This window comes from Chroicocephalus ridibundus, chromosome 5 (assembly GCF_963924245.1).
Source record: "Chroicocephalus ridibundus chromosome 5, bChrRid1.1, whole genome shotgun sequence".
NCBI classification, from domain to species: Eukaryota; Metazoa; Chordata; class Aves; order Charadriiformes; family Laridae; genus Chroicocephalus; species Chroicocephalus ridibundus.
In genome coordinates, this window is record NC_086288.1 from 70,639,105 (window position 1) to 70,752,135 (window position 113,031).

The 113,031-nt window shown below is 42.6% G+C and overlaps 3 protein-coding genes across 13 annotated transcripts; 1 reads left to right on the forward strand and 2 right to left on the reverse strand.

The window, feature by feature from the left end:
* The first annotated feature begins 2,870 nt into the window (after positions 1-2,870).
* On the forward strand, positions 2,871-26,985 carry NIPAL1 (NIPA like domain containing 1). 6 transcript variants are annotated; one of them, XR_010071296.1, is made up of 8 exons: positions 2,896-2,970; positions 6,822-7,088; positions 8,182-8,238; positions 9,469-9,559; positions 11,351-11,511; positions 11,655-13,654; positions 24,237-24,434; positions 26,863-26,936. XR_010071296.1 is itself a non-coding variant. In XM_063336504.1 (6 exons), the coding sequence occupies exons 1-6, from the start codon at positions 2,925-2,927 to the stop codon at positions 12,254-12,256; spliced, it is 1,224 nt and encodes a 407-aa protein (XP_063192574.1). In that variant the 5' UTR covers positions 2,871-2,924; the 3' UTR covers positions 12,257-15,233. The 6 variants fall into 6 exon arrangements, 2 of the variants coding, with proteins under 2 accessions (XP_063192574.1, XP_063192573.1); XR_010071295.1 differs by having other exon boundaries at positions 26,859-26,924; XR_010071297.1 differs by lacking the exon at positions 24,237-24,434 and having other exon boundaries at positions 26,859-26,985.
* Positions 18,409-39,776, reverse strand: LOC134516375 (tyrosine-protein kinase TXK-like). Of its 3 annotated transcripts, none has more exons than XM_063336499.1 (15): positions 39,578-39,776; positions 33,301-33,358; positions 32,963-33,065; positions 31,943-32,148; positions 30,548-30,613; positions 29,802-29,856; positions 28,908-28,987; positions 27,416-27,543; positions 26,901-26,975; positions 25,777-25,948; positions 24,831-25,047; positions 23,796-23,860; positions 21,110-21,228; positions 20,522-20,679; positions 18,409-19,504 (listed from the first exon to the last, which is right to left on the reverse strand). In XM_063336499.1, the coding sequence occupies exons 1-15, from the start codon at positions 39,639-39,641 to the stop codon at positions 19,436-19,438; spliced, it is 1,635 nt and encodes a 544-aa protein (XP_063192569.1). In that variant the 5' UTR covers positions 39,642-39,776; the 3' UTR covers positions 18,409-19,435. The 3 variants fall into 3 exon arrangements, with proteins under 3 accessions (XP_063192569.1, XP_063192570.1, XP_063192571.1); XM_063336500.1 differs by lacking the exon at positions 39,578-39,776 and adding an exon at positions 34,575-35,291; XM_063336501.1 differs by lacking the exon at positions 33,301-33,358.
* Positions 39,777-41,333: 1,557 nt separating this feature from the next.
* TEC (tec protein tyrosine kinase) lies at positions 41,334-95,978 on the reverse strand. 4 transcript variants are annotated; one of them, XM_063336389.1, is made up of 18 exons: positions 95,827-95,978; positions 76,322-76,504; positions 58,897-58,998; positions 57,827-57,908; positions 55,895-56,023; positions 54,865-54,905; positions 54,200-54,381; positions 53,194-53,259; positions 50,937-50,991; positions 50,694-50,773; positions 50,006-50,139; positions 48,212-48,286; positions 47,261-47,432; positions 46,882-47,098; positions 46,274-46,338; positions 45,077-45,195; positions 44,563-44,720; positions 41,334-42,558 (listed from the first exon to the last, which is right to left on the reverse strand). In XM_063336389.1, exons 2-18 carry the CDS (start codon positions 76,457-76,459, stop codon positions 42,481-42,483), a joined length of 1,893 nt encoding a protein of 630 aa, XP_063192459.1. In that variant the 5' UTR covers positions 76,460-76,504; positions 95,827-95,978; the 3' UTR covers positions 41,334-42,480. The 4 variants fall into 4 exon arrangements, with proteins under 4 accessions (XP_063192459.1, XP_063192461.1, XP_063192460.1 ...); XM_063336391.1 differs by lacking the exon at positions 95,827-95,978 and adding an exon at positions 77,995-78,009; XM_063336390.1 differs by lacking the exon at positions 95,827-95,978 and having other exon boundaries at positions 76,322-76,576.
* Between the last annotated feature and the right edge of the window lie 17,053 nt (positions 95,979-113,031).

Sequence of the window (113,031 nt, forward strand, 5' to 3'; positions counted from 1 at the left end):
TATGGCCTGTTACTTGGGAGAAGAGACCGACCCCCACCTGGCTACACCCTCCTTTCAGGGAGCTGTAGAGAGCGAGAAGGTCTCCCCTCAGCCTCCTTTTCTCCAGGCTGAACACCCCCAGCTCCCTCAGCCGCTCCTCATAAGAGCTTGTGCTCCAGACCCCTCACCAGCTTCACTGCCCTTCTCTGGACACGCTCCAGCACCTCAATGTCTGTTTTTGTGGTGAGGGGCCCAAAACTGGACACAGCCCTCGAGGTGGGGCCTCACCAGTGCCCAGTACAGGGGGCGATCACTGCCCTAGTCCTGCTGGCCACGCTATTTCTGATAAAAGCCAAGATGCTGTTGGCCCTCTTGGCCACCTGGCCACACTGCCAGCTCATATTCAGCCAGCTACCGACCAATCTGTATCTGAGATTAAATATTTTATTCATGAATTAAAAAGACTTTCATGTCCATGGTCTGCTAAAGGAGTGGGCCTGCAGACCTGCAGAAATGCTGGGTCTTCCCCAGGCTGTGCCTGGGTAAGCGGTGGTCCTCAGCACCTTGCCCTCTCCCACGTTCTCCGCAGGCCCCTGCAGGGGTTCCCACCTCCTTTTTTCTCTGCAGATCCACCGAGTTGCTTGCAAGACTGACACTTCATGTGCTTTGGTCAAATTGCAGGAAGCTGGAAAAACTGACACATTTTGGCAGAGACAGGGGTGTGAACACGTGGAGTTGACACATCTGAGGTGTCACAGAACAAAAATAGGAGCTGGGAGCAGACCGCAGACATGTGTCTGTCCATGTATGTGGTTTTATCCTATGGGCATGCTTATGTGGTACAAGAAGATGGAAATTTGCTCCCAGATTTTCAGATTGTGCTTTAAGATTTTAATTTAACTGTTTTAAATACTATTTAAAATTATTGTTCTTTTGTAGCAGTAATCTGTGGTTTAGAAATGCTAAAGCAGAGAAGTCAAACTCCTTTTATAAGGCAGCCTGCACTTGGTTCGAGCCACCTTCTGTAGAAGTTCCTATAATGCAGACGCTGTAAAGATAAAGTGGACAGGTAATTAAATGCACAAAACCAAAAGCAGTGTTCCTTTTCTCCTAACATACAGAGTACTGTTTATATTACAGAATAAATACAGAAATAAAAGATGAGACTAAGACATCAAAACTGAACTCTTGGTTTAACCCCAGGACTGCAAAGTCAAGGATGCCTAAGGCAGGGAAAACTTAAGTTATTTTGCTGACACTGTCACGATATTCACCAGTCTGCACCAGAGCTAATAAACTTTGCAAACCCAAAGGTGATTAATTTAGGTGCTGTGCTGCAAAGCATGGTTAGAACTCTGCTAGACTCAAGGCAGCATGTCCCTGCGGTGCTCTCTGGAGGTGTGTTACACTCCTGGCTCGGTTTGGCTCCGCTCTAGGGAGCTCTGTGCATGCTAAAGGTCCTCAGACTGTCCCAAGAAGTTTGCTGGGTAACCCTGGGTTAGCATGTAATGGCTTATTAAGCCATATGTTTTGTAAATGTATTTCACTTAACCATGTTAAAAACAAGGGCTTAGACTTCTACCTTGAAACTATTGATTGGGTAATAAAGATAATTGTTTCTTAATGACACCCTGGAGCCTGTTCAACCACCGGGAGTCATCTCAGGGTCAGTATCACCAGGTGCTGACCTAGTTCTGCAAAGCTGGGATAGTCTGGCCGGGGGGATCCCACCACCTGCCCACAGAGCCAGCAGTCAAGACTAGTCCTGGCAGCCCATCACACACTTTCATAGAATCATAGAATAGTTTGGGTTGGAAGGGACCTTTAAGGGTCATCTAGTCCAACGCCCCTGCAACGAGCAGGGACATCTTCAACTAGATCAAGTTGCTAAGAGCCCCATCCAACCTGGCTTTGAACACCTCCAGGGATGGGGCATCTACCACCTCTCTGGGCAACCTGTGCCAGTGTCTCACCACCCTCATTGTAAAAAATTTCTTCCGTCTAGTCTAAATCTTCCCTCTTTCAGTTTAAAGCCATTACCCCTTGTCCTATCGCAACAGGCCCTGCTAAAAAGTTTGTCCCCATCTTTCTTATAAGCCCCCTTTAAGTACTGAGAGGCCACAATAAGGTCTCCCGGAACCTTCTCTTCTCCAGGTTGAGCAACCCCAACTCTCTCAGCCTGTCCTCACAGGAGAGGTAGTCTATCCCTCTGATCATTTTTGTGACCTCCTCTGGACCTGCTGCAACAGGTCCATGCCTTTCCTATGCTGGGGACTCCAGAGCTGGACACAGAACTCCAGGTGGGGTCTCACGAGAGCGGAGTAGAGGGGGAGAATCACCTCCCTTGACCTGCTGGCCACGCTGCTTTTGATGCAGCCCAGGATATAGTTGGCCTTCTGGGGTGTGAGTGCATATTGTTGACTCATGTCCAGCATATCATCCACCAGTACCCCCAAGTCCTTCTTGGCAGGACTACTCTCATCCTTCATCCCCCAGCCTGTGTCAATACCAGGGGTTGCCCCGACCCAGGTGCAGGACCCTGCACTTGGCCTTGTTGAACCTCCTGAGGTTCACATGGGCGCACTTCTTGAGCTTGTCGAGGTCCCTCTAGATGGCATCCCATCCCTCAGGTGTGTCGAGAGGGAGGAAAGTTAAATATATGGAACACAAATACTGTCCGGGTGCCCCAGGAGCAAGCTCCTTCCTTCGGAGGCAGAGTTCAGGTGGGCTCACAGAAGTCCCCTGGTGAGAACCAGGACTTCGTAGCGATTTAGACACACCAAAAGCCGCCTGGAGTCCTTCATGTCCATTCCCCCCGGTGAGGGACGCCACCTCCGCCTGGGGCCGGGGGACCGCGGGGCGGGCGGGGCGCGCCCAGGTGCGCCGGGACGGGCGGAGCCTCCGCCGCCTGGCTGCGCAGCCCGCGGAAGGGCCGCCCCGCAGCCATGGGGCAGCGAGAGGCGCTGCCCGCCCGCTCGTCCTGCCGCACCGGTCAGTGCCTGCGCGGGCGCGGAGGGGGGAACCGGGAGGCGCGGGGCTGCGCGGCAGGTGCGCGGGGGAACGCGCGGCGCTGGGAAGCGGGAGGGGGCGCGGAAGGCGCGCGGGGGTGCGCGGAGGGGAGGGCGCGGTATGTGCGCGGCGCCGGTTCTGCGGCCCCTCCCGCGCTCCCTCTGCGACTCCTATCGCTATCGCGACTGCAGCCTTCGTCAGACTTTGCTGCGCCGTGACGTCACGCAGTTGTTTTCCCGGGAGTGCGGCGTCGGGGAGGCTCTTGCCCTTCTTCGACCGAGGTCGCTTCGTGCCTGAACGCTCTTTTCGGCATCTTTTGTGTGCTTTTGTGATGGGGGTGTGTGTGTGTGTGTCCCTTGCTGCTTCCCAGCACATCCTGCTTTTGGCCCCAGTAGCCAGGCCTTGGCCAAAGTGGGCTTGGGGTTTCCCAGGTGATGGAGACCGGCATCTCATGTCCCTGCCAGGTGTGAGCTGACCCGTGGGCGCAATAAAAATGGTCAAATTACATGTCTAATCGGAGCAAATAGTTTTCCAGATGACTTAGGACCAGGATCTTCAGGGGCAGGTTAAAAGCGAAGCTGGCTGTTGCTAACGAACCAGGACTGCAAACCGACAGCGAGTTAAACTTGCTAGAAAGGAATGTGTAGTACCGGGCTGGCTGATCTACCTGACTGAGAGCATATTTAGGTATTGGAGAAAACAGTTTTGGATTTAGCTGAATGGTAAAAATACTTCAGAAGTTACAACAGTGCCCGCCTGAGCGCAGACTGGTTTCCTGTTGCTACCGACTTTGAGTCAGAGCTGGGAGAGTTTGTGTCAGCAAGGAGGGGTTCCGCTGACAGGTTCGTGTTTGTTGACATTTGGAAGTGGGAGGTGAAACTCGCTGAGCTACAGAAACTGGGTGCTGAGCAAGCCAGGCGGCCTCAGAGGTTTGTCACCTTCCTCGGTCCTTCCAGGTAGTCTTCAGACCGGTCGCAGTGGGCAATAAAGTTATAGTAATTCCTGGATCAGCCTCCTCCTCCCAGCTCTCCGGTCGTTCTTTGATCAGTGGAGTGACGTACCACCTTACATGGAAGTGGAACAAATGACACATCTTTTTAAAACTAGAAAAAAGCTTATCAGTGCAATAAATGGAGATCACAACTATTCAAATCGACTCTTCTCGGCTGGCAGACGGAACAGGCGAAAAATCCAACGTCTCTTTGTAAAAGTGAGCAAAGATGGCATTTCACAAAGGAGAGAAACATCCTGTGGCAGTCACTGAGTGACTTGCTGCAGATTAAACAAGGCGTGATTAAATTTTCATTATTCAATGTTGTAAAGTCTGACGGGGACTGAAAAACTTATGAATCAGTAGAAAAAGTAGTAGTAGTGTCATACGGAAGGGAATAAGCCTGCCGTTCGCCTACAGCTCAATGGAAGTACGCCGTTCACAAAAAGGGGGGGAAGAGAGTTACTTTCTTCACTTTAGAAACCCGACACGCTGGTAAAAAGCTGCCTTTACCATTGCAGGTAGTTAGAAGACCATACTTATCAAGAGTCTTTGTCTCAATGCTTTCTTTTAATTAAAGGCAAGAGCTGTTGCTGCTTCTCCCATAAAGCCTGTAGAAGCTGCGTGGTGGAGGTACAGGTGTCACCGGTCTGGTTTAGCATCCTTAGAAGGCATGGAGAGCCCAGGGATTCATTCACTGGCAACCTCCCTGCTTTTTTGCCTTGCTCTGATGTTGAGTTACCCAAGAGAAACATTTACGCCTAAAGAACTTCTCTGTAATTTTCTTTTATAATTTAATCTTTAATAATTACATCAAAACTTAAGTGTCTGCAAAATTTTCTTCTTCTGAGACTGTGCTAACACTTTAGGATTTTAAAATACTTTCAGATACAGATGCAAATCCCATTTCCTTTACATTATCCAATTGCAACTTCTGGTAATGATAAGAGGCAGAATACTATCTGCCCTCCACGCTATGCAAAAGTAGTTTCGTGTACTTGTAAATTCTTTAAGATTTCCATCTTCAGCTGCAGAATACGGACATAATGGTCCCCCATCTCATGGGATCATTTTTACAAAGTCTGGTTTAGCAATACAGAACAACTCCTGTTATACAGAAACTCTCTCAGCAAACAAGGAAACGTGAAAATCAAATTAGAACTTCCTGTAGTCTGTTTGTTGCGCAGTATGGCACGGGAAAACTGGGAGCAGGTACTCATTCCAGTTCCTTACTTGTAACAGGTGGTGTCTCCCAGTGTTAATATCAGCAGTGTCAGCTGCAAATGAAGGTATGATATCAAATTTCATACTGCTTTCAGTACTTTTTGATATTTTAAATAGCCCTTCCTAAACAGTATTAGGTGAATTATCCAAGGCTGCTTATTGTTAATTGTGCAGTGAAGTACTTTTGACAGAACGTTCATCTTTCCAGAGCTTAGGTATGAACAGACACAGAGGCACATCCTTTCTACCAAGCGTTTTGGTGTTTTCCTAGTGTTTTTTTCAGTTGGGTGAAAAGGAAAAAAAAAAAAAAAAAAAGTGAGCGTATTACTGATGGTGCCACTCAGCAGGATGAATCATTCATGTGTCATTTTAATTACAGGGGAAGCACGGAAAGCGAAATTACTTGTTGCATCCACTGCTTTATATGAATCACAATGGACTGAGCTTCTGTACATCAGCTGTTTTGTATTTTAACATGTCTTCACCACAAAACCTTTCTTTCCAAAAAGGTTGTCCTCCAGAGCTATTCCAGACTAGATTCTCAGATCCACCGCAGCCTACCATGAGAAACGGTGAAACCGTCAGCCCTGTTGCAGCATTCCTGCCTGACCCCTGCTGCCCCATGCAAAATAACCACTCCTTTCATTCTTGGAAATACAATGCCTCTTCTTCCTTTAAAAACCACATGTAGGCTGATGGCAATGGCGTCATTCCCACAGGCTGTCGTGACAGTGATGCTGATAAGGCTTGGCTGGTGGAGAGCGTGAAGCTTCACTTTGAGCAGCCTGGTCTAGTGGGAGGTGTCCCTGCCCATGGCAGGGGCGTTGGAAGTAGGTGATCTTTAAGGTCCCTTCCAACCCAAACCATTCTGTGATTCAGTCTTAGCTCAGGGTCAGCCGGCTCTGCAGCTGGGTCGCAGGGGTAGCCAGGGGGACTGTCCCCTGCAGGCCGTGGTCTTCCTCCAGCTAGGCGTTGTCGAGGTTGGATGAAAATTGCTCTGAGGTGTAACGAGGCCTCCACCTCAAAATTTTACGAGTGGCTAAAGTAGATCTGCCTCACACTGAACAACTTTAATAAAGCGTATTAGTGCCCACATGCAGTAAGGGTTTGCTCCTTATATAGATACTTCTTTTTATTTGTCGTTTCCAAATCTCAGCAGAAGCCTGGAATAACAGCAGGTTTACTCTAGCAGGCAAAGTCTGGAATAAGGAATTTGTCTATGTGTTTGTATTTTTGGGGATGTGGTCTCTGCACAGCACAAAAGCAGCCTTTCTTTGTGAGATTTCAGGTTAGCTTATACAATTCAGTTAGAATTTTACATTGAAGATAATATTTTAATGTTGCGTGCCTTGGTATTGGCTTCATCGCTTGACTGAGCCAATGTAGTGGGAAAAAAAAAATTAAAAAAAAAAAAAAGGTACGCACCTGTGAATTAGAGGGGTGGGTAATGACCTGGGACAGCATCGGGTATGTTATGTGGATTTTGTGGATTATTTGCACCATCAGAAATGGCAAGTGCTCTGGGAAGACGTGGAAAAGAGTAAGCAGAGTGAGGACGGGGCTCCCCCAGAACCATGCCTGGTTCATGAATCACTTGTCCTCCTTTTTCTCCTCCCAGGGGCCGTGCTCTCTTTCGCTTGCCATGACTCCTGCCAAGCATGGTGCCAGATCATCAACGTCTCTGAATCACGCTCTTCTCTCCTCACCTCGATGGACGGGACTCTCAATGAAACGAACTGGAGCATTTCCACCTCTGCTGGAAGCAAGTATCGCCTCTACGTTGGCTTGGCTTTGGCGATAAGTTCCAGTATCTTTATTGGTTCTAGTTTCATACTGAAGAAGAAAGGACTTTTGAAACTGGCAGAGAAAGGAGTGCCCCGAGCTGGTAAGCGCTGGTGCCTGCCTCGCCCCTGCTCCTGGGGACACAAACGCCTCTTAGAACTTGGCAAAATTAAGGTTCAACTCACAGATCACACAATTAAAACCGTTACAGTTGGAAAACTGACGTACTTTAATAGCAATCCGAAGTTCTATCTTGGCTAGGGGTGGAAATACAGTATTATTTCTCTGCGTGTGATTACAGGGCCTGGGATTTCAGAATTCCTAGGGCTGTGGGGGCAGCGCTGGGTATTAAATCTAGTAAGTTGTTGATGTTTCCTCCCTGACAGCAATTAGATACCAAATAAAATTCTCCATTCATCCTACCCTTCAAAATGCCTTTCTCTCTTTTTTTTCCCGTCTTTTTTCCCCCTCATTTGAGATGGAAAGTCTTAAAATGGTAACTAGGTTTAGGATTATTTTTTTTTAAAAGGAAGTGCAATGAGCTGTAGAAAGGATACCCATTACCAAAGTTTCTAGAGTTAGTCCAACTATTCTTTCATCAAAGTCAACAGATGAAGATCTAGAAAAAGGCCTGTTGGACAAATTCCATCATTCCCTTTGCATAGATTTAAATATATAGCATTAGCAGTTTTTATGTTGTTTGTTGTGTTTATTGCAATATACTGTTCCAGAGAATTCGGTTATTTGAAACAAATGTGTTAGTGCATGTTCAATATATTTACATTTTATGTCAAAAAAAAAAAATGCATTCAGTGGTATTTTTCTTTCTAATTTCTCTCAATTTAACGTATAAGCAGAGTCAAAATGCAGCTGACTCTGTATGAATATATTGGATCTGACCTGGGGAAGCCCTTCGAAGCATTTCTTAAGCTTGCTAACAACCTTCATGGACATTTTACTTTTGCTTGGAAATTTCCCTTTTGTCAAATACCACTTTTCAGAAGTCCAAGCCACAATGCAGTAGAGCTATTGTCATTAAAAATGACAGTCAAAATCAAACAAAAAATTCTTCATGCCACATGCAGATAACATGCTCTTTCAGTACTTTATATGGCTAGGGGCAAACGTGAAGCTGTAGTTTAGTTTATTATAATAAGGTGATCACTTTCTTCTAAGATTATTTTTTCCACTTTCAGGACAGGGTGGATATTCTTATTTGAAGGAATGGCTGTGGTGGGCTGGATTGCTTTCAAGTAAGTCACCTCTTTCCTCCCAACCTATAATGTGAATGTTACATAAAGCAGATTGTTTTAAACAGATTTGTTCCCTGATTTTTCACTCCCCTCACTTAAAAGAAATGCGTCTGCAATCTCCTTTATGACAGAAGCTGGTTTGATATCCTGTCTCTCAAATACTGTGTTTGCTCTTTGCAGAATAACAACTTTTTCTTTAATATCCAGTCAAAAGCAATGGGATTGAATCTGTCCAGCTTCTAGGAGTATTTAGGGAAAAAGTCATAGAATTCTTAGGGTTGGAAGGGACCTTAAAGATCATCTAGTTCCAACCCCCCTGCCATGGGCAGGGACACCTCCCACTAGACCAGGTTGCTCAGAGCCCCATCCAGTCTGGCCTTAAAAACTTCCAGGGATGGGGCTTCCACCACCTCTCTGGGCAACCTGTGCCAGTGTCTCACCACCCTCATGGTGAAGAACCTCTTCCTAACGTCCAGTCTGAATCGACCCATCTCTAGTTTTAATCCATTCCCTCTAGTCCTACCATTACCCGACATCCTAAAAAGTCCCTCACCATCTTTCTTGTAGGCCCCCTTAAGATACTGGTGGGCCACTATAAGGTCTCCTCGGAGCCTTCTTTTCTCCAGACTGAACAACCCCAACTCCCTCAGTCTGTCCTCATAGGAGAGGCGCTCCAGCCCTCTGATCATACTCATCGCCCTTCTCTGGACACATTCAAGCACGTCCATATCTCTCTTGTAGTAGGGGCTCCAGAATTGGATGCAGTACTCCAGGTGGGGTCTCACGAGAGGGGAGTAGAGGGGGAGAATCACCTCCCTCGACCTGCTGGCCATGATTTTTCTGATGCAGCCCAGGATACAGTTGGCTTTCTGGGCTGCTAGAGCACACTGATGGCTCATGTTGAGCCACTCCTCCACCAGCACCCCCAAGTCCTTGTCTTCAGGGCTGCTCTCAAGCCAGTCGCAGCCCAGCCTATATCGGTGCTTGGGATAGCCCCGACCCAGATGGAGGACCTCGCTCTTGGTCTTGTTGAACTTCAGAAAAGTATTTAACTTTCTTCAGCCTTTGTGATGTCCAGAGGAGGTTAGATAATTTTGAAAGGAAAACTTGCTTATATAGTGTAGAAAAAAGATTTTTGTTTATATTGGCTATCATACAAAACATTTATATTGAGTTCCATTTATTCCTCCCCGCCACCTCAACCTGATCCAAATGTTCTTTCTTCTGCAGTGGGATTAGGAGAAGCTGCAAACTTTGCTGCTTACGCCTTTGCACCTGCAACCTTAGTTACCCCCTTGGGTGCACTGAGTGTTCTCATAAGGTTAGTACAAGCTGGGAGCAAACCCTGACAGATGAACCGTTCACTGCGTGAGGGGAAAATACTGTCTTTGGCTGAAAGTAGAGAATTTTACTAAGAAAACCGAAAAGCAATATATGGACAAAAAATGCTTTTTCTTCCTTGGTGGAAAGGTCCTGTTCTTATTTAGAACTGAATTTTCTGGGTAGGGGGAATGAGAAGTCTTGTTCCAAAGACTAGTAAATGCTTTCCCAACAGCCTTCCACCTATATTATAAAGTATTTCTTATCAGCATATACCAGGTACACTGCTGATGCACGGTGGTAGAAGGCTGTAATTCATCTCTTCCTAGAAAACTGAAGGTTTCTTCAGGAGTCTTATCCTGGTCTTTAGTTTTGAAAAAGACTTAAAAAGAAAATACAGTATTTCCCTGTTAAAATGTTTTCAAAAACATTTTTTTTTTTATAGGAGCATAATTTCATATTAAGGCACACTTAGTAAGCATTTTGGGTTTGTTGGGTCTTTTCCAAGTCCTTCTGGAAAGACGGGAAAGAGAATTCTAGCTTTTTTAATATCCACAGTTAAAATTTGTGGTGGTTTTGCAATACGAATGCCCTTCGTATTATTTCCGATGTATGAAGAAACAAATACTTTCCAAGTACTTAAGCACATGCATTAAATATGGCTATCACAGAAGCAGAAGAGACATGGATTACGCTTACAATGAAAGTTCTGGGAAATAATTTAGTAGCAAAATGGAATTACTGTATTTTAAATGTAAAACTCGGGTCTTAAAAATAAGAGTATACTACATGAAACGTTGCATTTCAAACCAACCCGGGCCATGTATTTATTTATTTTTTTAAGATGCTTGTAGTAATCTAACTGCTAAAAATGCAGCTGTTCTGCTGTAGCAAAACCAGTGTAACTCTGTCACCTACAGATGTGCTGGGATCGGTGCGTAGGTAGATGCAGACTAACTGTCTGCCTGGCTGCTGCTTTGTGAGACAGCCTGAGTTTTAAGGTCCTCACCTTTGATGTGGATAGCAATCTTTCCAATTTTCGTGAAACAGAGAGGTTGTGAGAACTTCATGTCAGTGAGCTCGTTACCCTTGTGCGAAAAAAAATAGCTGTAATTTGATCAGTGGGTTGAAAAACTATTTCTGAGGGCACCCACACGCTGTTAAGCCTGTGTCTGTGCCTAAGGTTGTGCTCTAGCTGGCTGATTGTGGGTCCTTTGAGGTAGCCTCATTTGGGCCATGATGTTATCCTTAGGTTAAATCTTGAAGCCCTTGGAGAGCCCTGGGTCAGCCCTCTTCAAAGGGGGAGATGTGCCTTCTCTGTGTTTTTGGGGGAGTCCTGGCAAGCCAGGCAGAAACTGTGCCAGGGTGGGAGAGCCCGAGGAGGGATGAGGAACGGTTTCCAAAACTTGTGTGCATTGGTTCTAATGGCAACTGGAGTGCTTTAAACCTTTTTTGGAAGAAAGTAACAGCCCCTGTGGTCGATCTACAGGTGTGTGAGAGTGCATGCCCCTGACCGAAGCAATTAGCAGTGAGAAGTTCCTTGAGCAATTGGGACTTTTTACAACCCAGAAGGGAGGGATCAGTGTTACTAACCCATCCCTAAAACCTGACCTGACCCTCATGGTCCTGGCCAGCCTTCTTGCAAAACTTAAAATTTGATTGTTTCAGGGTGGTTTCCCGTATATCCAAATTCAGAAGGGTTTTTGAATTACTATCATGTTACACAGATGAATTTTAAATATCTCGCATGGATGGTGTAGACTGAACCTTTTATTTATATTTTGCCAAACAGTGCTATATTGTCATCCTATTTTTTAAATGAGAAGCTGAATATTCATGGGAAGCTGGGCTGTGTACTAAGCATTTTGGGGTCAACCGTCATGGTTATTCACGCCCCTGAGGAGGAGGAGGTCACCTCGCTGGACGAGATGGAAAGCAAGCTGCAAGATCCAGGTCTGTATGCAGTCGTAGTGAACTTGTGCTACAGTTCATAGAGAAGCGTTCAGGATGCTGAATAACTTTTAGCATGTACTTGGACATAGTCTGGTATTTTCTCTCATGTCCATTACTGTTCTTCCTCTTCCTGTTTCTTACAGTGTTTGTTACGTTTGCGGTCCTCCTAACAGTTGTTGCCCTCGTGCTGATTTTTATCGTGGCTCCAAGGAAAGGTCAGACAAATATACTGATCTACATTTTAATTTGCTCACTCATTGGTGCCTTCTCTGTCTCATCTGTGAAAGGCCTGGGCATTGCCATTAAAGAATTGCTGCAGTGGAAGCCAGTTTATCGACGTCCATTGGTTTACGTTTTGGTGGGCATCTTGGTGCTCTCAGTCAGCACTCAGATCAACTATCTCAACAAAGCCTTGGACGTGTTCAATACATCTCTAGTGACACCTATTTATTACGTGTGTTTCACCACGACAGTTGTGACGTGCTCCATCATCCTATTCAAGGAGTGGAGTAGTATGGACCTGGGTGATATCATTGGAACCCTGAGTGGATTCTGCAGTATCATCATAGGCATTTTTCTATTGCACGCTTTCAAAAATACTGATATCACCTGGCGCCAGCTGATGTCTGCTGTTGCCAAAGAACCATCATTACCACACCGTGAATGCGAAACCTGTCACACTTTACTGGAGAGCATGGAAGACCCAGCTTTGGCATACGAGGAGGAGAATGTTGCATTCAGTTAATGAAACTCTAAAGTGTTGTTCATCATCGAAGCGTCATGAATTGCAGACGCAGCCCACCTGTGTCTACCAGAATGCTGCTCTTTTCTGCAATCCTCTGGACAACTGTCTGTAAGGCCAGTTAAGCGTGGGCCACTTCTCTGTGCCAGCTGTTGGTAGTAATGAATGAAAATGCTCAGTAATTAACATGAGGGACGGAAACCTGGTGGTGATTGTATGTCAGGCAATGAACAACCTTGTCCTTTTTTGGTTTTTTTATGCAGCATCTCCTATTGGAGAATTTTGGGAGAAAATATTGGCCTTTGTAAGCTATATTTACAAAGGACCATTTTGCCATCGTGATAAAAGGTAATCCTTACTGAAGTGACAAGCGCTCTGCTCTTATCTTCGTGATGGCCTTAGTATTTCAGGCTTTCTTTATATTTTTATAGTTTATTGCCAAGCAAACTTGTAGATAGTCTACCTGAAGGATGTTCATGGGAGATATAATATGAAGAAAATATTGTTTAATGCGCTTAGCTTTCAATATAAAATTTTATGCAAGTTTTTTTTCATTTTTCATGACCCACTAATGAATCTCAAAGCCAACAAAAAATTGTAGTTCTTGGTAGCCATTCTCCTTCAAAATTCACTTTTTAACAGCAAAGTCTTAGCTTTTCTACCTTAGGAGTTCTGAATGGATTGCAAATCCCCAGATGTGCATGTACCTCTTTATTTCAAAATTATCACCAAGTTACATTTTAAGGAAGAGCACATTCATTAGAGGCCTGAACACTGTTGCTGTTCGCTTAAAAAAATTGCATAAAATAAAAGAATAAATTATTTGAAGTCAGAAAAAACCTGAAATGTGCATTTAAGAATTTCCACTCTGTTTTATACTACTTTGAGGCTTAAGAAGGGACTTTACTTATTTCCATACTTTTTCCTAATATTGACATCTGTTCATCAAAAGCCATTTAGGCTTTTCAAAATTTTTTCCTCGTTTTCCAGAAAGATATCAGTGTTTTTTAATAGCAAAACAGTCCTGTTATTTTATATTCCGTTATAAAACCAAAATCCATTTTCCAATCTATGCGCTATTTCTAATGCCAGGTGAAGGAAGGGCTGTAAACAAGGGGTGAGAAACTTCAAAACATCTTTTGTTGTAGTTTCGCCTTTTCATCTTTTCTAAAAATGAGTGTTTACCTCTATTAGATGTTTTAGCTATTAATCTACCATAGGCCTGCAGATTAGTATCTGTACCACAGCGCGCTCGTCAGTTGTGGTCACTGATCTTTATCTCCCCAAAACAGCTTGCGCAGTCCATGGTTTACTCATTACAATGCCCTTTGCTGGCACTTTGTGAGCAAGAATGTACCTTCGGCAATCAGATGTGCGGGTCATGACGAGCTCATCAGAAAGGTAGTATTTCCGATTCTTGGGTTTTTAAAGCGTGAGTCCAGAACCTTTGCCAGAGGACGCTGGCATGTCAGCTATTAAAATTTGATTTTAATCAGCTGAGATTTATGTGCCAAGCAGAACCTCCTCATGAAGCAGGCTGTATATTCTCTGATGTGCAACGGGTGTAGTAAAAGTAGACACTTTGTAGTGTCTTGATAGCGAATTGTTCAGCGAAAGAAAGATCATAATTTAGCTGTAAGAACAAAAGTGCTGCTACTAATATTTCTTATGTTTGTGTGGTGCAAAGTTTAAGTATTTCCTTTTTGAAAGTTGTTCATGAAACATCTGGCTTGTTAATGATTTTTAACGATAGCTTTAGAAGCTGTCAAAAACTAGACAGTAACACTAGGGATACTGGCTTACAGTTATTTGTAAATGGCAAGCACCTTTTTTTTCATTTGGATAGGTTTGTTGTTGGCATACCTACGGGAGGAGGTTGAAATTGTATCAATCACTTGCACCTTATTTCTAAACCCTCATTTTTACAGCGAAGAGCATATCTAAAAAATGTGATACGGAAAAGTTTGTCTGGTTCTTCTGCTCACAGTACTCTATAAAATATTGCAGGTAATCTTGCCAATGTAAAGAGAAGCCCAGAAGATGTCATTAGGCAATTGATATTTAGGTTGTCACCTGTGATTACCCAGTTTGAGAAGGACATTCAATAGTGCTGGAGGTGGCAGCACCGTTACCCCAGCAAAAGAGACATTTTCACAGAACTTGAAAATATTTGTACTTTCCTTGAAATGACAAGTACTTGCCTTGAAAATATAATGACAATGTACAGCTTTGGAATGTTTTTCCGCTTTCCAAGTGATGAGACTTGCAGCAATTCTTTGCTGTTAAAATGCATGTATTAGAAATGCTTCAAAGAAGAAAATATATAAACAGAGTTCCATTACTACTTAAGTAATGTTGAGAATACTTCGGCTTTATCAGCCAAATTCAAGCCACAAAATCTTTATAGTTAAAAGCAGGTAATACAAATAATAGAAAGACTAAAGTTGGAGTTTTCTTTACAGTTTGCCTTTTAACAAAAACTTGCATTGCTTTGCACTGTGAATTACTCATACAACTTAAAGAATAACTGAAGAAAATATTGATTGACCCTGAAGAGAGAAAAAGAGATCCCTTTGCATAGCTGGTAGCCCCTGTATTTACTTGTACAGTCATCACTGGTGTCACCAAATGGGTTATTTATATGAAAAAGCAACCAGTCCAATCCTGGAATGGATGTGCGTAGGCGTGTTTTTAGGATAAGTAGTAATACTTTCTTTAAGAAGGGTCTGGGCTCTTTTTATACCAACTCCTGACAGTCAATTCACTTATACCGAGCAAAAATTCTGCATTTTCTACCAGACCTGCGTATCTGCTTTTATACGTAAGTAACTTCTACTAGGAAAATGTTATTTTCTTACAATTCAGAAAACCAAAGTTAATGCTTATTTTCATGGTGTACAGGAAGTCTATCATGTTAAGAAGTAACTTATTATCTTTTTGTATAAAACTGTTTTGCTATAAGAGATGTTATTTTTGAAAATGTTTATATTTAGTTATCAATTTGAAATAATTTGAATTTTTAGTGAAATTTCGCTAATATTTCTCTTGTAATAAATTATTCATTGATTAAGTACTGAATGATCTGTGGTTTTTAAACAAGGGATAAAAAGGAGTGCAATTCATATTTCTGTAAGCATTTAAATGCTATCATCTGATAGACCCAGAGTGAATGATCTTGGTTTTAGCTGCTGGTCCTGTGCATGCATAAGTGGATTGCAGTTGAAGGTCTGGCTGACGTCCTTTCAGTTCACGTGCCATCTGACCTGCTCATGATGATCATGACCTTCTTTTAGTAGCTTTGACTTTTACTAGTTTTCCTGATAGGAAAGAAAATTTTGTACTTCCCTAGAAAAGACACGTGTGAAACTACTATATATTCACCTTGAACTAAGAAGTCCGTAATGTTGTGATGGAACTGGAGGGAAGAGTGTGGGAAGATCAAGAGGTTTTAGCTTCTCTTACAAAATTACTCAGTTTGTTCAGATGTGTTATGTTTGCCCTGGTGTTCTGTAGAAAGCATCAGCCGGGAACACTTAGTGCTGATGGTTAGTAGTCAAAAGACATGAATTCTGAGCAACAAAAGTAATTGGCAAGTGAAAATACCTTCCCTTCTAAATTAGGGACAAAAACCCCAAAGCTGATGTATTAGGGATCTCTTTCTCATGGCCAGTCTCAATGGAGAGTATTTCAGTGAGTTGTCAGGTTTTCCAGACAGGGAAATGAAGAATATTATCTAAAGTAATTTGAAGTGTTTTGGAAAGTAGGGGTGATGGTTAAGAACTTCAACAAAGTAAACCTCAGAGGCAATACATTGCTAACCAAATTATGGCTTTTAAATGCTGATACAAAACAAATCATGGCAGCTACTCATTACCACCGTACCTCAGGACAAATTAATGGGCCATTACATTCATTACATAGCTGTGCTGATTAAATGTGGGTAGGTCAAGAAGGCTTGGATAGGTTAAATAATCTGCAGGGAATTTGGGAGGGAAATGCATGGGTTATTACTTTCTGTAGAAACCTGTTCTACCGTCTTCCTTTACCTGCCGCCTCCCCAGCCATGATTAAAACAGCCGGGCTGTAAAAAATTTCCATCCCAAAGAGTACTTGACTCAAAACTTCACCCTCTTTATGCATCACGGTTGCATCCTGGAACTATACGGGGATTTATATACTCCTAGCGAGTGCCATTCTCTTACTGTTTAAATTCAAAAACTGGCAAGTTTGTTAGAAAGTATTCTTTTAGCAGAGCGGGTTTCCCATAGCTGACTCCTTTCTGGCAGGTTTTAAAATGGTGCCGAGGTTCAGAAGAGGATGGGAGAGGCCGGTGTGTGAGGGAGGAGTGGTGGTGGTGATGGTGGTGGTGGTGGTGATGTCCGTTCGTGCCTCTGCGGGGCCTCCCTGTTTGTGAAAGTTTATAGTGGGGGGAAGGAAAGTTGGTCTGAAAACCAAATGGCACTGGAGATAAACGTCGCCAGACATTTACACACAAGTAATTGATCTGTGTTGCTCGCCAGGAGTACTTTTAATGAGAGAAGACGTTTCGCTTTCAGAAAATACATTCCAGTTTATTGACAATGTGGCTTTTTTATAGAGAAGAGCGTATCCTAAACGACTTGTGCACAGAAGCTGGGAATTCCGCTGGTTTTCCTCCTGTACATACTACCGACTTGCTGCAAGTTTTCTGGTGATTGATCAGGACACATCAGCTGAATTTCTACAAACGCTGAGTGCTCGTGCAGCCTTTGACCAGACATTCCCTGTACGGAGGTGTGACAGTGTCTCCTAGCCTTTACTGCTCTTCCAGGTCTCTGTCTTAGCACACAGGTAGCGGACGTCCGTTTGTCCACATGTGCCTCTCTGCGTTCAGCGACATGGCTGGCAGTCACTGTTCACACATCTAAGTACTTTAATTTTTGCCTGTTTGAATATGGTTAGAGTTTGGGCTAAGCTGAGAGACACCGTGAGGTCTAAGGTGGCCTACTTAGTCTTTATTTATGGGTGTAGCTGTTCTGGTAAGTCAATGTGCTGTACATACCTGACCTTTGTCCTGTAGACCTTTATTGTTGCTGATTGAACACTGACTCTGAAGCACGTTCCAGTGCCTTTTCATTTATTTACTGTCAGCCCGATGATAGCAGCTGTTAAATTTTTCTACATCAGAGTGTTAATAACAGCCTATTCATAATTTTCCCAAAGCAGCCTACAGAAGGATTATACTGAGAAGTTGAAGGCTTGGTGGGCAAGCCTTAGTGACTCTGTGTATTAGGCGAACGTGTTTCAAGGATGGATGCGTATTCACCATGGGGCAACTCAATGAAATGGGGATTTGCAGGGTGCTTTGAGTACATAAACCTGCTGGAGCTTTTTATTGCACGGTTCTGTGGTGTATTACATATTAACTTGCAGTAATAAATGTGGCAAAACCAGTTTTACGAGAGCTATTAGAAAAAGATGCCTCATACATTATTCAAAGTCACCACGTACTTTGATACTGCAGAGACAGTTTGAATTTCGTATTTGTAGCACGTCATCTGCTGAAAAGCCTTGCGCTTCTGAGACCTGGGCATAAAGTTGCAGTGATCTCGATGTGTGTACTGTGTTGGATAGATCTGTATTTAGTCATAGGTCTGATAAGGAACTGAATGCTCAAAAATGAGTCAATTGTAAAATTAAACAGTGACATCAGTTGGTGGCAATTCTTCTAGCAGATCATATGAAACGATAGGGATATCAAGCTTCACTTGAAGTAGAAATGCCTTAAAAGTGTGTTTAAAGCTACTCCTGAATGTTCAAACAATATGACTAACAACTTCCTTCCCGAAGGGATGATAACTATCAAAGTACTATTGCAGTAAAGATGAATAATTAAATGCCAGGAGTGAATTTGACCCAGAGATGCCATCATCTTCTGGAAAGTCAAGTCTTGGGATGATTGTTATATTTCATTTTATTGTTACAGTTATTTTTTAAATTTGGAAATGAAAATGAAAAGTTAAATTGTGCAGAACTCAATCATTTTTAGTTAGTGTTTTACATATTTTGTCTACAAAGTGCTGTAAAACTAAATATAATGATGTATTTACCTATAAATAATTCACAATGCAGTCACATATTTTAAAGAACCTATTTATTTGTAATGGTCTGGCTATTTTATATTACACAACTATTAACTGCATCTGCCTTTTTTCTTCTCTAGAATATATTTGTGTCGACCAAAGTTCAGATTTAAAATTAAAAGTGAATAATAACATAAGAAGTAGGGTTGTCCGTGTCAGGTATCACAGGATCCATGTGAGCTAGACTAATTCAAAGCACTTTATTTTACCGTCAGCTTTAACGTGTCCCAGTAACCATTCTGGGCGCTTGCAAGGGGAGGACTACGGCGAGTGTGGGCGTTTGAGTCGGCAGCAGCAGGCAAGAAGTGGGAGACGATACTGGAAAATTGTGGGAGAGGTTTGGATAAAATAATCCTCACTCCCCTTCTTTTATACAGAATCGGTAGAGAAGGCACCTTAAGTTGCCACGCAGGTTTAAAATGCTTCAGGGATGCTCAACCTTTCCAGCGGCTGAGTTGTGACTTGGGAGCTGCTAAATGACGACTGCTCCCTTTGCTGCCTTTGCCCGTCTTTCTCCACACGCGTGGGTGCTGCTCCGGCGGTTGGGACTTCGCTTGATGCCCCTTCTGAAAGGCTGCTCCGTTGCTTCAGTGCTGCATGCTTCGCAGCAAAAGGGCTTGCCTTTAAACGTGACCTAGCTAGAGCTTTAGCAGAGGTACCTCCATCATTAATTGCTGCTTCCAATCAGTATTCCCCAGTGCGCGAGTCATATTTGGTACCGAATAATTTAATAATATTGTTACAAGAATTAGTGTAGCTCTGACAAAAAGAATAAATAAAAAGGCCTGTATGGTAAGTAAGCTTGGTTACTTCTTTCCAGTCAGATTTTTTTCCCTAATGATGAAAACAGAGCCTTGAGAGTCCCGAACCAGTCTGCTGAGGTATCTTTCTCAAATGAGTAAAAATTAGGCCAAGCCTGAACAGCTGCTTCAGTATGTAGGGTGTTGGTACTGCAGTTTAAGTGGAGACTGCTGCAAAAGGCTGAGGTTTTCTTTATCGGCTATGTTACTGACATGCTTAATGATAACCTTTCAGTAAAACATTCACGTAAAAGCGCCCATTAGCCCATCTCCGTTATATCTGTGAGGGTCTCTATTAACTCTGCAAAAGTAGGACGTCCTTCAGGTTTCTGAAAGGAAAAGCAGAGGATGAATTTATATTAGCAGAATGATCAGTTACAGTACCAGACTTCAGAAGACGGTAGTACGATAGGTACTTCAGAAGTATCTATGAGCTACCACTTAAAAATTACATTTTATTTTATTAATACAGGAGAAAAGATCAAGCTTATAATTCGAGAGGAAAAAAAATCATCTGTTCTTCATGACGCGAGCAGTGTGAGCACAGCAACTTTTCCAAGTGTTCCTAAACTTTCTTTATTTCAGTTCTGGACCAGAATTCTTATAGGATTTCTCCCTTGCAACGGATCACTGGAAAACACTACATCTCAGGAAACCGTGATGCCCAGGAATGTTTCCTGGACCTGGTGAAAAAGGATCTCAGCTGTTGTATCATTTGATGTATTGCAGCTGAACATGGAACAACCTCCTGGCTGATGGCTGTCAGGGGAAGAGAGAACTTCTTCCCCATCCTCTCTCCGCAGGCTGGCATCCCGATGGATGTTTGCAGTAAGCGAGCAAGCAAGATGCAGTTTAGGTTTCAGTCTCTCAAGCTTTTTTTAACTCTGGGTCTAAAAATGTCATATAGAGTTAAAAGATGGGCAAGAAAGGAGAGGTGGGATAAAGGAGGCAATGGTAGCAGCAGGGTACCCCAGATATTCTCAGTCTATGCCTGCCTATTTACATGAAAGCATCGCACACAAAGCTCTTCTGAAAGTACTTTCTATTTAAAATTGAAGATTCACTTCCTGAGACACTACAGAAGGAGGGACCTTATGGGATTGCTCAGATGGAGAAGTTGGTGAAATCAATGTTTTGATACCAAGATGGAAAGAAATAGTTGCTGTAGAAATGGAGAAAGAGCCTCAAGTACTAAATCGGAGTGGAGAGGGTGGAAGGGGAGCAGCCTAGGAACTGTAGTGATGTGCAGATGTACCATGAAGAAAAGGATTTAAAATCCACATTTAGTGGGTAGACCCACTTTGTACACAAATGTCTTCAGGTTATCACAAAAAAGGGCAACAAACCTCGTGCCAGCAGCTGTACATGACTTTGTACACGGTATAGGATGCCAAATGGGGTCGATAAAGTCGGTTACCCTGAGAAATCTCACGGACAACTTCAGAATTTGACTTGCTTTCAAAAGGCATTTTGCCTTCTGTGAAAACTTCCCACATCAGTACACCTAGAAGTGAACCAAAACATTTAGAACAAAACAAAAACCCCAAACTCACAAGCCATTTAATGACATTAGAAGCACAAGACCCACTCTTGATTTTTTTGTGGATTGCATGAAAAGACGGGCAATCTGAGCTGAACTGACTACCAAAACCATTTTCAACTGATACAATTCTGCTCTCTCTTAAGTCAGCTACGGTGGTGGTCTGTGAAACAGAGATGAATATACATTTGGCTAATGGAGATGTACTAAGAATGCACATTTCAGTCGAAATCTAATATTTAGGCACAGAGCCTTTCTGTTAAAAATCATACTTGTCCAATATAGGCAAGATTTGAAAAAGGGGAAGGACTCAAGCTTAAGATAGGTACCATCAGTAAAAAGTTACACTTTCTTAAGTCACATCAGTAGTTGCACGTTCACCTAATCAACTCACCAAATGACCAGACATCTGATTTGCTGCTATATTTTTTGAAATGAAAGACTTCGGGAGATGACCATTTGACTGGAAACTTGGCACCTGAAGAGCTGATGTATTCGTCATCAATGACATACCTAAAGAAGAACAGGAAACAGCATATATTTTAATGATAGTTAAAGGGTGGGCAGTTCCAGCAACATTTCCATAGATGGTTTATAATTCTATGAAAATACAGTGTCAATTTAGAAACAAAGAAATTATATCACTAATTTGATATGAAATGCACACAGATACCCACACTGGAAGCTAAACACTTAAAGAGATTTCTGTTTAAACGAATGATTTGAACTGTCCATGAGAAGTATGTCAGAATAAAACATTTTAATATCATCTGTAAGACCGACAGGATGTTTGTTATTGTCATCTTCTGAGTCTATATTGATAGATAAGATCCCTACACCATGGGCAGGAAAAACAGCAGCAATAAATAATTATTGTCTCTTTTTAAAAAAGAGCCCACCTTTTCAACCACTTGTTGTACCCCAACGCTGCTGGGAGAGGGCTACGCTTCTAACTGCCCAACTTCACAGATGTAGTATCTGGCACATTTTTACAGAAGCAACACTGAAAGAAATGCCGATCATATACAAGGCAACAGCTCTCGCAGGTGCACTGGAAAAGTAATTTTCTTTGCCCAAGCTTATAGGAGCAGACCTCCCAGTTACAATGAAATTATGTGCCCGATGCAGGCATTTATAGGGCAAAATTTTAAATGGCTACTAGACTGACCCCTACATACCTACAAGCTCTGTGCACGTTTTCCCAGTATTAATGGTCCTGAGCAGATGACAGATGTGCACTACACGTTTGTTCTCACCGAAGGCATCATGCATTGGCACCTCTGAAAGCACATTCTAAAGGAGGTCACACTGAGAGAAAATAATTTCTTTGCCTCCCTTTCTTATTTTGGTGCAGGCAGAGAATCACGAGAGGTTATTGGATAAGAAACATAGGAAATAATAGTAGGAACGGAATAACAGGAAATTTAACCAGTAGTGACAGTTGTGTGAGCTCTGAATGATTAAGTTGTGTTCCCGTCACCTCTTCATGGTCTCCCCAGTAGACTGAGTGCCTGTCCTACAGCCACACCACTGGTCTCCGCTTTTTTTGGCAGCAGTGAGCCATTCAGGTCCATTACTCTCAGACCAGACCCTGGCAGCCCTTTGGTCTCTAACTGTGTTTTCTGGTGCGTTTGGATGAGTCCAGACCCCTGATACTGACCTTACCCTTTTGGGGAGCAGTGCAACCAGTGGGCATTGCCATCGTGTAGGACGGCCTTTGGAAAAAGAAGTATTTAGTTATGAACTGCTGAGGTGCTGGAATCCTTAGGCTAGAAATAGGAGGGGAAACCAAAAGGAAAGGTAAGCTCCACAGCTGTGCTGATCTAATGACTTGCAGCCATGTGGTGATTGTCACCACCATCTCCTGCTCAGAGCCACACGCTCCTTTCCAAGCTTGTCTGCCTCTAAAGCATGCCAATTCAGTCTACTGACCCAGCAGTAAAACACAGAAGTGGAGAGCTTTGGGCCGGGCTTGCAGGGGGAAAGAAGAAAAGAGTGAGACAACCCCATTGGGTAGCAGTGGGTCATTCGGTCAACTCAGCTATGAAACATAGCACATCCTCTGGGGAAGTCTGTGAGGGCAGAGCTACACTTCCCTGGTCTGTGCTTGCTGGAGTGCATTTTGCTCTCTTTCTCCATGTCCAAGCCCAGAAGAGGCCACAGAGATGATCAAAGGTCTGGAGCACCTCTCCTGTGAAGACAGGCTGAGAGAGTTGGCGTTGTTCAGCCTGGAGAAGAGAAGTCTCCAGGGAGACCTTATAGCCTCTTCCAGAACCTGAAGGAGCCTACAGGAGAGATGGGGAGGGACTTCTTATCAGAGTGTAGTGATAGGACAAGGGGTAATGATTTTAAACTGAAAGAGGGGAGATGTAGATTAGATGTCAGGAAGAAACCCCTGTGAGGGTGATGAGACACTGGCACAGGTTGCCCAGGGAAGTTGTCAATGCCCCGTCCCTGGAAGTGTTCAAGGCCAGGCTGGATGGGGCTTTGAGCAGCCTGGTCTAGTGGGAGGTGTCCCTGCCCACGGCAGGGGGGTTGGAACTACATGATCTTTAAGGTCCCTTCCAACCCAAACCATTCTATGATTCTGTCTTTGTCTGGTCTCTCATTAACAGAAAAACCACTTCCCTGCTAGAGCAGCGCACATTTCACTTCCTGCCCGCCCTGCTGGTCCTCCCTGACTCCTTCCCCACCTACTCAGCCGCTGCCACCTCTAAAGGTCAGCACCAGCACCCCAGTCTGTCCCTAGGGACTTTTTGTCCTCCTCGCTGCTCAGAGAAGTTGGGAAACTTGTTTCTCCAAGCTTCTGGCAGCCCTGTGCACCCTGGGAATTTCTCTGCCCATAAACACTTCTGAAGCTTACCTGGCACTTTGTCTTACACTCATCAATAGCAAGAGGAGGACACGACATCCAGTTCACGGTACAACAGTGAAAAAACATCACAATTTTCATCAGAATTCAAAAATTGACCTCAGTGGGATTCCCCAAATCAGCAAAGCAAATGACAAGGTTAACTCAAGGTCATGCTGCAGCTGGCTGAGAATAGGTACTCATGAAACCTGCGTCAATGGCCTCGTACCTCGCCATGCCGAAGTCGGATACTTTAACGATGTGCTCAGCGTTGACTAAACAGTTTCTTGCAGCCTGGGGAAAATGAGAGAAACATATCTGAAACCTGAGCTAAAGCTGTTTCTTTTAAGAAAAATACAGCAGCTCATTATTTTTGTTTCAGCTCATACTGTTTATATTCTAAAAGGAGATGAGTGTCTTGCTCAAAAATCGAAGTGAATTTCTGGCTCTGAGTCAGTGAACACATTTCACTACTGTGTAGTTACACATACGTGGCATATATCAGCTTGAATGCATGTAGTATGAGTTGCAAGATTTTTACATATTCCTGCATGGTGAAAGAAATTTTAGGCTGCAGAGTCTAGTTATCCAAGCAGATGTTTTCCTGAACACTAGCATTAGGACACTCAGTGTGAATTTTTAAAAATGTCAAGTGACTTTTTCATTACAGAAATCAGGAACTCTTTGGAAATTTTCAAGATTTTACATTTCTTCGGCCAACTAGGGAGGAGAGCAGGAGGATTTCCTCTCTGCATCCGGAACTGGGCATTGAACAAAGAGCAGGGAGTAAGGAAACAAGCTCCTCTCCTGTGGTTCCCTGTGTGTGAAGGGTAGGGCAGAAAAGCCACCCAGATATCCCGGCATCAAGGTAAGGCAGTAGGGAGCAGAAAATATGTAGATAGAAAAAGATTTTGAGTTTTAAAAAAATTACCCTCATTGTTGCTGATGTTTTGTATTGCTGTGATTTCGGTTGTGTTGTGATCACTGCATGATACTTTTGTATTGGGATGTCCTAACACCTGCCTGCTCCGTGCTAATATCCCATTTTTTTCTGACTTCTCTCAATTATCAAGGAGTTTTTCCAGCTGCTCAGAGACAAAAGAGCAGCTGAAAAGTTTTGGTTTAGAAGCTGGAAAACACTATTGGCTTATTAGATCCTGCAGGGCTGAAGTCTTACGGGACACGTTAGTGTGCTATGAAATGCAATGGCATGTTCTATACTGCCAATATTTACCAAGAACTTCAGAAAGCCTATTGTACTTACTAAATCACGGTGAATAAAGCTATTTCTTTCCAGGTATTCCATCCCTTCGCACACATCCTGGCACATGCTCAGCAGCATGTCTCTGCCGAGTTTCCCTCGCCGCTGCCGAAGGTAGTTGAGCAGGCAGCCGTTTTCCATGAATTCGGTCACAACATAGAGAGGCTTGTGGTGTGTGCACACTCCATAAAGCTGGACCAGCTTCGGGTGGGAGAGTTTCCTGTTTAAAATCGCATTTTAGACAGGCTAGCGTTTGTCCTTAGCAGGTGACTAGACCTTTGATTCTTATGATGGTTTTGAAAAATACTTTCCATACTTGATAAACAGCATTCGGTTCAACTGGCCTCAGAGTTGTCCCACCATCTAACACATTTCTGCCTACAATTTCCTCAAAAAAGTGCGCTCTTTAAATTCATAACTGTTCATCAGTTATATAAATGCAGTGAATGCAAAGCTTGATTTGGATGCTGTGAAATGGAAAGGTCTAGTTATGCCTCCCTTTCAGGCAGCGGACATGACCCTGCAAGGGCTCTTCTTCTCTGGCCTGTGCCAAGAGCTGGTCTGGATACTTCCCTAATTTACAAAATTAGCAGAAATGGTAATATAGTTTCTCAAAAGCTTTCGTTAGGTATGAGCTCTGCCAGTGGTCCTAGAGGCACTGAATGATGGATGAAAGAATAGTTGCAGGAGCACCTTTATTTCTCAGCACATTTGCTCCCCATTGAGCTCCACAGCTCAAAGCAGTGCATGCTCTAAACAAAGAGTCTGGCGATGGGTGCAGCAAGCATCTGTGTCAGTCCAGTTCAGTCCTTTATATCAGCCTTTCTGTCCTGCACATCCACTATTCCCCTCAAACTGGTTTGTCTGTTTGTTTTAAATGGAATCAGGTTATGTTTATTTCTTGGTCATCTCAATGACAACTGTCAGATATAATAGCTTTTGTACTTACATCATCACTTTGGCCTCCTCGATGAAATCATCTTCAGACATTGCACCTTCATTGATTGTTTTGATGGCAACCTTGATGGTTGCTTTCCATTTGCCCAGCTGAACGACTCCAAACTGCCCACGTCCAAGTTCTTTCATGAACGTCAGTTCAGATGGGTTTAATTCCCACTCCTCTACAAAAGCAACCCAAAATGTTACAACAGTCAGGTCAGCTTTCCTGAGCCGTGCTCCAGCAGACATGCTTTGCTATTTGCAAAACATCACAATTGTTCATCATCTATAGCATGAGTTTTAAACATCTGAAAATTCCCACATGCTCATATATGTTTTTATATGTGAATATTTATTTTACAGCTTGTAGAACGTGATTAGTGTTTAAATTGCTTAATGTAGGAGTGTCTGAGGCTTGAAGATAACACAAGTGTTTAGCTTTGATTACATATGAGAACTTTTTTGGCATTATCATATGTGATGTTGAACTCAACCTGTTCTGGATGGGTAGTGTTGCTACAGAAAGAGTTACTGGCTGCTTCTATTGTAATAACCACAATAGTTCTGCCCTTCAGAATATTAAGCCTTGAGATTAATTGAAGCATTCACAGGAAAGATACACGATTTTGGAGGTTCCCATCATCAGCCAGATGATGGACTTCCTGATCCATATACACAAAAGTGGCATTTATTGCTTGTTTTCTAATACTGTGTAAGATTTCATTCTTATTTCTAAAACTTGCAGAACTGACAAGGAAAATCTTCCCCATAAATAATATTAATTTCAATTTCTGAAGCATTTCAATAAATCAAATAGCCTTTGAAAAGCTATTAAATGTATATTTGAGTCTTAGGCCTGCTTAGAAAAGTCCAGATAGCTCTGAAATGGTGGTCGTAACAGAACCGCAACAGTCGCTGAACAGAAGGACTCATCTGTCTCATTCAGTACTGACACCTAACGAGGAAATTCTGTGATTCTGTGAAATGAGTGTCTGTTTCTGGTGAATATGCAGCTGTTTATGTGTTTCTTGGAAATTTCACAGATACAACTTAATTTTTAGCTGTGTGAATGTGATTGGAACTCTTGCCTAGGCAGATATTTAAATCACCACCAAAAGAAGATAAAAAATTTACCATAACTAAATCCTGCTGTTGCTGGTGAAGAACATCCATCTGATCCAATTGGATGTCGGAGACGAGTGATAAGGCCTGGAGGGGACAAAGCAACAATATTCTGTTGACCGATTACTCCATTTTACTCCGTAAGTATGCTATATCGTATCTCTTCTCAAACAAAAATATTTGGAATCTCACATACATTTCTTATTTCCTGAAGTTACTTTTTCTTGAAGTTACTTTTTCATACAAGTCCCATTGAGTCAAATATGAACCAAGAGAATACAGAGCAGGTAAATTCATTTAATACATGTAGATGAGTTTGGTAGTTTCACTTCCCCCATGGTATATGCACACTACAGCTATGACTTTGGCAGAAAGGATGATGGACATATTTGAATTAATCAGCAATAGAAAAAGTTGTGTCTCTTTTTATAAAGAAAGTATTAGAGGAAGAGTGATTTCCAGTCTCCCAAAGTCCTGAGGAGCTTCAAATCATCAGTGTTAAAACCTCATCTGCTTACACGCATTACCTGCAGCATTGTGTTGATGATACTCGATGAGTTCCGGAACAGATGAAAAGAGATATTTTTCTGCTACATAATATTGTCCCAAGTGGTTTTTCTTAATTTGATAATGTCGAATATCTCCATTATGACTTCTGAAATCAAAAAAAGGATTATGATTTTCAATAAAAGTAATTTGTACTATAAATCTGATTAAATTTCACTTTGAAAGAAATGACAGAAAACTCCGAAAACCTGGGGTACAATTCTCAACCTGAAATGGCAATGTGTGGCTGGGATAGTGTTTCAGGAAAAAAAAAGAAGACTCCTTGTGTCTCTCCCAACTTTGGGAGATATTGCACAATGTTCTTTATCGCACAAGTATCGTTGCATACATAAGAAATAACCGTAGTGTTTAACAGATGTTCCTCCTGATTCAATCCTTATTTGAATCTAAGCTTTTAAAATTAAAATGCTCTTCATTACCTAAATGTCCCCCAAAAGTTAAAACGTATTCATGTATACTGTGAGTTTACATTTTCCGTTCTGCTTCTCAAAAGGCTCCTCATTGGAGCTTTTACTTGATATGTTTACTTTTCTGTGTTTCTCCACACTATCTGTCTTTCTTGCTTTCTGTACATCTTGCTGCCCATCTACCCCTGCTCTCTGGGACTTTCAAAATGAAGAAGTTAGGTTTGCGTTTCAGGCTGGAGGTAGTTGCTGGAGGTTGGTACCCTACTGCAATCGTCAGACAGTCCCACCACAGGGGTAGTCCCACCTTTCTGAGGAGGGGAGGGAGAGACGAAGAGGGTGGTGGTAGCAGCGATGCCTTTGCCTTGCTCCTCTCGCCTCTGGCTTCCTCTAAGAGGGAGAGAAGGAAAGCAGACGCCACCGATGCAGGAGGATGTAGGGGGATGGGGGAGGAGGGGTATAAGGACGCTCGGGAAGGGATAGGTCAGCGCTGTAGGTGACTGCGACTGATGTGGTGGAAAAGCGAGTCCTGTGGCAGTCTTCCAGCAAAAGAAGTAGGACTGCACAGTGAGTAGGTGAGGTGATTTTAGGAGAAAAACAGGAGAACCCTGGGGGCAGCAGAGTCCGGGATGAATTTACAGTGCACAGAGCTTGCGGAGAAGGGAAGCAGCTCGGTGTGGCAGCCGAAGGCTGTGGCAGCATGGTGTGGTGGCCATGGCACTTCATGTAGGAAGAGAGGCAAGAAGATGCGAATGCAAAGTCTTATTGCCTGCATTACATGGGTGGGATGCACAGCTTTCACAGCAGATTCTTTGGCCATTTCAATGAGTGCAGTTCATCTTGTCTTGCCAGGGCATTTGCACCCTGACTCCCAGATCCACTGCCCACCATCAACATTTTTGCACATTGGGGTAATTAACTCTTCATGAACCGGTGGTTCCCCGCTCCTGTGCACCACATGCCCAACCTACCCACTTCGCCTGCGGACTTTGGGGAAAGCTCTTCCATCACCTCTTGATTCAAACCCTACCCATGCAGAGCAACTCACCCTTTGGCTTGCGAATACATGGACAGCGTAAGAAGTCCCTGTTGGCTTGAATCTCTGACAACAAACGCACCTTCTTTGGCCTGAAAAGAAATACAAGTGGAGTTATTTTCTGCTTTTAAGCTTGGATAGTCCTCCCTTCAGGTAGGACTTGCAGCTGATTACCAAATTCTGTGGAACACCTATGACTACTTGGGAGAGCGATAAAGCAGTGGACAATGGGAATTAATAACTAGGTAGATAGCAGACCAGAATTAACCACGGGAAAATACTAAGTGCCAGGCATTTTCTTGGAGTTAAATAATTTAGGTCAATTATACTCTTCAGTGTGAAGTAGCAAAAATGTTTTGATTTATTAAAAAATCAAGTGGTACATATCACTAGAATAAAATACTGTCAACCAGTTCTATCTGGGATGTTCTTCTCTGGTCTGTCTTGCCCAAGCCCTGTGTTAGTTCTTGAGCAAAGACCTAATGAGTTTAACGGAGTTGGGCACGTTGGTAACTGATAGGGAGTAGAATGCAATAAGGGTTGTTTGCTCTATACATAAGGAAGATGCAGGGGTTTTGTTAAGCTCTGCCGCCTCGCTAACTTCCTTACTGCGCAGATTTCAGTCTTCAGCGTTTTGTACAAAAGACAAGCACAGTAAACCACATGTAATTCAATTTATCTAGTATGGAAAATCTACATTGAATTTGCTGGGGATACAACTTAAAACTCTGTGAAGTCTGAATAGTCTGCACTGTATGCTCACCCCAGAAAGCCTTTTTATTTTAAAGTACTCTCTGTCTCTGACTGCATACCAAGCAGTTTTGGATTTGACTGTGGTAACGGTCTTGATGCCTCTACTGATAGATCTTTCTAGATATCGTTAGCTCTTTGAAAATACTGAGTTACCTTCTGGCGCAAGAGAAGTTCTGCCTGGCTTCTGTTTATGTTTTTGCAGTACCACCTGCAACAAGAAGATAACCTGTCCTTTAATTTCAGCCGGTAAAAATTAATTTTTGCTCTGTTTCACAAAAGTAATCCATCTTCACAGTCCAAAAACCCAAATAGAACTAGCATTGTATATAAGCATCTCTTAATTTGGAATGACTTTATGAGACCACTGTAAATATAACAACTCTTTTCCCCATTCAGTGTGATTAAATATGACCTAGAACAAAAGAAAACCCAAAAAACAGTTACACCAAACTGTGATGCATTTTACAGTCCCGCTTGCTGCGTCAAGCCTCCCTTCTCTAGAATTTTGCAGAATTTTACTCTTCTCTCCAGTAAATTAGGTTGAAGTAATCAGAATTAGCTTCTCATCAATTAATTACGTGTTCACAACAGGAAGAGATCAGAATATAGAAACATTATGTAGTGAGCCTACAGAAATAGGAAACATCTGGATTCTGACATTATGATTTATGCAAATGAATCTTGTTTAAATACTTGGTGTTTGTAACTTCATGTTACACTCCCTGACCAAATAGTTAAAAATCAAAATGGTTATTTCGTTCTAAGAGTAACAAAAAAAATAGAGCTTTCAATAAACATCTGTTCACGTCTAACAAAGACTGAAGGATCAAGCACTTAATGTATCACTCCAAACCATTTTTAGAAAATAAAGTGCAATTATCGTTTTCAAGGATACTTACTCATATGTTTCTAAATTACTTTTCTTGTTCTCGGTAACATAGTTGCTGGGAATTAGACCTTCATTCCTGAAATGACATATTGAGTGTAGTTTAGATTGGCTATTAGGAAAAATTTCTTCACCGAAAGGGTCATCAAGCATTGGAACAGGCTGCCCAGGAAAGCAGCTGAGTCACCATCCCTGGAGGTATTTAAAACACGTATGTAGACGTGGTGCTGAGGGAGGGACATGGTTTAGTGGCAGTTTTGGCAATGTTAGGTTAATGGTTGGACTCGATGATCTTAAAGTTCGTTTCCAACCTAAATGATTCTATGATTCTCTTGTAGTATATTGTGTAATATTAATAGGATTAAGATATGCATCTTCCTTTTGTTGATCTATAAAGGTTATTTATACTATTGGCTATGTCATTAGATACTAAATCCCAACGTGGGAATTGAACAGAAGTCTTGCTCCTTTCATCCCAGGCACAATCTTTCTGACCCACAACTGTGGATGGCTACTGAAATGAGTAAGTCAGCTGGGATAGGATATTTACAGAGTGCTGAGAGCATCACGTTAATGAAAATTTTCAAGTCAAATCACAAGAAAATTTAGAAAAAAATGACATTTCTTCTGAATCCGAAGCCATTTTCTTCATTGCTAACCTTGTAACTATATAAAGCATTTCGGTTTAAGTGAAAAGTGGGTAAAGTGTGTAAAGTGTGTAAAGTGTAAAGTGTGTGCTTGCATGCATACACAGAATAATAATCCAGTGGGCTCTAACTACAAATATGAGTTCAGAAAAAGCATTTAAAAGTATTTAAAGGAGAAATCTGAATGACAAGGAGACAGTTACATAGCATATAACCATTCCCAGTATGACAGTACAGGATACACTGAGAAAATGCAAAGGAGAAAGGGGAAATGACATGAAACAAACCTAGATGTGGAAAGGATCCTAACTGAAGTTACCTAGTTCTCTAAAACATCCAGGAATTTTGGTTCATGGATTTTGTTTCAGGCACACGTCTTAATAATCTCTATGGTCTTTATGAAGTGTTTACACATATACACTGCATTGTAAAGAACTTGAAGTATGGAAAGGTGGATTTGCACGTGGCTCAGAGCCCAGTGATTCACATGGTCCCCAAATGCCCTTATGTTGCTCAGGACATTGCTGAGTCTAGGACTTTGAAATCTCAACACATTCTAGATTCCCTAGCCATTTCTGGGGCACCAAACGCTGCCGAAAGTCTGCCTGCTCAATCCATGTGCCTCATACATAGCTGAACACTTTCAAACCCACCCCTAAATTGTTGCACATGTCTCATTCTATCTGCCTGCTTTCACAGGGGTTGTTTTAGTTTTTGTTCTTTCTGTGTAGGGAGACCGAAATAGGGGCCCGCTCTCTTACCCATGTTGGTCTCTTGCCTTCCACCAGTGGGGATCATACTGTTCGAGGATAATGTATTCTTCTGACTTCTTGAGCGGTAAATCCGAAGGTCCTCTAGCAAAAAAGTCATAGAGTGCAATAACTCTGGGATTTTTTGTGTAGTCTTCCAAGGCCTCAGCAGGTAGAGGAGGTAACGGCTTGTTCTTTAACTGCATTTGCCTCTTACGCTAGTGAAAAAAAAGTATCTTTCATAATTAGTCTTTTCTCCCTACTATTACTTGCTTAATTCCCCTGCTATTATACAATCTCAGTAACTAAAAGGAACTCATCATGGTCATTACTTCCCCTTGTAAAGCACTATCACCTCATCACTTGTGAAAAAAGCAAGACTTACATTTGAGTAGTTTGGTGTAGAAGCCAAAATGACAATGGAAAGTACAGTGAACAACAAACAAGCCATCTACCTTGGCTTCTGTGTGGTATGGAGGCTGGGACAAGTCCTCAGCTGGGGTAAAGGCAGAGCAGCATTGAAATCAGTGGAGTTACAATGTCTGTAAATTTGATCATTTATTTTGAGAATTAACATGGAGGGCACTGCAGACTTTCTTAGCAAATTGGTAGGAACAGAATCATTTATTTTTGCATCAGGTTAGGTTCTAGCTTTGCACTTGGTTATGCTTTGAAAGCTCGGATTATTCAACTTAGATCTAGTAAAAGTGAGGTGGATGTTTCACATGCCAGCTGAGCAAGGCGAGCTTGTATCTGCCCAACCGGGCAGTCCCACCCTTCCCACCTCCATCACCCGAACCCAGAAGTGGGTGAAGGAACCACCCTGTCCATGACAGAGAGCTCGGGAGACCCCACTGTGACCCCGTATTTACATCAGTATGAATCTTCAGATACCTTAACTCTATCATTTTTATGCAATGAAGAACCTTACATGCTCAAGAGTTAGTTACTCCTCTGCTCGTTGCGGTACTGAGCCACCACATGGCACATCACCCCAGTTCTCTCTTTTTCACCTGCCAAAACATTCCTTACCTTGCACTTCCAAGCAGAACCATAGGAAATGTCTGGTTGTGAGGCTGAGTACTGGGTCACCAGGCCGGTACCAGGGTCCAGGTTCATTTTTGTTCTCATTGCTCTGATTTTGAAAAACATGAAGTATTTGTGTGAATACGTATCTATAAATATTCACATACAAATATTAATTCATGGATATATATGCCTTCCTTCATATTAGGGATATGCAGGGTAGAGCTTCTTTAAACTTCTGTGCAATTAGCAGTTCTATTGAAAACACATGGATTTTTGAAAGTCCTTTATACATAGATATGTTTATCATCCTAATTGCTGAAAAGCTTAAGCATTTCACTTACCTTTTTTGCACTGTGCAGCAGCAGCAGCAGCAGCAGAAAACAGACTGGATGGTGTGATCTGTGAATGAGAACATTGCCCATATTTGCAGTGTTCCTGTTTGTTTGTTTACAAAACTTACAGAATTAAGGACTACCGTATGTGCTTAGACCCATTACTATCTCTCTCTTACTGTGGGATATCTCGAAAATCACTAAGGCTCAATCTGTATCCACCAAAGACAGCAGACCTTTTCTGCTGCCTCATTTATTTGCTCCCACTGTCTCCCTTACAATGTCTTATCAATTATGAGGCAATGCAAGGACTTAAATTGGCTCACTAAATCAGAAAGGAAAAGAAAGACCTTGTCAGCCAGATCAGTACCAATCTGACTGATGGCACCGTCCTGTGCAAGCTCTGACTAGTGCAATGAAGGGGATGAGAACATCATCAGGGACAGGAGGTGAAGAACCGTTCCCTTCAGCAATGACATACTTTTTAGATCATTCAAGCCAAATACAAACCCACACTTGCATGACAAGCTTTTTCTTATTGTGGGGTTTATTAGAGACATGCTACATTAAATTCTTCTAATTAATACTGATTTTTCTGTTGCAGCCGTTAATATAATGTATGCCCAGGTTTAAAGTGCTAACAAAAGATGTGCCTCACACTTAGGTGTCAAGTGGTTGATAATCCTGAGGAAAAAATACATTGGACACATCATCACAGACATCATATATTTAGAGAGAAATCAATCTAATATATCTTGTATAAGCAGCAGAGAGGATATGGTATTAAGTAGGCCGGAAGGCATTAAGGAGGTCTGAACAAGGTAAATAAATGGTTGACATCCGCTCTGGTCCATTTCTACTCAGTCTGAGACCTACTTTCCCCAACTTGTGTTGGCACAGCAGTTTCAGCCGAGCTGTGGCAGCTATAGTCCCGGCCCCTTTCCCCCCTGCACTGCTGCTCGTCTCATCTCCGGCCAAGCGAGACGGGACGCTAAACCTGTGGGGAACCGCTCTCCGCTGGGTCGGCTCCCTGAACCCTCTCACCGTCATGCATCACCGGTGGGTGGGTGGGAGGGCAGCAGCACCAGCGGGCCGGGCGCAGGCTCTCGGGTAGGATGTACGCTCTCTTTAGGAAGCATGAGAGCCAGGCACACAGAGCATATTCAGCTGCACTGACAGAAAATAAACTTTATACCCCACTCCAATGCGTCCTGAGTTTTCTCTGCCACAGAGGTCACAGTACAAAAAGAAGCCTCAGAAAGTTATTTGAAATATTGACATACCCTAGGTCTTGGTATTTTGTCGTTTTATCTTTCACAAGGTATGTCTTTCTCCCACCAGTGTCTTCCACTTCATTTGTTTTTCTCTGATGGCATTTTTGGCTTGTTGATCCCAATGACTTAATCCAGCCTAGAATAAATAGGATGTCCCTTCTGGTGCTCTGTAAGACCGTCTGCCAATGCCTGTTACAAATGTTTCAGCCAAGTGTGCTCAGAGTATGCATCCTAGCACTCAAAATATTAAGCACCCTTACTACACAATGAAAATGAAATTATTTTCTCTATGAAGGTACCTATTTTAACAAATCTTGCACTAATAAATAAAAGATGGGAGAACGTCAGATGTCAGAAAGATAAGACCAAAACTAGTTCTTAACTGGAAGAGGAAGAGACCTGCCTCGTATGTGTTTTGGTTAGAGTATTTATCTTGAAAGTCGTGGGGCAATTTCCCTTAGACTGTTGCATCCTGTGAAGAACCTATCATGTAGGAAGCTGACGAGCCTACATTAATCAGAAGACACTATCAACTGTTTGATAAAAGTTTCCACTGACGGCTATGCAAAATGCAGCGATTACAAAAACCCAAGCCAGTTGACACCGACGATTTTCTTTAAAGAAACCAGGCTGAAAAGATAGGGGCAATGCAATCCATTTGCTGCATAATTTTCCAGTGTACATTAAACTGTCCCTCATCGCTTTACAATTCTGGTGGCTGGAGTTTGCCTGAACATGCTCTCTGGCATTGTTTTGCTACAGGGTTGAGATTATTAATGTTCCAGGTGAGAGCAAGCTTGGGATGAAAATCACCTTTCAAAAGTCGGCTGGGAATTATTTCTGGTTTATTACCATTGCTTTTTTGTTCCCTTAAAAAAACCCCAAACATTCAAGAGTAAAATAATGTCACGGCGTTAAGGAGTGAGTGTCTCTGAAGCAATATTAATTAGCGCCTAGGAAGCATATTGCACAACAGTATGGTCTTGCAGGTACTGTCTTCTGAGGCATTAGAAAAAGGGTGGTTTAAAATTACATGCTACTTACCAAACCTTCCCAAATATCTTGGGAAGGAATAGTGTTTGTCTCCTGACCTAGGCTGTGTTAGGTTTCCATTTCTTTTTAGAATCACTTTTGTGTTTCATAAAGCGTCAACACCATGGGTGAAAAAAATCTTGGGTTTCTTTTCCTTCAGACAGTGCCATGAAGTTTAATTGATGTTTATAAAGTATTTAGTGATGTGCAAAAAGGAATATAACATTTGAAAGCTTGTCTACTTCTGATTAAACCACCTAGTCTAATTAAATGTACTATTCCTCATTAGACGATTTGCTCTCCTTACAGACCACTTACCAGAAATATTTAGAAGCAACGCTGTGGAGTTTCAATGTGACGTAAGAATGATCTTCTAAGAAGATTTTAGAGATGTGTCTGTTAGCATGAAAGTGAGGGGTTCAGAAGGATGTTATGGACATGCAATTCTGCCTTGCTTTTCTTTATGAGCTCAGCTATTTGAATAAATGTATAGCATAAGCTCAGGAATCCTTTTTGCCTTCAGTGAATTTCAGGCTTGCTCTGTTAATGGATGCTTTACATGTCAGACCCTCCCTTTTCTGTGCTAAAAGCAATTAGCAATAAATGAATGTATGTGATGATTTTTAACACATCCCAAGCATATACGATATCAAGTATTTAGTGTCTTGTCCTGTCCGTAGAGCCACAGAAACGGTGTTGGTTAAAGCTTTAATTAGAGGGCTTCCTGGGACATGTGCCTCATTTGGTGAACGATTTTTTCCAAGGCTAGAACATGTAACCAATTACAGATCACAAAATTTGACCAAGTTCTGCAGGCCCAAAGGGAAGACTCCGATTAGACTGAGGCCATGGGCCATGCTGAACTGAACTGCTGGGTCCTGAGCAGCACAAACTTTGCACAGTTCCGCAGTTTGCTTCTCCTTATTCTCCTTATTGGAGCATTTTAAGTGTCAAATCACAGCCTATCAGTCCAGCAGATATTTATCATCCTAAAGATGAGCATTTCCACCTCTTTTTGAAAACAAACCTGTCTTCACCCATCCGTTCTCGGCAGCCTCATTGCTTCTGAAGTTCTTGTGTCCATACATTACTCCTAGAGTTCCACACTTGTGGAATTAACTCAATAGAAATTAATAAAAGCATAAATTATAGCAGTGTAAACCGTTAATTTCTGTTTGGAAATTTTTCAGGTCAGGTCTGCTGCGAAACATTATCAAGGAATGCAGACAAAGAAAGTTCTGCGGAGCTAAGTCCTGCTTTAGTTAAACTGAATTAAGTCAGGAAGTTTCAACCTGACAGATTGGAATTTCAGCATCTCAAGCAAACACCTATGTATTGATCTATACATTTTACATCCTCCCTAGTCACTGGTGAGCTTCTCGCACAACACTTTTTCTCCCCCTGATTAAAATCACATTGTTTGTACTGCATCCAATTCTGGAGCCCCTACTACAAGAAAGATATGGACGTGCTGGAACGTGTCCAGAGAAGGGCCATGAGGATGATCAGAGGGCTGGAGCACCTCTCCCATGAGGACAGGCTGAGGGAGCTGGGGTTGTTCACTCTGGAGAAAAGAAGGCTCCGAGGAGACCTTATAATGGCCTACCAGTATCTTAAGGGGGCCTACAAGAAACCTGGTGACGGACTTTTTAGGATGTCGGGTAATGGTAGGACTAGAGGGAATGGATTAAAACTAGAGATGGGTCAATTCAGACTGGAAGTTAGGGAGAAGTTCTTCACCATGAGGGTGGTGAGACACTGGAACAGGTTGCCCAGAGAGGTGGTGGAAGCCCCATCCCTGGAAGTTTTTAAGGCCAGGCTGGATGGGGCTCTGAGCAACCTGATCTAGTGGGAGGTGTCCCTGCCCATGGCAGGGGGGGTTGGAACTAGATGATCTTTAAGGTCCCTTCCAACCCTAACACTTCTATGATTCTATAATTCTATGATTCATAACTCGCTCCAGAAAGGCCCGAAGCTGCTTTGCGATGCCGTTGTAGAAAGACTTGGCCAACCCTGCAAACGGTGAAAGCTTTGATACGCTGAATGAATAATTTGATTAAACTTGCCCTTCTGCTCACGGCCGGGGAAGATGTTTACAGCCAGGGCTGCCTCCAGGTGCCACAGCAACGCTCGGTGCAGCCCGACAGGAAGCCCGCGTTTCCTGCCTGAAGCTTCTCACGGCCACACACCCCCTCCTCTGACTCGGGCTCTTCCTTCCTTTCTCTTCTTTTCTATTCATCAGCCAGCAGGCAAACTAAGAAATAATAATACTAATTTTTAAACCCCCACATTTTAATGCCAAAAAAAACCCAAACAAAAAAATTGCTATCTTTTAAAATGCAAATAGGAAATTTAAAATAGTTTCTCAGAATTTACTCATTGTTTTAAATATTTCTTCCTGATTTTAAATCATGAAATCATGGCTGTCGACTCTAGACTTTGCTGTCTTCCTTCTACAATTGTGCGGAGAATTTAATTTTTCCAATTGCTGATGAAAGCTTGCAACCTTGGACAGAGTTCAGCTAATTCTACAAATAATTTAACACAGGAACAAGAAAATGTATCCCATTTCACCGTTCTTGTTTTTTCCTTTCTGGAAATGACTATATTAGGAGGAAGACACTTGTTTTTAAAACAGTGTCATATTATCTCCCTGGTGACACGTTAACAAACATGAATCCCAACACTAGCGCAGAGCCATGATAGCCTATCAAATTCTGATGCCCCAAATCAGACCTTTTCGCATGCACAGTTTTGAAATGAGAAAAGACACCATGGCAAGAGAAGCATGTGGACGAACTGGAAACACTAGGAACCAGGTGCTGAAGCTAGCCTGACAAATACTCAGCCTAAAAATTTGCAGCTGACATTTTGATAACCAACTTAGGGGCCTGAATACAAATCTATCATCTGTGGATAACGGAGCAGATGGGATGCTAGAGGAAGAAGGAAAAGATTGGTCAGCTGTCAGGAGCAGCCGTTTGCTTGAGAAGCTGAAAGATAGTCCCAGGAAAACAGAGAAGCCTTAGTGCGATGTCCTTTGAGATGGTCCATTGAGATGGTCCATTGCTGCCAAGAAGCAGTCTGATAAAGTCCCACAACACCCAGCAGTACGCTTTGGGTTGATAATATTGCCTGTATAGGTGGCCAATTCATACTCCTTTGTGTGTGCAATCTTCCTCCTATCTTGAGTTAGAACTCACTCTAATTTACAGCCTTGGGGAAGTAGCATCAAAGATAAAAGCAACAAGTTAGAGATTAATTTTTATAGTTTTCATCTTGTCATTTTATTATTTCATACATTTCTTGGCTTGAGTTTCTTTCTGATTCACTGTTTCTCAAAGCGCTACTAATTTTGAAAGCGCCGTAGTCAATGTCCAAGACTTTCACTCTCCTAGCATGTTTTGCAAGAAGTTCTTGCTCTTGCAGCGTGCCAGCAGGTGAACTGTGTTCAACACTAAAAATTCAGCTTCACCCATCAAACCCAGATCTTTACTGTAACACAGGATACGCCTCCTGATCTGGTGTGTCTGTCAGTTTTCAACAGTACTAGAAAAATAATACTCTAGTAGAAAGGCACAGTATAGTTTGCCTCTAAAAATACTTTAAAAGACACGTTCTTACATGTGCACGCTGAGGCTTTCTGTCTTTCCTGTGAGTTAATTCTGCTCTGTAGGAAAGACAGCTCTAGTTCTACCAAACATTTTATTCACGTCTATGCTGCGCATGCTTTTAAGGACAGTATGTGGGAATATCTCCCTGTCTATATGCAAAAGTAGAATCCATCTATACGACAGATTCATATCCATGCAGTAATTTTGAAAGTCAAGACAAGCAGTCTGAAGAGAGATCACTTGAGCAGTGCAAGAGAAAGCTGGTTAGTATTTTTATGGCAATATTTAAATAGCTTATTTGCTAAGTACAGTGCTGCTGCACAAAACAAACCTGCAAGATCAACATATGCGGCCCGGTTTACTTACAGGTAGAAAGAATCATGTCTGGTTGTCCACTTATATTCAAATGAAAATGCAAAGCTCTCTTCATCAGTTGTGACAGTAAAACAGCCCTAGCTGAGCTCTTCACTCTGACATGAAACACGGTAAACCACAAATACTGCTTGACCCCGCCTACTTACCTTTTTTTAATAAAAAGAAAAAAAAGACACCCAAAACCGACTAATCTGACATGTTTAAAAGAAAAAAAAAAGTGACTTCCTAGTATCAAAGACACATTTTACAAAAAATATTATTAAACTGTAATCAGTAGGGCTAAATATTTCTTTTTTAAAAAAGGAAAAAAGTACAGCAAACGTATATCACAACATTTGGTTCTGTTCAGATACATTTTTGACCCCCAACACTTGAAAAATTCAGTAATAATAAAAAGGGGAAGAAGGATTGCAATTGCTTAAGGATGAGTAAACTCATCCAGGAGAAACGACGGTGCAGTATTTCAACCTGTCTTTGAAGACATCAGGAGAGTCAGCAAGACAGCTGCCCCCAGAAGTGTTCTGCTCCTCTCCAAAATTAACCATCTAAGGCTACATTCAACTACAAAAATACTTTCATCTGAAAACTAGGTGCCTCACAGTTCCTGGCATCCTAAGTAAGTAACAAGCCCAAGGGCAGGTATGCAGAAATTATCCTCAGGTATTGGGAAGAGGCAGGCCCAAGGGCTTGGATTCAAAGCACCCACCTCAAGGAGGAAACCACTGCCAAAAGTCAGGAGTTAGGGTACATTTTATCATCTAAATTAATAATAAACACATAATTTATAGAAACAGGCATAAGGTTCATTGGAAACTATTAATCTCCTGATTTTCCCTTATGCTTCATTTGTGTTTAAAGGGAAACATTACCGCAGTATTCCTCGTAACGTAGTGTCAAAAGTGTTGGCAATGCCGTTACTTTGCAGGGTCTCCACTGAGAACCTGGGGTGCAAAGGAGCAGTTAGGGAAGGAAAGATGAACTCGGCTAGCCTTAGATCTTCCATGTTCCTTTTCCTACCACAGGTAGAAAACCCCAGGTTTTCCCCGTTAGCAATACATGCGGTTGGTATGGATTAGGTAGCGGTTTGGACACAATACTTTGAGAGGTTGGTTGCGATTGTCGCGATAATCTTCTGAGACTTCATCATTAAGAAAAAGGAAGTAGACATTTAAACCTTTTCTGACAGCCTGTAACTTTTCAATGAAATAGCATGAGAAAAGGAAAGCCTTCCTTCCAAGAAACAAAAGGCTTTCTCCTTTTGATTATAACGATTTAGACAAAGCAGTGCAAGGATCTAAGCATCTCCAAAACTGATTACAGAAATTACTCAAATGCAGAAATGATGGAATATATTAAAGGTAACAATAGTTAGCTTGATTGGAAATAAACTTCACCATACTCCTTTCTGCTTATTTGGAAAAAAAAAATTAAAAAAAGACGTTTCTGTGCAATCTATTTTCTATTACACATGGCACAAGGGCACAAGTAATGAAAGAAAAAGAAAAGATGTAACAGAGTTACTAAGAAACAGCTACAGCAAAACTGAAGTGCAAATACTGCTCACATCCACCAGCACGAAGTCAGGTTAATTGAGACAGGCTTCAGCAAGGCTGCGGAGACATTGGCCTCCAGCAGAGGGGACAGAGCGTGTCACTTCGAAAGAGTTCAGGCGTTTCTGCACTGAACATTTCATCATGGCCAAATTCAGTTAAATATATATTCATACTACTATATATATTTAGTATCGAGTGTGTATACGCACAGATATCCATAGGCTATCATAACACCGTGTTCACATGAACAATCAGTTTTGGCTTATGATGCACTGACAGTAAATTACTGGCAACGCATTAGTTGGTTCCAAACAATAGTTAACATTCGGTTTATTTACGTACACACGTAGCATGACATTTTCTGTTAAGAACAGAAAGGTTAGATCACTGTACGTACAGATGACAGACAGAAAGGGGAGCCCTCCTTAAACACACTTGAGAGTGTACTTTCTTTCATTTACAACCCCATGGGTCGAGCTGCGGATATAAGTGAAGGTAGGACAAACTTGTACTTGAAAATTTCAAGAAGAAACCACACTTTATATAAATAAATGCATGGAATTTATATATTTACAATACATACAGCATATAAATTATTTTATAATTAATCCAAAACAAGGTACTATGGTACACTGACAGCCCGTCGTGCTGAATCTGGGACTTATTTTTCACAAGTAACATCAAAACTAACTGTGGGAGGTCTCTGGTTGACCAAACAGCACGGAATCGCTTGGGGCATATCACGACTCAGGTCTGAAGCAAAGCTTTTTGAGTGTTACACTAAACTGAAGACTGCTGTTAACAACCTATTATGTGCAAACAAGAGAGACACGTTTTGTGTTCTTGATGTGTCAGGAAACACCCATCAACGAAGAAAAAGAATGTTTCTGGAGAATCTCTGGAAAGATTTCAATGTCAGTAAATAGCGTTTTATAGATACCTTCAATTTTTAAGCATGCAAATCACTACTAATACTACTGCCTGTGTAAAGAGAAACTCAGAAACTGTGGACTGTATATACATGAACCCAACCCAGTAAAGGCAAATGAAGCTCTTGGGCTTTGGCCACGTTCTCTCTTCCTCCATAAAGAGCTCAACTTGCCCGCTCTGCAACGCTGACTTCTCAGAGAAAGTACAGACGGCTACTATTGCTGAAGATACCGTCCTCATTTCCTAACATCACGTAGAACTCTCCTCCTGTCGAGGCAGATCAGATGTTACAGGCTCCCCATGCCATTTAGCAGCCTCCAGCAGCTTACAGAATCAAGCCTTTAAAAAGAAATGGTGAAGCCACGTCTCTGGAAAGTGCCTTCTGTACTTGTGCTGCTGCTGGCTTTTTTTTCAGAAAGCATCTTCACCCTCGGCAATGTCAATGATTATGTGAAGCAAGTCTTCAAAAGTTGGGCGTCCCTCTGGTTTCTAAAAATAAAAGCACGCACCACTGTGATCAGAAAGCAATAAAGGTGTGTTGATTTTGATAAATTATTGGTCTTGATATCATTCTGTGGCAATGACTTCACCGTTTCATTAAACGTGAGATGCAAAAATATTTCCTTGTGTAGGTTTTAGATGTTTAATTTCAGTAAGTGTCACCTTTTTTATGTTTTGAAAAAGCCTTAATAGATGTTGCTGGGCTACGCTCTTCATATAATTAATTATTTTCCACAGTGCTACACTTTTCCGTTTTTCTCCTCATTGCCTCTTTCTTTATGCAAGTTGTTCACGCTCCTAAGAACTTTCAGTGTCATTCTCTGAAGCCTCTTCAGCATTATTTTTTGGACTCCAAAATGAGACTGCATCAGATTTATGCAACAGCACTCTTCATCTACTGTATTTATTTTCCATACAGTTCCTCATGTGTCATAACATCCTGTTTCTTTTGTTTAATTACGGCAATAAACCGAGGTAGTGTCTTCGCTGGTGTTACTGACACAGTTAATTTAGCATCTTCTGAATGTCTGGGTAACTTGCACTATTCCTCCATTTATCAGCCCAATTAGATTTGTATCACCTGCTGAATTTTGAAGCCTCAGTATTCACGTTCCTCTACAAGTCATTAATAAAATTATTAGATGAGGACTGAGGTGCCTACAGTTAATCATATTTTATGACAAACACTGACAGTATCTTGCCATTACTTATGTCCTGTTTGTGATTCGCAAAGATTCTCTCCCACATGATGACGGCTTAGATTTTATTGTTAATAACCCCTGATGAAATCAATACATTTTTAATCAATTTCATTGATGTTCATATAAACCCTATAAATACATATTAATATTCAAAGACCGGTAACAAACGACTTCTTATCTTCCAGGTAATTTATTATTCCATCTTAATAACCATTTCCAGCAGGTTACCAGGCACAAACAAAATTTTACGATCTGTAGTATGCTGGCTCCTGTGAATAGCTTTTTTTGAACTACAGACGTATTTGCCATTCCGCGGCCCTCCAGGGCACTGGTCTTTTTAATGTATTTTTTGCTGCGGAAACCAACTGCTTTCTAAGTTTTAGATCTCCACCAGTTGGTTTGATGACTAATAGCTCTCTGTTCCAGCACCTTGTCCTCCAAGACAAGCATCAGACAGTATGTCATCTTTATTACTGGAAAAGAGCAGGTTTTTTTCCCAGCACCCCCTGTGGCAAAGACTAACTAGAAATAAGTCATGTCGCTCTTTCCATTCTTGGTTTCCTCGATTGCTCTCTCAAAATTACAGGCATCTCATTAAACGCACTTATCCTCTTCGAGACTTTCTGCTTTAATACTACAAAAAATGTTTTATACTGATTTAGTTGATAAAGTATTAAATTTGGGTTTGCTGCCCCTTTGACCTTTTTGGAAACTGTGCAGTCAGTATCTTTCTGGGTTCAGAGGATTAACAGTACAGCGTACTGTTATTTTTCTTTATAAACACTGGGATCTGTATTTAGATTCAACTGCAAGTTAACCTCTATTTCCAATATAACTTATAATCAGCTAACGAATTATTTCTTTAAGAATATTTTTGGTCATTCTGGCATGTTTCTGTAATGATTAATAAACTGAAGCAATATAAAATCAGATTCTCCGCCTCTGGGCTGTTCTGACTGATTTTTATACTTTTTTTTTTTTTGCTAGCAGTATTTGTACACAGATACAATCATGACCAGCACAGATTTAGCTATTATTTCATTTTGTTACAAAATGCCTTTGCATACTTAATCTGACAGTCCATTTATTTTGTAGAAATTTCCTTGGTGGTTTTATCTTACCACAGCTCTAGTTCAGCTGCAAACCAGGGGGAGATCTCTGTCTTAGCAATAAACACATGAATAGCTGAGAGAGCTGCATACAGCCAGAATGCTGCAAGAGAGATTAAATTGCTCTTGCTAGACTGACCTTTTTCAATTCAAAGGCCAAAAAAAATAAAAAAAGAATATACCTCCTGCCAGCACATCATCATGACTTCATACACCTGCTTACAGGCTAGTTTGGGCCGATACAAACGATGCCCTTGGCTAACCATCGTTACCACTTCATAGTTGGAGCTTTTTTCAAACGGCATTTTTCCTTCTGTAAATACTTCCCACATTAAAACACCTTAAAAAAAAAAAAAAAAGGAAAGAAAATAAACAGTAAGAAAATGAGCAAATAACTTCTTGAAAACACATCTATTTTGTGCCCTGGGCTCAGGATTTCTGATAGATAGTTTGAGATCCATATCCTAGAAAGTGTTCACATGTGTCATCACTGGAAACATCTTGTTCTAGTAGCATGGGTTTTAATAAATGAATTCTAAAGGTCTCTGTGGAACTTTATGCATAAAACTGTGGTAAATGGGTTCTCTGAGCTGCTTCTTAGATATCTGAATCCTTCTCAACAACTGAAGCTCAACTGCTATTGATAAAACGTAAAAATAGGGTTTTAGCGTTTTCTTTCAACGATGAATGTCTTACCAAATGACCAGACATCTGACTTGCTGCTGAATCGGCTGTAATTAAAAACTTCTGGGGGGCACCACTTCACAGGAAATTTAGCCCCTGAGGAGCTTGTGTATTGATCATCAAGGACATACCTTAAAATAAAAAAAAAGAAAAAGAAAGCATTATATCTTTCGGTCAGCCTCCTAGCCTGCAAATTATAAGTTAGATATGGATTTGAATATTAGAAGCTCATATTGCCACCTAATGGCCATGACTGTTAGCATCACACGACAAAAATGCTTCTCTGGTGCAATACTGAGGTTTCAGTCAAGACCCAGTTCATTTTTCTTATAACCTCAGAGTCCTCTCGTGATTATTAGCTATACAACCCAGGTCTAGACCACCTGCGAGTTAAACATCTGTATTGTAAGAGAAAACGATGCAAAAGCATAAATTGCTTGCTCTGTTCCTCACCGGCCAGTCTGAATTCAGATGCCAGGGGACACGCAAGCTCAGCGACACAGAAAGGTGGCAAAAGCCAAGAAGAGCATGGACAAACCACAGTGCTTTAACACCTTCCTTGTAAGGGCTGCTCGCCACCCCCTGCCTCGCCCACGCATCACCCACCTGATGTAGCACCCACAGCTGCTAACAAGGGCAGGAAATTAACTCTTCTCCAGGCCTCAACACCTCCCAGCACTTCAGCTGGCAAGATGCTACTCCGAACCGTCTACCCCAAGAGCATCCCAGACTCACCGAACAGCCTCTTTCTATCATTTATTTGCCAAAATACAGATTAACAATTAACAGCGTGAGCTCTGCTGTGTGAGACACAAGCTCTAATATGCCTCCTGCATCACTACAAGATTAAGATTTGTAAGATTTTCACAGATGCTACAGAAAGTTGCTAATAGAAGACCAGTCAGACCGCAGAGTCAGTTCAAAGCCAGGCCTCTCGTGGTAAGTGCGAGACACCCTTACTTCTGTAGAGAACAAACTGCCTAGGTTTTGATTTTCCACAATTAAAATGAGTAATGAAATCAGCACACAACCACAGAACCAACAAGCTTTAAAGGCACTGGAAAAAAAATGAACCAAAGGATATTCCCCAGAGAGGTCAAAAAACATTTTTGCCTGTAATTTTGTTGGGCATGTGTTGCCTTATGGCTAAGTACAAGGGTTAGGTGAATTTTCCCAACCCCCCACCGATGTGTTTACACGCAGCCATACCTTGTCATTCCAAAGTCCGACACTTTGACCACTCCTGACTCGCTCACCAAGCAGTTCCTGGCAGCCTGCAAAGGGAATGGTTAGACTTGGATGAACAAAAAAACTTGCAGTCTCTTGCAGACAAATTACTTTGGAGGAATCTGTCATCGTTGCTTAGCAAGTTCACTGATTTACCAAGTGTATTCAGTAGTGTATTCTCATTATGGTCCGGAATAAAAGATGTAAGTGCATTTCCTCTTGATAGTACTGTTTTGACATCTAAACCATTTTGTAAAAAATCACCAGAAAAAACTGTCGCCTCAAGGGATTCCGGAGTGGTGAAAATGGCACCAATCCAGAACAGACATATGCTATTGTATCAGCACAAATAGCTATTAATGCTTTATAAAAATTTTAGAGAGATCGTCTTAGGAGGGAGAAACCTCTCATAATTTTCTGTGCAGGGCAGTTTTAGACATTTGATTAGACCCTAAAGAGCCAACTTCCGCTACTTAAAATTTTCTGTGAGAACAAAAGCTGTTATTTACAAACAGGCTGTGTCAAAAAGGAACAGGTAAGTTCAAAAATAAAAAATTCAAAGATGAGTGTATTGCCTAGTGAGATGTTACCAGGTCTCTGTGGATAAAGCTGTTTCTCTCCAGGTACTCCATTCCCTCACATACATCTTGGCACACAGTGAGCAGGACGTCTTTACTCAAAACTCCCCGTTTTTGCCTCAGGTAATTGAGAAGGCAGCCGTGCTCCATGAACTCCGTCACGATGTAAATAGGTCTCTGCTGTGTGCACACACCATACAGCTGCACTAATTTAGGATGTGTTAGCTTCCTGAAAAGATTGAGATCGTGTTCGTTATTACTTCCTCCGCCCAGTGCTAGCTCTCCACCCCACAAAACTCAAAAACCACCTGCCCCAAGTGTTTTATGTATAATCAGTACATGGCATCAGAGGCCTAGAACTGGCAATAGAAGCGCCAAGCACACAACTCACATCATTACTTTAGCTTCTTCAATGAAATCCTCTTCGTACATCGCACCCTCCCGAATTGCCTTGATGGCCACTTTATACTGCGCCCTCCATTTCCCAAGGCGCACTACGCCGAACAGACCGCTCCCCAGTTCTCTCATGAACGTCAGTTCCGAGGGATTAATTTCCCATTTCTCTATAAAACAGAACAAGCGAGAGCGCATGACTCCTGTATTAAGGAACCTACGGAACTGGTAGGTGATAAGGAAGAGGAAAGGGAAGCTGGATTACAAGCAAGTTAGGAAATTTAGGGAGAAAACGTCATAGAATTAACCTGAAAACCGAACACTTCTACACCTCACAAAACAAATAAACTTTTAGGTAGACATGACCTTTAAGCAGCTCCTGACTAATACAGAAGGCAAAACTCAAACTTTCCTGAGGCCGTTAGTTGCATACTGATATTATCAGACTTGATTTCAGCAAGCTGCCATCATAGAAAGTTGTGCCAATGCATAGAAGCTTCTCGCATCACCTGATGTGCCATGCTTAAAACAGGTTATTCCAAATTTATATTAAAAAAAAAAAAGTAACCCCTTCACAAAGATCAAAGGGCCAAGGTTGAGTAAGAAGTTTGGACGGCTTACAAAGGAGACAAAGGCACAGCTCTTCAATTGGGCAGAGCTCAAGGTGTCCACAGAAGCGTGGAGGAAGACGCTGAATTCTCCTGGAGCACCTGTGACATGTTCTGCCTCTCCTCAGTGCTGCTCTTGGCACTGCATGCCAACCACCAGCCGTGACACCTTTGCCTCCTCTGTGCAAGGGTCTCCAAGGTACAACTTGGACCCGCATAAGTTAGTAGAGCCAACCACAGTACAAAATTAGGTCTTTTCCAAATTCTTAGAAAATATCCTGGCATCTTAAGATACATTCAATCATCAAAGATACGTGTAGATGAATATAACATGCAATTACCATAGCTGAATCCTGCCGTTGTTGGTGCTGTCGTCTTCTTTGGGGTCACTGGGTAACGCAGCCTGGTAACGAGACCTGAGGTTCAAAGATAGTTCAAGAGACACAGCTTACTTCTGAAACAGTGCCAGGAAGCAAATCAGACACTTGTTCACTGCAAACTGCAACGCTAATTAACAATAAGCGTATCATTATATACAGCTTCGACCATATTTTCTGCTATTGTGTTGTGTTGACTATTCAAAGCTGCTACGAGAAATACACAGGAACACTCACTGCATCTCACTCAGAATCACAGAACTGCCTAGGTTGGAAGGGACCTTTCAGATCATCGAGTCCAACCATCAACCCAACTCTGACAAAAACCATCACTAAACCATATCTCTAAGCACTACGTCTACCCGTCTTTTAAATACCTCTTGTCTATTGCCTGTTACTTGGGAGTAGAGACCTACCTCCACCTGGCTACACCCTCCTTTCAGGGAGCTGTAGAGAGCGATAAGGTCTCCCCTCAGCCTCCTTTCCTCCAGGCTGAACACCCCCAGCTCCCTCAGCCGCTCCTCATAAGAGCTTGTGCTCCAGACCCCTCACCAGCTTCGTTGCCCTTCTCTGGACACGCTCCAGCACCTCAATGTCTGTTTTTGTGGTGAGGGGCCCAAAACTGGACACAGCCCTCGAGGTGGGGCCTCACCAGTGCCGAATACAGGGGCAATCACTGCCCTAGTCCTACTCACCACACTGTTCCATCTTCTTTACTGGTGAGAGATGGATATAGATATATGCATACATATTTGTGCTTTAGAGTTATGCTGGCACCAACAAAGGCTGAGGACCCCTTTCAGATCAGAAAGATTATCTAAAAATGTATATTCTCAATGTTACTGTTGATCATTTCTGTTTCACACATATAAATTCCAACAGTTTCATGCAGGAATTTTACATATAAAAAATAAATGCTGCATGCTAGCTGAATATTCTCCTAAAATCTTGTCAGAACTGAATACATCTAATGTCAAAGCAGTGAAACAATTAAAAAAAAAAACCAAATAGTAAAATCAGTTGTAATAAATGAAAAGTAGGGTTATGTTTTGGAGCATATTTTCCAGAAAGGCATTTTCCAGAATATCATCAGGAAATGCCAGATCATCTGAATTATATATAAACATCTGGAAAATATCAGTCATGAGGCAAATTTATGCACAGACTGGACACGAAAAAAAGTATACTATATTAGTATCTGTGCCTTCAACCTGATTCCTAAACTCTCCCCATCCCATCATAGAGTGGGCAGACACCACCATCAGCCACCAGCTACGGATCTGAATTGTCTCACCTTCACAAAGACTCATCTTTAGGGATTTCCTAAACAACACATTTCTGTTCTCCTCAGCTGTTTGCTATATGGGAAGATTAGATCATTGTAATCAGTGGTGACCCACAGGTAAAAAGCCAGGGCCTGGAGGGTAGTCTGGGGAAGTACCATCCCCATCCATCTGCTCTGGGTTACAGGCAGCTGATAGAGACACCACGTGGAGCGAAATGAATTTTTCCTGACTTGATACAGCTATTCTGTCACTCTGGGGACAGCAACATATTTATACATTTATATAGATATATTTACATAAAACCTTTCAAATGATTGCCTATATTGAAAAAAATGTGAAAATGCAGTGTTTCAAGACTTCCCTGAAAAAGAAGGAACTATAAAAACCTAAAAACTTTCATGAAAACCCTAAAACGCCTCACGCTCCTTTTCAAATCAACCCTAAGTGACAGAAAAAAATCCACTTCATCTACCTGCTGCGTTATGTTTATGATACTCAATTATTTCTGGAATGGAGTTAAAGAGATGTTTTTCTGCGAGGTAGTACTGCTTTGGTGACGTCACTGTTTCTTTTATATGGTAGTGTCTTATTCCTGATGAACCTTCTCTGGAAAGGTAACAACAATAATAACAACAATAACAATTAGTAAAAATAAAAGACTCACAAGAAATGACATTGTAAGAGGAACACATTGACTAAGAAAAGGAAACCGAAAAGGCCAGCAAGGGTGCCCAGTATCACATGTTTCAGAACAGCTTGAATATCAAAGACCCCAAGCCTGGTGACTTGCCCTTATCTCAGTGCTCAGACCAAGCTGAAGATTAACCCATAAAAGGTTAATTTTCAGCCTGGCAAGCTCCCGGATCCAGCTCACCACACACCAGCACAAACACTTGGGCTGGCAGGAGGGAAGAGACCAAATGGGGTGGGAGTGCAAGACCTCCTTCGCAGGTGGAGGTTCAGGTCTATGCTGGATTAAACCAAACATGACCTAACCATGGAGTCAAGAAGCTCATTTTAGTCACCCATCTTTTCTATCACAGCAGCCCTCGTTTCTTTCTTGAGCTCTCTCCTGGGCTTTTCTCCAGCCCATAGATTTGGATACAGATGCAAACGGATTCGGACGAGACAAGGTGTGCAAAACAGCCACAGAAACTCACCCTCCAAATTTTGTATAAAGGGAAACTGTGTACAGGCCAGGCTGACTTGAGTCTCTCACCACAAAACCACCTTCTTTATCCTGAAACACAAGCACATCAACAGTTTTGTACAGGCGGTTTTAAGCTGCATGTCTCTTCTACTCAAGTCTGTGATTTGCACATGTCAAAATAAACATCTGCTTTAATAAAAAAAGCTACTTTACGTGAATTTCATGGTTAATACGGCAAGGCTGCTGTGCTCACCTCGTTTCTGAGGAGCTGCTCTGCCTTGCTTCTGTTCAGGTTTCTGCTGTACCACCTGCAACACAACATCAGTAACCAAAACTTCTCCAAGGTGCACCATTTACCTAAAAAGCTTGAAGGAAAGTATTACAAAGCTACAGATTCGATAACTTCATTGTAAATCAAGGTCAAGAACTGAACCTTTGTTAATGTGCAAAAAAAAAAAAAAATCAGTCTCTATTACATTGTGCAGTTATCCAATAAAAATAACCTGAAACAAATCCAGTGAGATCCCACAGAAGCCAATAAAGTTCAGGTAATTGAACTCATTTTTTCAGCAAAACCACTTCTCAAACATGCACAGGCTGATCACAGAATCACAGAATGGTCGGGGTTAGAAGGGACCTCTGGAGATCATCTGGTCCAACCTCCCTGCCAGAGCAGGGTCACCCAGAGCAGGCTGCACAGGAACGCGTCCAGGCGGGTTTTGAGTATCTCCAGAGAAGGAGACTCCACCACCTCTCTGGGCAGCCTGTGCCAGTGCTTTGCCACCCTCAAAGTAAAGAAGTTTTTCCTCATGTTCAGATAGAATTTCCTGTGTTCCAGTTTGTGCCTGTTGCCCCTTGTCCTGCCGCCGGGCACCACTGAGAAGAGTCTGGCCCCATCCTCTTGACACCCGCCCTTTAGATATTGATAAGCATTGATGAGATCCCCTCTCAGTCTTCTCTTCTCCAGGCTAAAGAGACCCAGGTCTCCCAGCCTTTCAACTCCAGCCTGGTGGCGGGAGTTGCTCTGAACGGTAGCCCGAGGGTAGGCTGGCAGCCCCAGGGAAGCAGCTGCCTGGACACCAGTCCAGCCACCCGCCGAGCTGGCTGCCAGGATGCTTTTTCATTCAATAACTTCACAGTTATGATTTTCCAGGGAGGACCCACCTACCAAAAAGGAGGCTAAAAGCAAATTAAATGTCACGGTTACACATCCCCGAGCTCGGTGCTGCACGGGCAGGTTGAAGCAGTCACGGAAGCACTGACGTTTCAGCCAGCTGTAGCCAATCATATAAAAAGGAAAAGCACACTGCTCACAACGGCACGGTGCGATCGTTTTGAGCTGTGCCATCATGGCAGTAACCGAGCAGTGAAGTGGCACAGCAGGCTCTAATCAAGTTCTGCCGTTCTGGAGATAGTGGTTTCTTGCAGTTGGTAGATGACCTGGAGTAATCCTCCCTGGACTGTGCCGTGACTCAGAATGAGGGCCCCAAGGTGGGAAGGCACAAAGTGGCTGGACCAGATAAGGCAGCCCAGTTCCTTCCTTCCCTTTCTGCCAGCCCCGCAGCCCAGCCCAGGGCACGGCAGGGCTCTTAACAAGAGCCTCAAAGAGGAGAGAGCAACCAGGAACAACTAATTCCCCTCTAGTAAAGCTGAGGGCAAAATCCCAGAAGAAATTTTACCTTCTCACAAAACACAGCAGCGGGAGCCATACGTGGCTGAGAGCAGAGTTTCAGAGCTACTAATGTGGTTTCGGAAACTGGTTTTAATTATTATTGCCTTACGGCTCCATTTTATCTAAAAGTCATGAAATAGTCTGAAGTTCTCAGGCACAACAGTTTATGCTGTACTGAAATCTTGAATATCAAGACCAGGCTTGGAGTCTACAGCGTTAATTTTTACCCTGAAGTTCTTACTAGGTACTCCATAATGAAACATCAAGCGTAAAAAGCTTTTTTTTTTTTTTTTTTTAAAAAAAGCTATACTTCTATATCTGAGAAGTTACACGTATACACAGAGACTTAAAATGCTCCTAGTGATATATTGTCTTGAAAATTAGAGCTGTCTTCCAAAATTTCTGATCTGTTGTGTTTCCTTTGAATGATTTCCACTGTTTTCTACTCTACTATCTTACTACCACACACTTTGGATAGACATATCACTTTAATATTAGAAAAACATTCCACACACTTATAATGGGTAAAGTTCCTCTAAAGTTTCCCTTTTCCTATCAGACAACTGGGAGGGGTTTTTTTGCTTTAATGGTAATAGCTTAAAAACGACATGCTTGATGGCCAACTCGCTGACTTGACTCTACATTATGAATCACAGCAAAAAGCAATGAAGAGAATCAGAACAAACTTATGCCTATTTCAAATATTTAAGTTTCATCTCTGAAAACAATGCTATCGCATGCAAATAATTGCTTTCAAAACTTTAAAAACAGGTCGTCGTTCTTAAAGCATAGGTTTCATTTTATGATCTTCCAGATTGTAATTCAAATATTCACTTACTCATATTGATCAAGGTTGTTGGACTTCTTTCCTGTTACATAGTTGCTTGGAATATATCCTTGTTTTCTAAAAAAATAAAACAATAAATAAAAAACCTGAGTGAAAACACGTAAAATTGCATGCCTAGAAGAGAGTGTTTCGTTCTGCTAATTACCAGAGGTCACTCACTGTCATTTATTTATTACAGACCCCCCCACTCTACTGCTGATTATACAGAAACTAATTTTCCGCATCAACATTTCCACATTGATTTTCACTGCACCTAGAGAAGTGCCACGGGCAGCAGAAGCGTCCAAGAACACCCGCAGAAGGGGTGAAGCAGAGAAACCTTCTGCTGCTCTGTCACTTCTGCGCTCGGAGGCCACAGCCAGTCACTAGAAGCACGTTTGGAGCCTGCCGCAGCCCGATAACTCGCAATTACCCCTAACGTACCACAACGGGGACCTGATAAATATTGAAGGATAGCAACTTCCACCTTTAAAACTGCAGGGGAAAAAAAATAATTTCATCTGGGGAATGTAAAGTTGTAGTCATTAAGACATCTCACTGCAACTCTCTCTCAAGTCATTCAGAGATTGCCTCTAATGATCCAGCTATTAAATAAAATGATGACTATTCAAGTCTGGAAGTCGGAGCCTGCTGAGCTGAGTGTTAACCATATTGCTCCCTAATGAGCCATTCCCCAGGGAAGCAGGAGTACTGTACCAGTCTAGTGAGGTTTTGCAGGCTGGCTGATGCTTTAATTGGGAAACCATGAAGTCTGACAGGAAATATAATTGTAAAAGCTTTTAATTCCATGACCACCTTTGCACTCAGGACCCACATTCTATCAAGAACCACACTTATAAAGATTGGTTTCCATGTGGGAATAAAGATGAGATTTCAGGGCTGGGGTCCAAAGTGGGCTCTAATACAATTATTTGTTGACACATAGTCAATATAAACTACCACTACATGGAAAAGGCCTTATTAACTTTGTAACGAAAAATAAGGAACTTGTGTTTACCCATATTTGTCTCTCGCCTTCCACCAGTGAATGTCGTTCTTCTCAATCACCATATATTCTTCACCTTTCTCTAATCTCAAATCATGATGTTCTGTAGGCTCAAAGTCATACATTGCCACCACTATCTCCTCGTCTTCGCTGCCATTTTCTTCAACTGGAGGAACTGGTGGGGGAGGCCTTCGCTGAAAATGACCCAACACCATTATCACCCCACTCTGCTCCATTATTCCACCCCTCCCACCCTGCCCATCACACCAGTACAAACCAGCCCGAGCATCCCAGAGGCAAACACTGGCCTAGTTCTGGGTTGCCCCAGGAGTGAGCTGTGGTGGCTCCAGGAGGCAGCTGGAGCAGGTGGCCGACCACCCCCCGGCTGCTAGCCATGGGGCTGGCTCGCTCTGCAGCCTCACAGCCACCAGTGAAGGGCAACGCCGGCTGGCGTTTGCTTTCCAACCCCCATTTCCACCATCAGCGCAAATACAGCTAATAGCTGCGGCTGAATTCCAATGGGGATTTTTCCCCCCCGAGACAGCGCATGATTCCCACTGACGCATACAGAAATACACCTTTGCTGTAAGATAGGGAAAGAGTCACAGGAAACCTAAACGCCATCTCAAAAAAACCCACAGCAATTAGCTATTTAATATTTTAAAGACACTACCTACCGCACTTTTTTCTGGCATTGGAGAAGGCAATCTCATTACACCTAGAAACAGAGCGTAGGAAAGGATCTGTGTCTATCCATTTAGCCATAAATTTAAAAACTGAATAGAAGGTTTAAATTTCACATAAGGTTTTAATATCTTAACTAGCCTTCAGGATAGTTTAGTAAGTCAGAAAGAAAAGACGGCTCCAGTTAAGCATTAGGAAAACGTTGATAAGTACTCTTGCAAAAAACATACTAAATCAGACGGCAGGCTGCATTCACACCAGGATTTGGCAATATCTGTGCCACTCCTGAGCCTGCCGCACAGAGATCCCTGAACCAGCCCTCGGCTGCAGAAACATATGAGAAATAAAAGAGGGATAAAGATAAAAAAAGGTATATGAGAAGGAAGTAGTGTTCCTGTTGCCACATCCTAAATGTTTGTTCCTGTTAACATCTGCTCTTCTAAGAAAATTACACTCCCCCAGACCCTTGCATCGCTACATAAGACATAAATTTTGTATGTATTTTTTATTCTTTCTCTCAGGACCAAAAGTACTTTTTTTCTCCAGTGCTGTTTTTTTTTTTCTTTCTGCTTTTTGTATCATCTTTGCACCGAATGCAACGTGGTTATTATTCTTTTACAAGGGTACGTAGAAGTTATTTATTAAAACTGAAGAGCTGGCAAGAATCTCTAGCTGAATCTTTTTCACCATCGTGTTTTATCCTCAGTCTGAGGTAAACACTTGGTCAAACAAGTTTCAGATAGGAAAAACAAATCAAGTGAAAAATAAAATCAGCAACCTCAGTTATTCCTTTCAGCTTTTTCTAAACATTCTTTTGGAAGGACAATTTGCTGGCTTTTATCTTTTTTACAAAATGCTTGGAAATGAAACAAACATTTTGATTTACTTTAGGCACAGTATCAACAATTCACTGTGCTCTAGAAATTTGCCTAATTCCTAGGGCATTCAGGTGTGATGACAGGATCATACAAAAAAGCAGAAAAATATGCCAAAGGAACTTCATATGAAAACACATGTACTTACTGTTTTCAAAAAGATTATATTTTTCACAGCCAGGTGCTAATTTTTCTGTCTGTCTGCAGCACTGATAAATTCCCTCTGTCCAGAATTTAGGGTGATATTTTACCATTATATTGCTGTTGTTCTTTATTTCTACAAGAAGAAAAAGAGCGTATATTGAAAGGTACCAAAAAAACATTAATCTACAAGATGGCTATTTTTAATAACTATTACAATATCTTTGACGTGAGGCATAATCTTCATTTGTCCTTACTTTAGCATTTCTTCTCTTAAAGACCTTCTTGCAAGTTTACATGGAGGTGATACAATGATAGTAGAGGACATTTTTAGGATAGTACGTGACCTCATAGCACCTCTCCTATGAGGACAGACTGAGAGAGCTGGGGTTGTTCAGCCTGGAGAAGAGAAGGCTCCGGGGAGACCTTATAGCCCCTTCCAGTACCTAAAGGGGCTACAGGAGAGATGGGGAGGGACTCTTTATCAGGGAGTGGAGTGATAGGACGAGGGGTAATGGTTTTAAACTGAAGGAGGGGAGATTTAGATTAGATATTAGGAAGAAATTCTTTATTATGAGGGTGGTGAGGCCCTGGAAGAGGTTGCCTAGAGAAGCTGTGGATGCCCCATCCCTGGAGGTGTTCAAGGCCAGGCTGGATGGGGCTTTGAGCAACCTGGGAGGTGTCCCTGCCCATGGCTATGTGATCTTCAAGGTCCCTTCCAACCCAAACCATTCTGTGATTTCCTCTACAAACAGTGTTCTGGAAGGAAAGCAAGCTGACACTGATCACAATTCCATGGCACACCACCTGCCTGTGTTTGGTCTGAAAGGCTCCTTACCCCCATCCCATGGGCTTGCTGAGTTTCAGAGGTTATTCCTTGCCCTATGGTCTCCAGCCCAGGAATTATTTCTTATTACTTTACAGAGCAGCTGCAATTAATGTGAGCATTTGATAGTGTCAGAAAGCATTAAGAGGCTCTTGAGAAAAGATCTTTACTCACTATCATAGCACTAATCAGATCACATCTCAGTGGGCATGCTTCCTGCCATTTTACATCAGAGTAAGACCATCATCAGGCCCACAATGCTGTCTAGCCACATTCAAACAAAACTTTTGAGTGATGCCATTAACAAGCTTGCATAAGTTTTTTGATGATTTACACATTGTGCAAAAGCATAGAGTCAAATTCTGATTGCAGCTGGACTTCACAAAGCAAATTAAATCAGTCTGTGTGTTCGATACTCCCAGTACCTGTTATAACATGCTGGGTGTGCAAACAATGAGCTGGCCCAAGAAAAATAAAAATTGGTGGATACATGCAATAGGAGCTTTACCTTTTTCTATTGTCTAGCTTGTTGTGGGTTGACACTGGCCAGCAGCTACGCACCCACGCAACCACTGGCTCACTCCCCCCACCCAGAAGGACAGGGGGAGAATAGACAGAGCGAGAGGAAAAAGATTGGGGCTTGAGATAAAGACAGTTTAATAACCATAACAAATAAAAAAACCCTACGAAAGTGATGTAAAGGCAATTGCTCACCATCTCCCACAAGCAGATCGATGCCCAGCCAGCAACGGCCAACATGGAAGCCAAAAAACCCCAACCCCTTTCTTTCTCTGCTGCAGTTTTTATTGCTGAACATGACGTTGTATAGCCTGGAATATCCCTTTGGTCATCCCACGTCCCCTGTCCCAGCTCTGTCGCCTCCCAGGCTCTTGCCCACCCCCAGCCTACTCCCTGCGGGGGCAGAGGGAGAAAAAAGCAAAGCCTCCACGATGTGCAAGCACTGCTCAGCAAGAACTAACACACCGGTGTGTTTTCAGCACTGTTTTGGCCACAAATCCAAACCACAGCACCGAGTTAACTCCATCCTGGACGGAAAGCTCAAGTAAAGGTACCTACATACACCAGATGTTAAGCACAAGCAATTTCCATTACCTTCTTTCAGATTCCTCACCCACTGATCCCGGCTTTGTGCACTTGGTGCAAAAATATAAAGCGTATTAGCATCATATACAACCTGGAGGGAGGAAAATGAAATAATCAAAATACATTTACCTGGTAATATTAATTTATTTATTCCTCAGGAAACAGAGAAACAGAACAAGACAAACGACTGACATTTGGCAAAACCAGTGTACTCTGGCACAAAATACAGAAACTGGGAAAAGGTTATAGAGTTTACTATTCATATATGCTGCTTTCTGTAGATTAAGGAAGGATTTTGTAATGGTACATTATCTTGAGGGTATTCCTTAAAAATGTTTGCTTCACGCTTTGCTTTTTCATTCTTCACCGTGTGTTTTCTAAAAACAGTTCAACTTAATTGCTAAAGCTATTTCCTAATCAGGCACCCTTTGTTCCCGGCCATTTCTTAACTCCTCGTGGTTCTGTACTGCTCTGAGGTGATTCCTGCCTTCTTTCTCTTCACTGCCTGTACTGGTGGAAAGCAAGTGGTGTTCCCCGTCGCTCCAACCATTCCCTCTATCCTAAGCAGGCACAGCATCCAACCCCCCCGTAACTAAACATTTCTTTTTCCCCCTCTAAGTGCTTTGTTTTCTGTGTTTATTTCCATTAAGTTCACAATGGAAGAAAAACAGAACAAGTTTTATGTTAGTTTTCTTATTCTTATATAAGTAAATGGTAATTAAATTCAATTTAATGTGAAAGAATGAAGGCAGGGAAAAGGGGCTGCCAGCTAACCCGTTCTGGAGGCAGACAAGAACAAGGCACTTTCCAGGCAAAAGCCAAGCAGAGAGGGTGGGGAAAAGAAAAGGACCAAGTGTATGAGGAACAAGTCCCAAGGGAGGGCACTGCAGGGGGAGCAGAGAGTGCTGGGGGTGCTTTTTAATCACCGATCCTGAACCACCTCCCACAGAGCACCAGAGCGCCAGAGAACGGGCTCAGTATTTAGAAGTGACAGTAATTTCGAGCAAGTTACATCCAAAGGGCTTGGTGCTGTTAAACAGAGCACTATGGTTTATGTATTTTACGTAAACGGAACATACCTGAAATGGATATTTATTTTGACAGGGAATAATACCATCACTTTTTACAACTTCTACACATTTAATCCTTGAAATATCCACAGATCCTTTTCTGTACTTTTTCTGTAAGAGAAAGGCAAAAAAAAATCATGTAAAACAACTGATTTATCTAATTCTTTTTTTTTTTTTTTTGAGCAGAGACTTCTTGCTTTCTTTTCCACTTATGACACCGATGTCGCTTTAACTGCAGAAGTCGTTTGGAAAGTGAGCAAGATGGTGTAAAGATCTACACCAGTGAAAGTGCACAGAGTACAGTCTAATTGCTTAGTTAAAAGTACCACTTCTTTCTAGATAAAGTTTCCAATCAGCTGTAATCATAGGTTTAATCTACTCTTCTTTACAAAAAATAACTTGAGTACAGATGAAGGAAGGCTTCCCCCTCGCTTATTTTAAATTATGATTAAAACCGGTGAGGGAACTCAGTGCCCAGGCATCATCTCGCGTGCTCCCTCACTCTGTTCCTGAAGTGCTCCCACCATTTTGTGGCTACTGCCGTGTTTCACCAAGTTTCCAGACAAACTGGGATGCTGCTCTGAGGCAGGAAGCAGAAGATAGAGGTGAAACCCAGCCCTGGGCCAAGCTGAGATCTGCGCTGAAGGCACTTCTTTGACCAAGGCTAGCAGAAGCCCTGAAGAAGCAAGGTCAAAAGCACAGACATCTGAGAAGATTTGGCTCACCTAAATTGGTAATTATGAAGATTTTAAAGAAGGAAAGGAGTGCCCACTGCTCAGCAGGTCCTGCCCAAAGTAACAATGCATGGAAATACAGAGTAGTTGAACACTCCAGAGAGGAAGCTCCTTGGAAGACCAGCCCATAATGGGAGTTGGTGTGTTCTGGGCTTTAGTCTACGTGTAAAAGCAACAGGTAATGACAGTGAAGTCCACATAGAAGCAGACCTTTTTAAGGTGGCTGTTTCTGAAGGAATTGATCAAAACCATTTTCCTCTACCTGAAGCAGAAGAGGCTAAAAATGAAAGCCCAGCACATAAATTTACAACGTGCTCTACTACCTGGCAAAGGGAAACACCTGCACAATACAATTCTGAGAGCAAAATGATGATGAATCTACGGATTCTGCATAGGGCCACCTCTCTCTTTTGCGAGAACAGAGTCGTTAGTAGGAGAAAAAGCTTCTACTGGAATCTGCAACAAAACAAAAATGTCAGCAGCTCGTGGCTGAATTAATCCATGGCAAAAATTCTGACTTGCCAAGCACATCCAACACATCCAGTCCGGAGTGTAGTTTATGAAAGATGGACACGGTGCACACAACGTGGAAATAATCAGTAATTACTGAATTACTTGAGATACTGCGGTCCTTATTCAGCTGCACTCTTCTCTCCTGAGGACAGAAATTTCAGGCCAAATAGCACAAATCTGGCACAATCATAAGGAACTGAACACACAGCCTTATAAACAGAGGCAAAGAGCAATTTCCAATATAGCTGTCGCAATTCCACCACCCTAGAAACACAGTAGCTTTCCATGGAAAACATGGAAGTTTCATCAGCATTTAAAACACATTTAGCACTCCATCTCTTATGCATATTGTTATGAAGAAAGCAGGCAGAGAAAAGGCGCATGAAGAATTCATGCACGTCATGGTCAGCATCAGGAAAAAAGACAGGAACCAAGTTCAGATAAAGCTGTAACTGTTACGTAACACCAGAAAAAACAACACACACACGCATACACACACACCCCCAAAAGAAGAAGCCCAAATAAGGGACTTTTTAAAATTAAGGAAAAAAAGGGGAAAAAAAATTGGCATTTTAATGAACCATTAAAAAAAAAAGGCAAATCATAAACATGACCATGAGCTGTGGTACAAAGCTGTATCATGTTGTGCTGAAAAATAATTTGCACCGAGTACACAACCTTGGATTTCTTTTTATAAAAAAATCATTTTAAGTTTTCTGCTTACTTTATGGTATCCCCTTACTTGAACATTGACCGCCTGAAGTAAAACATACATTAATGCAAATGCCAAAAAGTGAGTTACTGAAGTCTACGACACTTGGCACAGCAGCAAGTATTGCTTCTCCCTCTCCTTCTCACTGCGCGTCAGGCCTGGCAGCTTCAGGGCTGCCAGATTGGCAGAGGATCCGAACGAGATGCACTTTTTCATGAAGCACAGAATTCAACGCTCCACGTAGCGGTGTTGAAGACACCCCTCCAGATCTGTTTTCCTGCACAACAACATACACAGCAGAAACGCTTGCCACTGCTGTAACGTATCTGCCCAAGCTTTCTGTGTCCAGTGCGGCACTCATACGTAGCTTGGATCCCATCTGCCGGTTAACTGAGGTTGTGGGACAGAGAGAGAGATGATATACATTGAGGTTTTTTTATCCGGAATGACAAAAATTCCTTGGAGGAACAGGGTTGATTACTTTCTCTGAACCTGCCTCTCCTCCAAGATGCAGAGATTTTCACGCCAGGAGCATATATCTGCCAGGAGGACAAGGGACAGGAATCCAACAAGATAATCAACTAACATTCTGGTGGAAAAAATAAAGCAAACCTCCTCATACTCAGCACATCATTCCAGTAATCGTATTTCTTAAGTCGTTGTACACTTTCATGATTTAAGGTGCTTCAATTTGCTTCACCATGAAATGCCAAATTAAGCCAACTCAAAGCTGACCCACCTTACACCTCAGTCCAGCAATTTTAGCCTAAGGTCGGAGAAGATTCTTCTATTTTTGCATATTTTCCAGATTAAAAAAAAACTTACATATGTGAAATTAGATACAAATGTACGGCTCCAGACATGTTTCAGATTGCATCAGAGACAGCAGTTATTAATGGCCATCAGGCTTCAAATCGCCAGGTGTGTGTCTGTGTTTTTAGCTCAGCATTTCTCACTATTAAACCAAAGGGCACAGGAGCAGGAAGGGATGACACAAGAAAAATGCTAACGAGACGACTGCAATTTCTCTCCCCTCCCTACTTAAGTGATTTCCCTTTATAACAGGACATCCTCCACACCATCACTGTGTTGCATTTATTCTGGCTTGCTCTAGACCCAGGCATGCGGCAGACATGAAATGCAGAATCAAGGGAGTGCTCAAGCCCAGAAGCAGTTGGGAAGTAGAGGTGCAGGCATGAGCCAGCCATGAGAAATCCACCCACAACCACTTTTTCCAAAGAAACAAGGAGACAAAATTAGTACAATGGCTAATTATGCAATGTCAAACCACAGGAGACTGAGGGACATTTTTCACAGTTGTTTTTGGAGGTGGAAGGTGGCTAACAGTAGAAAAATAAAGGTTAGATTCACTGTAGAAATAGTAGTATTTCACCAGCACATTCATGCGTGCTGTCTCAACTGGGCACAAGTGCTAACAAAGGATTTGGAAAAATCACAGGCCAGTGAATGCAAGGGACCTATCGAAGCTGGTCTCCCCCTCTTCTGGAGACAGATATACATCTCTAGAGGGAGAGGGCTATAGAAGGAAACACGGTTGGAACAGTAATAAAGGTATAAAAATACTATATTCCAATAAGGATAAGAAATAGATAAAAATACGTGCTTCGTAGCCACACTAAAGGTTGGTTGGTTTTGTTGTTTCTTTTTAAATATATCTGCTTGCTGAAAATAACAAAAGGGAAGTGACTGTGCAGAAACTACTGTACAAAGCTTCTCAAAATGCAAAATGCCATATGTACTTCATACTTGCCTATGCTTCAAAAACATGATTTACAGTTTTAGAAGCCCTGCTCCTTGCTCACAATGAGGATGGCCAGCCCAGGCAGTAAGTCTTGGTTCCATGCGATGCAAAAAGAATAAGCTATTCCTATTATTTAACACATTAGACCGTAATATGAAGAAGTTCAACACTATACCTACATTGTCAGATACGGAACAAATATATGATTACACAATTCCTTTAAAAAAAAATATCTTAGAATACAGGAAGACAAGAAATATCTAAGTGTTAGATAAGTATACAATCAAACAGCTCATCCTCTGTTCACTTGGAATTCCTCCTCTGCTGAGTATAGTAGCTTTACAGCTTAAGCAGCCCATATTCCCACTATAAGATAAAATGTTTTTTCTGAGTATTTCCTCTTTGCTGATGAAGATATTGAGCTGCTTACCCTCAGAGAAGTGGGGTCGGGGGGTTAAACAATACAAAGGACATTTCATTTTTTTAAAAAAAAAAAAAACTCAGTGAAAACACACAGAAGTCAGCCCAGCTGCCAAGAAATACCTAGATTTTGTCTCACCCATGCTCTCTCTCTCTCTGTTGTTCATACTATTTCTTTCTCCCATGCATATCCCCATGTAGGAAATCCTGAGGTCACCAGCATGTGACCCATGGAACTTGTGTTCTCACAAGTGTAGAAGGTCTCAGCATTACTGACATTTCCTTTTATGGAGCTGCTCTGCAACTTTACAAAACCTCAGAAAAGCCTGGCTAACCCAACATCCCCTGGAGAGAATTTCTCTGGTAGAATATGCTCCACAGCCAGATGTAAGGGTGGTTTTGTACCTTTTTTTTTTTTTTTTTTTTTTTTTTTTAAATAGCATTGCTATTTCGTGATAAGAAGCACTGGATACTGATGCAGTTCCCTGGAGAGGCATTTTCATCCAAGCAATTACTGATTATGCAAATATAATTACTGTAGCTACGTGTTAGATGGCCACATTTTCCATCCCCTTATTTTCTAGTGTGTCAAATAAGTTGAAGAATGCCCTGCCTCCTTTCAATTAATTTTTTAATGATTATTCTAAGAAAAGCAAGCATCGAGCGTTTCTATTCACCTTTCCAAAGCAGCTAGAATTGAAATAAAAAGCGAGAGGTGATTATTATTCTGATCTCGTTTGAGTTGATCCAAGATATGACTCTCAGGAATTTCAATGGGGAAAAATACAAAGGAAAGTGAGAAGGAAAAAGTCTTAAACCCTTTCCTGCAAAACAGGAAACCAATCCTTTACCATGGCCTGGCTGCTCAGCAGATGCCAACCAGCAGCACTGGAGAGACCAAAAAAGCACAAAAAGAAATTCTCCGTAGTAGCACTGACACAACTTCCTAACCATGACTACAATGGGATTACCTGTAATTTACTCTCCTCCTGCAATTGAGAGGCAGTCAGTCAAATGTACACAATTACGGTTATGATCCAATCGCATAAGGCAGCAATATAAATAAAAGTAAAGGACACAAAATAAGTCAGCCACACCTCCATCCATATCAGGCCCTGAAATCACCAACAACCTTTCAGCTTTCAAAATAACTAGCGCATAGCTTGAGGTTCTTTCAGACAAATCTTCTCTTCACGGTTTTCTGTGAAGTCCTTGCAGAGCTCTGAGTCCAGCCAGCCCCGCTGTAGCATTTCTGCCCCATTTTCTCCCTTCTCAGGGCCACCGCTCTCTCTGCAGGGTGAGCGACACCTTCCATTCAGCCACCCCTCTAACACAGCCTTCATGCTGTCTGAACATGACACTTGGCCAACTTGAGCCAAGAAAGGAAGAGAGCCCCAGACCATGGGCATCACAGGTGAGCAACCAGAGCCCCAGGACAGGACCCAAGAGGTCACCTAGCCAAGGCACCAGCTGCTTTACCTACTCTTTCAAGGTTCAGGTGATGGAGTCCACAACTACAGAGCATCACCACTCCATCTCTCCATCTTCAGATGGAAGATTCCTATCCATCACCAGTCCATCAGCTTTGAACACTTGCTGCTCCACCAACACCTTCATCACAGTCCAGGCTTTTGGGAGCCTCATCCTTCCCGCTGTTCCTGCCCTCAATCTCGCGGGCAGGTCCACATCTTCCTTGAAACGTACTGCCCCAAACCAGATGCAGCACTGCAGCTGATGCCTTATCATCAGATTGTAAGGATTCACAGTCCTGTTTATTCATCCTAACGTAACACTTGCCTCTTTCACAGCAACGGGGTATCATTGACGCATATCCAGCTTATGATTCACTATCCTGTCACCCAGGTCCTGCTGCGGACAGCCTGAAATTATTCCCATTCCATATTTGAACATTTCAGCATTCCTGACTAAACTTTTACCTTTTGCACTTTTCACACTGAATCACATTCTACAAAATAAAAAAAAAATCCCAAACAATCAAACTCACCACATACCTAATCCCAATATACCACTTTGATTTCTAGACTTGTTTTCCCAAATGCTCGCAACTCCTTCAAGATTTACGTCACCCGAGAACTCAACAAGCTTCTTTTCAGCAACAATTTCTGCAACAATATCACTAGTGAAAACACTGAAATGCAAGACAGGACACCCATTCACGACAGTCTTTCAACCTCAAAAGAAACCACCGATGCCTACTGAACGCTCTACCAGTTTCCCATGCGTTCTGCCATGAGATTTACGAGAGGCATATATAGGTAATTTCTAATGCTGACATCTGAAAATTTCTCATACAGCACTGTCAAAACTCTTCCTGGAATGAAAACAGAGGGTATCTGCTACTTCTCTGCTACCCACAAGACTTGTTACCCCATGGCAGAAAGAACACAGATAAAGCAGATTATTTTTTTTTTTTGGTTCTTGTCAAATCTTTATTTGCTGATGGGCTGATGTGCAATTTTGGTATCTTCCAGGTACTTTAAACAAGTGTGTTTTTTCCAACACTTTTCTGGAAATTAGCTTCATAGCTTACAGTTTCTCAGCTTCTCCTCTGCACTCTTAAAAATAGGCCTTCTCTAGCCCTCCATCATCTTATTTACCTTCCAGCTGTTCCTTCTTAACACCTTTAAGACTTATCCACTCCTGTTTAGTTATAAGGTAAATATTCTCATCTATGCTTTGTCAGGATCTCAACAACTACAACCTACATTTTTCAACTTCAACTATGTCTAATTTGGTCTACCTTCATAAACATCAAAATTCTTCTAGAAAGATAGTTACTGCAGATTCCTATTTTATATAAGACTTTTCTTTTGGTAGATGCTGTAGAGAACGGGGAATCATTACTGCGACATAATCACCTTCTTTTACAGCTTAACTTTCTTTATGACTTGCTGTTTTCAATGGAGTATTCTCATGCATCGCTGAAGCTGCCTCCATTCACATGAACAGCTTTAAGTTATTTCTCCAATTTGAACAGCTTTCACTTGCACCTGCTTAAAATTTCCCCAGCTGTGCCTACTGTTATCAGTCTTCTCTCGGGTTTTCAGCCAATATTTGGGGTCTTCCAGATCATCATCAATACAGTAGTTCCGCCTATGAGCAAAAAATGTTATTTTAAAAAATTATTTTTCTGAAGGAGGAGGGGAACGGGAACAAACAAACCAGGAACCAACTTCATGGTTCCCAATGCCATCGTCTACTGCTTTCCAGTAGACCATCTATTCCAGACCCTCTCTGAAAGATTTTTCTTCTCAGATTCTCTCAGCTGCTTTCCTCCTGACTCCTTTTTGCTCTTCCCATGAGGTTTATGTGGCCTTTGCTGGAGAACACGGTCTTCTCATTCATTCAACTCAATAGCTCAAAATGCTGACAAACTTTACGTGGAGCTGTACTTCGGACAATTAACTCCTACAGCTTGATCTACCTCATTTCCTAAAGGAAAGGTGCCTCCTTAATACATTTACCGTGAGCAGTGGGTAGCTACCATTTTAGCTCAATCCTCCTCTTCCCCAGGCTACCATACAACGTAGGTGTAGGTAACTAATCTGTGGTAAAACTTCTCCTGGTTACTGTAACGTCTCATCAGTGCTTTGCACTATGTCTCTACTCATTCGTTGGCGCATCTTTTGCTTTGATAGGCAGCTTCTCAGAAGAACTGGGATTTTGCTATAAGTGTTCAGTGCTATTGCAGAGGACTAGCAGCCATCACAAAGTAATTAATATCAATCAAAATAATTAAATCAATATAGACATAACATGACTCGTATCACTTCTACATCTGTACATTTACTTAAAGGAAGACTCGGCTTTCCACATTGCTCCTTCTCATCAGAGAGGGATATCTCACTGTCATGGTTTAACCCCAGCCAGCAGCTATGACCACACAGCCGCTCTCCCACTCCCCCGGGCTGGGATGGGAGAGAGAATTGGAAGAGTGAAAATGAGAAAAAACCCATGGGTTGAGATAAAGACGGTTTAATAAGTAAAGAAAAAACTGCGCACACAAGCAAAGCAAAACAAGGAATTAATTGACTGCTTCCCATGGGCAGGCAGGTGTTCAGCCATCTCCAGGAAAGGAGGGCTCCATCACACATAATGGTCACTTGGAAAGACAAATGTCACCACTCCAAACACCCCCCCCCCCCTTCCTTCTTCTTCCGCCAGCTTTATATACTGAGCGTGATGTCCCAGTTGCATGGAATATCCCTTTGATCAGCTGGGGTCAGCTGTCCCGGCTGTGCGTCCTCCCAGCTTTTTGTGCCCTCACAGCCCACTCGCTGGCAGGGTGGTGTGAGAAGCAGAAAAGGCCTTGACTGCTCAGCAACAACCACAAACATCAGTGCGCTACCAACAGTGTTCCCATCCCAAACCCAAAACACAGCACTACACCAGCTGCTAGGAAGAAAGCCAAGTCCATCCCAGCTGAAACCACGACACTCACAATCCCATTACTCCAGCTGAGCAGAGAGATCTATATATAGGGATCACAATGCAGGTATTGCTATATCAACAAAGATGTCTGTAAGTTTGCTTGACAAACGAACCTGAAGAGTATCCATTGGTCAGTCACCTACGATTACCAAGTCACATGCTAATGCTCTCTCTTGATTAGAGAGAGAACATTTTGCACATGTAATCATGTGCAAAGAAAATAAGTTAACATTAATTATTTTCCTAATGTTGCTAATCTGTAAAAGCAATGGTGGTAGTCATTATAGATGTATTATACAATTAGAAAGGGTGGCTACTCATATTCTGAGTTAGCATTTAAATACAGATCTTCCAAAGAAGTTTGAAAAGCCCTATATTCCATCGTGTATTTTTACTCTTTAGTATTTCATAAGAGGTACAAACACAATATTCTCTATCCAGGTGGATGTGAAGGGCATCATTCTAGGTGAGATAACTTGTAAATACGCCGTTGTACTTGCTCAGCAATATAATTTATGCTGAAAATCACTGTTACAAGTTAATCATTACATCTTTAATTTTTTATATATATATACACACACATATAAAAGCACGAGTGTGTGCACATTTTGAACGATTTATCCTGACTGCACTGTAAAAATTTTTATTCCTTCTTTCTCTGAAATGCTGGTGGAAAAAAAACCCTGTGTTTAATTACACTAAAAAATTGCTAAACAGTAAGAGCTGATTTAAAGCCACGACCTCTCTTAGAGACAGTTGTGAAGACACATCCCCAGTAAGTACAGCTAAGGACTTCTATGTGATCCATGTGGAAGCGTATACCCACTTCTGTTTCCTACAGGGGAAACGGCAGCCAACTCACAGTCCTCTTCCAGGTCCAATTGGAACAAAGTTATTGTGCAAACTTGCAAGTATTGTAAGAAAGCTCTATCGTTATGACCTATGAGTTGGAACAAAAAAAAAATAAAAAGGCTCTGCCAATCTACTCCTTTCAGAAACTATTTATCTTACGTTAAAAACCAAGAGTAATCAGTGAACTTATCAGAAGCATTTTAATACTGAATTGTGATTTCATTTATATAAAGAATTAAATCACCTATGCAATGACTTAAGGAAACCATATAAATTAGGGTAATTACATTAAAAATAAAGGATAAGCACTATAGGAATAAACAACAGTAGAATTGATACACATTCATCTTCTGTTAAAAAAAAAACAAAAAACAAAAAACAAAGAAAGTAACTAGCCTAGCTTTTTGGAACTCTATAATGCTATGCTCCAAAGGAAGTATTTGCACAAGATTAGTGTTGCAATGAAGCTACACAATTTTACCCTGAAACTCACAGCTTTAGAGTGGGCCCCAGAGCTTTTAAAGTTATTTTTCCTTCCTTAAAATATCACCACGGTAATTTCAGTAGCTTCTGTCTCCTCTCTATTCAAATTACAAGAAACAAATAAAACTCTTGCAGAAGAACCTTTTTTTCCTTAGGAAAGTTTCCGTTTCAACATCAACAAGCCCCATGAATGGTCAAGTCTTATTTCTGCTTTTTTTTTTTTTTGTCATTTAGATCCTGGTTAGGTTTTGTTAGTTGTAACAGTTCTTCTGTGTATGCAAGAAGTTTTCGCACAAGTCTAATCCCGATGGCAAATACCGCTACTGCCAGCGAAGACAAGAGCACTCTGCGTCTCCCAAGATCAGCTCATCGAAAGCCGCTTTCTCCTTCACTCCACAGAAGCATCCTTATAAATAAGACTCTTAAGTGTTTTCCCCCAGGGGCTATTATTTGCTTTCTCTGTAGAAGCAAATGGTTTCTGCATACTAATACATAGGTAAGCGCTGTGCCTACCCCAGCATCCCTCCAGAGCTAACGGGTGTTGCAGCACAGACTTTCCCCCGTTTTGTCCTCCTCCTAACACCGCAGACCCCGCTTCACCCAGACACACGCGGGGTAACCACGGGGACCAGGATTTAGCCTATACCTTTTGAAAACACAAAATCCAATATAAACACAAAATCCAGTAATAAAGTTTATTGCTGTAAACTGTAATCCATGCAGTGAAGACGAGCAAACAAGAAAGATGCTAAGGCTTAAAGCAATTTCACGTTCATAAGCTCATACTCGGCTTCGCTCTCAAGGTCAGTGCAAGTTGTCGTGGGCTGGAAAGGTTAATGCGAACATGCCGTGCCGTGCGTGGGAGGACAGTAACCAAACCACACACATCAGCACACTTTCAAACTAAAGAGTGTCACCACTCAGCTAGCTGAGAGAGAAAGAGAGAGAGAAATACCACGGTGAAAGGGAACATTCCCCAACTCCAATAGATACGAGGATACTAACAGTCCGCACACTGATAACAATTTATAAAATTATGACCATCTCTATGCCAGCTCTGTGGAAGCACCACACTCCTGAGAAACATCAATGTGAAATGTTTCAAACAAACTAACAGGACATCTCACTTGTGCAAAACAGCTCCTTTCAACTACTCCATGACGAGAAGTACATTAACACCTCCGTTTATTATCTTGCCTTCATCTCAAAGAATTTCCCTTACCTAAAATGCCACCTAGAGAAAAAACCTCTAGTCTAGTGGCACTTTTAGCTCAAGGGAGCTGCTCTGTCAGCATGAGCCAACTAAAACTTGTGTAACGCAGCAGTAAGCCTGCTCCCGTCAGGGCCATTGGACTGCCCTAATGTACTTCTCCTGGTTCAGAGACACCTTCGGACCATTCGTTGAGAAAGAATTCCCAACAGTAAAACTTACTGCCACACAAGGAGAAAGAAGATAAACCAAGAGTACTTGGTGGACCACTTGGTGGATGTAGTAGCTGTGTGGTTTGTCCCGTTGGCTAACTTAAGAGAAATAAAATATGCCGTTCTTTGGAGCAGCTAAGCCACTCTGCAGAAGGGTGGGGGGGTCACTCGCACTGTGGGACGCCAGCCACCAGGCACGCTGGTAGAGCTGTAAAGTGACTATTCCTTTCCATTAGAAACGTTCAGCTGATATTTACTGAGTATTCCCAATTTCAGTGATAAGGTGGACTCCTAGATAAACACTAAGGTTTGATTTTCCAAAGAGGGTCAGCTGAAAGTGTGAACGCACCACACCTTTGAAAACAAGCTCCAGAGCATTTTAAGTTGAATTTGCGAGACATGAGGCCACTTTTGATAGAAAATGGCCAAACGTACCTAGGGCCATGCATATGTGAAGTTATTTCCACAAATGCCTCCTTGGATTTCAAACCTGCACTCCCTTCAAGATGAAATTAGCAATTTGAAAACTTTAGCTAAATTTTTGCTGGTCAAAAGTACAAAAAAAAAACGGTTCAAAATGAATTTTTTTTTTTTAATTACCGCATTAAATATTTTATTTTCAGACAAGAAAGTTTATTTAAACAAAGAAAATTGCTCAGCTTTGCTTATCGATTTCCTACAGATTAGTATTTTTTGATTTGTTAGAATAAATTACTTCAGGGAAATGAACAGAAGCATACCTGAAGTAGGTATGCTGGGCTGTCAAACCACACAAAATTGGGAAGAGATTTCCTAATGAAATATTCCCCACTAGTGGTTCCTCACTACAAGACTACATGCCTTTGGTCTACAACCAGATGTACCTGGAGAGGTTATGCTGCAATCGATGCCCCCAGCTGACAGCAGTAAGCGTAGTGCAGGAGTCCTCACGAGCAAGGGCCAGTTTATGCAAAAATGCCTACTACCTGCCACGTCCAAACCGCCATAGCTACTCCTGTCGAAGTAAATCTGTTTAAAACTGCCTCAGTTAAGTCTGCAATGCATATTTGAGAACATTGCACGCATCCTCAGTCTTTCTGACTGTAGCATATTCAGTTTTACAGTACAACTCCATAATCAGAGTAGAAAGATATTTAACTTCTTCCATATTTTTATACGTTCATGATCAGTGCTCTCTGTGCTTGGAGGCCGATTCAGTTATTTCTTACTACAATGAAACTTTGTCTTCATTACAAATGGAATCCACCACATTCAGATCTCATTATCCGCTTTTGCAACATTCAGGAAAAAAAAAAAAAAAGACAGAAAACACTCTTTCTAACAATGACAGCTGATAAACTGTTAAAGGCATCGTGAAACTTACACGTTAACTCAGCCTTTTATACGTTTGCAATTATTGTTAGCCGAATATTGCACAATAGTGCAATAATGGTGTTTCCCCAACATCTACGCTTACTAAGAAGTCACTGAATTTATGCCAAAAACAAAGCACCAAAACCAGAAGCCATCTCCAACTTAAACAGAATATTCCTTTCTTCTGACAGCATTAAAAATTAATCTCCGTGATGCTTGGGGCAAGTCAGTTCCTGATGTATCTTTATTTTCAAGCTTATTCATGTCCATCTTTTTAACCAATCTTAAGGTGATACATCTCCCATTTTTTACCAAACAGCATAATGCCCATAAGAAGTTAAGCCATAAAAGCCAAGGTCCTGTTGGCTTCCTACACAAAATAAGTTTCCCATGACGTTACTCATAACTGTAGAGCTTTGCACAGGTGACCTAAACCAGGATTCTCCTCCTTCAGGTTTCTTGCCTTTGAAACCAGTCTTGAAATTCAGCCTCTTCACTGATTCTGTAGTTATGCTTCACCAATAGCTCACACACCTCCTCCATGACCTACAGTCCGGCAATATTTCTAAGTGCAGAAGCTACATTTCTCCTCCTCATGGCAGCAGCGCAGCTCCAGCTTCACTGTAGGCACTTTGCACCATGACAGGGTGCCTGAGCTGCTTGAAAGCACGTATAAAAAATTTAAATAGGTTATGAGCAAGTTTAAACAAGATTTACCCTGTTGCTAGTAGTCATGGTTATGAGATAATTGTTTATTGCTCCAAGTAGGTATATGGCACTTTGTCAAGACATAGGACAGAAAAAATAGAGAAGAGCGCTTCTATAATGCGCAGTTTCTGGTCAAAGAGCAGGTGATCCCCCACCACCGGCTGCACAGAACAGGCTCAATTAAAACTCTCCGTAGCATTTACAAGAACAACGTTTGCTATGGTTGACTGCTTTCTGTTGTCATAAGTGTTCCACTTCTGTCACCAGACATACCAAAAAATCTAATTCTGTCACCTTATTTACAATCCTGACTTGCCCACACTTTGAGTATTGACTAATCTGGTTAACAAGATTTAATTTAATCTTGTTTTTAAAAAGAAGCGGTATGACTATTCACGTGACCACAAAACCCTGGGTTCTTCTTGCACTCTCTCTACTGAACTCCCGTAGAAGTTAGAATGGAAAAAACAAGAAAAGACTTCAGTTTGGCCAACGAACACCCTGGGAATCATACACTTGCCCAGAGGAGCAGAAGTCAGCCTCCCTTGGCAGACTGCTACCACTGCAGTTACGTGATTAAAATAAGGGTGTGGGATCTTCTTGGCTTGGATTTCCATGCTTATCTTACCAATCTGGACTTTCAATATTGCCAAGCCTGAAATGAGATCAGTCCGTATCTATCCTTTCCTCTGTCATATCTTTAAATTCAACCAGCATACACAGTAGTCACATTTATTTCAGTAGCAAACCTTCAACTATTCAGAGGGGCCAGAATTATTTTAATCTTTAGTAATTTCTTTGCCTTTTTATATAAACTACTTCAGCCAGAATATACAAATGTCTTACTTTAAATGCAAATTTACAGCCACCATCATCGGCTTTAAAAACAAACAAAAACCCAACAACTGATAAAACCCCCAAACTTTTTCCATTTCAGTTGCCCAGTGACACAAAGGAATAACTACCACTGTGTCACAGAGATCTTAGTCACACAGTATTTTATTTTTTTTTAGAATAGAGACTGAGTATTGCTGACAAAAATATTCAGCGTGCCCCTCAAAGATCAGAGCTCATTGTTTTCGAACAATATTGTTAATAAAATAAAATGCTGATTAATGTTTAAAAGAAACTAAAGCGGGAGGAACAGTGAAAATCAAAAAGTTTTGAGGTTGGAAAGCTATGCGTTACGGCTGAGCCAGTCTAACAACCTGCTGCTGTCAACAGTGGGAGCATCCTGTCCTCCTCCACCACCTGGCACCGCCTCTGGCACTTCTTAGATCCTGCACCACGCGAATGCAGCTTGCTCATCCAGCAGAACACTAATCCAGCAAAAATAAAACCAGATAAAACACCTTTCTGCTGATTAGCAGGTTTTTTTCGGAGCAGTATGGATTACAAGAAGTGGCAGGACCAATTCAAGCGGATGGGGAAAGCCTGCAAGGCTAGGACAGGGATGAGATGGACCTGCCTGTTTCAGCAGCAAACTGCTGGGCAAGCGTAGGTGTAATGTATATTTTCACCCCAACTATCCTTATCTTAGGCTGGAACATTTTAAGAAGTCAGTGCCCTCAGCTGCGCAGGCAGTATGGGCAGCCCTGATCCATCTCACTGCAAAAAAACCCCAATAGTTTAAACCCTCTCTCAGACCAGTCAGTCTCCTGGAAAGGTATTTTAGCCAGAGGACGTTACCCCGCAGGGGAAATGTAAAGCTGAAAGCTGGAAGTGGTAACTTCTTAAAGGGTGACAGCTAGACCTGCAAAACCTGTTAGTTACAGTTCTATTTGACCTGAATGTCGGCTGACACAGGACAAGCATGCAAGACATTTCAGAGGGCTTCTTAGACCCCACCTATTTATTCTGGGTGGGGGCATTTAAAAAAAAAAAAAGCATTCTAAAGTAAGTATGTATTTTAACTCCATAGTCAGTAAAAATACATTAATTCATATTCTGAGGTGGACTGAAAACTGGCTGAACAGCCAGACCCAGAGGGTAGTGGTCAGTGGCACAAAGTCTAGTTGGAAGCCAGTAACTAGTGCTGTACCCCAAGGGTCAAAACTGGGTCTAGTCCTGTTCAACATCTTCATTAGTGACCTGGGTGATGGGTCAGAGTGTACCCTCAGCAAGTTTGCTGATGACACCAAACTGGGAGGAGTGTCTGATACACCAGACGGCCATGCTGCCATCCAGAGGGACCTCGACAGGCGGGAGAAACGGGCTGACAGGAACCTCATGAACTTCAACAAGTGCAAAGTCCTGCACCTGGGGAGGAACAACCCCATGCGCCAATATACACCCAGCTGGAAAGCAGCTTGGCAGAAAAGGACCCGAGGGTCCTGGTGGATACCAAGCTGAAGATGAGCCAGCAATGTGCCCTTGCCACAAAGAAGGCAAATGGCATCCAGGGCTACCTTAGACAAAGTATTGCCAGCAGATTGAGGGAGGTGATCCTTCCCCTCTGCTCCGTACTGGTGAGGCCACACTTGCAGTACTGTGTCCAGTTCTGGGATCCCTGGTACAAGAGAGACCTGGACATACTGGAGAGAGCCCAGGAAAGGGTCACAAAGGTGATAAAGGGACTGGAGTATCTCTCCTATGAGGAAAGGCTGAGGGAGCTGGGACTGTTTAGCCTGGAGAAGAGAAGGGTCAGGGGGGATCTCATCAATGTATATAAATACCAGAGGGGAGGGCGCAAAGAGGACAGAGCCAGGCTATTTCCAGTGGTGGCCAGTGATAGGAGAGAGTCAATGGGCACAAACTGAAAGAAAGGAGACTCCGTCTGAATGTCAGGAAACAATTTATTTTTGGGTTTATTGTGAGAGTGGACTGAGAACACTGGCACAGGTTGCCTACGGAGGCTGTGGAATCTCCAGCCACGAAGATATTCAAAAGCCATCAGGACACAGTCCTGGGCAACCAGCTCTAGGCAGCTCTGCTTGAGGAGGGACTTGGACCAGATGGGCCACAGAGGTCACTTCCAGCCTCAGCCAGTCTGTGATCTTGTTCTTAATCCTTGACTGTTTCCAAACTATATTCAGAGAACAGCAGCTACATCAGACTGCTGTGGTCTTGGAGCAAGCTCTGGCAGAGAAACAGGCTTAGGAGGCCTTAGCTCTCCTGGAGCCCCTTCATTCATCAGAGGCAAGACTGCTGACACAAGAGGTTGCAGAGTCATCTCCATTACATTTTATTTGTTGAATGGCTTCCCAGGGTGTAGAGCACACTCCACTAGCTACTGCATCCATTTTAATACCCTTCAGCATTGTGACAAATCTGGAAAGTAGCCCCAGTTAAGCGGAAAAATCACACCCCCAGCACTAAAGATATGATGGGGCACTCTAGGGGCACGTGATCTTGATGAAACTGAGTCTGGAGCTCATTTGAAAAAAAATGCTGGCCAATAATTTGCCTAGTTTACACAGTTGACTTCGGGTGTAACTGAATTTACACAGAAAGTAGTAACAGGGATGAGCTGCTTGTGCTGCTAAAGATAAACTGCTTCCAACTTCATCTCAATCACTAGGTTACGTGATCCACTCTAACAGATCTCATCTCTAGCGAACTTGGCCTGCAATGCACTGCTCCTATCAAATGCTCTTTCTCCTGTTTGAATTCAGCTCATTCCCAGATGTGAAAGTCACGGCCTTCACAGTAAACATGGCCACAAGCAACGACGATTGTAAGTTTTTCTGCCTTTTCCCCACTTGGTGATAGCACTGATCTTTCATCCCTAGGGAAAGAGAAAGAAATCAGCTTTGATGACCAGCTATAAAAGCTGTTTTATCTTTTTCCTGGCAACCCGGCTATGTACTACTGGTCTGATTAAGAAACAGTTCACAGTGACTAGCAGTTACCCCTGTCAATCTGCATTATAAATAGAGAAATGGCAGCTCATGTTCCTTGCCACCCATGGCTATTGTCCCCATCCACTCCTGACAGCATGGTATACAGTAGGAAAAAAGCCAATAGTATGCAAAAGCAAAAAGGAACAAAAGGCAGTCTGTAGTATAAATCTGTGTCTCCTACCTCCGCTCGACCTTCATAATATGTTAGCATAGACTTTGTAAGTACAAAAAGCCTCTCTTTGTAGTTTAAGGGAGAAGTCCTTTTCTTCTGCTGTGATCTTTTAATCAAAATCTCTTGTAGGATAGTAGTCGTATTCATTTCAGCCACTTGTCACCTCTGTTTCTAGCCATTGAATATCAGTTCCTGTGAAGACGAGAGAAAGAAATCATTATGGTATCCTTGGAGGATCGCAGATCTGGAGACTTCTGTAGTGAAAAGAGCTTCTACTTACAAATGAAACTACCTGAACACACACAAAGCTGGAGCCTATCCTAAGCACTTGGAATTTTACAAAAGTTAATTATTAGACAAGAAAGTTCAGGCTTTGCTCAACGGAGGGCTGCACTGACTCGCTCCCGGGAAGCCAAAAGTTGTACCTGACTGGGATGAAATAAGGGACCCTGCAGATTACAACACAGAAAATATGGGTGAGAAGTCCGAAACGTGCTCCAGGCAAACGGCAGCGTACAACTGCCCTTCACCGCAAAGTCCTAATGTGTACCAAGAGTTTTAATTGCTACGGCATGTGCAAAAAAGTTTTAATTACAAAATTGAACATGGATCAGTAAAAGTCATTTTGAAAATTCACCTCAGTTATAGTAATGAAAGTTTTCAGACGCAAATGAGCGTTTAGAAGATGTCAGTTTGAGAACAGAGAATTAAAGATTATTTTTCAGAAACTGCTAAGTATATGCCCTCCGTATCCTGTTTAGAAAGACTACATGCTGACCACCAACAACCTAAATCATTCACTTTTGACAGTTCTGGTCACTCAGTGACACGGAGCTGCTGTAAAGTTTTACACCGTGATCATTCCCTGTAGGACGGATTTAGGAGTGCATAAAAACAAATGCTCCCGCAGCTAACTTTGTCGGCAAGCCTGGCTCCATCGGCCTGCCAGACGAATCATAGAATCGTTAAGGCTGGAAGAGACCTTGAAGATCATCAGGTCCAACCATTAGCCTAACGCTGACAAACTACCACTAAACTATGTCGCACAGCATGAAGAGGTGCCAGGCGATCTCTCTGTTCTTTGCAAAGATGCCAGCTGAAGCTCAGCAGCCCTGCTCCCTCCTCTGCTGGCTGCCGCCCCGCCGTGCCACCCTGCCGTGGGTGGGAGCATTCCTCCGGCTGGGCTGGGCAGTGGCGATGGAAGGGATCCCACCAGAGCTTTCATCACATGGCACAGACTGCTGCCGGCGCAGGCTTGGCACATGAGGCGGCACGGAGGCAGGAATGAAAGGTGTGAGAGAGCTTTGCGGAGAAGCTGTTCCAGAAAACGTTTTTCCTCCCCCATGACCTTTCCCTTTGCTAGGTTTCTGCTCGCCTGGTCCCCACCTCGAGCCCTGCTCCAAAGCCAGGGCATGCTGCAGGCACAGACCTCGACGGCAGCTCGGGCTACAGCAGCGCGGCTGTGGGCTAAAGCCATGGCTTGAAGAACAGCAGCACCTGCTGAAGCACCAGTCACTACAAATATCTTCTCATGTATGTGTGCGTGTGTGTGGGGAGGGGGCAACCCAAGCCCAAGCCCTAGGTAGGCACTGTACCAGTAGGAAATTTCCCTCCAACCTATAAAGAAAAAGGGGGGGGGGGGAGTTTTCTCTTCACAGAGCTTAATTTATGCACTTACTTACTCCCTAAAGTATTTCAAAATTCACTGTGGAAACGTATGTACATTTTTCTCTGCAGGCAACATAAATTCAGCATGGACAAAATATTTCACAGTGGTGTGCAGAGAAGCTTGAAAAGCCACAGGCCTCCTCACGACATTACCCTACAAAAGTAAAGTTAAAATAAAATGAAATGTAAACAAATCCACTTTAGTGCCTCTCCTTTTGCTTTGTGCCCAAACATGTCATTATTTGTTGTGACAGTACATGAAGTGACACCTCTCAGCTTCATGTCTAGTCCTGATGCTGCGTTTCACTCCCTGTTTTGGCCAACTAAACCCTCATGTCCCACACGCTTGCCATTTCACACAGCTGGATGCAGTTGTTCCCTGCTTTGTAACATCCCTTTTTAAGGTATATCTCTACATATGCTAAAAAAATTAGTCAGTGGTTTACATGGAACTGTACAATAAGACCAGGTTAGGATGCATAAGTAAAAGACTATAATGGGATTGGAAATGGTAATTATTATGAACAATCTCTGTTTTTCCTCTTTTTCTGATGCATGTACACACACACATTTTGCTGGTCATCTGTCACATTGCATTCTTGGGAAGAACACAGATTTTCTTGAATTAAGAAATGTCTAAAGTGCATTCTTTAATTACTCAAGCTGACACATTTTTTTTTATTGCCCTTCTAGAAATAAATTGGCAATACTAAAGGTAATTGCAGAAGGAAGGATACTGCCATGAACTGAAAGTACAAATTTTGTTCAAAGAATTAAAAGCCAGTATTAACTTTCAGATCAACCTAAAGCATGCCAGCCTGTAAGGGTTCCCATCACATCACTCCCACTCAAAACAGTCCTTGTGGTCTCTATAGTACAAATGCTCTGTTGGCACTTACCAAAAACCATAATTATTATTTGTCTTAGAAACTGTGATCAGTGAAATCCCCAGAGCGCTACACTAGAACGCAAAAGAAAGATTCAAAATTAACCATGATTTCAAAACTCACTACTGGTGGTGCTAAAATACTTCTTTTCCCTACCAGCCCTCTTTGGTCACATTCACATTATACAAGAAACAAAGCAAAAATCCTTTTGACAAAAATCAGCATTAAAAAAAATAAAAACATCAATAATGTAATTGGTCAATGTCTGCACCTGATTGCTACACTGAATTATTGCTGCTGTGGAGATCCCTGTGGATAAGAACCAGTTTCCCAGGTCAGAAGATCAGCCTTTGAATCTGCAGTTGGTCACAGAAACCTGTTTTGTTTGGGGGTTTTTCCAAGCCAATGGCTCTAGCCACATTTCTGTGTCTATAAATAAGGCTCGGGACAACTGAAACCTCACCTATTACTCTGAAAGTTCCTTTCCAAAATTGCAACAGTTCTTTGAAGATGCACCTGTAACAGCCACCCTTACCTCTTATCAAACCCATACATCTCTTTCTTCAGGACAGTTTTAGAACTTTTCTACACTTCCCCCTCCCCCCGCCCCCGCCAAGTATTCCATAGTTCCCAGAGCATTCCCCAGGACATGAACCTGTTTGCATGATGCATTGTTATCTTGTTCCCAACAGCTGTGGGAGTTTCGTTGGGCTGCCACACATCTAAGCTTTGCACGGTACCTCCTGCCAAGGACTTGCCCTGTTCCCTGCCAACCTTAGGTACACCTAATTTGCAGATATGCTGAGTGCTCAGAGTTATGACTGAAATCCAGAAGAGTTACAGATTCACAGCTTTTTTAGGAGGGGAAAACATTCTCAACTTGAAGTACCAAAAGTCTGCATCAACTTGCACGGATCCATCTTCACATTATACAAATATTCACCTGTACTGCCATGAAGTCATAGAATCATAGAATGTGTTGGGTTGGAAGGGACCTCTAAAGGCCATCTAGTCCAACCCCCCTGCAGTAAGCAGGGACATCTTCAACTAGATCAGGTTGCTCAGAGCCTCATCCAGCCTGGCCTTGAATGTCTCCAGGGATGGGGCCTCCACCACCTCTTCTGGGCAACCTGTCCCAGTGTCTCACCACCCTCACTGTAAAGAACTTCTTCCCAATGTCTAATCTAAACCTGCCCTGCTCTAGTTTAAAACCATTGCCCCTCGTCCTATCGCTACATACCCTTGCAAACAGCCCCTCCCCAGCTCTCTTGTAGGCCCCTTTCAGGTACACCTTCCTCAAAGTAAATGAAAACGACTGTGAAGATAACCCTGCTAAGTCAGTGTCGGTCAAGATGTACAAAGTAAGTTTTTACTTATAGACAGATCTTCCTATGCATGCCATCTTTCCCCGATTTCCCTGGGGAAAACTGAGGCACTAAGCGATGAGGTAACCCCCGCACTTGCAACACAACCCGTGTATCGCCTGGTTCCCACTCCCAGCTCCCGGATCCTGTTTGTTTATTGAAACAATTAGTCACCGTAAACCAGTCAGTAAGCACATGCAACATTCAAACAGTTGAATAAATGGATGAAAGCTCAGTAGAAGCTCTAGTTACACTTTAAAAAAAAAAAAAAAAGTCAATTTTAAGTACATAGGTGGTACCCTGTAATTCTGACGCAAATCTGAAACTCTTCTAAAATATATATATATTTTTTTTTTTTTTTTTTAAGTAATTCAGATCAATTTGATGATCAAGTTCATCATGTGTCCCTGCAAACAGCTGCAGTGGGGTAAGTGAAAAGGCAGCACGCTGCAGTTCTGGGTAGAGAGCAGAAACAGTGCAGAAAGAAGAAAAAAAGGAGAACTCCTTACCCTGTTTTTTCTGCTGAAGCTGCCATTGCTTTATCATGAAACTAGAAACTGGGTTACATGTGAATAGTTACTTGCATGAGTATCCAGCACAGGCTTATTTGAATAATTACTACTCAGTGTAAGCAAGGATTGCAAAATCTGCTCTTCTGCTTCATATGGAAGAGAAGTCTTTTTGCCCCACATCCGAGGTTGCAGATTCAAACTCCAAAAAGTAAAAGACAACTAAATAAAAGACAACTGTTATTAGTCCCCTGTTCAAATGGTAAATTTCACAAAAATACACATACCGAAAAATATACTTTAGCATAAACTGTCATAATTTAAAAATTGGAATTGAGGGGAAAAATACTGTAATGATATCCAAAATGTATCATATGCCAGAAAAAGGAGAAGTAAAAAATACTCGGATTTACTTTTTTTTCCTCCTCTTTTTTCTAGCAGCAGACTCTCAGCAACCACTTCCATCACATGCAACCTATTTTTTTATTATTTTTTTTTAACCAAGAGAAATGCAATTTTGGGGGGCTACTTTCAAATAGATTTCAAAATCATACCCAAAGGTTTGCAAAACCTTAGGCTCCGTTTGAAAGTACAGCCAAAGAACAACTGGATAATTTTATATATAATCGGACCCTGTGAAACTAAAATTCATATTTGCCTGCACTAAATTTAGGTTAAAAAGTAAACAGGGTAAGGGGTAACTCAGTGACAACTCTTTGACTGGAGATTCTGAGATAACCATGTGATATTGCAAAATATCCTTTGTTCAACTGAAAGCCACTCACATACACACACAGGAGGAGTGTTTCATTGCAACCAGCACAGGTTTTATAAAATTCCTCGGAAACAGGCTCGACATTTTGCAAAATACAAGCATTTGTTTCCTTTTAGCACTCTAACTTAGGTAGCTGGGGTGAAAAAGTGACAGGGCAGCTGCTGGAAAAGCGATGGTCCCCTTCGATACGGTCGGCTGGCAGCAGGGTGGTTCATCACACCAAACCGGACCATCAACGCAACAACCATCACAAAAGAGAAGTGGAGCCAAAGCGCACAGAACAGCTTGGGAAAAACGGTAAGAGCAGCAAAAGGGTTTCTTTCCCCTTACAATGAGTCCAGATTTAGGAGAATGACACGTACATGTCTCCATCGTCAAACTCAGCTATTGCTCTTTATCGTGACCTCCTGTAAGCAGCACACTCCAATGACTAACTTATCCTTCCACGGCTTTATAGTGCACCTTCTTCAGTCCCCCCACAGATAATTATTTAGGAAAGGAACCTCTGCTTTATGAAACAAAAATTACATTATTACCATCCACGATGTAGAAAATACGTTGACATTGGCATCTTTTTAATTTAAATCATTCACTGCTAACTTTGAGTTAGCAACACTATCTATGGGATACCACACAGAGGATGGCCTGATTAATTTTCACTATCCTCCACTGCTTCTTGTATTTTTATTCATTCCTCTACAGCTGAGTATTTGTACCTTGTCTTATTTCTTCCACATAAAAATTCCACAATACCTATAAGCTTGCACTGACTATTTTTTCCCTTCACTTTATTCACATCAAAAACCTCTTTCGCATTTGTGGTGTTCTCTGCTGGAAGAAAATAAAGCTGAAACTCAGTTTGGGACACAGAAATCAAGGCACAAAAAAAAGGACTTTGAAACATCAGTTAAAGTAGCAAAATCCGAAAGTTTTCCCAGCCTAATGACCTTCTGCACACTCAGCCACCTGCCCTCTCTAAAGATAAAAAGCTTTTGAATGTGTCACTGCCTCAAGAAATAGTATTGGTGACAGAGCAGGTATTCAGCTCTTGCATTGTGGGCTATCCCCAACCTCCCATGTTTCTTTTGTTAGCCAAAAGGTATTACGAGTTCATCTTGCGATTTCATTGAAGACTAGAAAGTCATCTTCACTTCTGTACTGAAGATAAGCAAAACCCAAGAGCTGCAAACCACGAACGTGTTCCCCTACTGTATTTATTGCCTGCAAAGCAATGTTGATCGGGCTGTAACATAGAATCATAGAATCATTTAGGTTGGAAAAGACCCTTGGGATCATCGAGTCCAACCATCATCTCCACTCTACAAAGTTCTCCCTTACGCCATATCCCTTAACACCACAGCTAAACGAGTCTTAAACACATCCAGGGATGGTGACTCCACCACCTCCCTGGGCAGCCTATTCCAGTGTCTGACCACTCTTTCTGTGAAGAATTCTTTCCTAATGTCCAGCCTAAACCTACCCTGCTGCAGCTTGAACCCATTCCCTCTTGTTCTATCACTAATTACCAGTGAGAAGAGACCAGCACCAGCCTCTCTACAATGTCCTTTCAAGCAGTTGTAGAGAGTGATGAGGTCTCCCCTCAGCCTCCTCTTCCTCAAACTAAACAGTCCCAGCTCCTTCAATCACTCCTCATCTCCAAGCCCATGGCTTTGCTGTTTTTTCAATGCTTGTGAAAGATTTTTGTGTTCTTCACCATCATCTATATAGATCAAAGTTTTAACGCCTACCTTCATTCACCCCCTTTTTCCTCACACAGAGTAATAATAATGTGACATGAAAGGCAGATTGTTTATGTTATTGGGGGGAAGAGGTCTTTATATGTACATGCATACATAGAGAGTAGTTGTAATTCATCATATTCATGGGAAAGGTAATTAAAACCATATGCAAAGCCATACCCAGAAAACCTCAAATACTCTGCCAGTCTAGTGGGTTTTTTTAGAAGACTAGATAGCTCTGTAACCACATACATAATGTGGCTTTGCATTTTCCTCTGCTCAACGCATATACAGCAGTTAATGGTTGCTATTATTTCCATAATAATGCTTTTAGCATGAGCTACTATTGTTAAATTCCACTCCAACATCCAAAGTTACCACCTTATTCTTGCTGTAGACTATGAAAACCTTTCGAGGTGGCCTACCACAACTGAACAGCGCTTCCCACAGAAGAAACCCAATCTCAAATCTTCTGCAGGCAGAAGTGACCTCTTCTACTGAACACCCGTGGTTTTGGGCTCACCAGAAGCCATATGCAGTCTGACATAAGCTAAAATATCCTGTCTGTCAGCAGGGTTTGCTGCATTCACACAGCTTCCAGGCAAGAGCTTTGCATATTTGGGGGCCTCAGCACGCAGGCCGGCCAAACTTTTACATGGTAAACTTCTCCCCAGCTGGGCCTTCTGACAAAACCTCCTGCAACAGCCAGCAAAATCAGCTATATTTTATCACATATTTGATTCAAGCAAAGGAAGATTTAAGATTGGAGAAGGTAATTAAAAACAAACAAACAAACCACAAACAAAAAACAAGTTTGCTTTATTTTTAAAGACTTCTTTTTGAGGGTAGATTTCTGGTTTTTGAATGAGGGAAGCTGCGCTATCACAGCGATGAACTTAAGCAGCTGACTGAGGATGCTGTCACTAACTATTCCATGGTGCCTAATCCATGCTGCTTACATGAGGACAAAAGCCAAGCCTCGCTAATATTTTTATGCACTGATATTTGCTTTCTTGCTTAGGTTTATTTTTATTTCTAAATACCACATATAAAGTGCAGTGAAAACGGTAAACTTAATTTTCTGCTGACATACAGCAGCTCTTCACAGCTGTGGTGCCATCACCAGGACTTCAGGATGCCGCGAGGAGTTTTACTGCAGCTGGCCAGATGAGGCAAAGCGTAAAGAGAATCACAGAATGTGTTGGGTTGGAAGGGACCTCTAAAGGCCATCTAGTCCAACCCCCCTGCAGTAAGCAGGGACATCGTCAACTAGATCAGGTTGCTCAGAGCCTCATCCAGCCTGGCCTTGAATGTCTCCAGGGATGGGGCCTCCACCACCTCTCTGGGCAGCCTGTGCCAGTGCCTCACCACCCTCAATGTAAAGAACTTCTTCCCAATGTCTAATCTAAACCTGCCCTGCTCTAGTTTAAAACCATTGCCCCTTGTCCTATCGCTACATGCCCTTGCAAACAGCCCCTCCCCAGCTTTCTTGTAGGCCCCAAGAGATTTGCCTTTTCGCTTGTGCAGCGTAAAGGTCTGGTGAAGAATATTAGTTTGGTTTACTTGCACCAATATAAATGGCCCTCAGCTGAAAGAGAAGAGGTAAAAGGTAAAGCATGAACAGAAAGGGAAGGTCAGGGTCTGAACTGGGAGGCGGTATGTGGTATACTGGTCCTTCCTGCGTGTGTACATACCTTCAAATGGAGACAGTCCTCTTTGTTCCAGCAAATATTTTCAAAGCAAGGTTAGAGAGGAAAATGGAAGAACTGTCTCCAAACCTGCATGGCATTGATTTGGAAGAGCAGAAGCTCACAGCAGAGTCTATTTATTTAATTTCTACATAGACCGAGGCTACTCCACCAGTCCCCTGCTGGCCCTGTGGCAGCGGGTGGACATTCGGCAAAGCAGAATGTCCTGCCTTTGCCTTTTTCTGAAAAACACCCCTTCCGATAAGAGGGGAAGAGAAACAGTAACACCCACTAACTAAAGAAACAGGCAAAGATGAGATTGGCAAAGGAAATGGGCGATGCTTGTGCAAAAGCTCTTCCTACTTCTCCACCATGCTGGAGATTGAGAGGGCTGGAAAAATAAACGTTCTGCTAAATCAGATGTTGAACCTAATTCTGTTTAGGAATCCTAAAGCTCACCATTAAGTAGGAGGTCAATTGCTATTGTACAAAAAACTGCAAATCTGAGAAAAGCAAATCAAATCTATGGGGAAGAAAAAAGAAAAAAAAAAGTCAACAGTGCCTGAGGCTGTCCTTCTTCTTAATTACAGTAAAGGAGTCAATTTAATTCACTTTCTTCTCAATCTGAGTTTGGTTTTCCACGTTATACAATCTCAGGTGAGCACGTGATGTATTACACCAAAAATAAGCTCAGTTTATTTCAGTGTTCAAGACACTCTTCTGACATGTTTTAACTGAAATACTGTAATACATACAAACCATGACTTGCTTTATGCACAGGGAATGACTAATACTTCCTCAGTTACTTCTCTTTCCAAACACTCTAAGATGAACTTTTTCCCCTAAACAACTACTTGTTCTCCGACTACTAAAGTTAGAGAACTACTTGTTCTCCAACTACTAAAGTTAACTCTTTCTGCTCTGCCAGGGTACATGCCAAGTAACCAATACCAATACAACGAACCTAATTTTACACTAACTTGAACACGATCACAGTCTTGTTTTGTACCATTGGGTTGACACACTCTTAAAGCGGAGAATGCTGGAAATAAGCCACCTAATAACCATCTAGCAGCACCTCTCCTCTGGTCCCAAACCCATTCGTTCTGGAGCCAGAACCAATCTCCTACAATAATATTTCAACACACAGAAGCAACACCCAGCCTTCTAGATCCTTACCTGCGATCATCTTAAAAGCTACCACGAAAACTCAGTCAGTGGCCGAAGGAAAGCTCGTCTGACTTGAACATACTTTGCCAGCAATAAGCAAACCTGCAATACCCCTGTCTGTTCTCTGCTCTGAAGGAGTGCCATGGCAGAGTGCCACTGGTGCATCTGCATGGCACAAGCTGAAGCCATAGAAATTCTGGCTTGGCTCCTGATGGCAGAAAAGCAGGACCGGCACTACCCTGCACTCTCAATACTGAACACTGTTCTGGAATTACTCATTTGGGTGCAGATTCTCCTCTGCTTGTGATCCCAGCCAGCTTGTTGCTAGCATCTCTCACCTGAACTCCATGGAAAAAACACAGACAAGCCCAAGGATGGACATCTTGAGTCACTCATTCCTGGGTTGACATACAATTTCCAAAGAATGCCATGAACTGGATTTGTTTTAAGTTTGATAACGGCTTTATGAATTAAAAAGATATTTTCCATGCCTCACAAGAGGTATGTACAAGTGGTCTGTAGGTACATCCCACATGAAGTAGGAGCAGGCGTCAATTATGACTTCACCTCAACCACTCTCTGTTCCAGGCTACCCTTAAGTGACCTGATATGCCTTGCATACAGAGAAGCACAGTGAGTCATGGAGCACCTATGATTTCTTCAATGCCTGCAGGAAATCCAGTGATATGGATCCACAGGTTTTGGAAACCATCTTCAAAGCCAGCCTTTACTTTTTAGTTAGGAAAAAAAAAAAAAAAAAGCTCAGACTATGCTGTCCATTGGAGCCCTGCTAGACCAGGTATAATGATCTGACAGTACTCAAAAAGGTAGCAATTCACCTCACAATGTGCCGGCCAGCAGTACAACTAGCGAGATCAGTTTATTTGGAGAAGTTGCTCAAAATTGAATTGAATCAAACCAGCATTTGGTTTTAAGACATCCTGCAAACATCAACTATATATGCTGTTTATTCCTAGGGAAGCAAGTTATTTACCTAGCAACACGTCACCCGCTTTTTAAACTTGTATTTTATTCACAAGAAATGTAAAGGATCTTTTTACTTCTTCAGGGAAACTACCATTTCCCAAACTGATAGCAAGCAATAGCTCCTTATCTGATTGTCTTTTAAGATTATTTTTATCATTTCAACCATCAGATTTTCCTTAGTCATACAGAACTGTCTCATCAGAGTTCAGGTATAAATCCCTTTATCACTTCTGCAGTGCTCCTCAAGATATTCTCCCCTCACTCCCCTCCCTTTGCAGCTACAGAGAAACTATATTGCTTCCCAGAATGGATGAAAACTTGTAGCACCTGCAGCATAAAATCCAGCTGAGTGCTTTGGTACCCACAGAATGACAGCTACACACGCATCCTCGCGCCTCAGTGCAAAGGGGCGGCTTGTGGGAAAATGAGTCCAGCCTCATCTGTAACAAATTGGCTACCTCCCAGCTAAGGGCCGCACGATCGTAAAAGTAAGCACATGGCTGAGAAGAGCTGCAAGGAAGTCGTGAGGTCAGGGAAAGTTTGCAAAAAAAAAAAAAATATGTAGTTGGCTTTCAGGGAATTTGGGGGGACTTTGCAGAAGAGAAACCTACCTCTGGATAAGCAACTGGGTTAGAGAGAAGTGATGGCTGCTGTCTGTTTTCCTACCATAGTAACACCAATTTAACAGAACCAGATGAGATAGCCTTGAACCAGCTCCAGAGATGTGCTGTTCCTTTTTCCTGGGTTGTTGAAGACCACAGCCTACTCTCCATATTGCTAAAATCATGATCTTTGTATCTTTTATCAAGCATCCACCCTTCCAAGTCATTCATGTAGAGTAGAAGTGAGCCAAGTTTACGCCTACACCGTAACAATAGCTGTTAACAGCCGCTGTAGGCACAAACCCAACCATTCTCTCTCTAAAAAGTGAATAAGCTTAATAAAATCATATCCGCTTTTTAGTTAGCCTTTTAGTTGCTTTTCAGATGGTCTGTTAAGAACACTTTAGCAGCAAGCTAAAGCATCGACACTGAAGTTGATGCCTGACACTGAGTAGCTAGGTTATCCGAGGCAAGAGTTAAACAGGTTTGTGAGGAAGGGATTAAGCACGGCTCCTGCTTGCCCTGTACCCTCCGCCAGGAGCAGTTCCAACATCTATACCCCCGCATTACGCTTTTAACAAAATCGAGCATGCAAAAGACATAGCCCAGGTAACCACACGCTTTGTGGTAAGATGCTAGAAATACATACTAGATATTTACATAACATACCTTTTTCGTTACCATGACAGTTCAACTCAAACCGAATATGCCAGAAAACTATACTATGTTTAAACACATTTATTAATAGGATCATTAATACGAAAAATATACACTTACATTAAGAACGGGTTTTAAATAGAGACAGAAACAAGCACTCGCTAGACTACGTGGAAGCTACACAGTAAGAAATACTTCAATAATAAACAGGGGAATTTCAGCTGAAGGCAAAGCTGTGAAGTTGACTCAGATGATGAACTACTGGCCACAACTCATGTGCTGGCGTCCACATTGACTAATAGGTGTATTTCCTCTCAAAGTCTTTATTTTGAGGTAGTAGTAAGAGGCCACTTTATAACTATTGCTTTTTTTCCACCTACTGAGTGGCCTAGCCCCAAACCTCTCTCATGCAGACAGCGCTGCTACACCTGAAGTTACAGGTCAGAACTTCTGTGCATGAGGAAAAACCCAAGGCAACAAGTGGGGGACAGGAAATACTGCAAGTTCCTGTTTGTCAAGTTTCCCCTGCATCATTTTCACCAGGATACGTCCCCTCCGCTACGAAACAAGGACAAGAGATCGGACCCGGAATGCATGACCATTTACACTGCAGTTGAGATTCCGCACTACTGTTCCCACATCTGGCAATTCAGGGCTGCGCATACCAAAGTGGTGGCGTTGGCAAGGTCAGCGGTCTTATCTTCTGATTCCAGACTCTCTTACCCTGTTATGTTGGATAGGTTACAAGGAAAATTTCACGTAAATGAAAACCAAAATTCCCTCCCCATCATACCACACCCTCACTTCACTGAGATGGGATAACATGACTCTTGGTGCGAGAATTACCACTTGATTGCACTCAAAATTGTAGAAGTCATGCTACCAGACCAAACTTCATGTTCTCATGCCCTGTGCCTGTCTAGCTGACATACTACTTGAAGGATTGTACTTACAACAGCTTTCATTTTCTTTAGTAGGCTACAAAGCCTTTCAGTTTCTGTGTTGCTCTGTGCTGAACCATATGTATGTTATGATAGGGATTAAAAATTAAAAAACAAAGACCTCTTCAAGTAAAATCCACGCTGCTGAATACTTTCTGGAGAGATACTCCAAAGAGTGAGACCTATTTTCCTGAAGTTATTGAGGCAGATACCACAGAATTCTACTCTAAAATTATTTTTAGGGTTCTGTTAAACAACTGTTAAACTTTTATTTGCATTTCAGCCACTTACTAATGAAGTCTCCACATACAGGACTGGAAATCCAGGCTGTGACCTTGAAGAATTTCTTCTTCACATACAGTGCAGCCTAAGCAACAAGGAACACCAAAGGAGTTCAGTTTCACTCGTGTCAAAATATAAGTATTCATTCAGGGAAAAAATTTCTCACTGAACCCGAAAATAAACACAACTGAGGCAACGCTGTGGTCTCGTGTTTGCCCTTTCCTCTCACTCCTGCAAGGTAGTGAGCATCTCTAGCAAAGCAGTTTGTTATCGCTGCTCCCCTTGACGTCAATTCTCAGATGTAGGGGTGTTTCAACTGTTGCGAGCTACACGGGGAACAAGAGGCACTTGTCAGGTGTCACCAGACTTTTATCATCTTGAGGAAGAACGTTCAGCTTAAACTCTCTATGAGACATCATGCAATACAGTCACTAATGCTTGATAGTATCTTACTCCACAATCCAGTCCCATCTGAGGCCAAAATTACAAGGAGTAAAGTTAAGACACTGCAAAGGCAAGGCCAAGACAGTCCTTTATGGCAAGGTCTCAGGTTTTCGTGGCGAGTGCCTGCTTCACACTGACTTTCAGAGCTGGTTTCAGTTCAAGAAAAGGGAGGGAAAATTGATGAAATTTTGCTGCTTGCCCATGACTTTATTTTTTCATCAGACAGCTGTAATCCCCTTCATGCTTTGAGAGAGTGTCTTGGTGGGAAGAGAGAGCTGCTGCGATGGCGGAGGAGCTGCCAGCAGCCCCTGACACAGAACTCTGCTCTCCAGCCGATCTCTGCTCTCACACCCCAAGGCCTTTCACCATGTCCTTCTCACAACCCCCCCCCCCCCCATAAAACAGACCCTCACAGTTCATCTGACACACCAGAACTGTAAATATGCCTCCCCCCAACAACTAAACCCGCTCCATTCAAGCGCCACTGAGGATGAATGGGAGAATGGGAGGTCCCCTAAGCTAAGTCCCCCTTCAACGCCAGGGATGAGTTGGTCCTCACAGACTACCATGACAAAGCAAACTGAAACAGCCCGAGCAGCCATGGTCTGGATGAAACGGTGGCCTGATGGGAAAAGAAAACCACATGTGGCTACATAACTAAACATATCTCATAAAGCATTACGCATAAGCAAGCTGAATTGGATGTTGCACTGACAGTTTTGAACTGGCCACTCTTCACACCCAAGCGCTAGATTTGTTCATGCTAAAAAAATGTTCTTTTAAGCATCTGTGCTGGATTACAGTTTAGGTAGCAATTTCACTTCCAAAAGATCCCAAAGTACATTTAGGATTACCAGTTTAAAGGATCTCCCATGGGACAGAAAGAGCGGTCATTTCAGCTCAACGCAGTTTACATGTTGGGAGCAGATCCCCCACATTGTGTCGCACAACCCAAGGTGGAAGAGGCTCCCTCTCTCCTCCCCCCGCTGTGGCACCAGGAATGGCTGCGGTTTGCAACTTCGGCTGAGAAGAGATGCTTGTAATTGGGGAGAGAAGGAGGAATGCACACACACATACACAATTATTCTTTCTGCCAGGATGTGGAGCTTGGGCCTGTGATATAGGACATCCTGTAATTCACGGGACGAGCAGCAACCCTGAATACATTATGAATTTGATGTATTGTGATTCTCTTGCCTACCCTGTAGACTAGTACAGAGAACCTGACAAAATGGGGTTTTTTTTTGCACAGGGCTGCCTAGCACAGAGTTACTATGTTCAGCTAAAATTGATGGGCAGTTACCATGTGGGTCCGATGGCAAGTTATGTGGCTACCATGAAGGAAGGGGAGGGGAAAAAGTCTTCTTTTGTTTAATAAGCATAAATGGTCGGGAATTGGTCTCAGTCTAACATGATAGGGAAAGTACACTCTTCAGAATGGCAAGGTCCTGGTGTCCTGCCCGGACCCTGGTTCAGCAGGAAGAATCCCGCTGCCCGTACCACCCAAAGCCAGGTTTTTCTACCCCACATTCAAGTGGAACCAAGACCTAGATCTGAAGCGTTCTTACACTTTCATCACGTCGCAGCTCACAATAGGCACAGGGCTGAGTAAAACCCCTCCAGACAGGAAACTCAGCCGTGACCTACTTGAGCATACATGACGTTATACCCTACATGTGGCAAAGGGGTACCCATTCATACATCCGCTGATAAGAGAAACATGAATGAGGAAAAGCCGCAATGCCAAGAAAGCGTTCACCCAGGTTCCACATAGCCCAGCACACTGCAACCTTCTTTTTTTTTTTTTTTAACTTTTTCCTGCATTTGTTTAATGTCGCATAGGATTTTCACCTTAAGAAATGAAACAGGGCAGCCCAGTTGGCAGCCTGCTGCTTTGCCTCGGAGGAGGGGCTGTGACTGCAAACCCAGCCAAACACTTCTCTCCATCTCCGAGTCCCATGGCTGCCCCTGGCAGATGGGGAACAGCTCTTGTACATCAGCCATCGGCCAGGCTTGGGGTCTCCCAAATCAACTCCTCTCTCTGTGGCAGGGTCTCAAAAACCATCTCTCCTGCCCACAGTACCAAGGCTGGACCACACCAAGCTAGGCATGAGCTTTACTGAACCACCCAGACCACAGGACAGAGGCATCCAACCAAGAGGCATCTTTTCACCAATGTCATGTTCCTCCTAAATGTTTGGGTATTGTCAAAACCAAAGGCTTGCCCTAGGCAATGTCATTCTTCCTAAGAAAGGTAAATCCTGCCCATGATGGACAGGCCTGCTCCCAGAAGGCTTTTGCTACTCTTTCAGAGGTTTCATGATCCCATTTGAGCACAGCAGCCACTTCACTGTGCTTGCAAGGATCAGACCTCTCCTTACTCCATCCCACCTCTGCACTTAGGAAATTGTAAAAACCCACTCCGCTCCCTGCAAAGCATCTCCTACAAAGAGACTCGTCTCCCCACCTGTAAAAAGAAGTCCATCTGGTTTTCAAAGTTTTACCTCACATGGTATTTTCCCTGAGTCTGAATCACTGCCCGTGTTGCTGAGCCGGGGCAGGGGATGGGGGATGACTGAGAACTGCCGGAGCTGTAATGGCCACGGGGCAGTGGTCAATCACAAGCCTCTGCTCCCCAGTTCCTCTTCTGCCATGCCAGACAAAGCGCATACGTGTCTACCAGAACACCGGCTTCCCTCACCTACACACCGCTTTCTTTCTTAATGCTTTTTGCTTTAGAAAATACACTTAGAAAACCAGAAAACCAGACCAGAAGCAGGAGAGCAGAGTGCTCCTCTGCCTGAGGGTCAGCAGAGCAAATGGGGCATTTGCCTTTAGAAGTAAGATACAAAAATACATTTCTTAAGACCCAATTGACCATTTGTTATAACATAGGTGAAATTTTACTGGTTTCTGGAGAACTGTGCCCTGTTATATCAGTGACGTATCTAATGCTTAGTGCTAGCATGAGGCCTTGGCCAGGAGGAATAGGGTAAATTGGGCTGATCTCTCTGCAGTGAGAAGAAGGTCTCAGTCAGTGTTACTGACAGACATTCCCTTGCATTCTGCATAACGGAGGAAGGTATGGATATCAGCAGGTCATTTAATGAACATCATCACTCAACTTACATGGGCCAACAACTGAGTGACTATTGCTGTCACTTTTTAGCCAACGTATTGGTAATTCTGTACAAATAGATACATCTACATAATAGTAAAAATATCTGTAGCCCAAATCCAGAAATATATGATGGATGTCCTTCAGAAGCATGTGTGGTCTTCAAAATATAAAAAAACCCACCAACTCAGGCCTTCTTCTCCAAGCCAACCTCCACTCCAGTTTGGCCAAGTACTGCTTTCCATATCTTTTGATTTTTATACTGGTATTTTCTTATCCTATTTCTGCAGGAGAGCTATTGTAGATTGTTACAACAGTCTTTGGCATATACAAATTTGCCTTTTTCTAAAGCACAGTTCCAAGTTCAGCAGTAAAAAGGTAATAGGTTACTGAAAAAAGTCAAAACAAGCAAAAGTAGAAAAACATCTTATAGGTCAATGGTTAACAGGGGCTGAAGACATTTTTTCCGTTATCTTTGCATTGACAGCAGGAAGCACAGACTTCCATTGTCTAATACACAGAAAATCTTTTGCATATTTGAGATACAAATATTTGTATGAAACTTAAAACCACTGTGGACCTTATCTTGTGTATCCAGTTTATAAGCTAACACCACACAGAGGGAATTAAATCTACAACAGGTTGCACCTACATTTGGTGGAGGGGGAAGACTTCTTGATGCTTCCAAGCAATTCTGTGAACGTAATCACTTCCCAGTTATTTTAACTTTAATTACAGGATACCACACTATCACGGCATTTCTGAATACAGTGTTGTTTCAGGGCAAGATGAAACAATATGGAGCTGATATTGTTTTATCAGCTCTATTTTATTTTTCTCCCTTTCTAGCCATTGTAGGCAGTCAGCCAGGTTACTGGATACATTCCAACGCCAAATCCGCAACAGCAAGCCCATAGCTAAGAATTAAAATGTAACTTAACTTAGGACATAACTCTAGCTGCCTCACAATCAATGGTTTTAAAAGATTTTACAAATTCTGTATTAGCATAAAAAAACAAGGTGGTACTCCTGTAAGTTTTGAAGGGTTAAGATCAGGTCTAGCGGCTGAGAACTAGTTATTTCACCATGGAGGTCTAACCGGCAGTATGTTTCAACTTTGTGAACTCCAAATCTTTGTTTTTGATTTTCACACCTGGGAGATTACTTCATTAAAAAAAAAAAAAAAAAAGAAAAAAAAAAGAGAGAGAAGGGAGTACCCAGGTGCCAAATACAACCACATTGCTCAGTTTTCAGTGGTTTCACCAGGCAAGCTCACATAGAAATCATTTGGTTCAAAATGCTCATAATATTCATTTAGAATTTTAGCAGAACATGTAAAGCACCCTTTCACTGAGGGCTAAATGCAGAGACAAACTTGATTATTTCACCATAAGATGTAATTTCTCAATAAATAAAACATATAAAATAAAACCTAGAGAAATATGAAGCCTATCAGAGGAGAGCGTGATAGCAAATGGGCTCTTTCCTGCTGTAACCCACTTGCAAACCATAACCATCAAAAGACTACGCGTAGCACCCTGCCCAGGAGCTGCCTCCCCACCTACCAGAGCAGCGCCTGTGAAACAAGACCAGGACACCTAAAGGGCCTCTTCTGCACCGGTGGTGTGAGCCGAGCAGCAGGGCTGGTGTGCCGACAGGAGAGAGGAGCACATGCAAAACCGCTCTGGGTACTCCCTCAAGCGTCACTGGGAGCCTGTTTGTATGCATGCTGCTTTCTGATGGCCCAAAATACCCTAAACACTGATATAGCAGCCATAAGTAACGACCCATCTTCCAGTCACTGGAGAGTTCTGAGAAATTAAAAAGCGATGCTTCACCCTACAGCCCCACTATATCAAAAGGTGAGACAGTCAGATAAAGCATCGGCAACATTTACTCTAAAATGAAAATAAATGCTCCAGAAGCAAGCAGTCACAAGACACCTTTTAATCTGCATTTCTGCTGCGGTCAGTTTTTCTGTCTATAAAAGCTACGTTCCCACTTATTTGACTCATAAAACAATGCTAAGTATTTCAGATTAGCGTTTGTCACAGTAAGGTGCACATCTGTCATTCCAAGCAGAGAGCTCGTGGCCATCTCTACGCTAAAAGCTCAGTTCACGGTCCAAATAATTATGGGTTGCGACTTCTGGGGACGCAGAAAGGAAGCCTGTGGAATGGCACCACGCAAGTGTAGTCACCTACAGCGGGGGTACGCCGTGTCCCAGCACGAGGGGACATCAGAGCATTCGCCACCCAGCAAGGATCGCCACGGCGGGGGGCAGAAAGCAGGGGGGAATTATTCAGGTGGCTGAGCTCACACTCAAGGCTGATCGCGCCTTGAGACGAGGTGGGACAGCCTTAGTGCAGCACGGCGGTGACACGGCCGTAAGGAAAGGCTCGTAGAAGAAAGTCACACAAACAAGAAAACACTCGGCAAGCGTTAGCTTTCAAGGTGATTCGGCAGCCTGGGCTGCGACCCCTCATATTCCACAAGCTAGACCCGTTTGAAGCACAGGTTTAGAAACGCCGCTTTTGTCACAGCGCCCGCTCACAGACCCGTGTGCGACGCCGAGGAGGTGCCGACAGCGGCTGCTGCGGGCTGCGCTCTGCCAGCCGCCAACCCCCCGGGGACGGCCCCGCTGCCCCCGGCCCCGCAGCCCCCGGCCCCGGTTCTGCCTTACCTGCCTGTCCCGGGGGCCGCCGATGGAGCCCCGGCGCCGGCGGCGCGGAGGGAGGCGGAAGGAGGGAGGGAGGCACCGCACTGCCCCGCTCCGGCCCGGGAAGGCGGCGGCAGCGCCTCTTCCTCCTCCTCCGCCTCCTCCTCCTCCTCCCCGCGGGGCAGCGGCGGAGGAAGCGGCGGGGGGGGGGGGGGCGGGGGGGGTAACGGACCCTGCACCGGAGCCCGCTCCCCGCCCCGGGCGCCCCCCCGCCCCGTGCAGATGCAGGGTGGCTAGAAGGTGAAGCGAGAAGGTGGCCCACATCAAACAGACCCGGCAGGAGCTGCCCGGAAACTCTCGGTGAAGTAAAGAGAAAAAGGCAGATTATACAGCTTGGAGAAGGATGCAAACTCTGCCCCAAAATCTAGTGCTTGGCGTCAGCCGGCTTTCAACACGTGTCATCGGTGCTTTGGATCAGATACTTCTCGTTCCAAACCGCCGTGAAGCGTGAGCTCTCGCAGGGCTAATGGGGAGCGTGGGCACAGCTCTCCCCATCCCGAGTGGGCTGTGAACCCTGAGGCGGCCGTCACAGATCTGCCCGTGCCCTGATGGCCCTTGGAGTTGCAGTTCCTTCCCTTCTACTTAATGATGGGTAACGGCTACATCCAGCCACCCCAAAGCTCACTCATCTACAGCCAGAATAACTAAAGGAGGCTTTTTGCACCCATCGGGTGTCTGTGTTGAAATTCAGACTTCAGGGTCACAGAATCACAGAATAGTTTGTGTTGGAAGGGACCTTTAAAGTTCATCTAGTCCAACCACCCTGCAATGAGCAGGGAGATCTTTAACTACATCAGGTTGCTCAGAGCCCCGTCCAACCTGGCCTTGAATGTTTCCAGGGATGGGGCATCTACCACCTCTCTGGGCAGCCTGTGCCAGTGTTTCACCACCCGCACTGTAAAAATGTCTTCCTTCTATCTAGTCTAAATCTACCCTCCTTCAGTTTAAAACTATTACTCCTTGTCGTATCGCTACAGGCTCTACTAAAAAGTCTGTCCCCATCTTTCCTGTAGGCCCCCTTTAAGTACTGAAATGCCCCTTTAAGTACTGAAAGGGTCTATAGTGGGATGTCATGCAGGCTTTCTTCTTTACTCTCTTCTCTTAGCCCAGCCTTACCTATAGAGACTGTCAGTCTGCAAAACCTCATTGAGAGAAAAAAGAGCTTGTGAAGTTCAGTTGAAATACATCTCTCATGTTTTTAAGTGTCAGTCTGGAGGAAAGCAAGCAGGGTCTGTGCTGCTTACAAGCAATTGTTTTGTTGTGACGAGTGCGTAAGAGCTGGATCAACACAGATGTCTTTCTGTTCAGCTCAGAGGAAATGACTTACAGAGTCTTTGTTTTCACTTGGGGGATTTCCTCCAAATGGCACTTTTGGCGCTGTGGCCACGTCTCCAGTGCCTGTCACACTAGTGGTGAGGCCAGGGAGTCATAGGACTGCATCCCGAGTGCACGGGGCATCTCTGCTATAAACACAAGGGCAGTCCCTATGCAGCCACCTCAGAGGGACCAGTCCCACCAGCCCACTCTCACCACCTCCCTCACTCCATCCCCACACATTTGTAGTAGCACATGCTCAGGTGTCCATGCAGACGTCCTTACCCACTGCCACTGATGCAGTCAGTTTTGCAATAAAGCACAAAACTTGTGCTTTATTTTTCAATAGCAGCTATAGCTTTCGCCATCCTGTCTTGCTGCTGTTGTGGCAGGAGGAAAGGACAATAAAACTGAACAGTTGCTTAAGGAGGAACTTGGAATAGCTTTACCCCATAAGGTGCCATTTCTGAGCTGCAGAAAGAAGTGTCATCTAGCAGAGGGTGGCTATGCTACAACGTGACTTGACCAGCAGCAGCTACATTAATCCTGAGGCTTCAACTCAGAGTACAGCGGCAGCAAAGGGACAGCAAAGCACATCTCTGTGACCCAAAGCGTGTGGCTACTCTCATGCTGAAGATGTCCTTCTTACAACTACTGACGGGGAGTTAACCACTCTGATGTTGATCGGTTAACTGACAGAGCATTTGTGGTGGAGGTGTGGATCACCAACTTTTTTTGCAAGCTTTATGAAGCTTGCCGGCTCTCAGTCCTAAAAATGCTCTCTTTTCCCCTCCCACCTTCTTTTACCATGATGGCAGATAAAGACATCAGCAGGACAGTGGGACCGAAGCAACTACAAGATGACACCACTTCTGAGGACAGGGATGAGCCTCTCAGGGGCTGAAGAGGGTTGGGCACTGCCTGATGGCACTGACTAGCTGTGCGTGCTTTGAATTATATCCGCGCTGGGCTGGACGGCAGCTGTGAGGGCAAGGAAAAGGGCTCTGCGAGGGCTGCGTGGCGAAGGATGAGGATGCGCTGAGCATCAGGAAACTCTCTCTTGAATGCGCGCCGAGCACATGCATCGAGGAAAGGCTCAAATGCTCTCAAAAGCTTTGGGAAAAACTTTGGGAAAGCTTTCCAAAAGCCTTTGGAAAAAGCATTGCCCATCGTTCTCATGGCTTGGTGAGCACGGCAGCACCGTGCATTTGGATTTCTGCTGCACAGTTTTGGTTTCTCATGGCCTGTGTGCCTTCACTTTTGTTAAACAGAGCAAGCGGTGTGATTTTGATTTGAGACATGCCAATCCCTGCGCAGTGCCAGGGTTTGCAGAATTACCAGGGGAAGGAGTTTTAGTTTTGCCAGGAGGGTTTTGTCTTCCTTCTGTACTTCATAAATATCTGAAAGTGCCCATCACCAGGGCTACTCGTGTGTCCTGATCTAATGTATTTAAAGAGCAAAAGTACTTTTCAAATATTAAGCTTCTTTTACACTTCTGTATAAATTTTACAGCCAGGAGGGGCTAAGCTTTCCATTCAGGGGAATGTTTTGGCTTCAGGATTAAAAAAAAAAAATCTGCTTTGCAGAAAAAGCAGCAAGTTGGAACCAGAAATGATTTCATTTCCCTAAAATTTCACACACAGAAATGTTATGCAGACGTGAGGAATGCAGAAAAAGGAGGGAATGTTTCAGGGCTTCCGTTCAATTTGCAGAAGAGCTCGGTGTTACTTGCTGTTTCCATCTTTTCTCTCCTGCCTCTTAGAAGTTTGGGACCCCTGTGGACTGGGGTGGCGTGGCATCAACCCCACCTCCTGGGCTGTAGGGGTCGGAGCACTTGTTGACTGAGCCTTTTCTTTGGGAAGCCCCTGGGCAGTCGGTGAACTGAAATGGCAGAGTAATCTTTCTCTGCTTTGGATTAAAGGCCCTCAGCTCCCAGAGCGGTTGCTGTTGCTCTACCGCCAGGGAGGGAACAGCGGTGAAGAGTTCTTGTGGGAAAGCGCCCCTCTCTAGGAGGAAGTCTGCACTTTGGGAAGGACTGAGGCTTATGAAATTTCAGGCACACATGTCGTGTGAAGTACCAAAGAGAGAAAGAAATATATACAAGTTGAATGGTAACTTTGATAGACCATCTTTTCAAGCAGTTATTCACCTATTTATGCTTCGTCATCTCATGGTCCGTGTCCATTGTCTTTTTGGAGCCAGTGTTGTTCTTTTGGGTGAGCTCTTGAGCCCAAAAAGTCCCTTCTCTGCAATCTTTCTGGTCAGAGAGAAGCATCTCTACCAGTCCCTTCGTCACAGAGAGGCTCTTCCTCTTTTTCCTTTTCTTGCCCATCAAACCCTCTTCACCCTATTCAGTCCTTCTTCATTTCTCAGAGGCTTCTGTGAATTCAGTCATCAATCATTTCCTCTGTTTATTTCTCTTCCGTCTCTTGCTATGGGCAGAAATGACAAACAAGAGTTTTTCTCACTTTCAAGAGGGACCCTTGTGAATGAGAGAAAAATCATGGTCATTCTTCATTGTCTGTTTTTTCCCAGTTTTGGGAGATTTTGGGGATGACAATTCCATTGCACCACTGCAAGTAACTCTAAACGGTGGAGTGGCATACAGGGCTACCATAAAATATTCTTCCTTGCAGTTGATATTGTTGCCTTGAAGGTGGATGGAGGGACCAGCAAAATAACTGAAAACCACAGGGACAGTATTCGAATAAGGCTTGGTTATGAGAAGACAAACCAGGAAGCAGGAGAGCCATGGGCTCTCTGTCTGACAGACTACCTTGCAAGGTGGGCTATGGATTGCTAGCAGACACTTTGACCATGTTCTGGGGAGATTTTAACTGGGGGCTGGAGAGCAGAACTCAGTCAGGAACCTCTTCGTGCTGTGAGGTTTTGGCCCCACCACTCTTGTTGACATTGGGCACACCAGTCACATTCACAATGATGTGTAGATCAAAACCATAGTATCCTACCAAAAGACCTGCGCAACTGCACAGAGATCCGTGTTTTGTCTCCCACTTCCCTGTGAGGCAGCTGCTAAAATCTCAGTTTTAAAGCAGTGCTATAGTTTGCCTTTTAGGCTAACAATAAAATTCGAACTCAAAGTTTAAACAAAAATATCTGTGTTTTGACATCAGGGCTCCACAGGTTCTTGAATTTTTAGGTATCCTCAAAGAGTGGAGAGGTCCCAGATTTCAGCATGACTCCAGTAGCTCACATGACCAGAAGGCCTAATGTCACGATAGATAAAAGGTTAGGCATGATGACTTTCAAAGAGTGCAGCAACAAACCAGATCATATGCAAATGCTTAAAGAAGACTTGAGCTATCCCATTATTAGAGAGCAAAGAGCAATAGCGGATTGACAGGTAAAGGCCTCAGCGCTCCAGGCATGGATGAGAGCAGCCTAGGAAGGTATTTGAAGGAGCACTAGAAGTGTGTAGAGAGACATCATGACCAATGCAAATATTATGCAAAGGAACTTATTGCAAAGGTTCTTTAAGGTACCAGAAAGTAATGAACATGCCAGAATAATTCACCACTTGCTTAACAGTGAGAAATGCATCTTGCAGATGCAGATCTACAAGATGTGCAGTAAAAATTTTGCCCAGTATGGTACAAAGACTTCCACTTAAACCTGCCATTTATGCCTATCATTAGAAGAGAGGAAAGGGCTTTCAAGATTTTGAGGGAAACAAGAAAGAAGAGAGATTATGCGCCTTAAATTATTTCTACCTCCTGGTTTGTAATCGTATGGAATAGCTGAGCAAAATAAACAATAAAAGATTACTAGAAAGGGGAGGGGGAGAATTAATATATGAATAGACCTCGACAGAGAGGCTAACTTTCACAGCTAGTAATACTTAAGTTAACTAGTTTACAGTTAACTCAGATATATTTAAAGGAGCTGCATTAATCTTACCCAACTTCACACCTTTAGTATGAATGTCTACACATGAAATTATCATCTAGACTCCTTCCAAAGAGAGAATTCAGCACTTTTAGAGCCCAGTTCATCTGACCTGTTTATTGTAGGATGAGATGAATTGTCCATAGACGGGTTTCTCCTTCTTTCAGCTAATCATTAAAAGCACGACAAGTAGATCAGGTATTTAGTGCCCATAACAAAGTTGCCCCAGCATTGCCACACTGGCTCAGGCCAAGAGTCTCCAATAGTGACTAGCACTTGACACCTAAAACCAAGATGTAGGTAGGTCCTAGGATGAGGAGTTGTAGCTCTAGGTAAAGTCTCATGTGAGTCTCTAACAGTGAGACAATTCCTTAAGCTCTGAAGCATAAGTTTTAATTTCCTTGCAGATTTTTCGTTCAGTTTTGGCTGATAAAACTCTGGATATTCTTGTTATTAGTGTAACAACCTTGCTTTTTAACCTTGCTAAGCTTGCTGACGCCCGTGGCAATGTGTTCCACGGTCTAATTATGCATTTTACCAACACTATTTCCCTTCTACTCTTCTACATCATTTTGTTTCTATTTGATCCTATCTGTGAAACAGAGATAAAGATTTTGTTCTTCTTTTTCTTCCCAGCTAAGTTAAGGGAAAAAATATCAAGGGTGGGTGAATCCAGCCACAGCGTGTATCGAGGGAACAATAAACCCACAGAGTTCCCACTATGTCAAGTGACAGAGTGCATGCTCTGCACCAGCCCTTGCTAATGGGAAGTGTTTCAGGACAGGGGGTGAAGGAGGCTCCTTGGAGTCCAGGAGCCATGGGGGACCCCCAGGGGGACAGCAGGGCAGGGCCTCTCAGCCAGGCCCTGTCCCACCACCCCAGCCAGGGAGCACGGCAGGCTGGGGGGCAGCCAGGTTCAACCAGAGTCCAAATCATCAGGCAAGGTAGTGAGGATGAGACAGGTCCAAGGTCAAGCTGGGAAGTCACTCCGCAGGTCAAGAACAGGTCCAGTGACTGCCAGGCAGCTACATGGTTGATGGGGCAGTCCCAAGGTCAAGCCAATGTCAGCCCAAAAGTCAGGTCCTATAGCCAGGCAGGGCAGGAGGGCTTTGGGGAGCTAGAGGCCGGCACTGCTGTAGTGTTGGTGATTAACAGCCTGGAGGGAGTCTGAAATGGGGTCCTGGGCCGTGGGCAGGGTGGTGGGAGGCTCTGGGGGAGGCGGACAGGGCCATTACAGCCTGGTGGTGCCTGACAAAGAGGAAGCAAATAGGCAATGGACTCACAAATCCCTTCTCCCCTTTCTTCCAGGAAATCCATATATGTTGGAGTTTCAAAGTCAGAAACACCACAATGAACACCATGTCTGTAATTTTACTTTATTTTTACCCTTGTGCGTGTGCATCCTGATGCAATATTTCATTACACAATCGCATTGTTTCCTCTGCTTCTTTCCCCACTCATCTGCTTCCTCATTCAGGATGGATAAAGTTTATGAAATGATTGATTCTTCATGGTTTTTTCTTAGATATCTCACAGGCATCCCTACACTTTCTTTTTCTGTGCATTTTTGGGAGCTTACTTTTGAGGAAACATTTGATATATTCATGGCATCCTTCTGTGGCATCCTTCACTACAAATGAGTGGAATGGATCATCTCCAGTCTTTTAGAGAGATGGCATAAAGGGAGTACAATAAAGGTCTGCAAAATCTTGAGTGGGATGGAAAGGGTGAGTAGGAATCTGCTGCACACTCTCTCTTCTGATTCAAGAGCTAGAGGTTCTCCATTGAAGCCAGCAGGAGCTAGACTGAAATCCTTATCCGGAAAAAAACTTTCTTTTCTGAATGCATTACCCACAGGTTATAGTAAGGAGAAAAGTTGCTTTCAACTTCAGGTCTGGCGATCCTTCTTCCACTGACTCAAAAACCAGGTTCTCCGGCACATCATGGGCTAGACGGCAGCGATGGTAGGCTACATACTGGATTGGACTTCTCTGCATGAGAGCCCTGTGAGCTCTTTCTTCCGAGAACAGCCCACACAGCTAAAACACAGTAAAACACCCATGTGATACATCTGGTAAGACACACTTAAAACACCCATGTGATACGTCTGGTAAGATGTGTCTGCTGTTACAAACAAATGCCACACCAAGGAAAGATTCTCCTAAATACAAGTCATCCAACCTGCTTAAGAGGATGCCGATAAGGTATCAACGGCAAACATACAGGCAGGATCACTCGAAGGTTATTCTAGAGGGCAAGGACCTGTACCCATAGATGACCACAGAAGGTGCTTTTACAGGATACTGTAATCACAACAGGTCAAAATACCAAGGAGTTTTGAAAGCACACTGAATACAGGGAATCTGGGGTTTTGGTCAGTGCTTGGGGTATTGTAGCATTTCTGTTATAAAAATTGCCCAGCATAACATGGGACATCTGTATGTGAGTTGTGGCTATAATCTATTATATATATTACATATTATATTATATATTATATTATCCATATGCATCCCTCATTCCTTTCTCTTCCGGACATTTGCTGCTGCTGCCTTTGATTACCGTCTTCTCTGAGAATCTACCTCTAAAAACTTTTCTTTCTGGACTAGGCAGCCATCTTCTCCGAGTGGGAGGTCCCGGCTGCCTCTGCCGGGATGCTGGGAAGGGGGAGTGGGGCTGGCCATGGCCTGCCACAACAATAACCCTCACTGATCCAGCTGGCATTAACATTCCTGTGGATTCCAGATGTTTTTTACCATGGTGACTTTTTATCCTTTCAGCATTGTTAGCTGATGCCAGATTCCCCTTTGGCATGCAGAGTCATGCCACCTGAGATTTTGGGATTTTTTTATATCCATAGTCTAGGCAGGAATGCCAACTCTGTGTAGGAAAAAGAAACTGGGGGGATACTTATCAAATATTTAGGTGATAATTATATATTAGGAGTAAAATTGACAAGACTCTGAAAGAAACATTAATACAGATATTGATCTAAGGATCAAAAAGTAAAAAAAAGTGTATATCAGGCTGAATTAGTCTCCAAAAACATGCATACACCTCTCTAAAGCTACTGGATCTATAAATTTCCAAAAGACTCTCTTAAACTTCTTTAATAAGCTGTGGACCTTGATCACAATGATTGGTATAATCACATAACCACACGTGTTTGCCAAATCTTTCTTTGCCCTTTCTCTCTGCCACTGTATAACACTGCTGTATAACTTGCCATAACCCAGGAAGTTAGTTATTAAAAAATGGTCCCTATCTTCAGTACAGCGCGGCCTGATTTGAGTGGTGGCTTGATGCGCTAACATAATAAAATGACAGGAAGTAACGTGTGTATATAACATGGAAGAGAACGTAGAGACTCTTCATTTATTTGCACATTTTACCCCACGCGCAGGGTTAGAAGAATCTTCATTATTCGCGTGTTTTAACCCACGCAGAGGGTCAGCACAGCAGCGCTGGGGAGCACATTGGAGTTCCTTGCTAGTACCAGTACAAAGACGAGCTACCTAAAACGGCAAGGATGCGGACCAGGGTGTTGGGTTGCTCAGCTCTGGTGGTTTTCAGATCGTGATCCCTAGGCCTCTAGATACTTCTCAGAGGACCTACAGGAGGTAACCGAGAAGGGCCACGCTTCGTTCGGTCGGATTCTCTCTCTAAGGATCCTTAGATTGGAAAACCACCGCCCTGCCAGCTCAAGGGTGGCGTGGAGGCAGCGTGGACCATCCGCAACATGCAGCTACCAGGAGCCCCGAGCAAAAATTGTGGCTAAAAGTGACACTGCAGGGCAGCCTGAGACACTGCGATAGCACCGCGTGTGGTTTAGAAGCCGCATGTGCGGCTGCAAAGGAAACAGAGTAAGCCTGCTTGAAGAGACAACTCTTACGATCCAAAAGCAAGTTTCGCCTTCAGATACAGGTGGCAGGGCAGAATTTAATCAACGGGTGTGAGTGTTACGGTGAACAGATTCTGAGCGCGGCAAAACTCGATTTTCACGTCTGACTTCAGCGGAGTTACACGGAATTTATAGCAAAAACGCTGGAAGGAGATTTTGTGTCAGGATGTGGTCTGTTTAGCTGAAATATACTATTGAAAAGTAGGTGGTCAATGTGTAATTTTAGCTTGTAGATGAAATCTCGTGTGAGACTCTGCATAGGCTTAGAACACACAGCAAAAATGTAAACATACATTTCTCCCTTGGGAGACAAGAATACTGCTCCGTTTAGGAGAGGTTTGTATCATTGTCTTATATAACCATGTTACACTGATTTCATTAGAAGTAGCTGAAGCACTTTGATTGGAAGGCTATCACGCCAAAACCCTAATCCCCGAGAAAACTTCAGATTCTGATTGTGACAACATTATTGTAGATACATTCCAGGTAAAATAGTTCTGAATTTACACCTAGGTCAGACTACGGCTTTGCTTGTGGAGCTTTAGTGTATTTGGGATTCCCTAATACAATTGCAAACCGGAGAATAAAATACATCATGTGTCTCGTTGACTTTGTAAGCCCACTTCAACAAATGCAATCAATAGTATGACAGCAGTCTTCAGTCCAAGCATTTTGCCACATAACCTTAATTTATCTCCTTATCAGGCTGGCACCCCAGTAATGGGAATTCAGAGTAAGTCCACTGTCATAATTACCTACCTGAATTTATTCTACAGTGAACTTGACATCCTGCACTCACCCTAAAAACCATTTTTCCAGTCTTCATTGACAGCCATTAATGCTATATATTTTCAAAAGAGTTGCAGCAAATAGTATTTGGTTTTTTATTAAAGAATTAGTAACTTCACGTTAAAATGTTTTATTTAACTTCTGTTCACTTTTCAAGTAATATTTACCAGTTAAATAAAGTAGGGACAGAAAATGTAACATTTTTTTTTTTGTCTAATTCAACCCCCGTGAATTCCATGGCTGTGAGCAAAGCCGACTTAAGGTGAATGTTACATCTTTTGCAATGTCATGTCCACAGCTATGGTGTTGCTGAAAACAATTCTACATCTTCATTGTTCTTTAAAGCTCTTAAAATTGAGGTACAGGGGCCTCAAGTGATATAAAGAGGGCATTTCCACTCCATGTTTCATTCCTGCTTTCTTGCAACCTCCTTTAATTCAAGACTAAGCCTGATCTTCTTCTGTTTGAAGTCAGATTTTTAAGTTTTTCAGATCCAACATGGTCTAAATAGGATGCTTAATTGATGTCCGTGTGCGTGTATAGACACAGAGATACACACGCGTGCATGCACACACGCACAACGTGTAATACACCTATTGAAAGACTGGGTGAAACAATGCAATTTGGTTCATCACTTTGAACTGCAGAAATACGACAGTGTGAACAACAGACAATAATCCTGCTCTTGCCAAATTACTACACCCCTATGCTTCATTGGATTCTGTCATAAATGCAGTATTTTCAGAGAAATATATAGCTATCACTGCTTAGATGCTTAACTCTTAGGAAAAATCTATTGTAACCAGCACTGAAAGCATTTTTTAAAAATAATAATAAAATTCTCTGGAGAAACCCCAACGTTTTTCTCAGAATTTTCTTGCCAAAATGCTTATGAGAAAGGAAGAAGACTGTAAGTCCCTTGCCTTCACGTGTTTCTTTGTTCTAATACACAGGCATGTCACTCGTGAAGGACGCCTGTGCCATGACTACGAGTGGGCTGACCCATTACTATCTACCCTCACATTTGGCTTGTAAACAATAGTAGGAACTGAGCCCATAGAAAATATCTCACTCTCGCCAGCCTGCCGCATTGTTTGAGCTGGGAAATCGAGACAAACTGCTACATTCTCGGTTAAAAATAAGAGGCCTTTGAATTTTCTCTCTACTCTGAACTTTCCACCAAGGGTTGGCTTTTGTCATTTTGGCACATCTTTTAAGGTCTGAATATAGCTTAGCTTTTATGTAGGGCTTTCTGTACTTAAAGAACTGTGCAGCACTGCAACAGGCTCAGACCTGAAGTGCACTAAAAAGGAAGTGCAAAATGTGTCTCATCGCACCAGACACCAGCATCCTACCATGCCCTAACGCGGGGGCTTGGTTGTGATGGGGGCAGGTGCCTCAGCCCAAGGCAGCTTCCTTCTCCTGGAGATAGCCTAATCATGGTTCATATTTAGCTTTAGAGCACCACTGGCTGCAGCCACACCTGGGCTGAAGCTGTCCCATCTATTTCTTTAGTTTTTCACCCTCCAGAAATCCCTCGCAATGAGTGACTCAGCCTTTCCACCCAGCAATGAAGGCATTTAGAAGGTCACAGCTCACTGGCACACTCCAAAGACTGTTTCAAGCCGCAAATGATAAAATCAGTTGAATTGCGTGTGTACAGAGTACAATACTGCAAGGGCTCAAGGATACCTACAGAGAAAGCTTCATATAGAAGGTAACTTCTAATAAAGCGTACATGTTTTATTGAGTTTGTTACTGTCGAGCCCTCAATAAAGGGATTTTCCATGATGGTAACTACATGTTCAGATATTATTTCTTTTTTGTAATTTTGGTAGAGAAATATCATTGTTTAAAAGGATTATAAACTTGGTTTTCTACCTGGCAACAAGGTAGAATAGTTCTATTGGTATGTTGCTTACCATGTTATAATACCTCAGTTTAGCATTTTGATCGAAGTCAAATACATAGATGTATAAAAATATGTATATTAATATATATATATAAGATATACATCAGTGGACACTTGCAACACGTTACATGTACTGGCACACTCATAATTATTACATGCATTAACAAAATCCAACACCGAATCTGTAAGTTTGCGACTTACCTGAATTACAAAAGGAGCTGAGGGCCCTGATGCTACAAGGTTTTATTTCCCACTGATTTAATAGAGAGTAAATTGAGGTCAGTTTTTGGTTATAGTATATATATGTTTAATCTTTATGCACTGATGTATTTACACTATAGTGAGTTAAATTTGCTTTATAAAATGCAGCAAAATCTTCCCTTCTGTTAAGCTTGTATGGGTTGCCTTGCTTGAATTTAAAGGTTCCATTATATGATCCTCTTTTCTCGTGGTCCCGGTTTTCCCCTGAAACCTGAAGACCTGATGGGACCAGTCTTGTGTTCAAAGTTAAGCATGTGCACCGATGTATTGCTTGTTAATGTATTGCTTGTATTGGGAATGTTCAGACTGCGTAGAACTGCAGCTTGAGTGTGGAGGAAGCTGGGAAACATGGGACTCGGAACTCAAATCCTTCCCTTGGTGACAAGTCTATTGTCAATTTAGATTCAGTGGTAGCTAGTTTATACTCATTTGTTCTCAGTGTAGTATCCTTTGACTTTCATAGTTCTTCCTCCCCAGTGTTTACCCTTGTTACCCTCTGAAACCACATCTAGTTGAGCTAAACAAGGCACTTCCTGGCCTATATGCAGGTATCGCTATTTCCTTGGCCATTTTAAGGACCTCTTTCCTGAACTTGTCCCAGCACGTGTTAATCTTTCTTCACTGTGACAGAGTTGTTCTGAGTACTCTGCGTAAGGTCTCAGCTTATACGGTTGCATAAATATTTCCCTTTAAACTATTTGAAATAAAGCACCTATAGATGTGTTTTCATTTTTCATAATGATGTCTTTAGACATCCTGTGATGGACAACTGACTAAACCAAGCCAGGCCTTTCTCTTCATCTTTTGTCAGCAGCTGATGGACTTGTACTTACTGAAGAAATTCTTCCTCGTCTCTAAGTCCCTTGCCTTCGTTGCGTTAGTCTTCTGTTAATTGAGCCCTTGCTTTATGGCAGTTCAGTCCTACTGTGCGTGCCAGATACCTTCTTTCTGTCACCAGTGTATTTCATTAATCGTTTCTATTCTTTGGACATAATAATTAACAGGAATGATAAATGCAGTCAATCCCTAATCCACAGTGACACAAATCATCTCCCTATAGCCTGAGCAGTTTCCTGTAAGTACAGCCATTGCACTTGCCCTTCAGCTGGTTTCTTCCCTCAGATTTTCCTGCACCATCACACTGACTTCCACATAACACCATGTCAGTCACTTTACTGAAATCTATATGGATTTCCTTTATTGCAAAGATTGAATATTTTAGCAAAGAAAAATACCAAGTTAATTTGGCACAATTATCTTTGGTAACTATTTCTCCCATCTTTATGTACTTTTAAATCTTTATTTCTTTCACAAAATGTTGAGTCCTTGTATGCAGTTGAGATCAACCTAATACACTTTTGTGGATCACTTTCCTCCTTAAAGATCGCTACTTTATTTTTTATTTTTTTAATCATATGGTATTGCCATCTGTTTTAGTAAATGCATTAAACCTCTTACCACTGGCTGTATTATCTCAGTTACTGGGCGTCCTTGAGAGCTGAGCTCTTTGCCCTTGCACATGACAACTTCTCTTTCCACACCCATTCTCATTAACATCCTCTGCGTACTGTGGCATTATCATTACTGACGCTGACGCTGAGCCAAATATTCAGGTAGTTTGGGGCGGGTGTCCTTAATTGCAACCACATCTATGTTTTATGAGGTAGCCACTTCTTTTTTATTGTTTATCTGGCCACGGTTCCTCTTAATATTTGCTTGAATTTCTTTTGCAACCTCTACCTAAGCTTGACTTTTGATGTTTTCACCTTTCTATATGCCTTCTGTCTGGCAAGACATTTTTTCTTTTTCTGTTCCTTGTAGGCTCTCCTTTTACACATAATATTAAGGGATTCTGAGTTAATTATGAATGGAGTTATTTGCTATAATTTTGCCCTTTGGGATACATACTTAAGATAATTCCTGGAGCACCGGCTTAAAGGAACTCCAGTTGCCTTCCGCAGTTATCTGACTGAACTATTCTGTCTCAGTGTGTGCTCACACTTCAAATCAGCTGGTATTTTTATCAGCTGATATTTTTATCAGCTGATTTCAGTATTTTTAAATTAATATTTCAGCTACTTATATTCAGCAGAGCTTGGCTCCCCATTGAGTAGTACTATTAGGTGTACTAGTAACAAACAAAGCACTTGGTAAACAAAAGTCCAATGATTACTCCAACCAAAGATCTTAAAATCTAAGGGGGATAATCAAAGAAATAGGAAATACAAAGCAGGAGTATGGATAATGAAATAGACCATTTTATAAGTTTCTTTTATTTTAATGTTTAATAGTCTTTAAAATGTCTGTAAACTAAAGAAACACATGAGAATAAATGAGACTATTTGTACTGTATATTTTGGAAGATGATCTTGCTGTTGCAGTCAATAAGTCATTACCAAAAAGAAAAAAAATCCCAGTTATTCAGTCTGCTTGGTGAGTGTTGTGATAATATTAGGAGGGGAGCAAATAATTCCATAGGAAAATAATAGAATAAATTTTTCCTTAATTTTTTTACACCAAATTGTTCATCAAGATCCACCTACAAATAGGAGAGGGGGTGGTGGGGCGGGACGAATCCCTGCATCAGGCCCAGTGACTTACAGTGAGTGACCTGCCATTTCAAGATCAGAGTATTTTCCTGTGACTTTGCTGAGAGCCACCACGAGAGGGCCATTTGCCTGCAACCCCTTCCAGGGGGTCTCCTGCCCGCCTCCCTGCACAGCCTGCTCTCCTAATACGTTGTGGTTTCTAAACAGTATTTTCCCAATTTGCCTCTCATTCACAAACCCTATAATATTCTTGCACTGGGAAATCTAATGACAGTTCTTGTGGACTCGAGCAAGAAGGTATGCACTTAATTAGGCACTGAGAAACATGCTCTGGGAAACAAATGAATTGGAATTTTCTTTTGATTTCCCTGCGGGGCCTTTCCTTTTGCTCATCCTTGCTGACAGAGGCCGCAGCAGCTAACTCGGCTCCTCCCTGGAGCTAGTTAGTTTAGTTGGGCAGCAGGAGACCACAGAGTGAATGGCACTAGAAAAAGCAGCAATGTGAGCATGTTTTGCTCAATCTTATGCATTATTTGTTGTTTTACCACTGTCGGGTAAAATCAGATATATTAAAAAAAAAAAAAATTACCATACAAGAATCCAGAACAAAAAAAATCATGAGGCTGCGATAATAATAATGATGTTGAAGAGATCAGTGAGTGTTGGGACCCATTACACTGTAAGATTTACTTTACAGCATCCTCCAAATTCAAGGAATTTCTTCCACCATGGAATGAGCAGGGGTTCTTCTCCAAGTGCTCCCAAAATCTGGGCAGGGAATTGTCAGCGCAGAGGCCAGAGCGTGCATGTACCTGCGCTACCTCCCCATGGCAAGAGCCATCTCTCTGGACATATTTGTACCATCTCTGGCACACCTCCTCAGGAGTGAGCCCGGAGCCTCCAGAGCGGTGACTGAGGTCTGTTGACCTCAAGTCCTCTGGAAGAGGCTGGCAAGAGCCCTGGTGCACAACCTTCGCCCTAGGAAGGCTCAGCTTTCGTGCCCCATTCTGGCTCATGCACAACGTGCTGTCAGTAGATGGCGACAGATACCTTCTGTACTGTGCAAAATAGCCAAATCCTTTCTCAAAACAGAAAATAAAAGGAAAGGGGAAAAAAAGATTAAAAGTCGAAGTTGCATTACGCTGTGGTTTTTAATAAGACAGCCATACACCATTTCTCAAAAAGTGTACTCTCGTTTTCTCACCAGGCTCAAGAACAGAGGTAATATCTGTGGCTTCTTTGGGAATTCTTTTGTTTGCACACAGTATTTGTACTACAACCAGCTTTAAAACTGGCCACACATCTTCTGTTCTTGATTGTAAATCTTAATTATTTTGTCAGTATTAGCATATTGCCTTCAGACAGAAGCACAGCCTTGTTAAAGGCTCACTAATGCAGTCATTAATGAATCCATTGAGCATAAACCTAATTTAATTGCAAAGTTTGGTCTACACTATCAGTATACCGTCTCTCCCCCCTTCAGTTACAAATTTTCATGAAAATCTAACCAAAAATCTATTTAAAACATACTAGCTTTTCCAGTATGCATATATATACAGCATTTCAAACTCCCAACATGTTTGAAAGTTGCTCGCTTTTCAATTATTTTGCATTCTGAAGAAGATTTGGTGCTTTTTCCTTTTCAAAAAGTGCGTAGGGAATATTGTTTTAAGAACTTCTTGAGCACAATGAAATATTTTTCCTGCCAACATTGGCTTGTTAATAAAGGCGTGTCAGGGGAGTTCTCAGTAAATTTAGAAACTTTTTTTGAATGTTAGAACAGAAGATTGCTTCATACGGGTGGAGACATACAAGGTTTCAGTTGATGTTACCCAAGTGAATGAAATCACTGCAGTCTGTAAATGAGCATAAATCAGGAATCTTCTTGACAGCAAAAAATCTTTTCCCAGTGTTCTGACTTACTTCAGTCTCACCACACCATTTTAAGTATGTTGAGCTCAGCAGGTTTCTGAAGAGCAATTAAGTTATTTCCAAGTGATTGATAAACATGAAATACTGGTAGCTAACTCCATGACAAAACTGAATTTGCATTTTTTAATGAACTGTACATGCAGATATGCAAAAAATGCAAGGAGCAAAAGATCTTAAACCAGTGGAAGGTACTCAGATACCATGGTGGTGAACATAGTGTGAATATTTAAATATTATGTGGGGTGCCTGCAGTGATTCAGGCCCTGCAGTGAAGGTGGTGGTCAGTAGCACAAAGTCTAGTAGGAGGCCAGTAAACCAGTGCTGTATCCCAGGGGTACACCTGGTTCACTCCTGTTCAACATCTTCATTAATGACCTGGATGATGGGGCAGAGTGTACCCTCAACAAATTTGCTGATGACACCAAACTGGGAGGAGTGTCTGGTACACCAGAGGGTCATGCTGCCATCCAGAGGGACCTCGACAAACAGACTGAGAGGAACCTCATGAACTTCAACAAGTGCAAAGTCCTGCACCTGTGGAGGAACAACCCCATGCACCAGTATATGCTGGGGGCCACCCAGCTGGAAAGCAGCTTGGCAGAAAAGGA

What these genes read in the sequence shown, in the direction of transcription:
- NIPAL1 (XM_063336504.1), top strand. Translation starts at nt 2,925, where the DNA reads ATGGGGCAGCGAGAGGCGCTGCCCGCCCGCTCGTCCTGCCGCACCG. An exon ending in GCACTGAGTGTTCTCATAAG is followed by an intron (nt 9,560 to 11,350) that starts GTTAGTACAAGC and finishes TTTGCCAAACAG; the next exon opens with TGCTATATTGTCATCCTATT. An exon ending in AAGCAAGCTGCAAGATCCAG is followed by an intron (nt 11,512 to 11,654) that starts GTCTGTATGCAG and finishes TGTTTCTTACAG; the next exon opens with TGTTTGTTACGTTTGCGGTC.
- LOC134516375 (XM_063336499.1), bottom strand. Translation starts at nt 39,641, where the DNA reads ATGAAGAGAGCTTTGCATTTTCATTTGAATATAAGTGGACAACCAGAC. An exon ending in AACAGCAGGATTTAGTTATG is followed by an intron (nt 25,949 to 26,900) that starts GTAAATTTTTTA and finishes TTGCTTTTGTAG; the next exon opens with AGGAGTGGGAATTAAACCCA. An exon ending in ATCAGATGTCTGGTCATTTG is followed by an intron (nt 20,680 to 21,109) that starts GTGAGTTGATTA and finishes GTTCACTTCTAG; the next exon opens with GTGTACTGATGTGGGAAGTT.
- TEC (XM_063336389.1), bottom strand. Translation starts at nt 76,459, where the DNA reads ATGAATACGACTACTATCCTACAAGAGATTTTGATTAAAAGATCACAG. An exon ending in AACGGCAGGATTCAGCTATG is followed by an intron (nt 47,433 to 48,211) that starts GTAATTGCATGT and finishes TCTGTTTTATAG; the next exon opens with AGAAATGGGAAATTAATCCC. An exon ending in TGATGATGTGCTGGCAGGAG is followed by an intron (nt 42,559 to 44,562) that starts GTATATTCTTTT and finishes TTTTATTTTTAG; the next exon opens with AAACCAGAGGGACGCCCAAC.